The sequence below is a fragment of the Cydia strobilella genome, chromosome 19 (assembly GCF_947568885.1).
Source record: "Cydia strobilella chromosome 19, ilCydStro3.1, whole genome shotgun sequence".
Taxonomy (NCBI): domain Eukaryota; kingdom Metazoa; phylum Arthropoda; class Insecta; order Lepidoptera; family Tortricidae; genus Cydia; species Cydia strobilella.
In genome coordinates this window covers 731,353-875,531 of record NC_086059.1, presented here as the reverse complement: position 1 = coordinate 875,531, position 144,179 = coordinate 731,353, and the positions used below count along the sequence as shown (strand labels likewise).

Below are 144,179 nucleotides of genomic sequence, written 5' to 3'. Positions count from 1 at the left end.
AAACAGAAAAAAAAAGTATTGATTGGACCGGACCGGCAAGCTTCGTTGCTTAAACACGGTACTCGACTAAAAAGCTCTCTATTATATCACGATTGTATAAAATACTATTATAAGTATGTGTTTCACACGTAACATGTTATACTCCGACAATAGAATATCAATAACATTTATTGCTAAATTGCGTAATAAAACAACATTTATACTGTTGTTACCAATATTTAAAATACTTCCTTATCTATAGCGATCATATTTTTTTATGACAGCACCATAGATCGCAACAATGCATCGTTGATCAATGAGAGATCATTGAATAATAGCGGTAATAATGGCTGGATTTCACGGGTTAACCCTTTTGTCACGGTCGGTGCGCCGGCGCAAGTGGCGCAGTCTAAATATTACTCAGTGCAATGACTGATCAAAAATTCATGGATTTTACACTGAATGTTAAACGGTCTCTAACTTATTTATTTGTGAAACTAAAAGTAATTGTGGCACTAAATTACCGTACTACAAGTACCGACTTAAATAAAACAAAGTGAGGGAGTGTCATTGTGAACTTCATATTTTAATAGAAATTTGATATTAATATTAAGATGATATTGCCACACTTTGTCATTGCAACCTTGGTCCGACTCTAGTGTACCTTAGTCGCCAGACGCCCGTCTTGCCGTGTACACAGCAAGAGCAATGAACATGATGTTCAAAGACGATCTGGGGGCCTAGCCAAGATGACAATCGTTTGCAGAAAACTAAACGAAACGCTATTGTCTCTCTATCACTCTTCCATATTAGTGCGATAGAGTGTATATTTTTATTTTTTATTTTTCTTTATTGGGGAAACAACAGAAGTAAGTACTTACAATAATAGCAAATGATAATAAGATACAGTTCAAAACATATGCACCTACCTCCTAAAACGCTCTCACTAAGAACTAAAACGCTCTCACACAAACACAATAGAGACAGAAAGAGTTTCGTTTCTCTGCGAACGATTGTTATTTTGGCTAGGTCCCCTGTTTTGTGTTAAGTGTAGTTAAGCTACTGGCTGTAAAGTATTGACTGCCCCGCCGCGGTGCGTATTGTTTCGGTTGATGTTTCTGTTACTTGATTTTTGTCGATGGCGTAAACTGGGCTGGGTATCAAAACGTTATATTTTGTAAAATTACCATTCTTTATGCAATCAATTAATCGAGTTGAAACGGAAGTTTTTGTTTAATTATGAGACGAAACAAAAGCTTTTTTGTTGAAGTAAAACTTCTTTAGGCGCGACTAGAGGGTAATTCAGATTTTTTTTCTGACTGAAGTAACGCTCATAGTGACACACGCACAATAGGACACACGACAAAGTGCCAACATAGCGATAAACGTCAAAGAAGTTATACTTCAATCAGGCGTAAAGATTACACGCACATTTTTTTTTTTGGCTCTAAACTGTTCAATAAATGTAAATTAAACTAGACGTTTTAGATCCATTTTTGCTCTAACGACCCGTCTGGCCTAGTGAGTAGTGATAGTGACCTTGCCTACGAAACCGATGGTCCCGGGTTCGAATCCCGGTAAGGGCATTTATTTTTGTGATGAGCACAGATATTTCTTCCTGAGTCATGGGTGTTTCCTATGTATTATGAATTTGTATATTATATCGTTATCTGAGTACCCACAACCCATAACTCAAGTCTTCTTGAGCTTACTGTGGGACTTAGTCAATCTGTGTAAGAATGTCCTATAATATTTATTTATTTATTTATAAGTATGTATTTATCTATTTAAGTATGTATATCGTCGCCTAGTACCCATACTACTAGCTTTGCTTAGTTTGGGGCTAGGTCGATCTGTTGTAAGATTGACCCCAAATATTTATTTATAATTTTTACTATATTTCTACTCAGAAGATTTTAACTATAAATATGTTTTACAATAAAAAAATCTAAAGTATGCGTGCGTAAGTACCTTACAGTAAGGTCCTTACTCCTAGACCACGGCGATGATAATATGCAACATTATTTAAAGTAGGTACCTACAATCAACAAGCTTGTCTCTATTATTTGACATAATTATTGAAAGTCATAATATAATGATTGTCATATTATCATTAGTCATAATTTGGTTTATCTCAGAAACGCGTAACTTTTCAGGATTGCCATAAAACAAACCTAACGTAACCTATCTATAGGATAACCCGAGGAAAATCCTGAAAAGTTACCGGTTTCAGAATTATGACTAACGCTAATATGACAATCATTACATTATGACTTTCAATAATTATGTCAAACAAAGGGACCCCTCAACGAACACGTATTATTTTTGTAAAAACATTAATTACGATACGATTAACAACGATACGATCACAAGAAGTTCGTTAATACATTTTCGTGCAACTTTCCTGCGAGCATTGTTTTAGCATAAACTAGACTAGATCTTTTTCTTGTTCTTAATAACCTTAATTTACAAGTCACACGACCCTAGCCACCTAGACCCTAGTCATACAATCGAAGCGCATTTTAATACGACAATTTGAAATAGCATAAAATAAGACATGAACATTCTAGTAACATATATCTGTCTAGTACTAGTTTTCGTTGCTAGAAACTGTGTCGCTTAACTTAACACTCGGGTAAATCCATTCGATAAGGAAATATCTACCCTATACTGATTAAAACTAACACGATTTTCACTCATAATTCATTCTTTTTTCGCGCGGCAAGATGTTGATACAATTCCTCGCCAGTCTGCCTGTGATCGCGAACGTAACGTCACGTTCGAAACGTCAGGTCGTAAATAAACGTAAGTCCCACAGGGACGCCACACTCTTACGCAGCACTGCGTGGAAGCCGTCTGTGCTCCACTCGGCGAAAAATCCGACAGCTGGGTTTACCCAAGTTGCGCCATCTTGATAGATTAATTACTTTGTTTTTTGCTCATTAATATTGTTTAAAGTGTAATATCGATAGCTTATTATACAGTAAACTATTGTGGTAGTGTGCAGTGAATGGAGAATTAATCTTGAATCGCGTTTAACCACCATTTTGGAGTCAACGGCCGGTAGTCCACGTGCTTCTTTGTAAAGTCCAGCGGTGGCAGCATGGTTCCATTTTTATCTCCTGTCACTATGCCTGTCACTTTCGCACTTACATACTTGTTAGAACGTGACAGGCATGGTGACAGGTGATAAAAATGCGTGCTAAGACCGCAGCTATCGTTTTACAAGAGCTAATAAAATCACACACTGTCTTGTACTAACCGTATAATTTTAGTCATATTTAAAGCTCCCAAGACCTTGATACTGGCAAAGTCCCAACTGGACTGAAGCCATAATTTTAAAAGATTGAATGAAGTTGAGCGACTCAATTGTAATACAAAATAAGAAATAAGCGGTTTTGACTTATTTACAATATTAGTGGTGGTAATTGCTATAACTATTTCAAATTTTAGGTATCTACGTCAAACGGTCTCTGAGAAAAACGCATTTAACTGATTTGCAAGACCGAAGTGATCCCATAAGTGTTCCGTTTGTCAAAACAAAGTTTTGCACGGAACACTAAAAATTAGAGCGAGTGGAAATTTTATATATCTACAAAACTACTACATGCTATACCTATATATTGGAAAATACAAGAAGTTGTATTTAGAAGATACGATGGGTCGACTCGTTATTTCTTTGAATATACTGCTATATACATTACGACATATAGTAACTTATACTAGAGCGGTACTGTCATAGTAAATTTTGTAACCCCAGTAAATTCACTGCCATCTGTCGACACACTTTAAAACTAAAAATGAAGATTTATAAAAATACGATAAAATATATTTAAATATAGATAAATGATTTTTTTATTTGTATTAATTATTTTTATGATTTTGACCCATGTTCTTTCACTGGTATGCGTTAAAATTGTTAAATAACAAACGAAACCGTCAACGCCATCTATACGACAGTGGGCCAAAACTAGTAGCGCCCTCTGAACGAGAATCAAATTTTCTTAATTTTCGAGGCACGTTTTTTCCTTGGACTGTATCCATCTATTACGGAGTTATATCTATCTTTGCGACAAGCAAAAGTTTCGCAATCACATACCTATTATTTATGAATTCAATTGATACTTCTAATGGCACTTGCCATCATTTCGATTTTAGTCGCACTTTTGAAATATGAAAAAGAAAAGAAGAAAGAAAAAAAACCGGCCAAGTGCGAGTCGGGCCAAGATACAGCCTGGTGTATGGATGGTATAGTAAGGATGCCAATCTCTTATGGTAGAATTGTTGCAAAGGTGACCGCTTTCAGCTTTAAATAATAGTTCCTAATCTCTCCGGTGGCGCTAGTTAGGCTCTGGGACATGAGTATAACATGAACCATATAAGGCAACAAATAATCCGACCAAATTACGTAGGTTGTTTTTCGTAGTATTTCGGTGTATGGTGGCGCCGCCTAATTACTGTTTTTTGAAGGACACTTTTCATACATAGAGATTTGGCTCCTTTATATAGTCTCCATGGCCTGGTGACAGACAGACGGACAGCGGAGTCTTAGGAATAGGGTCCCGTTTTTACCCTTTGGATACGGAACCCTAAAAAGAAAGATTGCCTGTCAAATGTGACAGGCAATCATGTATATTCGCCATCAGATATATCGGAGCGCCCGAGGTGCTCAAAAATATCTGAACACGCACTCTAAGACCCCTGCCATGAGGTGTGTTCAGATGTTTGTGAGCACCTCGGCTGCTTGACATATCTGATGGCGACTGTACATTGTAGAACTGTGATCTGTGATCACATAGCCGCTATCATATGTGTCGTTCTCTAGTAAAAGGTACCACATTGTCGCTTACCATAAGGATGAAATTTTCTTGCTATACGAATAACCTGTCAGAGCATCCTTGTGGTAAGCGACAATGTGGTACCTTTTACTTGAGAACGACACATATCAATTTTTTAACATGCAGATACGTCTGCGAGCGATACTCCAAATTTTATATTAAAGGAAAAAATGGAAAAAGTTACACTTCCGGGAGGATTTGAACCCGCAACCTCCGCAATCCGTGCGTTGCTCTTAACCAAGTGTAACATTTTCCATTTTTTCCTTTAATATAAAATTTTAACGACATATGACAACAATGACGTTAAGCACTTGGCACCCGCGAGTGTTACAACACTTACAACAGTTACAACACAACAGCACGCATTGTGCGCGCACGCAGATGCGTGGAGACGGCAAATTTCTCGTTTATCTTATTTGTGGTAAGTTTAGACATAGAGTAACATATACTAGAGCGGTACTGTCATAGTAAATTTTGTAACCCCAGTAAATTCACTGCCATCTGTCGACACACTTTAAAACTAAAAATGGAGATTTATAAAAATACGATAGAATGTATTTAAATATAGATAAATGATTTTTTTTACTTGCATTAATTATTTTTATGATTTTGACCCATGTTCTTTCACTGATATGCGTTAAAATTGTTAAATAACAAACGAAACCGTCAACGCCATCTATACGACTGTAGGCCAAAACTAGTAGCGCCCTCTGAACGAGAATCAAATTTTCTTGATTTTCGAGGCACGTTTTTTCCTTAGACTGTATCCATCTATTACGGAGTTATATCTATCTTTGGTTTAGAGTAGATATGATAGTCAAAGATTTGAGACAATTCATTTATGAATAGAAAAAGAGTCATAGGTACATGAAACTGGGCATGGACATTTACATTATTAATATAGGTAGGTTAGTAGATATATTAATATATCTATAACTTTTGTACCGCTCTGTTGCAACAATTGCAACGCTCTAATTTTTAGGGTTCCGTACCCAAAGGGTAGAAACGGGACCTTATTACTAAGACTCCGCTGTCTGTCTGTCCGCCTGTCCGTCTGACTGTCTGTCCGTCTGTCTGTCACCATGCTGTATCTCATGAACCGATATAGCTCTGCTAGACAGCTGAAATTTTCACAGATGATGTATTACTGTTGCCGCTATAACAACAAATATTAAAAACATATTAAATCACATTTAGAAACGGGTCTATCGCGAATTTATTTTGTTACCTTTATGGTTCGTGGGGTAGTCACACAAATCTCTGTTTTGACATTTTGCTGGGACGTCAGTTAGCCGCGACCACGACCAGTGAAACCTGTGTCGAAACGTCGGTAAATAAAGGTAACAAAATAAATTCGCGATAGACCCGTTTCTAAATGTGATTTAATATGTGTTTAAACCGCGAAAGTTTTAAATGTTATATATTAAAAAGTACGGAACCCTCGGTGGGCGAGTACGACTCGCATTTGTCCGGTTTTTTTTGTATGTTTACAAACTATAGGTACTTAGTTTGGGGCTAGGTCGATCTTGTCCCAAGTATTTTTTTATTATATATTTATAATTTAACTTAATCATTTATGTAAGAAACAGCCTGATCTCTTTGACAAAAATGCATAATTATTATGTCATTAAACAAACACAAGCATAATATTTATAAATTTTATTACTTCATAAATTTCACACGACATGCTCTAAGCCTAAACCCGGTTAATTAGACCTAAATATAACAATCCTTCATTTTATCATCTTAATAACGTGAGAACGAATCTACAATATACTTAATCTATGTCTTGGGTAACAAAAAACATCGAAATGACAAGCGATTTGCAGCACTAGAGCAACAATAGACTTATTACTAGGGATGCCACGAATGTTCGCGAGTTATTCGGCCTATTCGGCCACTTTGCTGAATGTTCGGTATACGGCCGAATATTGCATAAAACAATTGCACAGTTTTAAAATTGTTTAAGTGTACCGCTAACAATGGTTAGCTAATATGATTTTTAGGGTTCCGTACCCAAAGGGTAATAACGGGACCCTGTTACTAAGACTTCGCTGTCCGTCTTTCCGTCTGTCCGTCCGTCTGTCCGTCTGTCTGTCACCAGGCTGTATCTCATGAACCGTGATACTAGCTAAAATCACAGTTGAAATTTTCACAAATGATGTATTTCTGTTGCCGCTATAACAACAAATACTAAAAACAGAATAATATAAATATTTAAATGGGGCTCCCATACAACAAACGTGATTTTTTTGCTGTTTTTTCCGTAATGGTACGGAACCCTTCGTGGGCGAGTCCGACTCGCATTTGGCCGGTTTTTTTAATATTTAAAATGTACTCTTGTAAAGTTGCTATTAATGAAGAATTTTTGGAGCATTTGTTGCTTACAAATCATTTATTTATCAATTTATTATCAATTTATCATAGGCTATATTTGGTTGACTCTCGGACGTATTCGAAGAATGCTTATAAGAAGTCATAGCGGTACGATATCGATCTGTCAGTGTTAAGTGACATTTTTTCAACCAATAACGTCACTTTTGACATTGACAGATCGGTATCGTACCGCTGCGACTTCTTAGAAGCATTGTTCTAATCGGGCCGTAGAACAATTATACCTATTCATAAATAAATATAGCATAATTATTTTTAAACCGTGCCGCAAACCATTACATTTACATTTAATATTCAAAATATATATTCTATAATATATACTAAGAATATTTTTGGGAAATAATTTTTAGAGCATTTATTGCTTACAAATGAGTTTATTGTTAGAGTTAGACCAAGAAAAGTCTGCAAAGATTTTTCTTGGTATAACGAGTAAAAAAAAAGTCATTTATTGTCGCAGTAAAAAAAAAAAACAATAATAGGTAATAGTGCAAGTGTTATAATTATAATTTCATAGAAGTTTGACGTTCAAAAATAACACTTGCACTGCGTGTTGCGTAAATATTTGCAGACTTTTCTTGGTCTAACTCTAAAGTAAATATCATAATCTATGTCTTACATTGACTCTAACTACGTACACCACTAATGAGCAAAAAAACTTAAATCTCAGCAAACATTATCCTTCGAAGGCGACCAATTTTCACAATAAATGTGACTCAAAATGTACACATATTTTACCCTATCAAAGGTCGCCGAATATTCGGTATTCGGCCAAAGCCACTATTCGTGGCATCTCTACTTATTACGAGATCTCTCAGTTGTCACAATAAATGTGACTCAAAATTATTAAAATGTACACATATTTTACCCTATTAAAGGTCGCCGAATATTCGGTACTTCGGCCGAGAGTATGGCCGAATATTCGGTGGCCAAAGCCACTATTCGTGGCATCTCTACTTATTACGAGTTGTAAAGTTAATGTAATAGTCTGGAGAAAATAAGGCTCATTTTCACGTGCATGGATTAGTGATGTATTGGGTAATGGTGATGCTATTTAGTTTGACATTATAGCATGTATACAAAAGGGGGTCCCTTTGTTTGACATAATTATTGAAAGATATAATTCTGAAACCGTTAACTTTACAGGATTTTCCTCGGGTTGTCCTATAGATAGAGGTTAGGTTAGGTTACTTATGGCAGTCCTGAAAAGTTACGCGTTTCTGAGAAAAACCAAATTATGACTAATGATAATATGACAATCATTACATTATGACTTTCAATAATTATGTCAAACAGTAGAGACCCCAAAAAAATAACTACATCAATTATGTCATTTTTATATTTTCCTATTCTATGTTATGACCAAAATTTTCTATGAATTTTTGACAAGTTGTCACAACACAACACGTGTTGTGTGTTTGACAATTTCGGTTATGTTTGTCTTATTTTTCATGTAAATGGCGTTAAAAAAATTGCACTAGAGTTAGACCAATAAAAGTGCAACGATTTTGATAGCATACGCACGCAGTGCACTTGTTATTTATGCGTCATAATTTCATTGAAGTTTGACGTTTAAAATAACACTTGCATTGCGTGTGCTATCAAATTCGTTGCAGACTTATCTTGGTCTAACTCTATTTTTTTTAATCTTTGGTAAAAAAAAGCCAGACAAGTGCGAGTCGGACTCGCCCACCGAGAGTTACGTTTTTTTTAGTATTTGTTGTTATAGCGGCAACAGAAATACATCATCTGTGAAAATTTCAACTGTCTAGCTGTATAGCTACGGACGGACAGACGGACAGCGGAGTCTTAGTAATAGGGTCCCGTTTTTACCCTTTGGGTACGGAACCCTAAATATAGAAACCTGCATATGGTCCGCGAGCCAGGCGAAAATTTCGTCAATCATCGCCTTCCTCGCGAAAACTCGTATAGTGGTTAACGGCTATTTAAGATGCACCCTAGTGGAAGTCAGCTGCCGCTCCGTTGGTGGGTTGAGGAATGGCAGCCACCGAAACACGTAAAAAAAAAAATGTTTTTAGTCATCGCCTTCCTCTTGATACTTTGTCAGATGGTAGTTTAGGTGCTATTGATAGTAAAACCAATCGTCAGCCGGTTGTATCGCGGTGGAAACATCGTCAGCTGGTCACATGAACTTGTAAAAAAAAAAATGTTTTTAGTCATCGCCTTCCTCTTGATACTTTGTCAGATGGTAGTTTAGGTGCTATTGATAGTAAAACCAATCGTCAGCCGGTTGTATCGCGGTGGAAACACCGTCAGCTGGTCACATGAACTTGTAAAAAAAAAAAATGTTTTCAGTCATCGCCTTCCTCTTGATACTTTGTCAGATGGTAGTTTAGGTGCTATTGATAGTAAAACCAATCGTCAGCCGGTTGTATCGCGGTGGAAACACCGTCAGCTGGTCACATGAACTTGTAAAAAAAAAAATGTTTTCAGTCATCGCCTTCCTCTTGATACTTTGTCAGATGGTAGTTTTGGTGCTATTGTTAGTAAAAACAATCGTCAGCCGGTTGTATCGCGGTGGAAACACCGTCAGCTGGTCACATGAAAATTTAAAAAAAAAGTTTCAGTCATCGCCTCCCGTTTGATACTTTGTCAGATGATAGTTTAGGATCTGTTGTGAATAAAAATAATCGTCAGCCGGCTGTATCGCGGTGGAAACACCGTCAGCTGGTCACATGAACTTGTAAAAAAAAAAAAATGTTTTTAGTCATCGCCTTCCTCTTGATACTTTGTCAGATGGTAGTTTAGGTGCTATTGATAGTAAAACCAATCGTCAGCCGGTTGTATCGCGGTGGAAACATCGTCAGCTGGTCACATGAACTTGTAAAAAAAAAAACTGTTTTCAGTCATCGCCTTCCTCTTGATACTTTGTCAGATGGTAGTTTTGGTGCTATTGTTAGTAAAAACAATCGTCAGCCGGTTGTATCGCGGTGGAAACATCGTCAGCTGGTCACATGAACTTGTAAAAAAAAAACTGTTTTCAGTCATCGCCTTCCTCTTGATACTTTGTCAGATGGTAGTTTTGGTGCTATTGTTAGTAAAAACAATCGTCAGCCGGTTGTATCGCGGTGGAAACACCGTCAGCTGGTCACATGAACATATAAAAAAAATTGTTTTCAGTCATGGCCTCCGTCCCGTTGTTTGATACTTTGTCAGATGCTGCTGTGTTGCTGCTGCACAAAAAACTGTTTTAGGTGCAGAGCAGGCATGAGTTTCAATAAAATTTTAGTTAATTTACTTTCATATATTTAGTGATAGCATATCAGTAGTGTGTTAGTGCCGGTTCTAGACCAAAACTTTTCCGCTAGGGGACGACACTAAATCTAATAAAAAATACTGCAAAAATGGAAAATATATCCACCTGGTGCATCAAAACATTCAAAGTATTTAAGATGCACCCTAGTGGAAGTCAGCTGCCGCTCCGTTGGTGGGTTGAGGACTCCCGGTTGATACTTTGTCAGGTGGTAGTTTAGGTGTTTAGGTGGTCAGTGAACTTGTAAACTTGTGAACTTGTTGGTTGATGTTAAAATAAATGTATTTTCTTTGTTTCTTTCTTTCTTTCTTTAAAAAAAAATTGTTTTCAGTCATTGCCTCCCGTTTGATACTTTGTCAGATGATAGTTTAGGTGCTGTTGTGAATAAAAATAATCGTTAGCTGGCTGTATCGCGGTGGAAACACCGTCAGCTGGTCACATGAATTTGTAAAATGCTAATTTACTCATTGTTATCCTTATACATAGTAATTTATTAATCTCATGAAAAAGATCGTTAACTATTTATAAGCATTTGGGTATACATATTTTCATTCCTTTTGCTTGATACCCTCTAGCCACAAAGACGATAAAGAAATTAAAAGTAAAAAACGTTGAAACTTCATTCCCCTCCAATTCATTTCTATACATTCCTTCCAATATTTTCGGAGAAAGAAATGAATCAAAGGACCACGGTGGGTACGTATTTTACCGGTCAACTAATTAATCTAATTCTGGTTGTTTAAATAAATTTAAATGAGTACTAAAATAAATAGATTAGCAACTAAAACGGAGCTAAGTTATACATATAAATATGAGTAGTGTTTTAATGCTGTTACAGCTTTTGTTTGTTTTCAGAAAGGTAACAAGTATTTATTTGGCAACTGAATTATTATAGGTACTCGTATTGGAGACCATTTATGAAGCACATTTTAAAAATAAATCGTCTATCTATTAATTCAAAAATGAAGTTGTTTTAAGTCATGGGTAAATGTTGTTGTTGTTGTTGTTTGTTGTTGTTGTCCTATGGTACCCCATCGGTACAAAGGGCCTTCGTGAGACGTCGCCATCCGCTCCTGTCCTGCGCCTCGCGCTTCGCGTCCCTCTAACTCAGTCCTGCTGCCCGCAGCTCAGCGTCGATTGTGCGCTGCCACGTGCAGGGGTCGGAAACCGGTATTTGCTCCATACAAAAATACCGGTATTATTACGTTCTTTTTCGTTCTTTTGTTTATAATTTCATTTTTAATGGGACATTTTAATAATGCAAAATTGTTTCCTAAATACATGATTCAGTCCTACGTAATGAGCATAAAACAATTCAAAATATTGGGCTATTTCGGGGTTTAAAAAAAATACCGGTTCCGAGCCCTGGCCACGTGTGCGCCGGCCGGCCCTGTCGCTTGCTCCCGTGCGGCTTCCACTTGTAAGCAATCCTGGCCGTGTTGTCATCTGGTCTTCGGAGCGTGTGCCCTATCCACTTCCGTTTCGCGATTTCTTGTTTGACCGGGACTTGGTGGCATCGATTCCATAGATCCTTGTTGCTGGAAATGGGAATCCTTGTCGAAGGAATGGATCTTAAGCACTTGGTAAATGAGAAAATTAAAAAATAAAGTTTTTCAAACTATATCGTGTTATATATCAAATGAAAGAACTCATTGTGAGAATCTCAAATATTTTTTGAAGTGAAACTTCTTATGGCACTTCCAACTGACAGCGTTAAACGTTTAACGCTACCATACATAATAATTTAATTTATACCATACATAATATACATACATATACCAGGCGAACATAACTATGAACATACAAATACAAGAGTGTGACCAGTAAGTTGAATAGGGTAATTTCCCGAAAGTAGGGTAATTGATGCTCTTCTTAATAAATCAAGAATAAATCGCTACCATAGATAATTTAATTTTATACTCTATTATTAACTCACTAAAGTTAACTTTCGCTCGACCAGCACGGTGTCTTATCTCCCTCTCTCTCTGTGTATACTTGTTTGATACATACATGTACCAGGCTAACATAACTATAAAGGAGGTTTAAGAATTATATAACTGGAGAGGTGACAGATAAAAATGCCAATAGATAATTTATACCAACGAGTAAAGTAAGTATAATAGGTAAAGAGAGCACTTGAAGCATTTTATGGAAACTGATTTGAAAGCGCCATCTTTGATTTTATTCTGAAACTAAGTATATATGTGTGCGTGCACAACTACATATGCATACATACGTGTACTTTCGTCCCACATAATATTAGGTCTACTTGGCCAGTTTACAAGTACCATTTTTGTTTGTAACAAAAAACTTTTATTGATTGCAAGATATCAAACAAAAAAAATTACTTGTAAACCGCCCAAGTAGTCCTAATATTATGTAAAAAAGATTTAAAAGAGTTGAATGAATATAACAAAACCATAATAGTAAAGGAAGTATTTTTATTGCTTTTCAATTTGGTATACAAAGATAGTACCTAATAAGAGCAGGTGTACCAGGTTGTCCCATAATGACCTGGACTGACCCATTTCTGCGCGACATGTCATGACATGTTATGCACTATTGGATAGCAATGTCCAAAATTGAGTACCGAAGTGTCATAAAATTCCTGTTTAAAGAAGGATTATCTCCCGCTCAAATCAAAGATCGTTTAGATGGCGTATTCGGCGAGTCTTCTCCTTCTTATAGCACCGTAAAAAACTGGGTAAACGAGTTTCGATTTGGTCGGGAAGCTGTCGAAGATCTGGGACATGATGGAAGACCAGTGGAGGTCCTCACTTCTGAAAATATCAACAGCGTCCAAGAGGAAGTTTTAAGTGATCGCCGCCTAAAGATCAGAGAAATAGCAGCAAGACTAGGGCTTTCTAAGAGCACCGTCCACCGCATAATTCACGATCATCTTCACATGAGTAAGGTCAGTGCAAGGTGGGTACCTAAACTTCTATCAGCTGTTCAGAAAGAAGAACGCGTGAAATGTGCCTCTAAATTTTTGGAGCTCTGTGGCGAAAACCCTAAAAGCATAATTAAACGGCTGGTAACTGGAGACGAAATAATGGTGCTTTATTATGATCCCGAGAGCAAACGCGAGTCGATTGAGTGGCGTTTTAAAAACGAAAAGCCCCCTATTAAAGCGAAGGTGCACCAGTCCACCAAAAAGCTGATGTGCACAATCTTTTGGGATGGCCATGGTATCCTGATTGTCGATTTTAAAGAACGTAATACCGTTATAAATGGCTCTTATAAATTTTTCAATATATTTGTACATTCTTATACGATGGCCCAGCGTAGGCCAGTCCAAGGGACGCAGCTATGCGGTGGAATGAGATATCAATATCACTTGCTCGCTCTCGCTCTAACGCATAAATGCGTCCCTTGGACTCCCTCGTGACCTTGTAGATACTACTACTTTCCGAATCAGAAAATAGATATTTTGTCAGCGCATAAGGTGGTAAAGATTGACAACTAACTGAACTAACGGATTAGCGTCTTTAACATTTCATACAAGTTATATGGGTCGAAATGGAAGTTTAATTTACGATTACTCCTGAGATATTAATTTAAATTGTATGGTGTAAGGGACCTTTGTAATCTGTATGAAATGCTTAATATAACTGACGTATTTAATTTGGTAATTATTATTAATACTGTATCCGTGTAAATAGCTTTGCAAATACCACATACTATGAAATCTTTTTGTAGTAAAGATAAGAATGGGTATAGTAAGTTATCCTTAAAAGATAGACATACACCATCGCGGACTTTTTTGTAGAGCAATGAAAGAGAGATCTTTCCACCATACATTGTTTTGTTATATCTCAAACGGGTTGGGCAGCGTTTTCGATTAAATGTGTTAGCCAGCGTGATTTTTTTCTGACTTGATTACCAAATATCGTCATATTACAACCAATTTACACAAAACCTTAACAAATTATACGACTTAACCTTCCTCAAGAATCACTCTATTCATAGGTGAAAACCGCATAAAAATCCGTTCAGTAGTTTTCACTGAAATTATTACGATATACTTACTGCTCGCTTAATACTTTGATAAAATACAAGCCTATAGTTGCAACCGCTGTGTGGCGCTGTCTTCGTGCACGGTCCCAATAACCATTATTCGATAAATTGTCCTTGAAATGAATAATGTGCTGATTTTATAACGTTTTCAAGGCAAAATCATATTTTTCTGCCTTAATTTTGATTTGAATTCTTTTTGCATACCTACCTACATCAAGCCTTTTAAGGCCATCCCGCCGATTCGTCGCCGCCGCCGACTAATTTTGACCGGCGGCGCTCATATCTAATCAGTAGGCCGAGCACATGATTGACGCGACAGTATCTCGCCGCGAAATAGACTACCCGTCTTTTACTAACTGTATGAATTAAAGAGGGACGAGTAGTCTATGTCGCGGCGAGATACTCTCGCGCCAATCATGTGCTAGCCCGGCTGATCACGTCTATTTTTGCATTAGCATATTATTACACTGTCATCGGACATAAAGAAGTAATTTAAATTTCAACTGAATCAGATCACGGTTGTTCCTAAAGGTAGGTATTTTAGTTTTTCGTAAATAACTCGTAACATCATATAGCAAATTTATATACAATTTTCCATAAAAAGTTTCTGAACACTCACTTGGATCAAATATCTGGACCCAAAGAGGGAACAGTGGCTTGGTAGAAAATAGGTGGCTGACCGAGCCAATTTTGATTCACAACAGCACCTAAGCTATAATCTGACAAAGTATCAAACGGGAGGCGATGACTGAAAAAAATTTTTTTTTGACAAGTTCATGTGACCAGCTGACGGTGTTTCCACCGCGATACAACCGGCTGACGATTGTTTTTATTCACAACAGCACCTAAACTATCATCTGACAAAGTATCGAACGGGAGGCGATGACTAAAAACAATTTTTTTTTTACAAGTTCATGTGACCAGCTGACGGTGTTTCCACCGCGATACAACCGGCTGACGATTATTTTTAATCACAACAGAAGCTAAACTATCATCAGTAGGGTGCATCTTAAATAGGCGTTAACCACTATACGAGTTTTCGCGAGGAAGGTGATTGATCACGGAAACTGTTCGTGGCTCGCGGTCTATAATGAATTAATGCCTCAACTTAATAGTTAATAACCACCAGGTGGGGTTCGTTCACCAGACTTAGTTAATTCGGTCGTTAATTATATTAAATAGTCAGTTTAAATTTAAGGAACGTAAGGACATTGTATCCATGTCTGTTGAACGGACTATAGAACTAAGTGCAGTAGAATGGGAGCAATTTTAAGATAAAGCGGATGATACCTGTATTATTGTACAAGCGGATAATTTCAACAATTTAAAGTACAAACTCTGTCACGTGACAAGTTTAATCGAAAAATGGTTCTCTGCAAATGGCATGTTAATTAATCTTGACAAGACAAATATTGTTCATTTTCGACTATAAAATACAAATACAAATAAACTGAATATTGTAGTAAATGACACCTAAATCCCACAAGTAGACACTGTGAAATACCTAGGATACCAAATCGACTCAGGACTAACGTGGGCCCCGCACATACAATCCACCTGCGACAGACTTGCCTCAGCCTGTTTTGCGCTGTCCCGAATAGCACCCAGTTTATCTATTGAGAACTTAAAGACCGCCTACTATGGATATTTCCGCGCAATACTTTCTCAAGGTGTCGATCTTTGGGGTACAGCTGCTGATCGAGATAGACTGCTTAGAATGCAGAAACGCGCCCTTCGTATTATTGATGGCAAACCCGTTGACTATCCTGCACAATCTCTGTTTAAAAAACACAAGATATTAACGCTACCGTGTATATATATACTGACCGCATGTACGTATGTCAGAACAAATATGCACTTGTATAAATCCAGTGGATCTACCCGCAGTGGCCCAGCCCGCAGGTTGCCTATTCTTCTCGCCCCTAAATGCAGGCTCGCGAAGTCACGAAAGTCACTAAATATTATGGGACCAAAGCTTTATAACTCAGTACCGACCTATATAAAAGAATCGAAAAGTGACACAATATTTAACAAAAAGCTAAAATCGTTACTTGTAGAAAAGGCTTACTACTCGATCGACGAATTCATGATGTCTATGCGAAATGATCATTGATTCCATATCGTAACTTCCTCTAAACATTTATATTAACCTATTATTGTGTATAATAATTTTATCTTTATTTTATTCTTAAGAATTTGTGACTTGTAAAATGTACTTTATTTTACCAATAAAGATCTGTATATCTGTAAAGATGTAACACTTTAAACTCTCACGTTTTGTACACATAATTAATGTCATTACCGGGTCTAACGCGATTAAATTTCATTATTTTCCCTTTTATTTCGACGTTTCAACTAGGTTTACAGTTAAAGATAAAGATGTGTTTATTTGTACAAATGTAGTGATGAACATAGGTGGACGGTAATTTTGGATGCGTACATTTCACTTAAAGAAGCATGCAAATTTTTCTTACTAGCTACGTACTATAACTAATAAGTTATACAATAATAACATCATCGGGATACAGATCATACATGAATTCATTTCTACCTACGGTTTTACAATATTACTATTACATAAAATTATTTATTCAATTACAGATGTGAAATATTCATTAATTTTATAATAGCATTTATATAAGTAATTTCTTACTAGAAGGTGATATTTTAAGTAGGACAGATTCCATTATGCTTTCAAATATTTCAAAATTGCTCCAATTCTACTGCATCGTTCAACAGGCATGGATACAATGTCCTTACGTTCCTTAAATTTTAAATGACTATTTAATATCAGTTTAATGTCAGCGATGCGCACAGGGCCGCAAGAGAGAAATTTCACGAGTGGACACTGTGGTAGACCGGAAGTGGGCAGGTTATTTAATGAGATGTGTGAAACGCGAAGAATATTCAAATCTCGCTTAAAATGGTGCCAGGACCATCAAACCCAAATAAAAATGAATATTCTAGCTTCACAGCACTCCAAAAAGGACTTCCGGTCATTTTGGAACGCCACAAACAACATGAAGTTTCGACCTTCGTGCCCTGTGAGTGTTAATGGCAAAACTGACACCAAAGACATAGCTAACACTTTTAAAGATCATTTCGTTGTCAAATCACCTCTTGTGCGGTCGCAGGATGAGATGAACGGTGCTGAGGTCAACGTGAAACCTGGACCGGGATACTCTGCTAAGGATGTAGCAGAGGCTATTAAATCTATCACCCGAGGCAAATCCCCAGGACACGATGGCCTCAGCATCGAACACCTTCAAAATGCGGGTCCCCATATCTCGAGAGTGTTAGCTTTGTTTTATACGCTGTGTGTAAGGCACTGTTATCTGCCCGAGGATATGATGAAAACTGTAGTTATTCCTGTACCCAAAAATAAAACTGGAGATTTGTCCGACACCAATAACTACAGGCCTATATCCCTTGCGACTATTATTGCTAAGGTATTTGATAGTGTGCTTAATGTACAATTAAATAAGTACGTGAGCCTTAACCCCAACCAGTTTGGTTTTCGACCAGGGTTATCAACGGAAAGTGCAATACTGTGCCTTAAGCACACTGTCAATTACTATTTAAACAGAAAGACGCCAGTTTATGCGTGCTTCTTAGACCTGTCTAAGGCTTTTGACCTGGTTTCCTACAATATCCTATGGAAAAAACTAGAAGCCATTAAATTATCTAATGAGACCATACAAATCCTGAGGTACTGGTATGGAAATCAGGTCAATAGCGTTAGATGGTCAAGTACCTTATCGGACCCGTATCGGTTGGAGTGTGGGGTGAGACAGGGGGGGTTTGACCTCGCCCACACTTTTTAACCTTTACGTAAATGAGCTTCTCGAGGCGCTCGGCAAAACTCATGTCGGCTGCCATATCGACACAGTTTGTCTGAATAATTTGAGTTATGCAGACGATATGGTTTTGTTGAGCGCGTCGGCTTGTGGTTTGCGAAAACTTTTATGTATTTGCGAGACCTACGCCATCCATCATGGGCTAAAATATAATGTGGGTAAAACGCAATACATGGTGTTTGAACCTACTGGGTATCGGATACCCAAGGTACCTCCCATCAACCTGAGTGGTACTCCACTGGAAAGGGTGAGGGCTTTTAAATATTTAGGCCATGTTGTCACCTCAGACCTAAAAGACAACATGGATATCGAGCGTGAACGGAGGGCCCTGTCGGTGAGGGCAAACATGATTGCGCGTAAGTTTGCGCGATGTACTAGGGAGGTGAAATTAACTCTCTTTAGAGCATATTGCACTTCCCTCTATACGTGCAGCTTATGGACATACTACACGCAGCGGGCCTATGGGGCTCTCCGGGTCCAATATAACAACGCGTTCCGGGTCCTGGTGGGGCTGCCTCGCTTCTGCAGCGCGTCAGGGATGTTTGCTGAAGCACGCATAGATTGCTTTTATACGACTATGCGCAAACGATGCACATCCCTGGTGCGCCGGGTGCGGGCCAGCCCCAACCCCATCCTGCGGTTGATAGCCGAGAGGTTTGACTGCCCATATATGAGGCACTGTGAGGACATGCATGTTTCTAGAAGTACTTATTATGTATAAGCTACTTGGGTATGTACTTCTAGAAACATAAGTCAGTTCATTTCAATATTGTTTATTTTTTATTATTTATTGTAATGTTAATTTTTGTGATAATAATTATTCTGTATATATAGTGATAGATGTAAGCATTAACATAGCTATAAGTACTTACTAACACAAGCTATATGAGTCTGTAAAGTTACTCGAAATAAAAATGATTTATTATTTATTATTTAATATAATTAACGACCGAATTAACTAGGTCTGGTGAACGAACTTCCCACCTGGTGGTTATTAAGTTGAGGCATTAATTCATTATTAGTTCAGTAATACATAAAATATCAATATCAAAATCATTCAATAAAGTTCTATCTGTAAATATTTTCCTCTAATACATTGAATGTTTTAATGCACCAGGTGGATATACTTTCCATTTTTGCAGTATTTTTCATTAGATTAGTGTTGTCCCCTAGCAGAAAAGTTTTGGTCTAGAACCGGCACAAACACACTACTGATATGCTATCACTTTTTACAAGTTCATGTGACCAGCTGACGGTGTTTCCACCGCGATACAACCGGCTGACGATTGTTTTTACTAACAATAGCACCAAAACTACCATCTGACAAAGTATCAAGAGGAAGGCGATGACTGAAAACAGTTTTTTTTTTACAAGTTCATGTGACCAGCTGACGATGTTTCCACCGCGATACAACCGGCTGACGATTGTTTTTACTAACAATAGCACCAAAACTACCATCTGACAAAGTATCAAGAGGAAGGCGATGACTGAAAACATTTTTTTTTTTTACAAGTTCATGTGACCAGCTGACGGTGTTTCCACCGCGATACAACCGGCTGACGATTGGTTTTACTATCAATAGCACCTAAACTACCATCTGACAAAGTATCAAGAGGAAGGCGATGACTGAAAACATTTTTTTTTTTTACAAGTTCATGTGACCAGCTGACGGTGTTTCCACCGCGATACAACCGGCTGACGATTGGTTTTACTATCAATAGCACCTAAACTACCATCTGACAAAGTATCAAGAGGAAGGCGATGACTAAAAACATTTTTTTTGTTACAAGTTCATGTGACCAGCTGACGATGTTTCCACCGCGATACAACCGGCTGACGATTGGTTTTACTATCAATAGCACCTAAACTACCATCTGACAAAGTATCAAGAGGAAGGCGATGACTAAAAACATTTTTTTTTTTTACGTGTTTCGGTGGCTGCCATTCCTCAACCCACCAACGGAGCGGCAGCTGACTTCCACTAGGGTGCATCTTAAATAGCCGTTAACCACTATACGAGTTTTCGCGAGGAAGGCGATGATTGACGAAATTTTCGCCTGGCTCGCGGTCTAATACATCCACAAATAAATTAGAATATGTATGTGTAGTCCCCAACCCGCATTGGGCCAGTCTGGGTATAGTCCAAGCCCTCTCGCGCATGGAGACCTATGCATAGCAGTGGGACGTGTATAGGCTGAATTAACCCCATGCATGAAGTTTATATTTGCAACGAAATATGTTTTATTCGGATGTTTGTTACCGTTATATTATGTTACAAATGCATTTCCGTTTTTAAATTACCATTTAATTACTTAAAATTATAAATAAAAAGTACAAAAATTTGCCCGCGAAAAGCTAGTGAGCGAAACGCTCGAAACGCCACGTGACGTCACGCGTTCGACAGATTAGTGTCATTAGTAGCAAACGTCAGTTGGGACGCGCAACGTGTGACGTCATCACGCTCTGTCGATTTCGCGCCAAAAATTATGAGCGTTTCAACCGCTCAAAAATTTTCAACATTTTAAATAATTTTTAATAAAATAATGTTAAGGTTTACAAAAGTATTTTTATCATATCCGGTGTTCCAACGATATAAATTATGAATCCAAAAATAAAAATAAATTCATGCATGGAGCTAATTATGTAATATAAAAATTAAGAAGGCATAGATTTAGACCAAAATAAGTCTGCAACGAATTTGATAGTACACGCAATGCAAGTGTTATTTTAAACGTCAAACTTCTATGAAATTATGACGTATAAATAACACTTGCACTGCGTATGCTATCAAAATCGTTGCAGACTTATTTTGGTCTAACTCTACTGACATTCATACGGAACTATTTAGATAAGGAAGTTTCAAAACGTACTAATGCATTGAAAGGTTATCTGGTAGGAATCTCCTGATGGGATAAGCCGTATTGTCTGAAGTTTATTGCTGTAGCCTGTATTGTTTTATATAATCTGCGTATTGTTAACTATGTTGCTGTTAAGGCTATATAGTAAAGCATCTTACGCTATTATGTATACCTAATAGAGATCTCAGATCAAAATAACAATTCAATGGAGTATACTTAATAGTACATAGATTTGTGGTAATTTGTATTGTTTATATGGGGCATTTTCTATGAAAAGGGATCTTATTGTCGCGCGGCATTGTATTTATATCGGAGCATCGTTAATAATGGCGTAAGCGCCATCGACAATAAGATCCCTTTTTATAGAAAATACCACATATAAGATCCGGATTTATATAAGACCATCTTATTAAAAAATACATTCTAAGCTTTTTAATGTATTTTTGAAGTTGACATTCACCTTTACTTTTTTGCGTTATATTTTTATTATTATGTCGATATGCAATCATTTAATTTAAGTACTTATTACATTATTCTTTGGCTATAAATACAGGTGAGTTGGGGTAAGATTGAAATGGTTTTTCATGAGGGGTAAGATGAAAAGCGCCCGTAATGATTCAGCATACGGACGATTTTTTTGTCTTACCCCTCATAAAAACTCTTTAAATCTTATCCCAATTCCCAACGCACCTAAGTTGTACTTTGGCGCATAAAACGTATAACATTGTCCTTTGGATTTGATACACAAACGCAAACATATGTTAAAATGAATAACAATATGCCCAGTATCAAATCTTTGTAAATGTTTTTGCCGATTTATTTTACAAAAAGAAAAAATTTACCCCCCATAGAAAATGGACCAGCCAAAATGTATGAAACAGCCAAATTTTTTTTTTGTGATTTTGGGGTTGGTCCCATAGTAAAAGTTGCTCAGTATAGTCCCAAAACCTCCCTAGCAACGGGAATGCACTTATTTTTTAGCCACCGTGTATATGAACTAATTTAACCACCTTAGGGCCACTTGCACCATTCCAATTACCATGGTTACCAGTACAATTTGACACGGGGTTTAACCGCTTAACCCCGGGTTAGTAGGATGGTGAAAGTGGCGCTTAGTCACTTTTATTGATTTGCCACGTGTACGAGTACCTTACGAACAAACTGTTACACTGTCGTGTATGTACGAGTAACTCAATGTCATCAAATCACAAGTCACATTAGATGATAATGATATATGATAAATATAATTGTAACAATAAGATCAAAAGCCTCTTAGAATATAAAATTCAAAGTAAAATGACCATTACCTATTAAGATATAGAGCACATTTAATAGTAATATTAAAGTATGAATAGAAATGAAAGGTTTTAATGGTAGTTCGAGGTCGTACGATCTTCCCTGTACACGATATTTATGTATTACTTGCCGGTGCTAGTTTGCATTTATCAAAGATAGATATAACTCCGTAATAGATGGATACAGTCTAAGGAAAAAATGTGCCTCGAAAATCAAGAAAATTTGATTCTCGTTCAGAGGGCGCTACTAGTTTTGGCCTACAGTCGTATAGATGGCGTTGACGGTTTCGTTTGTTATTTAACAATTTTAAGTATTTTAACGCATATCAGTGAAAGAACATGGGTCAAAATCATCAAAATAATTAATGCAAATAAAAAAAATCATTTATCTATATTTAAATACATTTTATCGTATTTTTACAAATCTTCAATTTTAGTTTTAAAGTGTGTCGACAGATGGCAGTGTATTTACTGGGGTTACAAAATTTACTATGACAGTACCGCTCTAGTATAAGTTACTCTATGCATTTATTTAGAGCTTTTTATCTACTTATTCAATTTTAATATTTTTTTTTGTGTTTCACTCGGTAGCAAAGTTTCTCTCGTAAGTACCTTGAAACCATCGCAACGCTAAAGATTCTACTTTTAGAACTACTCGCTTCGCTAGTAATTCTAATCTTTCTTTTGCTCGAGTATCAATAGCACGAGTAATTTTATGAAACAACTTTGCCCCTTTGCCAACTAGTAAAATTACTTTTTCAAAGTAGAGTCGAATATTTTCTTTTCTAGTATGTATAAAATAAATGATGTTTTTTAACCCAATTTTAATAAATAATCACTAGTCACCGATGTCTACATTTAAGTTTTGCGTAAACTTTTTTTATAATATATTTTTAATATTTTAATATGAATATGAATATTTTTTAAATAAAATGCAGACATACCTTTTTTTAACGAAATGCATAAAAATATTACCTATTAACTAGATACTATTAAATTTATTTATGTCTATTGAAAAGTGTAAAAAAAACATAAGTAACCTCTAGGTGTGATTTTATGTTATAACATTAAAAGGAATCCTGGCGAATTATTTTTAAGTCACAAAAAAATTCAATAACATACTTAAAACCCTCTACACATCTCCAATAAAAGTACAAAACACCATTTAACACTAAATCACTTTTCATAAAAAAAACTCACCGTTTAAATCTCGAAGTCACTATCACCGTAAAATCACGACCGTTGGTGCGCGTGCGTACACCGCACTCCGTACTCTGCGACTGCGATTGCGGGGTCACGCGAACTTTGTGCATCAAATCGAAGGCTTTTTAAAGGTCACACGTTTTGTGCAGGGATTGTTAGTTGGTTCCCTTTGGCTTTTTTTTTAAGACGATTAATATTAAATAAGGCACACCCACTTTGTCAATAGAAAAAGTCGTGAAATTCAAATTATGGTGTCCGCTTCTTTCACAGAAAATTGTTTCGTAGAATGTAATGTTTCGCAGAATTTTAATTTCATAGAAACTTTTTTTTTTTCAAACCGTTAACTTTTTAGGTAAGGAAGGTAGGTAGGTAGGTCTAACAGAAAAGTAGGCTAGGTTGGAACTGCGACCCTTTGTGAAAAAATATGTTTTCTGTGAAATGAAAATTCTGCTAAACATTACATTCTATGAAACAATTTTTAGCAAAACAAGGTACAACCTCAAATTTCTATGGGAGTTCAACCCTTCGCGCCTACATTATTTAAACTTGCCGCCTTTTTCTACAGACAAAGTAAGTGTGCCAGAGTATAGTAGGTATCGTCATCGAAATAGTTCGGCACTCGGTACTCTGCGGCTGCGGGCTGCGGGGTCACGAGAACTTTGTGCATCAAATCGAAGGCTTTTTCTAAAGGTCCTAGGGATTGTGAATTGGTTTTAACCCTATTTACAATATTTTGAGAATATCACTATCTTCCTGGACTTCTCCCGGCTTTTTGCCACTGCTCATGGGAGCCTGGGGTCCGCTTGGCAACTAAATTGACTTAAAATATTAAATCACATTTACAATCGGGTCTATCGCGAATCTATTGTTACCTTTATTACCTTTATTTACCGACGTTTCGACATAGGTTTCACTGGTCGTGGTTGTGGCTAACTGACGTCCCAGCAAAATGTCAAAACAGAGATTTGTGTGACTACCCGACGAAAAGTGTCCAGGCCAGAAGTTAAAGCCAGACTTCCGGTTCGAGCGCCATCTTGATAGTTAGCATCGTGATTAATTACTTTGTTTTTTGCTCATTAATATTGTTTAAAGTGTAATATCGATAGCTTATTATACAGTAAACTAATGTGGTAGTGTGCAGTAAATGGAGAATTAATTTTGAAGCGCGTTTAACCACCATCTTGGAGTCAACGGCCGGTAGTCCACGTGCTTCTTGTAAAGTCTAGCTATCGATTTACAAGAGCTAACAAATCACCGAACACTGTCTTGTACTACCGTACAATTTTTGTCGTTTTTAAACCTCTTAATACCTTGATACTGGCGAAATAGTCCCACTGGGCTGAAGCCATAATTTTAAAAGAAGAAGAAGTTAAAGCCAAGGGATCTATCTTCGGATGTGTGCGCGGATGTTGTGAGTGTTGCGTGTCGAACTATTGACAATAATTAACATTTATGTGTAGTGGGTGGTTTGAAAATGTGATGTCTACCCCAAACTTTGAATACACTTTTCGTCGGGTAGTCACACAAATCTCTGTTTTGACATTTTGCTGGGACGTCAGTTAGCCACAACCACGACCAGTGAAACCTGTGTCGAAACGTCGGTAAATAAAGGTAACAAAATAGATTCGCGATAGGATTGTAAATGTGATTTAATATGTGTTCAAAACGCGAAAGTTTTAAATGTTAAATTGACTTAAACTTGATACATTTTTGAGGACATTTAATTTTTAAGTAAGTATCGTCATCGAAATAATTTAGAGCACCAACAGAAATACATGTAGGTGGTAGTGGCATATGAAGGTTTTTTTAATGGTTACTCGTTTACAGCCTTTTGTAGGTGACAATTTTTCCCACAATCTTTTTATTGACCCGGGTATGTCCTTAAACTACGTCCAAATGTACCCGGGTATGTCCTTAAACTACGTCCAAATGTACCCGAGTATGTCCTTAAACTACGTCCAAATGTACCCGAGTATGTCCTTAAACTACGTCCAAATGTACCCGAGTATGTCCTTAAACTACGTCCAAATGTACCCGAGTATGTCCTTAAACTACGTCCAAATGTACCCGAGTATGTCCTTAAACTACGTCCAAATGTACCCGAGTATGTCCTTAAACTACGTCCAAATGTACCCGGGTATGTCCTTAAACTACGTCCAAATGTACCCGAGTATGTCCTTAAACTACGTCCAAATGTACCCGAGTATGTCCTTAAACTACGTCCAAATGGACCCGAGTATGTCTTTAAACTACGTCCAAAAGAGAGGTATGGGCACTGTGAGTGTCATCTCGCTTTGTGTGGTAGGGCACAGGACAGCGGATGTCATTCCAGATCTACAGCAGAGCCCAACTGGGGAGGTACCTCCACCTTACAGAAAACCGCAGCCAACAACACTAGACCCTACTCATAGTGTTGTGTTCCTGTCGGTGATTAAGATTGCCAGAGCTCGACGAGAATGTAACTCCTCTGGAGTTGCAGGCGTACATAGGCTACGGAGACTGCTTACCATCAGGCGGGCCGTGTGCTTGTTAGCCACCGACGTAGTAAAAAAAATCGTGATATGACAATTTATTGATTTGGAAATGTAAATTGTACTTAGGTATTACCCTAAGCTATTACTTATATAATCGTAAGCTTTTTTTAAAATAAGGTTCTTAAAGTTACTTAGTTATTTTTAGAGAGGCGTATTTTAAAGATTTGGCGCCCCGGGCCTGTTAGATTCGCCGCCCATTAATAAGGAAAAAAATTTGCCGCCCCTTGCATCCTACCGCCCCGGGCCATGGCCCCCTTGACCCTAGGGTAAATTAAATACGCCCATAATTTTTAGCATTCCGTAAGTAATATTCTATTAGTGTGGCAATAGATAAATAAATGAAAAGAAGACGTGACGTACCCACAAAAACTTAAGACAAAACAATGATTTATGATCCACCATAAAAGGCCATTAGGCAGAAAAGAAACAGATTTAGTGGGACCTTCGCCTTGGCTTCACGGCTCTAGGTTTAAGGTTCTGTTTTTTATTTGATGGAGAAAAATAAACGTATGCGTTAGACCTTAGACCATCATGCCATGACCTCCAATGCAACCTAAGATTTTAAAGCGCTTGAAATGCCAAGTATTTAAATAAATAAATAAAATAAAATAAATAAAATATATTTATTTCGGAAAACTAAAAATTCCATAAAACATTGTTAGTATCATCATAATACTAGCAGGTATGTACCTTCATATTGTTTCAAGGGTTGAAAAGATGTAAGGGTTAATCGGCACCAATCTATTAATTTTCGGATCTATTTAGGGGTCATCCATTAATTACGTCACACGAATTTCTAGGGTTTTTGACCCCTCCCCTCCTCCTTGTCACACTTGGTCACATTTGGCTAACCCCTCCCCCCCGGTGTGACGTCACATTTTTTCAACGAAATCGGCAAATTATTTATTAAGTATTATTAATATTGTATCAAAATATTTTTGACAAAAGAAATATATTAAACATTTTATAACCCAAAAGTGATTAGGAAAGAAAATAAAACGAATAATAAAAACAATTATCGTTCCAAAAAGTTGTTATTTAAATGTACAGCGAATTAAATAATTTAAATAAATTTTCGGTTACTGATGAAGTTAAAGTGACGTCACAAAGTTTGTGACTCCCCTCCCATTTGTCACAACATGTCACATTTTTAGACACCCCCCCTCCCCCTCAACTTGTGGTGAAATTAATGGATGACCCAAAGCGTTTGTGGTACGCATACTCTACTTACAGAAGGTGGGTAGAGCAGAAGGAGCAAAAATCTTCCTTTATGACTGTGTCTGAGACATATTCAAATACCTACAAAAGTTCTTGCCTTATGACGGTCTTCCCAGCCTAAAATTTTATATGGCCGTTCTTACGCTGCGTAACAGAATAAGTTATAGTATTATCATACAGAACGGCCACGCACCGCCCCGCCCCGACTCGAATTACCTCGCCCCGCGACAGCAGATTGACGGCCGTTTGCCGGCCGCTCAGTACTATTTTTAAGCAACTTACACTATGACGCATGACGCGTGTACAGACGTGCCGTTCACACATAGAAACGCAAGTGATTTTTGATGTATAGCGTGTCCGCCCTGTGGTAGTAATTACGCTGCATTACCCACATAAGTTAGTCACAATTATCCTAAGAACATGTGTAACAACTTTTGCTTTTCTATATTCCCCGTAGTTCTCGGTATCAATTAAGGTCCCATTGACCCGCATCCTTGGCTGATAGTGATAAGGTACGGTCGGCAGATAAGCGGCAACTTTCCACCGTTGCACAACATGTCGAGTATGTGCCAGAGCGTGTAGGTAATGGTAGCAAAACAAGCTCACACGACTGTACTTTTTAGTGTTCCGTGCAAAACTTTGTTCACGGAACACTTATGGGATCACTTCAGTCTTGCAAATCGGTTAAATGCGTTTTTCTCAGAGACCGTTTGACGTAGATATTTAGCTAAAATTTGGAACAGTTAGCAATTACCACTACAATTATTTTATAAAGGTAAAAGGTAAAACGAGCAGACATCTCAAATGTAGAGGAGCGTGTGGACGCTTGCAACTTAAGGAATGCCACATGCGCGTTGCCCACTCAAACTCCTCAGCGTGATGGATAGGTAAGTGTCTTAGCTATTTAATATCACTCGAATTACATATTTGTTAAGGTTATCTCAGGTGAAGAATGTCCACTAAGTAATATCATAATTCATTTTTTTATATACCACGTCGGTGGCAATCAAGCATACGGCCCGCCTTATGGTAAGCAGTTACCGTAGCCTATGGACGTCTGCAACACCGGAGATATTACACGCGCGTTGCCGACCCTAACACTCCTCTCCCTCGTTGAGCTCTGGCAACCGTACTTACCGGCAGGAACACAACACTATGAGTAGGGTCTAGTGTTATTTGGCTGCGGTTTTCTGTAAGGTGGAGGTACTTCCCCAGTTGGGCTCTGCTCTAGATCTGGAATGACATCCGCTGTCCTGTGCCCTACCACACAAAGCGAGATGTCATTCACAGTGCCCATACCTCTCTTTTGGACTTAGTTTAAGGACATATCCGGGTCATTATGCATTATGAAGGTATTCATAAACGCTTGTCAAGTCTAAAGGGGCCCACTGACTAATTGACAATCAGTCCGCCGGACGATATCGGCCTGTCAGTTGTTCGGAACTGTCAAATGTTTGTTCTAACTGACAGGCCGATATCGTCCGGCGTATTTTTTTTGATAATCGTTGGTCCCTATGTATATTAGAAAGGGACAAAACTTAACAGAAGTTTACTAAGTTTTATAAATAATGGGATAAAATTTATCTTTTTACACGTGCAGCCTGTGGGTAAGCTTTACACAGAGATCCTATAACACCTCAAGGGTGCAGTACAACAACATCCTCAGGATGCTGCTGAAGCTGCCGAAGCACTGCAGTGCATCAGCCATGTTTGCCGAGGCGCGGGCGGATGACTTTTTCGCTATTAGGCGGAAAAGAATAGCCTCGATGCTAAGGCGGGTGCGCGGCAGCAGTAACAGTATGCTGAGGGTGTCAGCGGAGCGCCTGGACTGCCCGCTAACCAAGTACTGGGTGGAGGTTGTCATTGGCAGGGCCAGGTAGTGAATAAAAATATCTACTACTTGCCCCTGTCAGTAGAACACTTATTTTTATTTTATTTTTTAAATTATTTGTTTTTTTTTTTGCTTTTATCTTTATTTATAATTAACATGTAACACTAACATAGCCTTTTAAGTTTGTACTACAACTAACATTTTTTATGGACACAATGTCTGAAATAAACAATTTTTAATTTTTTTTAATTTTTATGACATAATGTTGTGTTCCGTTTTCGTATATTTTCGACTCGCGTTGATGTCTTTTCCTCTTATGATCCTTTAAATACATTTAATTGAGAAATTCACTTTAGTTTTGTAAATTTTATCACGGTGTAAAATTTTCATTAGAATTGTATAAATTCATCTTATTTTGACATAACATTATAAAATATTGGAAACAATTATTCAATTGTGAATTGACTTTGCCGACCGTACCAAAATCCTAATCCAGACCGCACCATACCTGTTAATGTCGCATTCGCGAACCTTTCTCTAAAACGATCCGACTCCACCTTAATTTAAACAGTTTAAGGTTCAAATTCACTATTTACAGCTGTAAAAGTAAATTGGTAATATGACTTGATCAGTACATTTGCGGACCTTTCTCTAAAATAAGTCATTTCTACCTTAACTTATGAGGCTTAAGGTCTAGAATTGCTATATACAACTGTAAAAGTAACTTGGTAATATGACTTGATGAATACATTCACAACGTTTAATCAAGAACTGAGGACTGGTATATTTTGATCTTTGTTGACCGAGCGAGCGCGAAGCGTCTCCGTTTCAGCTTGGGCAAAATTGGTTTCGTATGTCTGTCCAGCTGTTCTCCCCTACCGGTTGCTTTTTCACCGATTCTCGTGAAATTTTGTCTGCAGGTTCGATTTTTATATTAGGATTTATTTTTTATTCAGTTACTTATTGGAAATATTTACAAAAGGAACACCACACACCCCCCCATCAATGGCCTTCTCGCGGCCGGGGGGACGGTGCGTAAAAGCATTCGCCTCCGTGAACAAAAAAAAGGGCTAATTAAAGAGTCAACGTCAAAAAGGTCATTATCGACACATTTTTAGGGTTCCGTACCCAAAGGGTAAAAACGGGACCCTATTACTAAGACTCCACTGTCTGTCTGTACGTCTGTCTGTCCGTCTGTCTGTCCGTCTGTCTGTCCGTCTGTCTGTCCGTCTGTCTGTCCGTCTGTCTGTCCGTCTGTCCGTCCGTCTGTCCGTCTGTCTGTCCGTCTGTCTGTCCGTCTGTCTGTCCGTCTGTCTGTCCGTCTGTCTGTCCGTCTGTCTGTCCGTCTGTCTGTCCGTCTGTCTGTCCGTCTGTCTGTCCGTCTGTCCGTCCGTCTGTCGGTCCGGATCGGTTATCGAATCGGACAATGTGGAAACGCTCTAAGGGTCAAGTTATACAGGATGGTTAGTTACCATAAAAGGTTGTATGGATATACAGTTCCTAGAAGAGTGTGCCAACTGGTATTTGTCGCTAGTTAAGCCTGCGGCGGTATTTATAGTTCAGATTACAATTATTGAGTAATTATTATAAGAAATATGCTTTTATATAAGTGTCTGGTATTATTAAGTTGGACTCATTAAGAAGGTTAAAAATATATAGGTAATACAAGAAGCCAATTCTGACTTACATTTTGATACCTAAATGATATCATTTTGTTCTTATTCGACCGTGCGTCTTGCTCCAATAGCTAGCCATACACGCACGGATTTGCCCGTCGGATCTGCCTGAAAGATGAGTCTGGCGGACACATCCGTCAATGTGTGGCGAGAAATAGACACAGATTTGTCCGCCGGATGCCCGTCCGCTGCCCATCTGTGTCTATTTCTCGCCACACATTGACGGATGTGTCCGCCAGACACATCTTTCAGGCAGATCCGACGGGCAAATCCGTGCGTGTATGGCTAGCTATACGTAGAGACGGGCGGAGAGGTATAAGAGCAAAATACACGCGCAAATTACATTATTCAGGTATAGTATGAATCTATATAATAATTTTTACGTCTCAGACGGTTATCTGTTAAACAAAAGCCATTGTTTCTTTTATGCGAGCGGTCGGCCATTGTGTCTGAGCGCGTGCCAAAGCTACAATGTTTAAAGAGCGGCAATATCGTGGCGATTTTAAGGTTCAAATCTAAGTTTATGTAGGTAACATGAATCTACTACTACTATCAATAGTCATCGAAGTAAATAATTATGTATGAAGCAACTTTAAGCTAGGTCCACCCAGCTCGGAGTGGGGGACCTATATACGGAAGCCCTAGAAAGGGCCGGTAGTGAGCTTGCTGCGTGCGAGTTCTCCTAATTGCGAGGACACGGGAAAACTACATAGTATAGTTTGTCAAACCAAATTGGCAGTAAATAAGAACCAAAGAAACTATACTCATACTTTTTTTTTGGGTGCTAGTACTAGTGTAAGATAATCCTCTGTCTGTTTGACATGAGACAGTCCTTTGACAAACTATAAGTGTTAAATTTACTAATTTGTGAAGAGCTCAACGAGGGTGCGGGGTGTTAGGGTCGGCATCAGGCGGGCCATATGCTTGTTTGCCACCGACGTAGTATAGAAAAAAAACCGGCCAAGTGCGAGTCGGACTCGCGCACCGAGGGTTCCGTACATTACATAATTTTAACAATGTATTTTTTATGCGAAACGTGAGTGAAAGGTAAATTGCGGTTTACGATTTATGACGTATTAAAAAAAGTAAAACCGGCCAAGTGCGAGTCGGACTCGCGCACGAAGGGTTTTTGTACCATTACGGAAAAAAACAGCAAAAAAATCACGTTTGTTCAATGGGAGCCCCATTTAAATATTTCAATTATTCTGTTTTTAGTATTTGTTCTTATAGCGGCAACAGAAATACATCATCTGTGAGAATTTCAACTGTCTAGCTATCACGGTTCATGAGAATGATGAGATACAGCCTGGTGGCAGACAGACGGACGGACAGACGGACAGTGGAGTCTTAGTAATAGGGTTCCGTTTTTACCCTTTGGGTACGGAACCCTAAAAAGAGCTCATTCAATTCAAAAAATTGTGACATGTTGTGACAAGGGATGGGGGAGTTAAGGGGCCCACTGACTGTCAGTCCGCCGGACGATATCGGCCGGTCAGTTGTTCGGAACTGACAATTTTTTCTTCTACTTCACTGACAGGCTAATATCGTCCGGCGGACTGATAGTCAGTGCGCCCCTTTACATTCTTTGTGACGTCACTTATACTCCATCTGTGAACGAAAATAGTTGTTAGTTCGTTTATTTACTGTACATTTAAGAATAAAGAAGCTAATTTGTGTAATAATAAATCGATTTATTCTATAATTCCTAATCGGTTATTGTATTTAACATTGTCTTCGGTTACCGCGATAGTTACTCATGAAATATATTGTATTTAATGTTAATTGTTTTGTGTAGGTAAAATATTTAAAAAAACGAAATGCTGTTTTCGTTGGAAATAAAATTGCCAAATATAATGACGTCACATTTGGCGAGTGGGTTGCCAAATTATCTGTAGGCCGAGCACATGATTGACGCGACATTATCTCGCCGCGAGATAGACTACCCGTCTTTTACTAACTGTATGAATTAAAGGGGGACGGGTGGTCTATGTCGCGGCGAGATACTCTCGTACCAATCATGTGCTAGCCCGGCAGATACGGGGTTATTAAAGGGTAGCTTACCCTTATCAAAAATTGCTACATTTTACAAGTGCACCCGGATATAAAAAGTTTATGTACAGTACCGGCCAATAATATATCACCATGTTTTTACGGTATAACTTTTTTTTTAAATATTTCTGAGTGACTTCCACCTCATTGCTTTAGGTAGTCATAGTAGCTAGTTGTATTCCTTTGTACGGGCGATGAGAAATAGTTATTTGTTATACAAGGGTGCAAAGTTGTATTTTACCCGCGAGTGTAGAATTGAAACACGAGCAAGCGAAAGGATTCTATAGGTGAACCACGAGCGAAGCGAGTGGTTCTAAAATATAATCCTGAGCGTAGCGAGTGTTTCAACACACGAGAAGTAAAATACATTTGCGCCCGTGTGTAACACAAAACTTTTCACCTCACTATAGCGAGGAAAGTGCAACATCCACAGGCGTTAGATCATCTTCATCACTGGAATCACTCATTTCTTTACGATATTATAACAGAAAACTCTGGAAGTTGTGTATTTTTACGCGAGTCGGTGAGAAAAGGTTTTAAGTAAAAAAATTGTTGACATTTCTGATGTATGAAATGTCAACGATGCGTTTTGAAATTGCATCGACTCAACTTGTGCGTTCAGAATTATATTTAACATCATTATAAAAAAACAAACGTTTCTTATGGAATTTTAAGGTTTATGACTTAAAATCATTAAATAAAGCTAAATTTGGTATTTTTTATTAGATTCTCAAACCATTTATTTAATGATAATTAATATCGAACGAACCATTATCATGAGCGTTTTACGTTTTGTTATCTGTCAAGCTACTTAAACACGCTCCATCCAAGGTCAAATTACTTTCCCCACTAGTGGATAAAACGCGTTTTTCCCCGCTTGTAATATTGAAGGATAAACGACAACTTTCCGAGCTAGTGAGGGGAAAAATTTGTTGCTTCATAGAGGCTGGTTGTTTCATAGAGGTTTTTTTGTAAATGTATTGTCCACTTTTTTACTAGAGGGTTTTTAGTAATGTGCTGAGTATCCTATTGTAATTCACAGTATTTCATTGCAATATTCATCATATATTTGTACTATAAAATGACTAGTAAAATATGCAATCTACAAACTAATCTATATTGTTTACTCTATACAAGCTCATACAAAAACATTATTGGCCGGTACTGTATATTATGTGTATGTAATGCTTATTTCTTTATCAAAGTAACTTAAGTAACGTAAGGTATCTGACCTTAATTAACTTAAAACAATATCGTTAATTGACAATTTTCTTCAAAATCATTGTGTAATTATATTATTACGGCCGAGTGTCAATACAACTTTAAATACTCCAAAATGTCGCAACTGAATCTGATACAGTTTTTAATTGATAGAAACAAAAAGTGCAATCAACGACGGCAATACAAAAATGTAACATCGTTTAGTCAAACCAAATTCAGCTCTATGCTTAGGTATTAAGGTGTTTATCAAGTACATTGTTATTGTGGTTTTATAGTACTACGAGAATACAAAATTATAAAAGTAGTTGCTCCAAACGATATTAGACTGTATTTCTATGTGTGTAGGTGTTTCGTAGACGCATCAATTATTTGTGTTCTAGTGTACCATCGATATGAATGATAAAAATAGTTGCGTCAATGAAATTAGACTGTAGGAAGGTGTATAGTAGATGCATGAGTGAGATGGGCCTACCGCGAACACCGAAGTTTTTTTTAAATACTACGTCGGTGGCAAACAAGCATACGGCCCGCCTAATGTTAAGCAGTTACATGCGCGTTGCCGACCCTAACACTCCTCTCCCTCGTTGAGCTCTGGCAACCTTACTCACCGGCAGGAACACAACACTATGAGTAGGGTCTAGTGTTAAGGGGCCCACTCACTATCAGTCTGCCGGACGATATCGGCCTGTCAGTTAAAACAAAAATTTGACAGTTCCGAACAACTGACAGGCCGATATCGTCCGGCGGACTGATAGTCAGTGGACGCCTTTATTTGGCTGCGGTTTTCTGTAAGGTGGAGGTACTTCCCCAGTTGGGCTCTGCTCTAGATCTGGAATGACATCCGCTGTCCTGTGCCCTACCACACAAAGTGAAAGGTCATTCACAGTGCCCATACCTCTCTTTTGGACTTAGTTTAAGGACATACCCCTGGGTCCGGACGTAGTTTAAGGACATACCCGGGACCGTAAAGTTCGTAAATTGCGGGCAGCTTTCTCTGTCACTATAATTAATTCAATGGAGTAAAAGAGAAAGACGCCCCGCATGTTGCGAACTTTGGTGTTCGCGGTACTAAAGGTTACATAAACGCACGATGTTCTAGTTCTCACGATACATCACTAGATCTAGTGATGGGATAAATTGTGAATGTATTGGTGATGACGGGTAAGGGCATAGCACATGCGTCCGATTCGCACGTGCGAGCGGGATGTCGCTATAATATGCGCATAGCGTTGTCTCGCTCAAACTTCGGAGCGACGTGCGAATCGAACGCAGTGTGCCATGCCCTTAAGGTGAAAATAGGTTTTAGTTTTGAGAAAGAATCTAGTCTTACTTGGTCTGGTGACTGGTCTATACGATATACATGGTTGGCAGTAAATAAGAACAAAAAAAACTATACTCATCCTTTTCTTTTGGGTGCTAGTACTAGTGTAAGACTAAGATAGTATGATTCTCTCTGTCTATTTTTGAAATGAGACAGTCCTTTGGCAAACTATTTTTATTTTTATTTAAATTGGATATGTTTACTTGCTCTTGCTATGGTATATGTATTAAAAAATTAATCATAAAAGTATAAAAAATATTACACATTTTAACACAAACCTACTTTAATTAAAACTTGTACAGAAGAAATCTAATAAAACATTTAGGTATATTATAAGGTAAAAAAAAATACAAAAAGTTTGACTGTTTCCGCCCGGGATCGAACTGGGGGCCTTGTGCGTGTGAAGCACACGTGATAACCGCTACACTACGGAAACTTGAGGACTGTGGCCGAAATTACAGTACACTTGTCTGTTAGGTTATTTATCGATAAGGGGATCGTTATCTGCAAACAAAGAGGATATAATAAGATCAAAGAGGATATAATAAGATAGAGCGGTACTGTCATAGTAAATTTTGTAACCGCTGTAAATTCACTGCCATCTATGGACATACTTTAAAACTAAAAATGAAGATTTATTAAAATGTATTTAAATATGGGTAAATGTTTTTTTTATTTGTATAATTATTTTTATATAATGTTGACCCATGTTCTTTCACTGATATGCGTTAAAATTATGGGTCTATCGCAAAACAAGAAAAACGAAATTTTGTTATCTAACATCTCTGTCACTCTTGTATATTCGAGCGATAGAGAGGCAGATAGCGAAATTTCGGATTCGCGTTTCCCGGTAGATCCTCTGTAAAGACTTTAAACAAACCGCCTAGGTGCATCAATGTCGTATTTTATTATCTCTGAAAACCTGTCAAAAAACTGTTAAAGGCACAGATGTATAAGTTACTCTATGGTTTACTAAACGGGCTAGTGCTGCACTCTGGTGGCAGAACATTGCAGTAATATCCCCTATTAAATAGTAGGCCGAAACCGCTAGCTGTTACATTTGATATTGTTTTCTATAAACTGAACTTTATGTACCTAATCTTGTAATAATTATGGATTTAGTGTAAAAATGTCAATAACTGTCAAAGTGGAAGATCTACCGGAAGACGCTAATGCTCAGCTACTGCAATTATTCAAAGGTAACACCACCACTCGCTGATTATTTTTTAATTTTGGATACTTTTGGAAAATTAATAATTCCAAAACGTAAAGTTGGACTTGCCGCACAAACTTAGATTTAAAGATTTTAGGCATACCTATCCTTTTTTAGTGGCGCCATCTAGTGATACATATTTTCACCTTCTCTAAACCTCCTTTATTACTGTCTCTGTGACTAACTTTGATAACTTTCGGCTTAAGCTGTAGCCCGCTCCACACTCGTGCGCGAAGCGGCGAACGCGAGTGTGGAGTCGATTTCGCTGATTAGCGAACTAGACTCCACACTCGCGTTCGCAACTTCGCGCCGCGATTCGCGCACGTAGTAACTATTTATTAATCTGTGGCACGAGTGTGGAGTGGGCTTGTGAGTTATAAGCATTGGGTAGGTAAGGTACAGTTGCCATCAGATATATTGGAGCGGCCGAGGCGCTCACAAACATCTGAACACGCCTCTATTTATTTTACTGTATTTAAAATAAATTATTTTACATCATGCATTAAATAAAGCACCAGAAGATTAATAGAGAAACGTAGACAGCAGTTATTTTTGGACACAATTTCTATTTTAAAACCCCTATAAAGAGTAGGTAATTTGATTATGACGTCACATGCTAGTGTTTCATATAAATTCCATAGTAGCAAAATCGTTTTGACAGTTCGAAAAAGAAACTGATTTGACTAGTAGTTAAATATCCTATTGCCAAGGCGCTAGAGTGCATGTTCAGATATTTCCGAGCACCTCGGCCGCTCCGATATATCTGATGGCGATTGTACAAGATAAAGTGGTCCCTGGAGATTGCATATATTAAACTAGCCTTTTAATTTTAGGCAAACCTAACGGGTTCCGTAGATTCGGAGAGGAAGGCGTGGTACTTCCAAAGAGTTATGAAGACCATGCTGATGCCGTCCGAGCCATGGAAGTCAGGCCTGATGATGTGTGGCTGGTCACGTACCCTAGATCTGGTAAATATATTACTTTTCAAACACTACCAGCATGTTTGGCCAGCAATATCTTGCATGAAACATAAATCATTACTTCAATAGGTACTTTTTGTACCAAAGTACCCATACTATAGGTATAATCTGTGTCCATACTAACATGGTAACATGTTTATTTTTACTTCTCGCTAATAGACCTGTACCGCTGGCTATATTTTGACCCCTAGGTTATAAAAATATTAAAGTCAATTCTGTTTTCGCTTATGAATACTTTGTTAAGATGTAAATCTTACATTTTGTTTTGTGTCATATATATAATTTGCTTTTCTAGTAATTTGTTATTTTGTGGTAATTATTTTTTATTTTGAATTATTTTGGAGAAAAAAATATTCGAGAGAAAACATGTAACTGTGTTGCATTTAGGATAGTGTTTTTAGTGTGAAAACATAGTTTGTGTCAATTACGTCCACTGCAATCTGATACTATGTCATAATATTCTAAATGACACAAAAAAAAATTAGAGTTAAAAAAAATTACTTAGGTCGAATTTAATCGTTTAAATAGGTCCATTAAATGATTTTGTGTCTTATTAAGGCATAGCTTCATGAGATATTTGATGATTTTGTTGTAACAGGCTGTCACCGTTACAAAAGAATATTAAAGATATTAGAGTTTACATCTTATTAATTTGAAATGCGGGATAAATAAGATGTATAAATTTGTGTCACTTGCAGCCACTGCATAAACAAATATTACAAAAATATTATTTGCGTTCAAACGAAGCTAGCGGGCTGTCTGAATGGGCAACGGAGGCCGTGCAGGGTGGGGCCGCGGCGTGACCTTGCCGTACGCAACACATGTTTACTTCGTCTGTGCGCCAAATTAACGCAACTTATTCAAAGAAGTTACGCAAACAACACAACAGTCAACAACAAGCAACAAGCAAGCAAAGAATGCGTCGAATTATCTTTTACCTATTTAAAACTCATAGATATTGTACAATGTCACCATTATGCAAAAGAACTGTAAGTACATGTTTGATTTGCGAGCGAGCTGGCAACATTGCGCAGGGAAATCTTAAAAATATCGCGTTTACGTGAACGCCACATACATTTGTGACAGTGATAGGGAAAAGGTAGCACTAAAGTAAAATTTGGTTATTAATACCGTGACTTTCTTTCATTCTTTGATAAAAAAAAATGCTATTTATGCAACAAGTGCGGAAATCATCTTTACGCACGTGTATCATACAATGTTTTACTATGCATTGTGCGAGTAAATAAAAAAACATATCATGGCAAATAAGTTTAATTATTAAAAGGAGTGTTTTAAATCGACACGAGTTGCGAATTACCTATTCGCACGTGTATCGTACGTTTTACAGTACATATGGCCCTTTAAACTTTCGACATATGCACGGTAAGTGCTCTTTTCCGCACTAGTGCGAGAAAGTAGCACCATATGTTCTGTAAAAAAAAATTGAAAACAAAAAGCACTAGTGCGGAAAAGCAGTACTTTCCGCACGATATGGCTCCGTAGGAAACGCACTTTTCGAGCACATGCATTGTAAAAAAATATATAGGACTGTATCTCCTAAACCATGCGTCGTAGCGCAAAAATAATAAAATTTTCGTTCCCCTTTATGTAACCCAAAAGTAATACATGAAAAATACAATGAAAAAAAAGAAACAAAATCTTTATAGGGCTGTATTAGCTGTATCTCCTATATCGTGTATCGTAGCGCAAAAATAATCAAATTTTCGCTCCCCTTTAAGAAGCCCCTAATTAAGATTTAAAAACGCAAAAAAGAAAAAAAGAGGAAAAAATCTTTATAGGGCTGTATCTCCTAAACCGTGCGTCGTAGCGCAAAAATAAACGTTTCGGTCCCGTTTATGTAACCATTAATTTATATTTAAAAAAAAACGCAATAAAAAAAACAAAAAAAAAACTTTATAGGGCTGTATCTCCTAAACCGTCGTAGCGCAAAAATAATCAAATTTTCGTTCCCCTTTATGGAACCCCAAACTAATATACAAAAAACACAATGAAAAAAAAAAGACAAAAAAAATCTTTATAGGGCTGCATCTTCTAAATCGTGCATTGTAGCGCAAAAATAATCAATTTTTCGTTCCCCTTTAAGAAACCCTTAATTAATACTTAAAAAAAAAAACAAAACAAAACAGGAAAAATCTTTATAGAGCTATATCTCCTAAACCGTGCGTGGTAGCGCACAAATAACAAAATTTTCGTTCCCCTATACGGAACCCCAAAGTAATATACAAAAAACACAATGAAAAAAAAAACAACAAAAAAATCTTTATAGGGCTGCATCTCCTAAACCGTGCATCGTAGCACAAAAATAATCAAATTTTCGTTCCCCTTAAGAAACCCTTAATTAAAACTTAAAAAAAAACCAGGAAAAAAACTTTATAGAGCTATTATAGCTATATATATAGATATAATATCTCCTAAGCGTGCGTGGTGGCGCAAAAATAATAAAAGTTTCCTTTCTCTTTATGCAACCCATAATTTATATTTAAAAAAAAACGCTATTTAAAAAAAAAACCATTATAGGGCTGTATCTCTTAAACCATGCGTCGTAGCGCAAAAATAATAAAAATTTCGTTCCCCTTTATGAAGCCCCAAAGTAATATACTAAAAACACAATGAAAAAAAAAGAAAAAAAATAACAAAAAAACTTTATAGGGCTGTATCTCCTACACCGTGCATCGATCGTAGCGCAAAAATAATTTAAAAAACCCCTTTAAGAAACCCCTAATTAAGATTGAAAAACGCAAAAAAGAAAAAGAGAAAAAAATCATTTTAGGGCTGTATCTCCTAAACCGTGCGTCGTAGCGCAAAAATAATAAAATTTTCGTTCCCTATTATGAAACCCCAAAGTAATAACAAAAAACGCAATGACAAAAAAAGAAAAAAAAACAACAAAAAAAACTTTAGGGATGTATCTCCTAAACCGTGCATGGTAGCGAAAAATAATCAAATTTTCGTTCCCCTTAAGAAGCCCTTAATTAAGATTTAAAAACGTAAAAAAGAAAAAGAAAAAAATCTATATAGGGCTGTATCTCCTAAACCGTGCGTCGTAGCGCAAAAATAATGAACTTTTCGGTCCCCTTTATGTAACCATTAATTTATACAAAAAAAACGCAAAAAAAAAAGAGTTTTTTTATAGGGCTTGATCTCCTTAACCATGCGTCGTAGCGCAAAAATAATTAAATTTTCGTTCCCCTTTATGAAACCCCAAAGTAATATACAAAAAACACAATGTAAAAAAGGAAAAAGGAAAAAAAAATAAAAAAACTTTATAGGGCTGTATCTCCTAAACCATGCGTCGTAGCGCAAAAATAATCAAATTTTCTTTCCTCTTTATTCAACCCTTAATTTATATTTAAAAGAAAAACGCTTTCACTAAACTGCTGTAACTCGGAAACTTAGAATCCACAAAGGGGACTTTACTAAATTATGACACATATTAAAGCCTGACCAGTAATATATGATCATTGTCAAGAGGGCGCTGTTCATTCTCATGTATAGGGTGACAGTTCAGTATAGTATGAAAAAATATTGTATTTAATGAACATCATCATCAATGTAATTAATGTTGCTTGCCACGCTTAAACATAACAAAAACCACAATAAATTGCGTCTTAAAATAAACTTAAAAAGTCTACTAAAAATTGAAACAAAAGTAATTTTTAAGTCGCTGATGTGACATTCTCAATCAAAAGGTACCACTTTGTCGTTTACCATAAAGACGAAATTTGATTATATCTTTATACAAATAACCTGTCAGAGAAAGTGGTACCTTTTGATTAGGAACGTCACAAATGTTGGTCAGTATGAGGAGTGCAGCCTACAGTTTATTTTTAATTATATTTATATACCTACTACGGTAAGATTGATAAGACAATGTAATTATGCCTCCGAATGAAATAAATACACTGTATCGCAAAACTAAGTGGCGAGACAGCTCATAATGCCATCTCTTGGTTGGTCTTAACAAGGGTAAAGGAGATAGATAGTATTAAGAACTCAGTCGCCAGCTGATATTGCGGCAAGTATAATAAGCACCCCACCCGCGTAGGTACCCTTCCCCGCGCACGCCCTTCTTGCTCAATTGAGTTTTATTTTGCCAGATAGTAAAAAAACCGTGGATCAAAATGACCCAAATTATGAATGATGTCTCAATGTGGTATTATAATATTGTAGACGTAAACTTAATAATATGAATTTTTTTTTGTGGCAGATACAGGGTGTTAATTAGAAAAAAAATTTTTTTTAATAAAAGCGGTGGATGAATTTGACACAGATTTGTTTGAATAACATATAATAATGTTCTGTAAAGTACAACACTTCACTTACCGACTCTAATATTTTTTTAGGCGTTTTAGGATCAATATTAGGTATTTATTAAATGCCATTATAGCCGTGGATGAAAATGACACAAAATGCGTGTGTACGTCGGAAGCCACTTTGCCTTTACAGGGAAACAAAGAATTTCGTCTCTAATATTTTTTTTACAGAATGCTGATTGAAAAAAGAAATACCTAAATTTCTACCTAAGCAAATACCTAGGATGACACAAAATATTATTTTTAGGTTTAGTATATGGTCTGGAAACTATATATAAAAAATAAGCAACATTAATATTCTTATAAGCTCAGAAGTTATTGGTACAGGTCTATAATTTTAGCAAGACAACATATATAAATAATGATTTAAAGTTTTATTCGTTACTTTTTGTACCCATACTTATATATATGGACGGTATAGAAAGGACGACAATTAATCTCTTATGGCAGAACTATAAAGGCTGGCGTCCACTAGACTCGCCGAGGCGAATCGAATCGAATCGCAATAATTCGCAATATTTTCTAATGCAACTGCGTCCATTGATGGGCGCGCCGCGGCTCTTCGTCAATGGACGCAATTGCATTAGAAAATATAGGAGGCGAATTATTGTGATTCGATTCGATTCGCCTCGGCGATTCTAGTGGACGCCAGCCTTAAAAATGACCAGCTTTCAGCTGTAAATAATAGTTCCTAATCTCTCCAGTGGCGCTAGTTAGGCTCTGGGACATGAGTATAACATGAACCATATAAGGCAACAAATAACCCTACCAAATTACGTAATCGTCCACAACGTGTCCCGTCCCGAACTATGCTGTCCCGCACACTCCGCTGGCTCCACAGAAAACCAGCGCCGTTGACCCTGCTAGTCGTGCCAGCTGCATTGCTGAGTGGAGACCATTTCGGCTTCACATCTCTATTTCTACTGTTTCGTTTATCTTTGTCTTGTCTTGCTATATATGTGTTGTATTGATGTGTTGTCTGAATAAATGATTTCTATTCTATTCTATTCTATTCTAATAGGTTGTTTCTGGTAGTATTTCGGTGTATGGTGGCGCCGCCTAATTACTGTTTTTTGATGGACACTTTTCATACATAGAGATTTGGCTCCTTTATATAGTCTCCATGATTATATGTTTATTTTTACTTCTCGCAAATTTTAGCAAGATGGATTCTGCCAATGTCGAGAAATAGAATTTTTACTTGTGAAAAGGGAATTCATTAGCTTTAAGACAAAAAAGTGGCAAACCAAATTGTCAGCTTTTTTTGTGAATAAAAAAAAATTAACAACCGTTTTGTGCCGTTTGGTTACTGTTTTGTAGACACTGACAAAATTGGCTTGCAATATTCCCATTCCCATAAAGTAATGCATGCCAATGATTCCTACCAATGTATGAATGCATAATCGATGCAATTTTACATTCCGATTTCACTATAGCCATGGGAACGCTGCCTTCGGCGAATGCTACAGCGTACCGCGGGAAATAACATATTTAATCCAGATTTAGGCGGGTTTTAGTGTCACGCGGACCGTCCGTGCGGATTGCTTGCGAAAAGATATTGACTCACACACTGATTTAATCAAAACTCACCTAGTAAATCTTATTATATTAATACATAGTACATACCTTCCTTGCAGGCACAACGATGACCTGCGAGATATTGTGGCTGATGATGAATAATCTAGATTACGAAAAGGCAGCAAAAACACATATGTTTCACCGACGTCATTTTCTGGAGTAAGTCCAATATATGTCCTATCCAATGAAGGGTCGCTTATTATAGAATAATGGATGCAAGGCTGCCTTTCCATTGTGGCGGAGACGGGAGATGTGGATTTTTGACTACTAGTCAAATCAGTTTCCTTTTTTGAACTGTCAAAACGATTTTGCTATGGAATTTATATGAAACACTAGCATGTGACGTCACAATCAAATTACCTACTCTTTATAGTTTTATGCGTATTTTAAAAAAGAAATTGTGTCTAAAAATAACTGCTGTCCACGTTTCTCTATTAATCTTCTGGTGCTTTATTTCATGCATGGTGTAAAATAATTTATTTTAAATATGTACAGTCAAATACCGTTCCAGATTTTTCACATTTCTCCACGAGCAAACTCAAGACTTGGACACATATCCATCTCTCCACGACTTCCCCGTAGGCTACCGTCTCGCTGCCTCTTCACCCTCCCCCCGATTAGTCGTCACCCACCTCCCCTTATCTCTCCTTCCACCCAAGGTCCTGGATGTGGCGAGGGTGGTGTTCGTGGCCAGGGACCCGAGGGATGTGGCTGTGTCCTGGTATCATTTGCTCAGGATGTACAGGTGTTTTGATTTCGTGGGGGATTTTAAGGAATTCTGGAAGCTTTTTATGGAAGATTCGAGTGAGTTGATGCTTGGATTGTTTTATCAATTAAATTAAGCGAAAAAGTGCCTAAATAAAAAGGGTTATATAATCGAAATTAAACTATCGTGAGACATATTTCAAAACTAAAAAATAATAAACTACAAATACACTAAAAATAATAGACAAAAAACTAAAAACAATAGACTAAAAATAATAGTGAGTGAAACCGTACTGATCTAAATATTTTGAAGAATTATATATGTATAGGAAAAAGCGATTTTCTCCTAACCGTTACACACATATATATATTTATATATATATATGTGTGGCAAGTGGCAAGGAAAAAGGCGGCTGAAATTTATAGGCGTGAATAAAAACGGGACCCTATTACTAAGACTCCTCTGTCCGTCTGTCTGTCACCACTCATCAGACTGTATCTCATCAACCGTGATAGCTAGACGTTGAAATTTTTACAGATGAGATTTCAACAGAAATACATCATCTGTGAAAATTTCAACTGTCTAGCTATCACGGTTGATGAGATACAGCCTGGTAACAGACAGACGGACAGAGGAGTCTTAGTAATAGGGTCCCGTTTTTACCCTTTGGGTACGGAACCCTCGATGGACGAGTCCGAGTCGCACTTGGCCGGTTTTAGAGACGTAACACAACTAGCACATGTCTGTCTATTTCGTTACGATTTCGTAACAGATAAATAACTAAATAATTATCTATTATTCTATTTCTAGTTTTGTTCACACCATTCTTCCCGAGATTAAAGGAGACTTGGGCGCTTCGCAACCATTCGAAAATGCTGTTTTTGTTTTATGAAGATATGATAAAGGTAATGATAGAAAACGACGTACGGCCTAGACAAGGTGACAATCGATATCGCATCGACAACGAAACGCTTTGTGTCTCTCTATCACTCTTCCATATTAGTGCGACAGTGACAGTTGCGTTTCGATCGCTACGGAGCGTTAGCGAGTGCCCCCGGCGCCATCCAAGGGGGGGCGCCAAAATGGGCAAAAGGCAGCAGCAGGGAAACTTTTGTCAGTCGTCAGAGGGCGCAAATTTGGTGACTGCCCGGGGCGCCATATCATCTAGCTACGCCCCTGGTGGGGTCGGCACAATCACAAATCACTAATCACACCCACTACTCTAGCAAACCCACTTTATGAGCAGAAAAGGCGCGAAATTCAAATTTTGTATGGAAGACCAACCTACATTATTTCAATGATTTTTATAGGTGTAAACTGGCAACATTGACGCGATTGACATTTGTTTGACCAATGAAGTGGTTTTATAACCGATATTACCCGTTAAGAGCTCTAAAACTGCAATTTTATAAAATGAGACAGTTAACAGTTAAGTATTGAATAACATCAAAGAAAAAGAATTTTTTTTACCTCTCTTTCTTAGGACATACCCAGGACCTTAAAGAAGATTTCATCCTTCTGCGGCAAGCAGTACTCTCAAGAGCAGCTCCTGACACTCGCTGATCATCTGTCCATAGACAACTTCAGGCAGAACCAGTCGGTGCAGTCTGTGCTGGAAACCATTCCAGGGATGAAGAATGAGGGTGGAGAGGGATTCATTAGAAAAGGTAGAGTTAGAACAAGCCAAGTTGTCACTGTTGGCAGCGATTTTGATAGCCCAAGACCGTGCAAGTGTTATTAAACGTCAAACTTTTATGAAATTATGACGTTTAAATACCACTTGCACTGTGTGGGCTATCAAAATCGCTGCCAACTTAGCTTAGTATGACTTTTTTCTAATTTCAATTATATACTCAGGTGTATGCTAGGCTTGTTAATAAATTGTAATAAACAAAATAAAATCGTATATTCGTTTTAAAACCTTGTTAAAAGTTCCCCATTTCTTTTTAAAGGTAAATCGGGCGGTTGGCGAGACTATTTCGACGAAGAAATGCGGCTGCAAGCTGAAATTTGGTTCCAGCGCAGTCTAGCGGGCACAGACATAACTTTCGCGTCCTAATATATTTTATTTTATAACCACTTATCGATCTTATATTATTGCAATAAGACTATATTGTGAACAAAAAAATATCCTGATAATATTATTTTAATGTATTTTTATTTGTATTCATTTGATTTGGTTGTTTAATGTTTTGCGTGGAATGGAACGCAAACAGACAAGAAGTGTATTTTTCTTCTCAAAAGGTTATAAAAATTAAAAAAATGCATTAGCATTTTAAGTATACTCATGAAATAAAACCGAACCAATATTATTTATTTGAACCGAAGTCAATTTTATTTTAAGTATAGTTTGTCAAAGGACTGTCTCATTTCAAACATAGAAAGAGAGAATCATACTATCTTTGTCTTTCACTAGTACTAGCACCCAAAAGAAAAGGATAAGTATAGTTTTTTTGTTCTTATTTACTGACAATTTGTTTTGACCAATTATAGTAAAATATATGACGGCGCTTAGCAGTAGCGCCATCTACCCAAATAAGATCGAAGTTACTCCGATTACGTAGTGAATTCGCTAGCTGATTGTTCTATCGATTGTAGTGAGGTAACGGCGCCCAACGTGGCGCCATCTATTTGATCAAGAGCGAACTTGCTCGCCTGCTGTAGTAGGTTCGCTCTAGCGAAGCGTCGTATCGATGGTAGCCGCGCGACCGTTATGACGTAACGCTGATCAAGTTGAATAATAAGAAAAACAACGGTCGCACGGGCACCACGTCCTCGACGAATCGCTAATAGTTGCATTATACGTCCTAATTTAGTTAAGTTCTTGCCTGGATTGATAACGAGTGTGAATTTAGTGGATATATGTTGATTTATTGTTAAGTTATTGCCTAAATTGATAACGAGTGTGAATTTAGTAAATATTTGTGGCGTCCCACATGAAAAGGGTACCTTTAGCCATGGGGCGTCACATTTGGTGATTTATTGGTTGTTACCCTGTAAATTAAAGTGCTAGTTGATCACATAGTGTTTTAATCAAGCTCATCGCCCAAACACCCACGATGTCTAACCAAGATAAGGCCATTCCTGCACCTACATCAGAAGTGGGATACACTGGGCAGGAAAATGAGCAAAAAGAGGCGCAAACTGAGGAATCATCTGCCTCAAAGCTATTGAGGAATATGGAAGCATTATTATCGCGCGTGCTTGCGACGCCGCAAATTGTGAGTAATACAAATACATCGATTAAACTCTTGGAATTTAATCCTGATGATTCGGATGCGGACATAGATGGTTGGTGTAACGTATCGGAATTAATTATTAAAAGCAAGCGGCTTGAAGGTGTTGATTTGCTTGTCGCTCTTACAAGGGCGTTAAAGGGGCGTGCATCCACATGTCTTACTAAGCTAAACCTCAATGAATTGACATGGGATATTGTGAAGCAAACGTTGATCGCCAGATTCTCTAAACCAAAATTATATCAAGATCATTTTGATGATATATTGCGTTTTGAAATTGGTGCCAAAGAAACGGCATCTGAAGCAGCTATGCGTTTGTGGAATTTGATTGACCGCATCCCCAAATTAGAAATGCTTGAAGAAATAATAACTGGCTTCGTGATTTCGTTGTTATGCCAAAAAGATAGCCTCATACGTCGTGAATTAAATGCTCATACGATCACAACCAGAGCCCAACTTTTTAGAATACTCGGTGGAATATCTCTAAAGCGACGACATGAAGGAACCGATAAGCTGGAACCAGAAATAAAACGCCCTCGCACTGCCAATGATAAATTTACTGGTAAATGTCATTATTGTGGCCTAGCAGGGCATCGACAAGCTGATTGTAGGAAACGACGACAAGAAGACTCCGCGCCTGGAACATCTAAGTCACAGGATTCTGTGAAATCGACGCGTCAAGTTGACAAAGCACCTGCTGTATCCTGTTACTCATGCGGCAAACCTGGGCACTTGGCTCCTGCGTGTCCAGACAGAAGCAGCAGTAAAGCGGCCGTGGTCAAAACTGTCAACCTGTGTGAGCATCGATCCTCGAGGGGAACCTTGGATACATCTTCCGGTGAGCGTGTCTCCTTTTTATTTGATAGCGGGTCAGCTTGTTGTCTTGTAAGAGAAAGCTATTGTAAGTTTTTCCCGGGTACTGCGTGCGATGATTTAGTATATCTTAGCGGTATAGGAGAAGATGAAGTAAGATGTATGTCTCAGATCCTCAGTAAGGTTGTAATTGGTAAAGTTGCTGCGACGCTGTTATTTCATGTTGTGCCTGATAACGTTTTATCAATGCCGGTTATAATTGGTAGGGATATTTTAAAGCAAGGAATTAGCGTTTATGTAGACGATGATATATTAATATTTAACTACAAAAAAAGGGCAAATTTATGCGATCTATCTACCAAAAAGGCAATTACAGATGTCGATACTGATTTACAAGGGGAAGATAAAGATGCTCTTCTAAAAGTGCTCAATAAATATGCTGAACATTTTACTGATGGTGTACCTAATAATCGTGTCACAACGGGAGAACTCAAAATAGACTTAATTGACGAGAGCAAAATTGTAAAACGGCGTCCTTATAGATTAGCACCAATTGAAAAGCAAATAGTTCGGGAAAAGGTTGAGCAGCTTTTAGAATCTGGGGTGATTAGGGAAAGCACTTCACCTTTTGCCAGCCCAATACTACTAGTAAAGAAAAAGGACGATTCAGATAGGCTTTGTGTAGATTATCGCGGGCTCAATGCCAACACACGTCCAGAACATTACCCGCTGCCTCGTATTGAGGAACAAATTGACCATCTGTCAGGTTCCAAGTATTTCTCATCCTTGGACATGGCATCAGGATTCCACCAAATTCCAATTCATCCTGAATCTATAGAAAAAACGGCCTTCGTAACATCTGAGGGCCAATATGAATACCTTGCCATGCCGTTTGGTTTGCGCAATGCACCTTCTGTGTTTCAGAGGTGTATTACGAAGGCATTACAACACCTTAAGGACAGACCTCTGATATACATGGACGACGTTCTGTGTCACTCAACTTCTGTAACCGAGGGATTACAGCGCCTTGACGATGTTTTAGCAGCACTCTCTCAGGCTGGGTTTTCGTTCAACTTGCGAAAATGTCACTTTATGAAACAAAACGTTAATTACCTAGGTTATTCTATTCAATCTGGCAAGGTCAGACCGAACGCACGAAAAATCCAAGCTCTGATAGACTCCCCCCAACCCAAAACGGCAACACAGGTGAGACAGTTCCTGGGGCTTGCCTCTTACTTCCGCAAATTCATTCCAAACTTCTCTCATTTGGCCGGTCCACTGTACCCTTTGACAAAATTGAAAGGACCTATTCAATGGACCTCACAACACGAAAAGATTCGTGATTCGATTGTTAGTATTTTAACATCTGAGCCAGTTTTGACAATTTTCAATCCTGATTTGCCTGTGGAACTCCACACTGATGCGAGTTCTGAGGGTTATGGCGCGATCCTTATTCAAAGGAAAGATAATTTACCTCACGTCGTAGAGTATTTCAGCAGACGTACGTCAGAAGTTGAATCGCGGTATCATTCGTACGAGTTAGAAACTCTTGCAGTAGTACGCGCAGTAGAACACTTCCGCCATTACCTTTATGGTCGCCGGTTTCAGGTATATACTGACTGCAATTCCCTTAAAGCGTCAAAATCCAAGGTCGACCTTACGCCACGTGTTCATCGTTGGTGGGCTTATTTACAGGCGTACGACTTTGATATCATTTACCGTGAAGGCCGTGGAATGGAGCACGCCGACTACTTCTCTCGAAATTTGACACCCTTAGTAGATGCTTCAAGTTGTGCTAAAGCAGAAACTAAATCGGTTCAATTTGTTGAACTTCATCAGGGTTGGTTATCGGTTGAGCAGAAACGGGACAGTGAAGTTCAGGATTTGATCACAAAATTCAATAACGACCAGCTACCTGAAACTGTAGCACATACATATGACGTCCGGGATGGAATACTTTACAGAAAAGTAGTGCGAAATAAAATCGTCTCGTGGTTGCCAGTAGTTCCACGTTCCCTGATTTGGACACTGATAAATCATATTCACAATGAAATACAACATTTAGGCAAAGATAAGACCCTAGACAAATTATACGAATGGTTTCCCCAAATGTCAAAATGCGTACGCAAATTTATTGACTCTTGTATAGTTTGCAAGTCATCAAAAGGTATTTCCGGTGCTCAACCTATTCAACTACATCCGATACCAAAAATCCCGGTGCCTTGGCACACTGTTCATGTGGACTTTACTGGAAAGTTGAGTGGGAAGAGTGACCGGAAGGAATACTGTTCGGTTATAATTGACGCGTTTACTAAGTACGTGCTTCTTGAGCACACTACATCTCTCGATGCAAATAGTGCTGTCAAAGCGCTTGACAGGGCTGTTTCCCTTTTTGGGGCCCCGAAACGCCTGATAGCAGATCAAGGCAGTTGTTATGTTAGCTCGGAATTTAAAACCTATTGTTCTAAGAACAATATTGAGCTTCACTTTATTGCGACGGGATCCAGTAGGGCTAATGGTCAGGTCGAGCGCGTGATGCGAACCTTAAAAAGCCTGCTCACAATTATAGAAAACGATGCAAATAAAACCTGGCGTGACGAATTAGGGAATGTACAGCTCGCGATAAATAGCACTAGGTCTGCTGTAACTAAATATACCCCCACGGAACTGATGTTCGGGATTCAGGCTCAATCATTAGGAATATCGAGTATAGACCCTGTTCCAACAAATTCTCACACACGGTTGGACCTTAATGTTATCAGAGAGGATGCTTTAAATAACATTAACAGAGCTGCGACATCAGAAATCGAACGTTTTAATCGCGGTCGTGCGATCATCAAACCGTTTTCTAAAGGAGAGTTCGTATTTATAAAAAGTAGTGAACGCAGTCAAACAAAATTAGCTAGAAAATTTAAAGGTCCGTATCTTATAACCGCAGTTCTTGATAATGATAGGTATGAGCTAAAGAGCTTAAATAATCCCAATCGTATATTTAAATATGCTCATGAAAATTTGCGCGCAGTACCCCCAGGGCACGAAGGTTTACTTGAGATTTCAACTAGTTTATTAAATGAAGAGGAGACCGTGACGGCGTCAATAAATGTCGAAGATAGTTTAGAATTAGACAGTAATGATGATAGAATATCTAGAAATAGTTGTGACACTTTAATTGCATGTTCAGACACCATATCTGTAAGTCGATCTGAAACAGTTACTGCAGGTTCCGATACCGATAGTGTATGTTCCGATCCTGAGACGATGGAAGTACAGTGTGAAGTTGAAGTCCATGCTGAACAAGATACTCTGTAGTTTTAGCTACTATACATATAATTATTTCCATGTAATTTGTTTTATATATGGTTATAATGATGCTGCAAAGTTGGTCGAAAGGACAGTGCTTTCGACGCCAGAGTCTGGTTAGCGATGCACTCGTCCGGTCCAGACTTTTAGATGTGATGGTTGCTAGAGAGTGTCGTCCGGGCCAAAGGGTCTTTGGTTGAAGGGATGCACTTCTCTATTCTGAATATGTTGCTTGTGGGTTGATTGGTCGAAGGGACAGTGTCGTCCGGGTCAGGCCCTGCTTTTCACAAAGTTATCGCTGATCGAAGGGACACACTCGTCCGGTCCAAGACAACAAGAGCATAACGATAAAAAAAAGGAGAGAGGATATTGAATAAAGGTTTTTACCGTGTTTGCTTATATAAGCTTGTCAGGTTGGACGAGCGGATAGATAGGTCAGTTGTTGGTTTGTTGCAGGACCACTCGCAGAATATCGCCCGAGGACGGTCGACAGTCAGTTTGGCCGTGACGGCGCTTAGCAGTAGCGCCATCTACCCAAATAAGATCGAAGTTACTCCGATTACGTAGTGAATTCGCTAGCTGATTGTTCTATCGATTGTAGTGAGGTAACGGCGCCCAACGTGGCGCCATCTATTTGATCAAGAGCGAACTAGCTCGCCTGTTGTAGTAGGTTCGCTCTAGCGAAGCGTCGTATCGATGGTAGCCGCGCGACCGTTATGACGTAACGCTGATCAAGTTGAATAATAAGAAAAACAACGGTCGCACGGGCACCACGTCCTCGACGAATCGCTAATAGTTGCATTATACGTCCTAATTTAGTTAAGTTCTTGCCTGGATTGATAACGAGTGTGAATTTAGTGGATATATGTTGATTTATTGTTAAGTTATTGCCTAAATTGATAACGAGTGTGAATTTAGTAAATATTTGTGGCGTCCCACATGAAAAGGGTACCTTTAGCCATGGGGCGTCACATTTGGTGATTTATTGGTTGTTACCCTGTAAATTAAAGTGCTAGTTGATCACATAGTGTTTTAATCAAGCTCATCGCCCAAACACCCACGATGTCTAACCAAGATAAGGCCATTCCTGCACCTACATATAACCATAAAGAATGTCAACAAATTGAATAATAAGAATAAGTACTTTAAAGAAATTGGGGTAGTCGATTAATTTTAAATAATTTTTGTTTATTGTTATTTATAACAAAATAAGGGATTTAAGGCATTGATTGACTTTTATTTTATTTATCCCTTGACCCTTCCATACCTCGTAGAGCTTGAAGATTATTAAAATTAGAGCACTATATTTTATTATTACAGCAATAAAGTATTTTATTTATGGCACACAAATAAAATACAATCGCAAGTTCAAAATTCGTGGCCAAAACTTGAAACTTGCCCAAAACCATGCCAAAACCAAAACACCTCTGTGTTTTAGTCGGAAAAATACACCTTCTGTCAAACCGGCAAAACAAAACGCAGCTCGTCATCCGTCATCTTTCTTTCCTCTTGACATTTTGTTCAAGGAGAACGTATACCATTTCGGCTTAACACGTTTCGTGTCTTTACGACTTAAAAGTAAGTGTTTTTATCAAAATAATTGTGAATATAATAATTTTAGTGAGTGTTCTAATGGTGGAAATCGTAATTTGTTGAAATATATTAAAAATGCGTTTGATGAATTAGGATTGTTCATGTGTGCGGCAAGTGTATCATGTACTTGGTGAACCAAATCCACGTTTTATTTGTTTAATATCAGTTCATATACATTTATTTAATTTAAATATGTATTTTTAAACGCAACATTCACGGAATTATACACATAATGTAGAAAATTTAATATTGACATAACCTCCAAACATATTTATTCAGTACCTACATGGTTCGTTAAAGAAAATGTGGAAGATTTCTTACAATTTCAAACTAAAAACCTAGCGACGAATTACCTCTTCGTTAGGCAGATAGTCAAAGTCAATATAATCTTTATTCAAATAGGCCTAGCAACAAGCGCTTTTAAATTGTCAAGTTTTAAATATTACCTTAATCTAAATATCAGAGAATTTATTGATGCAGTTATTATTATTCTTAAAAACATTGAATTATTATAGATATTCGTCTGTCTACTAGTGCAGCAATTGTTTAGGTTTCTAATTTAGTTTTATACATCTTTGTAGACAGTTTATGGGTTGGATCTTAAAATAAGTCGCCTTGTTTAAGGATAACTGACGCTGTGGGGGGCTTTTTTGGGTTGTTTTTAAATAAGCATTTATTAATAACTTCCAGAATGCGTTACGTGGCCGCGTATTTACTTGCCGAGCTGGGCGGCAAGGCCAACCCGGCTGCATCGGACCTGGAGAAGATCCTCAGCTCCGTCGGCATTGAGGCTGATGCGGAGAAGCTGAAGAGAGTGATTGCCGAGCTGGCTGGCAAGAGCATCGAGGAGCTGATCGCTGCTGGTGAGTTGTTTTTACTACCAACATGTCTAAGGGTGGTATTCTCACCCTCTCACTAAGTAAACTGCGAGACGCAAAAACACATTGGACCAAGAAATTGGGCAGGTTGGAAATACCAACCTAAGTCACTTTCAGTTTGTTGTTTATTGTATCTTTGTTGTTGCAGTTGTACACCTTACAAGCATAACTTAAAAATGAATAAATGTATGGCTCTGCCAGTAAAAAAATTTCTAAAGCTGAATTGACAAAAAATCGGGTTCCGTACCATTACGCAAAAAAATCACGTTTGTTGTATGAGAGCCCCACTTAAATATTTATTTTATTCTGTTTTTAGTATTAGTTGTTATAAATATATATAATAGTAGCGGCAACAGAAATACATTATTTTCATGCATTATTCTTTATTTTAAAGCAAAAGGAAGCCATATTCGTAGGTCGTTCGACACCATGTCATTCTTCATCTACTATATTACTGTTTCAACATGATGATTGAATCCTATACCATCTTTCGACTGAAGAATCTTGATGTTCACACCATTACTGAAGTTCCTCCTCCACCCCTCACCTCAACCTGTTGCTTGTCCGACACTGACTGGTCCCCCGCCCCGCAGGCCGCGAGAAGCTGTCGTCGATGCCGTCGGGCGCGGCCGCGCCGGCCGCCGCCGCCGCCGCGCCCGCCGCCGCCGCCGCAGCGGAGAAGAAGGGTGAGTGTTTGCTTTTTGTTAGCAGTAGTGTCATGGGTGCAAAACTCCTAGCTTCGGGCAAACTGGGCTCCATTTGGCTCAGCATTGCTCCGAGCAATCATTAGGGTTAGCAGAACTTGACGTCCCTATGCCTGCACAACCACAGATAAGATAATGACCTGAATTTTGACAACCCTAAATAGCCGAAAGGGATAGTGCCATATATTAGAAGGACATCATGATTCGACCCTGTACCGCTGTCAAACTTCGTTTTTGTAGGAAGTTTCCTAAAATGACACTTGCACAGTCGGGGCTATCAAAATCACTGCCAACTTAGCTTGGTTTAACTGTACACATGGCCTGCTCAAGTTCGAGAATGCATGAGCCCCATGTTTGGATTGGACTGTACTTGACTTGTATAAATTTAAGTACAAGTATGTACTCATTTGTTTGGTCTGAGCATTTGCATAGAAATTTTACTTTTTAAGATTCACAATCTGGGCTATCAAAATCACTGCCAACTTAGCTTGGTCTAACTGTGACAATATTTTCATTTTGCTATTTTAATTCAGATAACCCTCTAAAGAAATAAGTGTCATCTCTATAGACAGGAGTTGTACGGAACTATTAATTTTTTTATCGTAATAACCAGATAATGCTCTAATAATAACTTATTACTAAAAAGCAAAATATATGGAGCCAATCAAATTGATCTGATGAAAAATAAAGATTAATCTAGGATATATGATATGACTAGTTAAATCGTGCGATTTATTATTAAGATTAATTATTAAGATTTAAAAAAATGCCAGAACATGACTGTAAATTAGGTAACTAGGACACCTAAATGATGATTTCAACCTAACACCATCTTTCGACTGAAGAACATTGCTGTTACTCTCAAAACTGACGCCATTATACTACTACAACCTGTCTACAAGTCTTGTATCTCTCTCTAACCTATATGTTTCACCTTGCAGAAGAGAAGGAGACCAAGAAGGAGGAATCCGAATCAGAAGATGAGGACATGGGCTTCGGTCTCTTTGACTAAATGCATTTTGCAGGTGAGTTGAAGTTTTTCTATTTTATTTTGCCATATAGCCTAGAATACCTAGTCACGTTACATCTAAAATTTGGAACTGAAATTAGTAGAAATAGAAATACTTTATTTGAAAATATAAAACTTGACCTATTACATCTTATTCTAATATATTCTAACACCAAAATGGATGCCACTCAGCATATGCCGATGACTAAGATATTTAGCCATGGCGCTGGTTTTCAGGGCAACCAGTCACGTTACATCTAAAATTTGGAACTGAAATATCCAATAACCCTAAAAATTGGCACCAGCACTCGTTTTTACATCTGACCTTGCCACTCAATGGTAAATCCTGACCAGAAATATATGATCACGCGCCATGTTGCGGAATTTCACTGGAACAATTTTTTTCATACTATACTGAACTGTCACCCTGAGATGAGAATAACAGCGCCCACTTGACAATGATCATATATTACTAGTCAGGCTTTTAGAATGGATTGTATTGTGGTTAGTTCAGGTTCTTCATGATGTTTGCATGCAGATAGCACCCATATAAACATAGCCCTGTCTTAAAAACTTTATCTTTTAAAAATATTCTTTAATGCTCTATATTTATGGACAAAAATTGTCAGAGTTTTGAATGATTCACGGTTAGTTTCACTAGACTTATATTGACCGGGATATAGACCGTGATTACCTTTTGTATTATTTGTGAGCTCCCGATATTTCGACGCAGTTACATGCATCATGTTCACGGGTGACTGAAGATAGCGGGTGGGTGTCAAAGTTGTGTAGACAGCGCTCTGTCTACCCTCATTCTTGCGAGTCGGCTGCGTTCACTTTCAACGTTACCAACGGTCGCATTCACACTTGTTGGTCCGGTCGCGTTCACACTCGTTGGTCTGTCCAAACACACTACACTCACGGTGTCACTACGCGTGTTTGATTCGGATATCACTGGTTTTTTACACAAACAAATCACAGGATTCCACACATTTGACAGTTTAAACCCATCTTCACGATTAAATTTTTTGTATTTGTGAATTTCAACGGCTTCTCTTACCAATCTTGGTATATAGTGGCGTTCTGTCGAAATGACCTTGGGACTATGCAACTCGATCCAGTGATCGGGAGCTCACAAATAATACAAAAGGGAATCACGGTCTATATCCCGGTCAATATAAGTCTAGCAAAAATTGTCAAACTACAATTATCCATTTAAATTTAAAAGTGGAAAAATGTGTGCCTTGTGTGAGACTTGAACTTACGGCCTCTGGATACTCTCCACTCTCTGGGGCTCTGGATGAGTTCAAGTCTCGCCCAAGGCAGTAATTTGTGGTATTTTCTATAAAAAGGGACCTTATTGTCGATGGCGTTTAAGACATTAACGATGCTCCGATATAAATACAATGCCGCGCGACGCTGTGCGGCGTAAGCGCCATTGACAATAAGGTCCCTTTTCATAGAAAATGCCCCATTTTTCCACTTTTAAATTTATTCTAAGCTTGATAGCATCGTTCGCAGAAGTTTCTGCTTGTTAAAAATCAATTCACAATTATCCAGACTTGTCTATTATAAAAAAACCGGCCAAGTGCGAGTCGGACTCGCGCACCGAGGGTTCCGTTCTTTTTTTTTATATTCGAGTTGATTGAATGAAAGGTAAATTGCGGTTTACGATTTATGACGTATTAAAAAAAACTACTTACTAGATCTCGTTCAAACCAATTTTCGGTGGAAGTTTGCATGGAAATGTACATCATATATTTTTTTTAGTTATATTATTCTCTTATTTTAGAAGTTACAGGGGGGGACGGGACACACATTTTACCACTTTGGAAGTGTCTCTCGCGCAAACTATTCAGTTTAGAAACAAATGATATTAGAAACCTCAATATAATTTTTGAAGACCTATCCATACCCATAGATATCTATACAAAATCTCTACTGGCGCACTGAGAAACTGGTCGCGAGATTTTGTTTGAGTGTGCGTGCGGCGACGCATAGATACTCTGGCGCACACATACAAGTCACTCGCGGTGCGTTGTATGCAGATAACATGCTTTGCCCTGTTTATACTATGTTGGAGTCTTAGTAATAGGGTCCCGTTTTTACCATTTGGGTACGAAACCCTAATAAAAAAGGCTCTATTGACAGGAGTTTAAGGTTGTTTTTTATTTGTTTGCAGATGCGGCACACGCGGTCGTTATTCCAAGTATGGTGTAAGCGTAACTTGACTGCGAGTATGTTTCTATGAAATATATCTTGCAAAACACCTTTTTGTTTTATTTTCATAAAGTGTTACCTGTATGCGAATGGAGTTGGCCCATCGAAATATTTTACAGCATAGGTTTTCCTCTCAATCCCTAATTGCAAAGAGGATATAATAAGATAGAGCGGTACTGTCATAGTAGATTTTGTAACCACAGTAAATTCACTGCCATCTATCGACACACCTTAAAACTAAAAATGAAGATTTATAAAAATACGATAAAATGTATTTATATATGGATAAATGATTTTTTTTATTTGCATTAATTATGTTTATGATTTTGACCCATGTTCTTTCACTGATACGCGTTTAAATTGTTAAATAACAAACGAAACCGTCAACGCCATCTATACGACAGTAGGCCAAAGCTAGTAACGCCCTCTGATCGAGAATCAAATTTTCTTGATTTTCGAGGCACGTTTTTTCCTTAGACTGTATTTATCTATTACGGAGTTATATCTATCTTTGCTAATTGTGTCAAATTCTTTTTTTTTTTGGGAATTTAATTTTATTTAATATTTAACCGACGTACTGCCAGGCTAGCACATGATTGACGCGGCAGTATCTCGCCCCTCTTTAATTAATGAGTATGGCGATATTTTTGCCAAAATCGTTTTTTCCAGATCGCGATTTTTGCCAGTCGCAATGTTTACCATTTAATTATTTCTCAATAGCTTCCTTTCCCCAAAGCATTTCTAACCATTCACATATTTTCCAGTTGCTTATTTTCTTGTTACGTTTTATAACCATTCGCATAATTTACATATATATTTATATATACAAGACACTATTATTATTATTGGGGCGTTGTGGGCCTTTGAGTGTCACGTCGACCAAACGGTGATCTATTGTGACGGCCCTTTAAAGCTCATTACTAATGCCCGTTGAATCCAGAAAATTCCAGATTCTTTGGGCCGTAATGTTCTGTACCTCATAGGGTTGCAGTATGTGCCGCCCTAAGTGGATACTTCTTTTTGACATTAGTGGTCCACGGGAACAGAGAATGTGCATTGCAGTCTCCTCTGACTCCTGGCAGAACCTGCATGTCGGATCTTGTATCTTTCCTATTTGAAACATGTGTTTGTTCAACTTGCAGTGCAACAAGACATTAACTAAAACAACGTATTTTTGTAAATCAGTATCGTACAATAAAATAAGTCTTGCGGACTGAGTTTTGCTCGCAGTTCACCTAACACACTCCTCGCTTCGCTCGTCGTCGCACCTATATATTTCTGTCTTCCGTGATTGTAAACAAATGGAATATATAGTGAGAAATTATGCGAATGGCATGGTATAATAATAACAAGGTACTCTCTTCCGAGCATAGCACTATACGGAAGCGAAACGTGGACAATGAGGCAACGTGATAGGGAAAGGCTGGAGGCTTTTGAGATGTGGTGCTGGCGCCGAATGGCAAAGGTCAGTTGGACGGAGAAGAAAACAAATGAAGAGGTTTTACGCATGGTAGGAGAGAAGAGGAGTTTGTTGAGAACCATAGAAAATAGAAGAACAAAGATGCTTGGACACCTGCTACGACACGACGAATTTATCAAGAACATAATTGAAGGGAGAGTTGAGGCAAGGAGGCGGAGGGGCAGACCAAGGAGAACATACATAGATCAAGTAAAGGAAAAACTCAACGTCGTGTCGTATCAGGCTGTCAAGGAGAAGGCAGAGGACCGACACTTATGGAAATCGCTCCACCGACAAGAGTATAACTCTTAAATATGTGATGATGACTCTCTTCCGAGACTCGCGAACCACGTGACTGACACAAGCCTACGTCATCGTGCTGTTAAGTCAGTCACGTGGTTCGCGAGTCTCGGAAGAGAGTACCAGGCGGAGTATATTATTATAACATGTGCGAATGGTTAGAAAACGTAAACAATAAGCTACTGGAAAATAAATAAAAATGGGAAAATATGCGAATGGTTAGAAATGCTTTTGGGAAAGGAAGCTATTGAGAAAAATAAAATGGTAAAAATTGCGACTGGCAGAAATCGCGATCTGGAAAAAACGATTTTAGCAAAAATATCGCGGTAGTCTATCTCGCGGCCGAGATACTGTTGTTCCTGTGCTAGGCCTACTGGTCAGTCTTCTCATTTTGTTCGCACTCAGATTACACCGAGAACGCAGCTCATGCTACGACTACAAACTAGTCGATGTAGAGTTTCTTGAAGGACCCCTCGATGCCCCCGAAGATGTCGGTGATGGTTTTAGGTCGGCCGGGGCGGAGCGCCTCTACAACTCTCCTTTTGTTCCTCTGTTCGAAGAACTCTTGGTTTAGTTTTAGGCGCTCTTTTAAGTTTGCTGAAAGATATTTAAAATATGCATCAATTGTGATTGCTAGTAACTAAAAAAATACACGGAATTAAATATTATCTTAAGGTCCCTCCACACTCGTGCGCGAAGCCGCGAACGCGAGTGTGGAGTCTAGTTCGCTAATCAGCGAAATCGACTGCACATTCGCGTTCGCGTAGTCTGGAGCGGGCTTTACTATTGTTGAATGATATGGTTAACTTCCAAAACAAAAAAAAGATGGTTGTCTGTAAACTCTGTTTACGGACGATAATTGTGTGTGTCACGTCATAAAAGGCCCTCCACACTCATGCGCGAAGATGCGAACGCTAGTGTGGAGTCGATTTCGCAGATCACCGACGCCCGCTCCCGCTCCACACTCGCGCCCGCGGCTTCGCGCCGCGATTCGCTTGATTCGCGAAAGATTGATGAAAGGCCGTAACGTTACCATGGAGATCTGTCCACAACGTTACCATGGAGATGCATGTTACCGGTGTTCATCGATTTATAAGACGTTATCACGTCAAAACCATTTTTAGAAGAGATGGGCCGAATATGAACTTTGCCGAATACGAATACTTAATTCCGCCGAACATTTCGCCGCGGTTGGGCAAAAACTGGCAAAATTATTCCCTAACCATTCCAAAATATCAATGAATATTGTTGAAGTGATTGATATTTTGGAATGGTTAGGGAATAATTTTGTGTACGATAGCGCATATATCGTACACAAACATAACAATTTATATTACATTAAACATTCATCATCATCATCATATCAGCCCTTTATCGCCCACTGCTGAGCATAGGCCTCTCTTCGTACGCCACTTGTCCCGGTCCTGAGCTAATCTCATCCAGAAGTGACCCGCAATCTTCCGGATGTCGTCCAACCAACGAGCCGATGGACGCCAGGGGCTTCTTTCATTCGAAAGCGGCCACCATTCCGTTAACATTTTAGTCCACCTGCCATCACTCTGCCTAGCAACATGTCCCGCCCAACTCCATTTTAGTTTCGTAATGGCGAAACCAACGTCTTGCACCTTGGTGCGTCGACGGATCTCGACATTCCTTACTCGATCTTGAAGCTTGATACCGAGCATGGCGCGCTCCATGGCTCTCTGTGCTACGCGGATTTAAACATTACATTTATTTAACATTAATAAAAAGTTTATCTCTCGGAAAAATCAACTTCCATCCATAATTTCGATCAGGTCACGTGTCCGTCTTACGAATTTTCAATTTGTCGATCACGTGACCTGTCGCGAAATCTGTCGCGAGTTCATTTTTCCCCATCACAAAAAGTGCACCAAACTTACCACTAGCCTTCATAACAGATATAAACTCTCCCCCCGCTTCCTCAGGCAGCCCCTCTACCGGAACATGCTTCTCCAGGGTCCCAGAACCAGTCTGATGTATGAACAGTACGTCCATGAGGCTTTTCTTCATGAAGGGCTTGATGAGCATCAGGATCCGGTCCATGAAGGCTGGCGCGTTCATGTAGTGGATCCCGGTGACGCGGACTAACATGGCTTCCTGGGGACACAATAATACATGTTTGGTGAACCAGGGATGTTGCGGATGCCGATTTTTTGACATCCGCGGGTGCGAATGCGGATGTCGAGAGGCACATAAGTCCTCAAGTCCAAATAAAACAAACTTTTTACTTCTTGTCGCTGTCCGTCAGAGCTAAAAATGTTGACATCTTCAACAATTAAAGTTGACTTCAGTGTGAATTTTCTGGATAACTGTCAGTTTCTGCAGCAACGCGGCGCTTACCAGGAAATTTTACCTTATGGCTCCTCTACACGATGGACCATCATACTGGCCTACTAAAATAGGCAGCGTGTAGAGAGGGTAGTGGTGTCGGATGGCTTATGGCGTGGCGGGATGGCCGCGCTGTCGGTTTTTCGTCCGCACATTTAAGGTGGCGCGATCGCATCTACACGTCACCCATTCTATAAATAGTGCGTGCTCTCAACCATCGCATGGCCATCTCTCTGGTCCAGCGCTGGGCGATGGGATGAGTGTATCAGAACTTTAATAGCCATTAAAGTTTGATACACTGACGTTTTAATAAAAAAACAATTGGATGTATTATAAATTCAATATACGCGATATAATCCGTTTTCATAGTTTTATTTCAAAAAAACAATTGTTCAAATGATAATCAGCAAATATTTCGAACCTGGAGATAATACATGAACTGCTGCACAGTATGCAGGTCCATCTTCGCCAGATGCTGCAGACTGAATGTCCTCATGTCGAAGATGACCTGCAGCCCGGGCCACGTGCCCTCCTCCTCTTGCCACAGCTCTAACAACATTAGCGCCACTCTGGAACCATGGAATACCTTCTTCATAAGATAATTATTTAGGGTTCCGTACCCAAAGGGTAAAAACGGGAAAACGGGTAAGTGAATCTCTAATTCATTTCCATGGCAAGGAATTGCCAAGGAGTCAAGCCGAATATGTAGATTGAAACAAAAGGCTATCGAGATAATGAGATTTTAATGGAATTCAAGTGGGAATCATACCTAAGTGCATCAATGAAGACGTACTTCCTGGCGTCTGGATTGATGACGCTACAGTAGAGGATTGCTGAGCCGTCGTGAGCACGTGCTTTCAAAGGCAACACCACGCTGGAATACAGACAGACCCATGAGAGGAAACAATTTCCGTCGATTCACAGATAACCCTCCCCAGGTAGCAGTGACGTCAGCGACGTCACAATTACGTCATAATAACGTAACGGACGTCATAATGACGTATAAATGCTACCTGGGTCATAAGAGTCCCACCCACGCAAGCTCGGCCGGATTTCACCTTCCCATACAAAGGGAGTTTCGTTCTCATTTTAAAACTAACAGCACAGACTGTGCAAGTGTTATTTATACGTCATAATTTCATAGAACTTTGACGTTTAAAATAACGCTTGCACAGTCTGGGATCTCGTAATCGCTGCAGACTTATCTTGGTCTAACTCTACTCTATTAATGCTATTTTAATAACAAAACTTCCGTGAGACACAGACATATTAAACATATTAACGACGACATGTAAACGAGGGTAGTTTCTCGCCCCCCCTGCCGCCACCGGCGCCCGCGCCGAGTCATCGGGCGCGGAGGGCTGCGGCCCGCAGTCTGCGCCGGTCCGTCACCGTCGACGCAAGCTCCTGATGATCTACTCGGTACGGAGTGAAACATGTCGAGCGTTTTCGACTTAAAATACGTGAGTGACCCGTTATTAATATGTTTAATACTATTAATGCTGACTGTACACATATAGTTGGTCAAACCAAATTGTCAGTAAATAAGAACAAAAAAAATATAGGTACTCATCCTTTTATTTTGGGTGCCAGTACTATAGTGTAAGACACTACTTACTACTCCCTCTACTACAAAGATAGGGACCGTGCGCGTTGGAGGGTCTGCCATCTTGTAGCCTGAATCGGAACCATAAACATGTACATCACATGTACATTGACACTTCACGCCAAAGCAAGTGCTGCCATCTTGTTGGCTACTTTGGAAGCATAAACTACACATTTACGCCTCGCGCCAAAAATCTGACGTCTCCTGTGCTGCCCCCTACAGTTTATGCACGCTCCCTATAGTATGATGACTATGTACTAGCATGATTCTCTCTGTCTATGTTTGAAATGAGACAGTCCTTTGACAAACTATAAGTATATGAATTATTATTTTTTACAATTTGACGATCTTTTTGTGAGTTCATGTTATTTAGATACATTGTGACATTGTTAAATATCACGTAATTCCCAATAAGAAATAAATTAATCTAATCTACTCTATAACTTACGAGACAGAAAGAGAGGCGAAGATCTTCTCGTTTACTAACAGGTCCTTGAACAAGTTCTCGAAGAGGGTCCTGAGAGTGAAGTGCAGGTCTAAGACCTGTTTGGAGACCTCGGCGCTGCGTTGGCAGTAGTGGTACACGAGCACCAGTTCTAGGTCTGCGAAATATAGGTAAATGACTTCAGTAACTGTTCTGTACCTAAAGAATAGTTTTAGTAATAGAAATTAATAGTTTTATTTCATGAGTAATTATTAGCTTGTGGTTGTTAACTGAGGTTGCTAAAAAACCCTGACACTGGCCAAGTTCCCCCGCAATCCTGACAAAGAACCAATAATCCTGACATATCAGGGAAAATATTCCCATATGGCAACCCTACCTGAGGTCTGGCAGGTGAGGCTGGGTGGCCAGCTACGGAGCTTGGCCACATCCTCAGGAGTGACTGCGGTCTTCTTGGCGTACTCCTCCTAAGGGAGCTTCACTACCACTGATGAAGACATGTTGCTGCCTATTGAAAATGGTTTGTACCTGTAATGAGGTCGCCTGGCAGGTGGGGTTGGGTGGCCAGCCAGGCCCGCAGCTTGGCTACATCCTCAGGAGTGACTCCGGCCTTCTTGGTGTACTCCTCCACTAAAGGAAGCTGCTTGACTACTACCGGCGAAGACATGTTGCTATCTGTTGAAAAAGTAAGGTCTGAACAGTTATTTTAGGAACAATCGGGGACATTCCCGGTGAACCACTTCAGAAAATTTTTACCTCGATTTTTACGAGCGAACTAAACTCCGCCTCCCATAGATATAACCAATAACGATGCATTTAGGATTCTTTGTTACTAATGAAAAGGGTAAAAACGGGTAATAAGACAAACAATAGGTAGTAAGGACAGTTTATTAGATGTAGTTGTTTAGGCTAAGCTTCGCCTCCCCATAAAGATAACCAATTAGGATGCATTTTGGATTCCGTATCTTAGTTTGCAAATGCCGGCCGTCACAAAGACCATGTACGACAATTAACTTTACCCGAGTTAACCTTTTTATTTCAACACCCACATTTTTGAGTGCCATGCTATTGTCATCACTTATGATATCGTCTGACCGTCTGCAAGACGTAAACGATTTTTGCCCTTAAGGTGGTTCACCAGGAATGACCCCAATGAGGGCTATCGTTTTTTTGCTCACCAGTTGGCGCCTCTGTTTTTTTTATTTTTATTATCCTATCTGGCTTTTACTTCCCGCAATTTTGCACGGGGTGAATTTGCCAATGTCGGTTTTTTAATTGGCGACTCTGTTGATGGTGGTCCAAAAGACTAAAGAACAGCTGTCAGTCATTGAAGTGACAAGTGACATTTGACATTTCGAACTATGGAAAAGACCACCATCTACACTAGCGCCCCTAGCGGCGAATTCATACGCGTTAGCCCTCATTGTACTTATCCTCCGTTCTTTGTTAATTTTTTTTAAACGTTCAGATATCTACACCTGGATGCTAATTCAAATTTACATTTTGACATCAAAATGATATCTAAATAAAGTCTTTACTTTACTAATAGGTACTTTTATGTATTATTATATTTATTAATCAGATAATCTCATTCTGAGATATAGTTTGTCAAGGGACTGTCTCATTTCAAACATAGACAGAGAGAATCATACTATCTTTGTCTTACACTAGTACTCAAGTACTAGCACCCAAAAGAAAAGAATGAGTATAGTTTACTTTGTTCCTATTTACTGACAAGATTTGCTTGACCAACTATAATAAGTTTGGGTAATGGGGCGATCGGTCGCCTGTGTGCGGCCTGTTAGGTAACAAAATGTGTTGTTACATAAATTTGAACCTTAATACTATCACGATAGTTGCTTTTTAACGATATCGACTAGTAGTAATATTAGTAGTAGTAGTTAGTAGTAGTAGTATTTAGGTAGTAAGTAGGATTGTAGGTAAGTAATAAATTACACATTTGATGTTATGTGCCAGATACCAGCCGGACACACAATACCTAAATATTATCTACAAGTATCGTGATTTTATCATAATTTATGCCGAAACTCATTTATTTTTCCGCTGTGATTTGACCTTCTGACTGCCATTTTTATCTTTTATTTTATTCTTTCAAAATACATAGTTGTCTAGACATCTGTTTTTGACCTTGATTGTACCTAAAATAACAGTTAGGTACCTGAGTTGTTTGAATGCCCTAACCACAGATTAATAAATAGTTACTTAACATTATACCGATATGTATTTATTATCAATACTGAAAAAGCATTTTAATCAAGAAAGAAAAAAAAAAACATACAACCGAATTGAGGACCTCCGAACCTCCTTAGTCTTCCTAGTTTTGAAATCTTAGTCGATTAAAAAATATATAAAATTAGATATATTTTACCTAAAACTATATGAGATTTTATCATAGACATAGTATATACAAGTAGTTATAGACGCGCCACCGAGCGACCGGGGGTAAGAGAAAAAATATTCATATAAAATTTGGGCAGCATAGGATTTTTTCTCTTTCACTCTTATAAATTCCGGTATTTCGTCATCGCCTCCTACCACCCGGTCGGTGATAAGGACAAAGCATAGCACTATTTTCTCTTTCCTCTTGTAGGAATCGCAATAAGACTATCTTTCTCTATCAAAGAGTGTCAGGCCCTTGGATTTTATGTATAGCTCTTCTTAGTTTTCTAGTGTCGATTGAGAATATTGATCCGTTAAAGACAAAATGCGAGGATATGTTCAAAATTTTAGGTACATTTAATTTGCCAAATAATAAAATTTTAGTTTATTTCTATTGAGTAATGACTATTTCGAAGCTGTCAAGGTGACCTTATGACCTTGACATTTACCTTTTTGTAGTACCTATAAACTTATAAATAATACCTATTGCATGAAAAAAATGATGTATTAGCACTGCGTTTTTAGGGTTCCGTACCCAAAGGGTAAAAACGGAACCCTATTACTAAGTTAAACGAACATTAAACGTGATAGCTAGACAGTTGAAATTTTCACAGTTGATGTTGTTCTGTTGCCGCTATAACAACAAATATTAAAAACAGAATAAAATAAGTAATTAAGTGGGGCTCCTATACAACAAACGTGATTATTTTGCCGTTTCTTGCGTAATGGTACGGAACCCTTCGTGCGCAAATTCGACTCGCACTTGACCGGTTTTTTATAATTAATTGATAGGTATTCTAGATAATTGTCTATCGAATAATATCAACATTATTCTGTTTGATATTAAAACTCTTTATTTCAAAAAAAATAAAATATATATATATAAACGAAATTAATAACTAGCTTAAATCTAAAATAGGCCCTTGAGGCATTGTACCAAGGATGCTGGCGGCATTTCCTCGCTGTATCGCAATGCTGATACGTTGTGCGAGGAAGCCGCCAACTCTTCGGTCACCAGTTACGTCAACCAGACGCTTCGCGATTTCTGCAAACAACTTGTGCGCGCTGGGACCCCATGGACCTAGAGTTTCAACTCCAAATGGAACGAACTGATACTCTCGCCATTGTTTGATTCATTTTCTTTGTTAAAGCTGTCAAGCAACTTTATGTCTCGAGACTGCTGGCGTTATTTTTAAACGCTTGTCAAGTGTAATAAGCCCTTGACAGTAGGGAATATTACGCGAAACTCTGCGTAGGGGGCGCCAGGGCGCCACTACCACAATCTCTGTCACTCTTGCAAATTCGAGCGATAAAGAGGCAGATAGCGAATTTTCGCATTCGCGTTTCCCGGTAGGTCCTCTGTAAACAAACCGCCTTGATGCATCAATGTCATATTTTATATCTTTGAAAAAACTTGTCAATAAGTTACTCTATGGTTTACTAAAAGGGCTAGTCCTGCACTCTGGTGGCAGAACATTGCAGTAATAGCCCCTATTGTTTGTCTTTATCAGTCATTTGTCGTTTTGAAAAAGTCACATTTGGCAAATGTCAAAATGACGGATTGTTTGTTAAGAAAGGAACAAAATTTAACAGTTTTGCCAAAGTGTTGCTAATATTGTCTTCGGTTGTTACTCATGAAATAAAACTACGAAACCACACCTCCCAGACTACCGAACATTCTCCTCACGTGTGAAAGTCAAAAACCGACATTGGCAAATTCACCCCGTGCAAAATTGCGGGGAGTAAAAGCCAGATAGGATAAAAAAAAAAACAGTTTTGCCAAAGTGTTGCTAATATTGTCTTCGGTTGTTACTCATGAAATAAAACTACGAAAAATTGAAAACGGATTATAAGTTCAATATACGCGATATAATCCGTTTTCATAGTTTTATTTCAAGAGTTTTGCTAAGTTTCATGAATACTACGGGGGTTCGCGACTAAAATCGATACCGGGTCTTTATTGCACAAATACAATATGAAGATACAAATGGCGGACTTAATGCCTTAAGGCATTGTCTACCAGTCAACCAATGGGTTAAACCAGAAAGATTAAGTAGGTGCAGTGTCTTAATTGAATATTAAATATTAACTATATTGATAAACTTACACATGGCGAAACTAAAAACCGGCCAAGTGCGAGTCGGATTCGCCCACCGAGGGTTCCGTACTTTTTAGTACTTATTTGTTGTTATAGCGGCAACAAAAATACATCATCTGTGAAAATTTCAACTGTCTAGTTATCACGGTTCATGAGATACAGCCTGGGGACAGACAGACAGACAGCGGAGTCTTAGTAACTGGGTAGTGGGTCCCGTTTTTACCCTTTGGGTACGGAACCCTAAAAAACATGACAGACATGGCAAAACTAAAAAATAGTTATTTGTGCAACAAGTTGGTTTTTCTCGTCTACTACTGAGGTGAAAAATTATGTGTGCAACACGAGAGCAAAGTTATTTTACATCTCGTGTTTTTGAGTCCCTAGCTACGTTCAAGATTCTACCTTAGAATCACTCGCTTCGCTCGTGATTCAATTATAGAATCTTTCGCTTTCTCGGGACTCAAAATAAACACTCGCAAGAAAAATCAACTGCTCTCGTGTTGCACACATCAGTTTTCACCTCAGTAGTGAGAACATATTGAAGGTTAAAATGTATTTCGAATTACACAGAATAAATACAGAGAAAAAAAAAGTGTGAAGTGGCAGTTCATGGCCTTCACTAAATTAAAAAGCTACTTTGTTTCACTCCCTGGAGTGAGGAAAGTTAGTGAGGCATGTCGCACTTTCCTCGCTCCAGGGAGTGACGAAAGTAGGCTTGTTCGAGCTGCTGAGGTGAAAAAGTTATAGTACCTTTAATGCTTCTCAAGTTCTCAGGTCCTCACGCATACACTTTAATATTAATTTTATTAAACGACGACTCTCGGGGAAGGCTTAGTTTGTACTGATTACTGAATAACAATTGTAAGTACCTATATAAGGTATACATTTGCATTGAGCACGTGCGCCATTTAGATTTAAAGAAGTCGTTATTGATTTGATATTATATTATTGTCATTGCATCTCGCTCACGAGTATTCTTTGAAGTCGTCAATAGAACTTGCAAATAGTGTAAACAAGCCATTTTGCCTCCATTACTTCGTAATCTCGCTCTTTAAATAATAATAATAAACCATTTAACAGTCACTGGGTAGAAAGCGGCGCACACCTCTCGACACCCCTGAGCCGCTCACACCGGTGTTGCTCCTGGTCGTCTTCACGACGGCAGTTTCAGAGGCCCATCTAGTCAGCGGCGAGTCACCGCCTGCCTCGATAACGTGTACAGACATTAAAAGTGTTAGTAATTAGGTACATGTACAAAACTTACAAGACTATTGTCAATAATTATAAAGTAATACAGAACAGAACTAAGTTATAAACACAGACACAACCGGATGAGCACAAAAATACTTAAATGTAAGGTTTTTTTTTGGTTTGTTTTGATTTGATTAACACTGTCAATAAAATAATAAAACTACAATGGTACAATAAAATTATACAATTCAAAATTATAATTATCATTGCAGTCAGCCATAGGTAAAAATAAAATTAATTAATTGGATCATGGAAAAACCATTAAAAGGACAACCATGACATGACAGTCTATATACCTACTTAAATATTTTATTTATGTAATTTTTTAGTTTAATTAAATGATTTTACAACGAAAACTAGTACCACATACCGGCACAGGCTGCACTTTGTTATGTAAATCAATCATGCCGACAAAGTGGTAAAATATTTAAAACATAAAAAACATTATTTAGAATAAATATTTACCTACATGTGAAATGAGGATGATTTTTTTTTGCTTCCTCGGCGTGGGATGTCATTAGATGTCTTTCAAAACGAACCGGGTTCTTCAACACCATTTTTTGATAAAGTGAATAAGTATTTTTGGAAAAAAACGCCACTTTCAAGATAGCCTATTGTGACGGACGGGTAACTACGGAACCCTACAGTGAGCATGGCCCGACATGCTCTTGGCCGTTTTTAGGGTTCCGTACCCAAAGGGTAAAAACGGGACCCTATTACTAAGACTCCGCTGTCCGTCTGTCCGTCTGTCCGTCTGTCACCAGGCTGTATCTCATGAACCGTGCTAGCTAGACAGTTGAAATTTTCACAGATGACGTATTTCTGTTGCCGCTATAACAACAAATACTAAAAACAGGATAATATAAATATTTAAATGGGGCTCCCATACAACAAACGTGATTTTTTTGCTGTTTTTTCCGTAATGGTACGGAACCCTTCGTGCGCGAGTCCGACTCGCACTTAGCCGGTTTTTTTTGTTATTTACCGAGCGAAGCAAAAGTCTTCCAGTTTGGACAAAAATGCTTTCGTATATCGGGATTTTCTCTATAGGTTCACAATACTAGTATTAATTAGGAGGAAATAAAACAAGTAATCTTGATACTTTCACATATTTTTAATTTTTTCTAAATTATCACAAAGTGTAAACAGCCTTTACGATAACAACACACAATTGACACTATTTCCACACACTTGACATTTTTCGTGACAGCTACTCCATGGCGAAAATGTCATTTTTGGTACATACAAGCTATAGATTTTTCCTGTTCTTTTTCTTTCCACAGACAACTACGAGTCATTCTCATCGAGACAATTCTAAAAACCCCAAACAAAAATAGTTTGCTTTAAATTGTTTTATCACATAGTTCCTATGGCCACCTGTCTCCATCAACAGATCAGTTCGATGGTACTATAATATATGGTCACCCGACTTATGCATGCCAATCTCCAGCTTCATCGGAAACCGGGAAGTGGGTCAAATTTTACTTGCAAGATTTGAATACGGACGGACACACAGACAACGGGACAGGTGAAACTAAATAAAAGCTTGTAAATATGAACGGTCATAGGGATCATCGCGAGATTCGCGAGAGGTGTCGTCGAACTACTAGTCGATGTCGAGCTTCTTGAAACTTGAAAGTACCCTCAATCCCTTTGAAGATGTCGGAGATGGTCTTCGGTCGGCCAGGCCTCCGGGGGCTCCGGGACTCCACTACGCGTCTCTTGTTCTCTTGATATTTTAAAGGGACTGGCCATTATTCTTATTGTCATTAAACTATAAACTTTAACGATTTTTACACATTATCCCATTTAAGCAAATAATAATTAGAAATACTAGTCAATGTCAAGCTTCTTGAAAGTGCCCTCGATCCCTGAAGATGTCGGAGATGGTCTTCGGCCGGCCAGGGGGCCATTTCTCGAACGGTATAAGACTAATATTATTAGTCCACAAACTGTCAAATCTTATGGGTTACCATTACCATGGCAACACACCAATAATATTAGACTAATACCGTTCCAGAAATGGGCCCCAGGCCTCAGGGACTCCACAACGCGTCTTTTGTTATCTTGATATTTTATAGGAACTGGCCATTATTCTTATTAAAATCTGATTAAAATACAAACTTTAACGATTTTTATACATTATCCCGTTTAAGCAAATAATAATTAGAGCTACTACCGTAGCTTCTTGAAAGTGCCCTCGATCCCTCTGAAGATATCGGAGATGGTCTTCGGTCAGCCAGGGGCCCATTTTTCGAACGGTATTAGACTAATATTATTAGTCCACAAACTGTCAAATTGTATGGGTTACCATAGGTATCGTATGGCCCCCAGGCCTCAGGGACTCTACAAAGCGTCTCTTTTTCTCTTGATATTATAGGGACTGGCCATTATTCTTATTAAAATGTCATTAAAATATAAACTTAAGATTTTTACACATTATCCCGTTAAAGCGAATATTAATAGGTAATAACTACTAGTCAATGTCAAGCTTCTTAAAAGAGCCCTCGATGCCTCCGAAGATGTCGGAGATGGTCTTCGGCCGGCCAGGCCTCCGGGACTCCACTACGCGTCTTTTGTTTTCTCGCTCGAAGAAGTCTTTGTTGAGTTGAAAACGTTCTTTTAGGTCCTCTGGAAAGAACAATATTGGCATCAGTGTTTGCTTGACAAATGGGCTTTTTAGGGGTACATAAACTCTGGCCGCCATACAGAAAACTATGGTGTGACAAGGAGGAGGCCTACGTCCAAAAATGAAAGAACCCAAATAAAAATACTAGTAAAACTTAGTTTTAATTTCCTTTCTTTATATTGTAACTTTTTATCCAAAATCTGTATTTGGAAATAAATAGTATTTATTATTATTTTTCTACTCCAGTACTCTTATTTGTAGATGTAGATGTGAGTGAGATCTAAATCAAAGAATCATAAGAAGTGCGGCGCGCGGGGCCCCGGCGGCGCAGCGTTCTTAGTATCCTAACAGCAGTGTACTTAGGAATATTCATATAATATTATGCAACTGTTGTTTTCTTTTATTCTGACTTATTGTTAATCAAGGGATGAAATGGTGCCTTTCCCCGAGTTAAACACTACTTTTCATTCCGAATACAAAGAAAGTAAAATGCATGCGTATTTAAAAAACAAGATTAATATGAACTTTTATAGTATATGAAAAATTTAGGTAGAATTATCGCGATTTATGGAATGGAGAGGTTAATATGAGTATAGAAATTGTACAACAAATCAATTAAATATAATTAAAATATTGCATATCGTAACATAAAAGAAAAAAACGTACTGGGAAAGTAAAATGCTCTAGTGCAGAAACGTATCATTTTCTGCACACTTCTTAGAACAGTTAGAACAACAATGACCCTCTTTCAGCCGTGTCAGCATGGTTGCATTTTTATCACCTGTCACTATGCCTGTCACTTTCGCACTTACTTACTTGTTAGAACGAGACGGTGACAGGCATGGTGACAGGCGATAAAAATGCTACCGTGCTAAGCCCGCAGAGCATGAGAAATGAAAAATATATACATAAATACAAAGCTCTCAGTATATTGTTGACTTCGCGAAACGGCCCATAAGACTGACTCCCACCTGACACATATCACTGTCAGTTATCCAGAAATATAATATACTCTTTCGCGGCATTACAATATACTCGTATGACCTTGGGCCCATGTCTCGAACGATATAAGACTAATATTATTAGTCCACGAACTGTCAAATCGTATGGGTTGCCATAACAATCCATACTAATATTATAAATGCGAAAGTCTGTGTCTGTCTGTCTGTGTGTTACCTCTTCACGCTTAAACCGCTAAACCGATTTAGTTGAAATTTGGTATACAGATAGTTTGAGTCCCGGGGAAGGACATAGGATACTTTTTATCCCAGAACTAACCCCTCAAGGGGGTGAAAAGGGGGGTGGAAATTTGTATGGGGAATCAATAACCGCTGAACCGATTTAGATGAATCGGTTCAATGAATGATATGGGGATAGTTTGAGCTGTGGGAAAGGATATAGAATAATTTTATCCCCGAAATCATCCCTTGAGGGTGTAAAAAATGGGGTGGAAATGTATAGTGTGGACCAATTTGGGGGTGAAAACAGGATGTATTAAAAAGCAGATTTGTTTAAGAATTAAGGTACCCAAATTACTAATTCCACGCAGACGAAGTCGCGGGCAAAAGCTAGTACACCAATAATATTAGCCTAATATATTTCGAGAAATGGGCCCCTTGTTAAGATGCGCGCTGTTTAGTTGAGTCGCTCGCGGCACAATACTCTATAGAGAAAGTCAAAGTGTGACTATAGTATACTATATAGGTATACCTATATATAGTCACACTTTGACTACGTTGAGCAAAAGCCTGGATCAGAATCCTCAAACTTACCGGTGGCCTTGCTTAGAGAAATACCCTTTCCACCAGCTTCTTCTGGTAAGCCGTCCATGGGTAGATGCTTCTCCAACGTAGTGGCGCCGATCTGGTCACAAATATAATACAAGATACACTTATTTGTCAATGTTTGATAATGTACATATTTTCGAGAGGAATTTTCTGTCTGAGGATTAGTTTATGCTCAGCAAAAGGCGACATAAGGCTAAAACTATGATCATAATGATTGAGTCTGACTGACCTGATGAATGAAAAGGCACTCCAATAGCTCCTTTTTAAGGAAAGGCTTGATCAGCATCATCAATTTGTCGATGAAGGAGGGCGCGTTGATGAAATGAAGACCTGTCACTCTCATCAACATGGCTTCCTGTAAGAATAGGATGGAGGAATTGTAAACTGAAATAGATATCATACACTAAAGAACGTGACTAAGTCCACCGGTGGCCGAGGCGGGAATCGAACCCGCGTCTTCAGCTTACGAGGCTAACGTCCTGACCACTATTAGACCACCCGTAGTATCCGTCCCAAATTCTCTGGTGTATGCTATCTTTTTTCAAAGGCTAGGCGCCTTTGACCTACTCTAAGGGCGAGCTGTGCGAATCCTTTACTGGATTACGATATAGAGCTAGAGAGAGAAAAGTAACCATAAAATATAATAAGATCTTGTAAGCAAAAATTGTAACTGGCTCAAACATATTTTACATCAATGCCTACCTGAAGATAATACAAGAACTGCTGCAAGGTGTGCAGGTCCACCTTGGGGAGGTGCTGCAGGCTGAACAACCTCATGTCGAAGATGATTTCCAGCCCGGGCCAAGTGCCCTCCTCCTCCTGCCAGAGATCTAGTGTCATCAGAGCCACTCTGGAATTATAATCATAATCAGTAAAAGTGGTCAATGAGTTAGACATTTAATATGGCTGCGTTCACATTTGTCTGATGCACGCTGCGTCAGACAAATGTGAACGCAGCCATATTAAATGTATGAAACCGATATGCGTCACGACACAACACGACACGGCAGACACATGTGAACCGGGCTTTAGAGTTGGTCAAAGGGCGCTAGCCTTTCAAAGATAGCGTACACCAGAGAATTTGGGAAGGGTACCGCCGTGGCCACCCGTCTAGTGCTCAGGAGTTCAGGACGTTAGCTGCGTAAGAATTGTAAGATGAAGACGCCGCGGCACAGATTATATTTATAATAGTTCTTACGAACAGATACTTATCTCTCAAAGAAAACGCAAATACCTACCGTTTTGATACCTACACAAAAATACAATGGAGTGACCTTCAACACGCCGCTCCCCGCATCGCGCGCGCCGACACAACGCTAGGGTTGCCGACGCTTCTTTCAGACACTTAGGTGTCTTAGGTAGATATCTATTTAATTATATTTGTATTTAGTCCGAGATAATTACCTATACTAATAGTGAAATAACTGTAAGTAACCTTGATCACAATTCCGATTTCTTGGTTTTTAAAGTAATAACATGGTTCCCGTGGGGTAACCTGCTAAAGGCCTGTCAAATTAAAATCTCATTCTTCCCGTGGGGAAGTTTGAGGGCAAAATATTATAATTATCACATTTATACACCTAACCTCAACTTGAGGATATTCGTGCGGCGAAAAGTGTTTTTTACTAAATGATTTTATCTGTGTTATACTTATACCTTCCCGTGGGGTGGGTATTTGTTGCAAAGCGTTCGCTCCATCGTGTGACGATTGTATTATTACTTTAAAAACCAAGAAATCAGAATTGTGAACAAGGTTACTTACAGTTATTTCACTATTAGTCATTATCTCGGACTAAATACTTCATATAATCAAGATTGAACTTCACTTCAGGTAAGTTCGTTTAATCTTATCACTATAAATGTGTCGTAAAAAACATTACCTACATCTTTAAAACAATTTAATAGTACCTACGCAGCTTGTAACTATCGTAAAAGTAATAACAGTAGGTGTAAGTACCTATATTGAGAATGTCTACTTACTTTTCCTCATCTGTCGAAAGAGGAAAAAACGATATTTTTCATTTGTTTTGTTGTGTCTGCATCCATCCACACTACAAGCTGTGTTATTTGTTCTTTACGAAGACATTACTTTGGCATAGCGCGAGCGCGCGGTGACGTGCGTGCGTGAGCGCGTGTGGCAACCAACTGGCTAGCTTTAGTACCGCCGGCGGGAAGCGAGTCGTAGGTATAAATCCGAGCTCGCGCGGAGAGTTCCATAGGCCTGGCCGCGGTTCGATTCCGGCCTCTGCCACCGTTGGACTTGGTTACTTTTCCTTTAGTATATGATATCAATTCAGTTTATAATGTTTAGTCAGTAAAAGTGGTCAAAGAGTTAACCTTAGAGTTGGTCAAAGGCGCCTAAGATAGCGTACACCAGAGAAATTAGGAAGGGTACCGCCGTGGCCATCCGTCTAGTGGTCAGGACGTTAGCCGCGTAAGATGAAGACGCAGGTTCGATTCCGGCCTCTGCCACCGCTGGACTTGGTCACTTTTTCTTTAGTGTATGAAATCTATTTCAGTTTATAAAAGTGGTAAAGGCAGATGTGTCTCACTCCGCGATTTCGTCGCGTCGCTACAAGTACCTGCGGCCGCCCCAATTTTGGGGTTTTGCCATAGTAATTGCCGCGCACCTATTACCAAATAATAAGTATATGATGAAGAGATGGAGCGACGACCTGGTAAAGGTCGCGGGAATTCGGTGGTTGCGAGCGGCACAGGATCGGTCGGAGTGGCGAGCCTTGAGCGAGGCCTATGTCCAGCAGTGGACGTCTATCGGCTGACATGATGAAGTATATGATAATCATGATGAAGAGAATGTACCTGACGCACTCGTGGAAGACGAACTTCTTGGCGTCAGCGTCGGTGAGACGGCAGTAGAAGACGGCCGAGTCGTTGTGCGCGCTCACTTTCAACGGCACCGTGCACCTGCGCAAGAAATAGCATTATCATTACCATTAGTCCTAATACTCGTAAGTAACCGATGCGATATCGGATGGACTATTACACTATTGTGTTGCAGGAAGTTTTTTGACATATTTTTGTACTGCATTCAGTACAAAAATATTAACATTAGATAAGATAGATATATTCGGTGGTTGCGAGCGGCACAGGATCGGTCGGAGTGGCGAGCCTTGGGGGAGGCCTATGCCCAGCAGTGGACGTCTATCGGCTGACATGATGATGATGATGATGAAGATAGACATAAGTATATTTTTTGAAATATATAATAAATAAAATAAAAAACCGGTTAAGTGCGAGTCGGACTCGCGCACGAAGGGTTCCGTACCATTACGGAAAAAAACAGCAAAAAAATCACGCTTGTTGTATGGGAGCCCCATTTAAATATTTATATTATTTTGTTTTTAGTATTTGTTGTTATAGCGGCAACAGAAATACATCATCTGTGAAAATTTCAACTGTCTAGCTATCACGGTTAATGAGATACAGCCTGGTGACAGACAGACAGACAGACGGACAGACGGACAGCGGAGTCTTAGTAATAGGGTCCCGTTTTTACCCTTTGGATACGGAACCCTAAAAATTAACTATCATAAATAAAAGAAATGTATACTTAACAGTATGTAAAAAAAAAAAAATTGTTAAGTATACATTTTCTGCATTTTCTGAAAAGGGTATTTATGCTCCATGTGCATGGATTAGGCACATTTTAAGACAGGTAGGTTATCAGCAAGGTAACTTACACCATGGATAAAGTAGCAAAGGTCTTCTCCGTGACCAGGCGGTCTTTGAAGAAGTTAGTGAAGAGGGTCTTTAGGGTGAAGTGGAGGTCTAACACCTGTTTAGAGACCTCGGCGCTTTGCTGGCAGCAGTGGTACGCCAGCACCAGGTCCAGATCTGGAACAGGTAGTGTTGGGAACAATGTACATATCATTAAAAAGGATAGGAGCGCACATAGGAATAGGTTTTTAAAGGGTTGGCAATGCGCACGTATGGTCCCTTGATTTGTAAATTGAAATAGATGTCATTATACACTAATAGTAATAGAAATACACTAATAGTAATAATAATTTATGTTTAGTTGCTTAAGATAGTATCAAGAGGCCGGTGTCGATTTTGGAGCAAAAATGTAAAATTGATAGATTTAGTCGTTGAAATTATACACGTTTTGTTACGTAATATCTAAATAACAAGTATTGGTTTCTATTAGCACGGCTTCTCATCTTGCCTTTTAATAATGAGGTCGCGAGCGTGCGTCACCGGTAATGTATGATGAGAAGGGGCAGTTTTTAAAAATTCATATTAAATTAACTAAAAATATCTACATATATTTACAAGTAAGTGGTTCAAATTTATGTTACACACACCTTTATACAATGATAGTTTGGACTTTGCATATACGGGGTCAAACTAAATAAAAGTGTGTAATAATAATAAAAGTGTGTAAAACGAAGACGCGGATAATAGAAGTCTACAACAAAGTAACCAAACCTTATAGTATAGGTATTGTGTCATATGTAATCATAATATGAGACTGTGTGTTTCAGAATAAATAAAAAACCGGCCAAGTGCGAGTCGGACTCGCGCACGAAGGGTTCCATACCATTACGGAAAAAACAGCCAAAAAATTACGTTTATTGTATGGGAGCCCCATTTAAATATTTATATTATTCTGTTTTTAGTATTTGTTGTTATAGCGGCAACAGAAATACATCATCTGTGAAAATTTCAACTGTCTAGCTATCACGGTTCATGAAATACAGCCTGGTCACAGACAGACAGACAGACAGACGGACAGACAGACAGACGGACAGCGGAGTCTTAGTAATAGGGTCCCGTTTTTACCCTTTGGTTACGGAACCCTAAAAAGGGATCGAGGTAGAGATGCGCAAAACGCTTCACTGAGTTAAAAAGATTGATTCATATCTTTCGCTCGCGGTGATATATATCACTCATTTCGCTCAGTAGATCTGTAGACTAATGTTCACGAGTGAGTAGAACGAGATGTCTATCAATCAGATACACACAGCCATAAGTGCGACCAAGATGGCGAATCACGCTATAAGATCCCGCCATGTTTTCCCGACACCTTCCAAATTATTCCGAACTGCTCCGAAACCTATTCGCATCCTCTCACTCGCTCGTCACACACAGCCGGCATCATCGCATCATGAGTGGGAAAGAGCGAGCAAGGAACCAGTGAGATAGATGAGCGACTTAGCGAGTTAAATCATCAGTGAGTTTAATTAAAAGATATAGTTCATTTAAATCACTCGTGAATGACACACGTCTCGACCGAGACCTCTTAAAACCTGCTAAACATTCTATTGGCTTTCAATATCATGCATTGTTATGTCCTCAAAGATATATTTAGCGATGACAGGAACGCCCCTGAAATGAACAATAATGAGTGTCCATTGTCCGTCATAAATGTAACTAAACAGTGACATTGATTTTGAGATTAAAAACCGGCTATATCAACAACCAAGTCATTACACTGACAATAGAATCCTTCATGACATTGCACTGTTGCAGTAGGTACTGCCAGTACTTAGCAATTGATAGTACACACACATACATACATATCACGCCTATTTTTCAGAGGGGTAGGCAGAGATCACGGATTTCCACTTGCTACGATCCTGGCATACCTCTTTCGCTTCCTTCACTTTCATAACATTCCTCATACATGCTCGCCGGTTTAGGGTGCTCTTGACCTGGCCTTTCTTCAGGATTTCCCCGATCTGATCAGAGAAAGTCAGCCGAGGTCTGCCCCTTTCCAACTCCCGTTTCTACCTCTCCCTTATACACTCTCTTTGTTAGCCTTTTTTCACTCATTATTTCCACGTGTCCAAACCATCTCAACATACCTTTCTCAATTTTCGTCACTACAGTCATATAATTATATAATTGATAGTAAGTACAGTCATATAATTGATAGTAAGTAGCCTAAGGCCAGCTAGTATTACACTAGTAAGTTTTACTTACGTAAGTAGAGACAAAGCTGTTTGCTAGAAAATTTAATTTTATTTCAAAAACAATTAACAAAAACAAACATAATAAAACTTAACCTATAAGTAAAAAATTTGGCCTAAATCGCCGTCAATGGGCAAGGTGCCCAGAAGGCTGGCCGTATTTCCACGCTGTATAGCGATACTAACACGCTGTGCGAAATAGTGGCCAGCCCTCTGGTCGCCCGAGTCCTCTATTAGGCGCGTCGCCAAATCTTTATACAGCCGACGCGCACTTGGTCCCCATGGCCCCAAGGTTTCAACGCCAATGAATGAATGAATGAATTGCTAGAATGAGATAACGATATTCATATCTCATTCTGTAGTATAGCTGTGTCCCTACTAACGTAAGTAAAACTTACAAGTGTAATCCTGGCCTTATTTTTATGGTATAGTAAGTTATGTCGGTTGGGATAAACATTAATTAGTAGTAGATTGTTAACCAAGGGATGAAAGGCACTCATTTCTACCGAGGTAGTTTGTCGCTCGAAGGCAGTGAGATGCCTTCCACCCGAGTTAAACACTTTACTTTTCATTTCGAATACGAGGAAAGTAAAATGCATGATATACATATATGAATTTTACAGTATTTCTCGACTACCTCGCTACGCTCAAGATTCTAACTTAGAATCTTTCGCTTTCTCGGGACTCAAAATAAACAGTCGCAAGAAAAACCAACTTTCCTCTCTTGTTGCATAAATAACTATTTTTCACCTTACGCCCATGCGGTAGCAAAACCGCCAAGCCACATATTTTGACAGGTTAGTGTTTGTGAACTTAGGGCTGGTAGAGTTAGAAGCTTGGCTCTACAAGAGATCAGATAACTTTTTGACAGTGCGAGCATTATGCTTTCGTCTTGGCAAAATTTTACATGAAAATGTTTTTGGTGGGATTTAATTTTGCAAGGGCAATAGTAGATTGTGTTACAAGGGAGCAAAATGACATATTTACGGCGAGGGCGTACATTGAATCCTAAACGAAGCGAAGGATTCTATAATAGAATCGCGAAAGTAACAAGGGATTCTAAAGTAGAATCCTGAGCGTAGTGAGGGATTTAAGTGTGTTACGCCCAAGATGGAAATAATTTTGCTACCATGTGACACATACAACTTTTCACATCACCTACGGGGTAATTATGATGTTTGAAAATATTATTTAAGCTAAAAAAATAATGTGCAAAAAATGTAAAAATAATGTCCTAGAAAAGAAAAGTGTCACTTAGACCCCTCCTAGCAGGGAAGAAAAGTGCCACTTTGATCCCTCCTAGCAGGGAACAAAAACCCCTTTTTCGAATTGGTGGTGTGAAAAAACTTTTTAGCATTTTTTTCTAAATGTAGTTACGAGGTCTACAGATCACATAAACACTATTATTATTATTTGTATCTCGTATAAACTCACGTGTATATACATCCCGGTCATTTGATAGGCGTGCGTGGGGATACAGATCCAACACGTAGAGACCCTTTGGAGAAGTTTGCTGTTATGTAATACACCTGCTAGAACCCATTCACGGGTACAAATAGATACCCGTAAATCGGTCCCAACAGGCGTAGGGGCTATTATAAACACAGTGGAAAAGAGTGCCGATTATGGTGTTGAAGTTTGGCTAGTCAAAAGATTGGGCTATTGCTGAGAGGTCCGGACACCTGCCATAACAATGTCTCTACACGTTATCGAGGCAGGTATAAGTTATCTATTATTATTATTGTTGGGGTGTTGTGGGCCTGTGAGTGTCACGTCGACCAAGCGGCAATCTATTGTAAGGGCCCTATAAAGTTCGTTACTAATGCCCGTTGAGTCCAGAAAATTCCAGATTCTTTGGGCCGTAATGATCTGTACCTCATAGGGTTGCAGTACGTGCCGCCCTAACTGGACATAAACACTAGTCTGCTGTGTAATTAAGAAAAGTATATGATGCCAGTATAACTAGCGTGTCATCTAACGACTTCTTGAGAATATCTAATGGACGCTTGTTAAACCACGATTATCTACTTAGATAAGATCATTAAATCGATATGTTGTTTCTAGGGTTCCGTACCCAAAGGGTAAAAACGGGACCCTATTACTAAGACCATAGAGTAACTTATACTAGAGCGGTACTGTCATAGTAAATTTTGTAAACCCAGTAAATTCACTGCCATCTGTCGACACACTTTGAAACTAAAATTGAAGATTTGTAAAAATACGATAAAATGTATTTAAATATAGATAAATGATTTTTTTTTATTTGCATTAATTATTTTGATGACTTTGACCCATGTTCTTTCACTGATATGCGTTAAAATTGTTAAATAACAAACGAAACCGTCAACGCCATCTATACGACTGTAGGCCAAAACTAGTAGCGCCCTCTGAACGAGAATAAAATTTTCTTGATTTTCGAGGCACGTTTTTTCCTTAGACTGTATCTATCTATTACGTAGTTATATCTATCTTTGCTAAGACTCCGCTGTCTGTCACCAGGCTGTATCTCATCATAATTAATGTCATTACCGGGTCTAACGCGAATAAATTTTATTATTTGACGTTAGACCCGGTAATGAAATTAATTAGGTACGCGAGAGTTTAGTGTTGTATCTCATCAACCGTGACAGCTAGACAGTTGAAATTTTCACAGATGATGTATTTCTTGCCGCTAAACAAACACTAAAAAACCCACCCGTCACCCGTGAACATGATGCATGTATCTGCGTCGAAATATCGGGAGCTCACAAATAATACAAAAGGCAAAGATAGATATAACTCCGTAATAGATGGATACAGTCTAAGGAAAAAACGTGCCTCGAAAATCAAGAAAATTTGATTCTCGTTCAGAGGGCGCTACTAGTTTTGGCCTACATTCGTATAGATGGCGTTGACGGTTTCGTTTGTTATTTAACAATTTTAACGCATATCAGTGAAAGAACATGGGTCAAAATCAACAAAATAATTAATGCAAATAAAAAAAATAATTTATCTATATTTAAATACATTTTATCGTATTTTTACAAATCTTCAATTTTAGTTTTAAAGTGTGTCGACAGATGGCAGTGAATTTACTGGGGTTACAAAATTTACTATGACAGTACCGCTCTAGTATAAGTTACTCTATGACAAAAGGTAATCACGGTCTATATCCCGGTCAATATAAGTCTAGTGAAACACTAAAAAGTACGGAACCCTCGGTGGGCGAGTCCGACTCGCACTTGTCCGGTTTCATACATTGTAGAGCAGGCTTATTAAGCTATAAACTATCGCGTTTTGTACACATAATTAATGTCATTAACGGATCTAACGCGATCCAATTTCATTATTTTACCCATGGAGACTATATAAAGGAGCCAAATCTCTATGTATGAAAAGTGTCCGTCAAAAAACAGTAATTAGGCGGCGCCACCATACACCGAAATACTACCAAAAACAACCTACGTAATTTGGTCGGGTTATTTGTTGCCTTACATTATGGATGGTATAGAAAGGATGCCAATCTCTTATGGCAGAATTGTTGCAAAAGTGACCGCTTTCAGCTTTAAATAATAGTTTCTAATCTCCGGTGGTGCTAGTTAGGCTCTGGGACATGAGTATAACATGAACCATATAAGGTAACAAATAATCCGACCAAATTACGTAGGTTGTTTTTGGTAGTATTTCGGTGTATGGTGGCGCCGCCTAATTACTGTTTTTTGATGGACACTTTTCATACATAGAGATTTGGCTCCTTTATATAGTCTCCATGCCTTACATGTTATACTCACGTCCCAGAGCCTATCTAGCGCCACCGGAGAGATTAGGAACTATTATTTAAAGCTGAAAGCGGTCACTTTTGCAACAATTCTGCCATAAGAGATTGGCATTATTTTCTATACCATCCATAATTTTACCTTTTGTCTGACGTTTCAGCTGGGTTGCACTAGCTGTGGTGCTTTTTTTGCAAATAACAATTCTTGTATTGTACGGAAGACTGGTAAAATAATAAAGTTTAATCGCGTTATACCCGTTAATGACATTAATTAGGCTTATTACGATCACGTTTAAGATGAAAGATGAAATTTATCATTTTCTTCTTTGGATATTAACACCATAGAATAGTTATTTGTTATACAAGGGTGCAAAGTTGTATTTTACCCGCGAGTGTGGAATTGAAACATGAGCAAGCGAAAGGATTCTATAGTTGAACCATGAGCGAAGCGAGTGATTCTAAAATAAAATCCTGAGCGTAGCGAGTGTTTCAACACACGAGAAGTAAAATACATTTGCACCCGTGTGTAACACAAAACTTTTCCCCTTACTATAGCGAGGAAATTGCAACATCCACAGGCGTTAGATCATCTTCATCACTGGAATCACTAATTTTTTTACGATATTATAACAGAAAACACTAGAAATTCTGATTTTTACGTGAGTCGGTGAGAAGAACAGTAAAAAATTTGTTGACAATGTTGACATTTCTGTTCTGACGTATGAAATGTCAACGATGCGTTTTGAAATTGCATCGACTCAACTTGTGCGTTCAGAATTATATTTAACATCAATATAAAAAATCTAACGTTTCTTATGGAATTTTAAGGTTTATGACTTAAAATTATTAAATAAAGCTAAATTTGATATTTTTTATTAGATTCTCAAACCATTTATTTAATGATAAATAATATCGAACGAACCATTATTATGAGCGTTTTACGTTTTGTTATCTGTCAAGCTACTTAAAAACGCGCCATCCAAGGTCAAATTACTGTCCCCACTAGTGGATAAAATGCGTTTTTCCCCGCTTGTTTTAAAGGATAATAGACGGCTTTCCGAGCTAGTGAGGGGAAAAGTATTTTAACGTAATTTGATGTATCTTTACAATTGCCCTCCCGCCCGTTTATTTGATTATTATAAGTGTAAGATTTTAAAAAAATTGTATGGAATTGTTTGCCGCTCCTAACTCTTATAATAAAATAACCGGAAAGTCAAACGAAGGGATATATCTATGGTTATTTAATAGTAACTTATACAGTAAATTGTATAAACGTATTTCAGGGAGGAAAATGGGGACTACGTTTTTATTTTAATTTTTATTAGACAATGATTTTACAATAATTTTATTTTTAACGAATTATTATTTTTAAACAAAATTTAATAGTTCATTTTTTTATGTTTTATAAATGTCAGTATAATGTCTAAAAGATTTTTAAATTTGTAAATTGCGGTTCTAATTTTAATTATATTTATTTTTTAATTAGGTCATCATCATATACTATTTAAGAGTAATTTTCTTGTCGGTGTAGCAATTTCCATGTTTCGCGGTCCGCTGCCTTCTCTTTGAGAGCCTGATACGACACGACGTTGAGATTTTCCTTTATTTGATGCATGTACGCTCTCCTTGGCCTTCCCTTCTTCCTCTTTGCTTCAACTTTTCCTTCTATGATGTTTTTGATAAATTCGTCGTGTCGTATCAGGTGCCCAAGCATCTTTCCTCTTCTATTATCTATAGTTCTTGACAAACTCCTCTTTTCTCTTTTAATTAGGTATGTTTTTTAAATTGTAATTTGTTGGACTTATGTTGTCTATAAATAAACGGTTTTTTTTATGGCGAAGTGGTCGTCCAATATGTATTATCCTCTTAATGCGCCATAAATGACAAACATAAGTACCAGGAAAATTACTGTTGTGTTGTAGTGATGTTGCAAAAGTAATGCTGCGGCTGTCATCACCCGGATGTCACTTATAATATAAGTGATGTTCGGATGTCAACCTGCAGCTGTATTACTATTGCGGTATTACTACTGCCACAGAATAAATAATAATACGGAAAGGAAGCTTCCTACAAAACCGAAGTTTGATAGCGGTTCAGGGTTGAATCATGCTGTCCCTCTCTAATGTAAGACATTATCTTATCTGTGGTCGTCGTCGGACGTCAAGTTGTGTCAACCCTAATAATTGCTCGGAGCAATGCTGAGCCGAACGGAGCCGAGAATGTTTGAAAGGAGGAGTTTCGTACTCCTGCTAGTGAGGCTTTGGCGGGGGCGCTGTCACTGTCAATTTCTTTGATTAAATTAATGAAGTTGGTTGCTGGCATTACTGCCGCGATTCGAACGTTCAATTGACCTTCGAATATCACCTTTAAGGGACTTTCGGATAACAACTGCAGCAGCATTACTTTATTACCTACTATGGGCAGTGAATGGCAGTGATGTCAACTTCCTTGATAAAGTAGTAGACTATTACTTATTCTGTGGTAGAAGTAAGTAGCACTGGTATGTAACTCAAGTTATTTCCATATCTTTGTTCATTACATGTGCAATCTTTTTAACGGAATGTGCCCGGACCGAAAAACGAACCGAACTGCGTTCCGAAACCGGCATTGTGGATGTGGGCATGAAGGCCGCCAAAGGACTGGGCAGAGCACGTCTGCCGATTGCACCCGGATCGCTGGACTAAATTAGTTAAGAGTGGGTCCCACAGGATGGATCTCGGGGCAGAGGCAGACAAACGGAGATGGCGGGACAACCTTGACCAACCTTGACACATTTGAGGAAATGATGCTGTTGAAGAGGGATTGTACCTGTAAGGAGCTCCCCAGGAAGGTGAGGCTGCGTGGCCAGCCAGGCCCGCAGCTTGGCTACATCCTCAGGAGTGACTCCGGTCTTCTTGGCGTACTCCTTCTCTAATGGGAACTGTTTCACCACCACTGGTGCTGACATGGTTCTGGAATCAAAAGGCGGATAAGGTCATTGTCATTATAATCAATAATAAATCAATATAATTTTCATTGTTTTTTTTTGTCCATAAAATGTCCATTTTTCTCTCATTAGACGGAGTGGTGTTTTTTAGGGTTCCTTACCCAAAGGGTAAAAACGGGACCCTATTACTAAGACTCCGCTGTCCGTCTGTCCGTCCGTCTGTCTGTCACCAGGCTGTATCTCATGAACCGTGATAGCTAGACAGTTGAAAATTTTCACAGATGATGTATTTCTGTTGCCGCTATAACAACAAATACTAAAAACAGAATAATATAAATATTTAAATGGGGCTTCCATACAACAATCGTGATTTTTTTGCTGTTTTTTTCCGTAATGGTAAGGAATCCTTCGCGCGCGAGTCCGACTCGCACTTGGCCGGTTTTTTATGTTAAATATTATTTATAGAAAGAAAGATATACAATCACACGGAACATTTTGATTTGGTTGATAAGGAAGCATGAATCAAACCGTGACAATGGTCAAAAATAAAACAACGAAAAGAATTTGACGTTTTGTGAAGTACCTAGGTAGGCTTATACCACATCGGTAGAAAACAAGCTTATAGGCCGTTTTAAGGTAAGCGCTTTCCGAAGCCCATCGACGATCGAGCGTCAATCTCTATCAATCACATTCGCGTTACCGATCCGTTCATCATCATCATCATGTCAGCCGATAGACGTCCACTGCTGGACATAGGCCTCCAGGGTTGCCATATGGAAGAAGTAAATTTCCTGAAAAAAATCCTGACATCACCCTAAAAATCCTGACATTTCTTGTAACAGAGATTTGGCGTAGCTTGAACGACGCCCCGGCGGCGCGCTGTGCTCTTCTTATGAGGTTATTACTAAAAAGCCTGACACTTGCCAAGTCCGGCCGCAATCCGGACAAAGAGTCAAAAATCCTGACATGTCCGGACAAATCCTGACGCATGGCAACCCTACCCCCAAGGCTCGCCACTCCGACCGATCCTGTGCCGCTCGCATCCACCGAATTCCCACGACCTTCACCAGGCCGTCGCTGTATTTCCGCACAGTTTTCGTATCTCTACAATCGGCTTTGTGGTACGTAAGAACCAGTTTCTGCTAGGTATCTTGTAGGTACTAATTATAGTTACAGAATGTTTCCTCATCGTTCAAATTTAAATTAACTACACGTATATTTAAAACATTATTAAGAGTTCCCAGCAAGCGCGGTTCTCCATACAAACGTAGTTACGCTTGCATTTAAGGCGGTTCCCTGAGCCAAAAGCGAAAAATCTCCTTATATGATCATTATTTTCTAAGAGGCGTTGATATTCGTAGACGTGGAAAAAATATATGTAGTTCTTGACTATATTATCTTTAATATCATAGCTTCCGATACACGAATTATAACACTTCGCTCGATACAATTAATTCCCAAAGTAACCTCTAACTCGGACTTTCAATCCAACTTTACTCGGTTATTTATTATGTGATATATAAACAAAAAAAAAAACAAAAAACAATCTTAACTTAAATAGTAATTTCATAGCTTTCGAATTTCGATATTGTAGGGTAACGTTTTTAAAATAAATAAAAATTGACTAAATTCGATTAAAATTGACACTTGGCGCGCATGATTTTCCCGTTCTTTCTTGCGGAATGTGACAGAGACAGCGGCAAACCGATGGAACGGCCTTAAAATCGACTTTCTAAATTGCTCTGTAACTTTGCATTTATAATAAGATAAGGTATATCTAGTCCTGTAATTAGTTTGTGTAGCTTCAGATACCATAGTTAAAAAATACAACGAATTAAAGTTTTTCATACAAAACTTATTTTTGCGCTATTTCGTTTGTTTTATAAACTAGGTCTGGAACTATTATAAACTAATTACAAGACTAGATACACCTCATGTCAAGTTATAACACACATGTCATACAAAATAAAACATTACAAAGATCTTAACCTAAACTAAAACCTAACAAACACAAAAACTATTCACAAAATGCGCCCCGCGCCCCTCCAGATGCAAAGGAGCCCATCACGCTCGCCGCGTTGCCACGTTGAACAGCGATGGACAACCTTTGCAAAAGGAACGACCCGGAGCGAGGGTCATGACCACTCTCCCGCATCCGTCTGCCCACTTCCCCAATAAAAGTCTTGGCCTCAGCACACCAACAGCCAGTGGTTTCCGCGGCAAGAGGGACAAATAGGTAGTGCGTCAACACCGCATACTTCATGCTTTCTCTCATGTCATAGTATGCGCAAAGTATCATTATTTACAATCCTACACGTACGTTTTGCTGGAATACTCCTAAAGAGTTTTCGCTCCAGCGCAGATCGGTTGAGCGGTCTCAACCTGATCTATGGGTGTAAAGGGAATCGAGCTAGTGGGAGTTTTGTCGCTGGTTCGCTACAACCTCCTATTATATAGTTTTGTGTTATTTTTTTTTTCCATTTTATTCTAACAGTATTCTGACCCTGCACCAACTAGATCTTTCGGTTTAGCCCATGGTTGACTGGTAGAGAATGCCTTCTGGCATTAAGTCCGCCATTTGTACTCTTCATGTATTGTGCAAAGAAGTTTAAATGAATAAATAAAACCTAGCCTAGCCGAGAAACTCCGTTTGTATGGGATGATGTCAGTTTCTTTTTGGAACTGAAATAATTCGAGGCTGAAAGACTGATACAACATTTTACCAATAACATATGACGTGCTGGGAACTCAATCATCAATGATTTTTAACCTGGCACATGAATATTTTATTCGGGTAAAACATTCAACAAAATTGTATGGCGCAATTAAGAGGCTGAATTATCATGCTCATCATGCGACTGCACGGCTGGCTCGCATTGGTAGCGCACATTAGTAGATTGTGTCACAAGGGAGCAAAATGGCATATTTACGGCGAGGGCGTACATTGAATCCTGAACGAAGCGAAGGATTCTAAAATAGAATCCTGAGCGTAGTAAGGGATTCAAGTGGTAACGCCCAAGGTGGAAATAATTTTGCTACCATGTGACACATACTGCTTTTCACATCACCTATGAGGAAACTATTATGTTAGAAAATATTATTTAACCTAAAAAATAGTACGTAAAAAAGAAATAAAATCGTGTTCTTGAACAGAAAAGTGCCACTTTAAATTAAATTAAAATGAAAATTCATTTATTTCGAGTATCTGTGACTCATAAGTACATAATACATATTACAAACATTAAACAAAACACAAACATTAACACGATAAACTACAAAAATTACAAAAATTGATCCCTCCTAGCAGGGAAGAAAAGTGCTACTTTGATCCCTTCTAGCGGGGAAGAAAAAGCCCTTTTTCGAATAGGTGATGTGAAAACGATTTAACACCGATGTACTGGCCCACTTCGTATTCGTATCGCCCGGGCTGGTCTTTACGAAGTAATATGTAAGTATATAAGTTACATTGTACTAAAATTTTGCAATTAACAGACAATCTTGTAACTTGCAGTGGATACTTTACACTTTTTCCTTGTGTCTAATGATTGAAATGACCGTGAAGAAAATAACATATTTACAATAAAGATCATAACTAGAATTAATTAACAACAATTATAAGACTTAGACAATAGAGATTAAGTCATTTTGCTATTCAGACAGTTTAGATGTTAGACGTTTTAGATTTAAATCTTAGGCAATATGATTTTAATGCCTTTTGCTTATTATATATTAGATTTAGGCATTTTGCTACAAAGGCGTTTTGCTTTTTAGAAACCTCTGCTTATTATTTTATTTTCGTAACCTGCTTATTATTTTTGCGAGTTATTTTCGTAGTCGACATCTACCGTCAAGTAGCAAATTTATCACTACTGCTAGTTGACAACAGATGTCGCGACGAACGAAAAGTCTAATGCTCAACAATTTTCAGCTAATATTATAACCGGATTAACCGGAACTCTATTTTCAATTTTTCCTCCTTGTAATATTAGTAAAAAAACCGGCCAAGTGCGAGTAGGACTCGCGCACCGAGGGTTCCGTACTTTTTAGTATTTGTTGTTATAGCGGCAGCAGAAATACATCATCTGTGAAAATTTCAATTATATCATCATAGCTATCACGGTTCTAGTGGACGGATCTTTCCTAGGGGGTAATTGCACAAAAGATACCTATGGGTCCAAGGGCCCCTGAAACCATAAGATAAGATAAGATATCTGGTTCATGAGATACAGCCTGGTGACAGACAGATGGACAGCGGAGTCTTAGTGTGATTTAATTTACGCCTCATGTTGCACAATGTACTATTGTTTCACTAGGGAGCAAAGTTGTTGTTTAACCCCTCGTGCTAATATTGATATCCGAGCAAGCGAGAGATTCCAAAATTCGAAAAGTAGAATCTTGAGCGTTGCGAGGGTTTCAAGGCATAAGGGTTAAACAAACGTTGCCTCCGAGTGAAACACAAAATTATCACAACACCAACGTGAGGAAAATACTAAATTTAAAACATTAAAAATCAAATTCAAATGAAATTTATTAAATAATTCAAAATCATCAATTAACCTACGAATATCGGAACGCGGATTCACGTTAGTAGGTATTGAATCCTAATGAATAATTAATTAGAATTCAAAACCTGCGCGGATTAACCTTTCGGCATACGAAATGTTAAAAGTCAATTCTGTCAAAATTTTTATCTCATTACTTTGCCTCACATGTGAATAAAATTCAACTTTCTTATCAGTTTTTGAAGTACAAAGGCTACAAAGATAGCCTTTCCCACGAATTAATAGCCTACTCCGTGGCCTTTCCGAGCTGGTGTTGTGAAAATAAGAAACCTTTAAAGAAATGTTTTAGATCACATGATCTAAAACATTTCTTTTTTACTTCCCTAGGTGTGTAATGTAATAAATATAAGTACTATTTCAGTCCGTCACGCTCTTAATGATGGTCCATACTAAAACAAGATAGTTTTTAGGTTTCCGTACCCAAAGGGTAAAAACAGGAGTAACGGGACCCTATTACTAAGACTCCGCTGTCTATCTGTCTGTCCGTCTGTCACCAAGCTATCTCATGAACCGTGATAGCTAGACAGTTGAAATTTTCACAGATGATGTATTTCTGTTGCCGCTATAACAATAAAAACTAAAAACAGAATAAAATTAATATTTAAGTGGGGCTCCCATACAACTAACGTGATTTTTTGCTGTGTTTTGCTTAGGGGTACGGAACCATTCGTGCGCGAGTCCGACTCGCACTTGGCCGGTTTTTTTTAATCGTGTAGATCGATAGGTAAAAATAACCAAAGAGTTATGAGAAAAAGTTTTTTGTGTTATTGAAATCGCTTAACTTAAACATTATTAAACTCACCGTAATTTACGATAATTCCATACAAGTCACAAAATTTATATAAAAAAAATATTTTTCACGACCACTCTTTACGGAGGTTTAAGCAGTACTAGAAACAGTTTCGCTTAAAACAAATCGCAGTATTCGCAATACAGAGGTAAACTACATACATTTATGAACTGCCCTCAAGGTGAGCTTCATGAACCATATGTCAATAGCTCTAACGTCCAAACTCCTTTGACACGCTGGAAGGTCACAGCAGAATTTCCTGTTTCGGAAAATCATTTAGGAGATTATTATAAACTAGCGACCCGCCCCGACTTCGCACGGGTTACCCTTAACAAATTGTACACCTAAACCTTCCTTAAGAATCGCTCTATTGATAGGTGAAAGCCGCATGAAAATCCGTTCGGTAGTTTTTGAGTTTATCGCGAACATACAAAAACTAGAAATTATGGGTATTCGTGGGCAATTCTTGAATCTAATTTTTTTAAGCTACTTGAATGACAGGACGCAACGAGTTAAACGGCATCCCCCAAGGAGGTGTCTTAGGACCAACCCTCTTTCTGACTTACATCAATCATCTCATCAATATTCAACTTAATAAGTGGTTTCTTACATGAGTTTTTTTGTAGAAAAAGATTAGATGCTAACTAGTTTTTACTGAGTAGCCTGTTAGTTATCAAGGAGCACGGTAGTGCCCCCGCCAAGACGAGCAAAGCGAAGCGCAATAAGGGCACTACCTATCTTTTCTCGAAGCGCTTCGTCGTTTTTTTGGAACCGTCATAACTTGGGTTTGGATTATACCAGATAAACAAAGTTCTCGGGATATGAAGTCATTAGTATAAGTCCACTAATGAAGCATAAACATTTTCAATTACATAGCTCTTATACTTATTTCGTCACTCACCCACTGATGATCATCAAAGACATCAAAACCTTTAGGGTACTTCCTGAAATCCTAGGAAGCTGAAATTTGGTATATATAAGATATTCTTAGTACACAAACAAAAGAAATATACAAAAACTTCAAATTTTTAGCCCCTAAGGGGGTGAAAAGGGGTGTGGAATTTTGTATCGGGAATAATAACCGCTGAACCGATTTAGTTGAAATTTGGTATGTAGATAGTTTTTGTTATGGGGAAGGATATATAATAGTTTTCAACCCCAAAATCACCCCGTAAGGGGGTGGAAAAAGCGTTAGGGGAAAAGGGTACAAGTTTGTATGGGGAATCAGTAATTCATAATTTCATAATTCATAATTTATTGCTTATTATCATGTGGTACAAAGTATATTGTGTCACAAGGGAGCAAAATGACATATTTACGGCGAGGGCGTACATTGAATCCTGAACGAAGCAAAAGATTCTATAATTGAATCCTGAGCGTAGCGAGGGATTCTAAAATAGAATCTTGAGCGTAGTGAGGGATTCAAGCGATATCGCCCAAGGTGGAAATAATTTTGCTACCATGTGACACATACTGTTTTTCACATCACTTATGAGGAAATTATTATATTCCAAAATATGATTTACCTAAAAAAAATAGTATGCGAAAAAGAAAAAAAATCGTGTCCTAGAACAGAAAAGTGCCACTTTGTTCCCTCCTAGCAGGGAAGAAAAGTGCCACTTTGATCCCTCCTAGCGGGGAAGAATAAGTCTTTTTTCGAATAGGTGATGTGAAAACAGATGTTACATTAGGGTACGTTCACACATGAACCCTGTTAGGGCACAGCAAGTATTTCTTAAAACTAAACAATAACTAGGTACATAAATTAAAATTAACGCATTTTCATCAAGGCATAAGATTAAAAGCTAATACTTATTATTTTATACTTATTTTATTATATTAATTACTTATTATTTCATTTTATTTTTTATTTTATTTAGTTAGTAAAAAGCAGATTGTGTAAAAGATGCCTCCAGATACGTATTTCAGGATATTTAATAGTAAATTACCCCCAACCCTTTAAATTTGGGGATGGAAGAATGTTATAAGCAATTAACTTACAAAAAGAAATTATTTATTTATTTATCGTATGGCAATTATATTTTACACTGTTCATTTATTAGCTAGCTTATAATCTAAATCTACAATTGTCCAAGTAGGTGATGGCTGCACTCGTTACGGTTTTAAAATCTTCCACTGGGCCATCGTACTTTGTCAGTGGGCACTCCAAGACGATATGCCGAACAGTTTGCTTTGGGCATCCGCATTCGCAGCACTCCTGATCACTCCATCCCCATTTTTTTCGGAGGTACGCACAGTGGCCGATTCCTGTTCTCAGACGGTTAAGCATGCACCAGGCACGGCGTGATTCATTGAACCCAGGCGCGTGGCTCCGTGGGTTTAGCTCAAAGAGATCAGATGGGACGTCTGCCTGTGACCATTCTTCGGACCAGGCTTCGTTCAGGTTCCACTGAGAGCATGGTTGGTGGGTAAGGAGAGCCGGTGGGTTTCTGGACTTCAACCTTGTACATCTGAACGTAGCCAAGTCTCTGTTGAGAGGCAGTTCCGGTCGTTCATGAGCTTTGTTAACTTCTCTGAGCAGATGGAGCATACAAAAAGAAATGAAATCCCACCAAAAACATATTCATGTAAAATGATGCCAAGACGAAATCTTAAGGCTCGCACTGTCAAAAAGTTATCAGATCTCTTGTAGAGCCAAGATTCTAACTCTACAAGCCCTTACTTTACAAACTCTACACCTTTGTCAAATTATGTGGCTTGGCCGTTTGGCTACAAGAACTATAATATTGTATAATAAAAAAATAATGAATAGTGAATCAATTTTTCACCTTTTCCATGTGACGGTAGCGAAACGGCCAAGCCACATAATTTGATTAAGGTGTGGAGTTTGTAAAGATAGGGCTTGTAGAGTTATAATCCTGGCTCTACAACTTTTAACATTTAATAACTTTTTGACAGTGCGAGCCTTATGGTTTCGTCTTGGCAACATTTTACATGAAAATGTTTTTGGTGGGATTACATGTATTTATAGATATAATAGGTAAGGGTTTTCTTAAAATAATGCACTAACCACAGTCCTGTCATTTTTATGCTATATCTCCAAGGGCCTGACACTCTTTGATAGAGAAAGATAGTCTTATTGCGATTCCTATAAGAGAAAAGAGAAAATAGTGCCATGCTTTGTCCTTATCACCGACCGGGTTTTTTTCATGGTCGGGTTATGGCAGCATAGGTAGGAGGCGATGGCGAAATACCGACATTTATAAATGTGAAAGAGAAAAAGGATTATGCTGCCATACTTTAACCTGTCAATACATGAATATGTCTTTCTCTTACCCCTGGTCGCTCGGTTTCATGTCTATAACTACTATACTATGTCTATGTATATCTCTAATATTATAACCGATTTCCGTGACCATAGACATTTACGTACGCGCGCGCCGCGTAATCTATAATCCATACTAAGATACATTACGGCATCTGTGGTGGAAAGTGAATGAGATCGAGAGTGAACGTCGGTTCGTTCACTCCTTCACTCCGCAGTTCACTCAGTCAGTGAGTTGTGCGCGCCTGTGACCCTCGTGTGTGGATATAAATACAAAAGTGAGTGTTTTCGTAACTTTATGACCTTTAGCGTTGAGGTTCTGTTCTAATATGTATGTAATGAATGTAAATTTGTAAACATTTGGTTGCCATTTTTATAAAAGGCTTACCTAAGTCTAAAAATTGGAAAGTTGTGGGTGCTTTTGTACAAAATTGGACAACTATTTAAACTTGTTTAGGATAATAAATATTTGATTTCTTGAAGAATTTTTGTTTCGTATCTTCTCATATCTTTTACAGATAGGTACTCATTTGTTTATTAAAATCAAACATCAGGGTCGGCAACGCGCATGTAATATCTCTGGTGTTGCAGGCGTCCAAAGGCTACGGTGACTGCTTACCATCAGGCGGGCCGTATGCCTGTTTGCCACCGTCGTGAAATAAAAAAAAATGTAGGATAATTGGTAGATAGTAGAGTATATAGTAGTAGGCAGTTTATTTGTATTAAAGTTAGTCAAAATTTGTGATGTACCTATTTAATTTCCTATTTAGTGAAATATACATATTTTTTTATTTATATAAATACTAATTCAAAATTCTAGTTGGTAGGTATATCGATTCGATCTACATACAGGCAGTTTCAAAATAACCCCTGGGGGCCTAGCCAAAATGACAATCGTTCGCAGAGTAACGAAACGCTATCTGCCACTATCGCACTCATATGGAAGTCATAGAACTGATAGAGAGGCAATAGCGTTTCGTTTCATTATCTGCAAATCTTGGCTAGGCCCCCTGGGCAATAGATGCCGTCAAAGAGTGCTTTTCAACCTGTCCTATTTATTTGTCCAATGTCTATTTTGCATCGCACATTTTGCTTAGTGAGAGAGTGAACGTAATGCACATTGGACCAAGATATTGGCCTGGTGGAATACTACCACTGGGGGGCTTCGTCACTTTTTAGGGTTCCGTACCCAATAGGTAAAAACGGGACCCTATTACTAAGACTCCGCTGTCCGTCTGTCACCAGGCTGTATCTCATGAACCGTGATAGCTAGACAGTTGAAATTTTCACAGATGATGTATTTCTGTTGCTGCTATAACAACAAATACTAAAAACAGAATAATATAAATATTTAAATGGGGCTCCCATACAACAAACGTGATTTTTTTGATGTTTTTTTTCGTTATGGTACGGAACCCTTCGTGCGCGAGTTCGACTCGCACTGGGCCGGTTTTTCTTTAATATATGACATCTATATAAGTCATCTTGGCTAAGTCCACAGAACGCATCGTATGAGACCTACTTGTCACTGTGATAAGTGTTGAAATTTTTGCTTCATACCATCAAAGTCTAATTTGATTATTATTAAGATGAAATACAAAACAAACAATGTCTTTTATTTTTCTATTTTGAAATAAAGATTCTTTATTTGCAAGAATACTTAATTCTAAAATACAGGTGTACATATTACTTTATTTTAAATATTTCACTCGTCAATAAATTATCATAATTTATTTTATTAAACACTAAGTATAAAAAAAATCAAAACTACAAACTAAATTAAAAACTAAAATTAAAAACTAAACTTAAAAATAAACTATAAATAAAAAATTTGCCCCAAATCAGTACCGTCTATTGGCAGCGTGCCCAGAAGGCTGGCAGCATTGCCACGTTGTATGGCAATGCTGATCCGCTGTGCTAGATATGAACCAGCCCTCTGGTCACGCGTCAACTCTACTAACCTGCGGCTACATTCCTTAAAAACTCTATGGGCACTTTCCCCCCAAGGCCCCATAGTTTCAACCCCAAACGGCTCAAATATGCAACCACTTTTTATCGATTCAAGTACCGGTTCCTATTTGTTTAAAATGCATTTATTTGTGTGATGAGCACAAATATTTATTCTTGAGTCACGAATGTTTTCAAAATATATGTGTATTTATAAGTATGTACATATGTGCCATTTTCAATTAAAAGGGTACTTATTGTCGCTTGCCAGTAAGGCGCTATTTCCATATAGCTTCAATTAGAAATCAACCATATCGACAGCCGACAATGTGGTACCTTTTGGTTGAAAACGTCACGTATATCGTCGTTTAAGAACTTGATGAGCTTTTGAGGATTAAGTTATCTGTGTCCGTATTTAAGGATGACTCACGTTAGACCGGGCCGTGTCCGGGCCGGAGCTTCCGGCGCTTACTTTACATGACATGACAGGTGATCACGTGGTACTTTCCATAGAAAACGAAGCGCCGGAAGCTCCGGCCCGGACACGGCCCGGTCTAACGTGAGTCATCCTTTAATAATACAGGAATTAAAATTGTATTCTCAAGTGCTAATCGTAGGCAGGTTATGAGATTTGGACATGACCTTTACGTACTTTAATGGTCACGACCTAGCGGGTGTCGAGATGTACGATAGTTAGGTGGTTGCCAAATATTCTATTTACCACCACTTTAGCTTCATCTTCCTCGCGTTATCCCGGCATTTAGCCACGGCCCATGGAGCCTGGGGTCCGCTTGACAACTAATCCTAAGAATTGACGTAGGTACTAGTTTTTACGAAAGCGACTGCCATCTGACCTTCCAACCCAGAGGGGGAACTAGGCCTTGTTAGGATTAGTCCGGTTTCCTCACGATGTTATCCTTCACCGAAAAACGACTGGTAAATATCAAATGATATTTCGAACATAAGTTCCGTAAAACTCATTGGTACGAGCCGGGGTTTGAACTTGTGACCTCCAGATTGAAAGTCGCACGCTCTTACCGCTAGGCCACCGGCGCTTTTTAACGACCACTTTAGCTTAGCTTACGAATTTAGAATCTAAGAGATTTCTCAAAGCTACCTCTTAATCTAATGAGATGAGACGAGCCCTGGATGATTGGGAGGGTGGAATATATGTTGCTGGCAGGAAAATCAGTAATCTAAGATACGCAGATGACACTACTTTATTTGCATCAACCGAGCGTGAACTGGCTAAGCTACTTTCTAGAGTAGAGGAGAAAAGTGAGTTAGTTGGTTTCAGTATTAACAAGTCGAAGACGAAGCCCTAACACCATTTATACGTCATTATGACGTCAGGGACGTCATTATATTGCCATAATTACGTCATTATGACGTCGCTGACGTCACTGCTACCTGGGAGGTGATGGTAGTAGACAGAACAAGTACGCTAACTCGCTCCAATGAACTCAGACCTTTTCTTTTTTTTTTTAAATAGAGGGGAAAATGCTTTTCGCATACCACCCAGGCGCAGGGACGGGCCTGGGATGGTTATGTGGGACTCCCGTATAGGCTCATGGGACCCACGGTTTACCCACTAAAAACCCCTCTTGACCGCCTCAGGGCTATAAGGCGAGGCCACAGGAACACTGGAGCACTCTTCCGCAGCCTCGCCAAATGAACTCAGACCTAGAATTTGTCGATCAGTTTGTTTACCTAGGCTCTCTCCTTAGCAACGAGGAAGAAAAGGAGATTTATCACAATAATCCAAATGTCTAAATCAGCTATGGCTAAACTTTTATAACAAAATTTCCGTGAGGCACTACGTCGTTGGTCAGTGTGGACGATCCTATAGCGAATGACGTAGTGAGTGCTGTGTGCAACCCATCATTTGACAATAATGCCGAAAATGTGGGTAGTTTTTCATCTCCCCTGCCGCCGCCGTCGCCCGCATCGAGTAATCGGTCGCGGAGGGCTGCAGCCCGTAGTCTGCGTCGGGCCACCAACGCGAGCGCTCATTGAAAATGCTCTCGTTATGGAGCGAAACATGTCGAGCAATCATCGACTTTATAAACGTGAGTGATGCGGTTTAATATATTTAATATGACTAAACTTACTAGGGTATGGAAAGACCGCATCATATCCTGTAAAACTAAAATCAGACTGATGCGTACGTTAGTTTTCTCAATCTTTTTCTATGGCGCCGAATCTTGGACAATAAGGCAGAAAAGAGTGAAAATTGACGCATTTGAGATGTGGTGTTGGAGGCGTATGCTGCGAATTCCCACCAACCCACGTCCAAGGACCAACGTGACTATTCTCAAGGAGCTCGGAATAACCACAAGGCTGTCCACTATCTGCTTCCAGAGAATCCTTATGTGTTTCCTTGACAGTAGTTGGTCAGGTCGACGGGGAAAGAGTACGCGGACGATCAGTGGTCAGACTTGATAAAAACAATCAATGGCTTACCAATACCTACTAGTTTTCGTTGCTAGAAATTACGAAATTAGAGCGAGTATAAAGGGGCTCACTGATTACCAGTCCGCCGGACGATAACGGCCTGTCAGTTAGAACAAAAATTTGACAGTTCCGAAGAACTAACCTATAATGATCTGACTATAACCCCCCCCACCCCCTTTAAATAAAATTTATAACTAAATGTATGCTCCTCAGCCATCCCCTCGGCCATCGGACCGGCGCCAAAACTGTTCTCTGATTGCCGAACTATACACATGGAAAACTATTTCCAGATTAAATCATTTTCATTTCATTCAATTCATTTCAATTCAATTTGTATCAGACATAATTAGTCCATAGAAATGTTAGTAACAAACAAAACTTATTTTCTACGTTAGCAACTTACAGACTACTTAATATATATGTACAGTGCCTCATTCCACTCATTAAGTAAATGACGTTGGCTGCCGCATTACTACCGCGATTATGGCTAAACGCCATAATCCGCCACTCATTTTATCAAGCAAATTGACAGATACAGCGCCCGCGGCAGTCATATCGCAACAGTAATGCAGCTGCCATCCGAACGTCTTTAGTCGGAGGCCACAGGCTATTTCCACTTCAAAATGGGTAGCAATCTAACAGCCAATGGTGTAAATTTGGCATTTGCGGTGTCTCGGCCTTCGGGCGCCCTCTGCGACCCCGACCTTTTGCGAAGCACGACTACCCAATCACACTGGGCCTATTCACGCTAAAACGAGGATATTATCTACTATCCGATCAAACATAAGTATCGAAGGCCTATTTTTAAGTTTTATTCTACAGCTTAAAAAATATACATTCCTATTTACCTAAGTACTTACTTACTTCTCTGGCGCAGCGACCCAAAGTGTGTCTTGGCCTCCAACACGACAGTTCGCCACTGATACCGGTCCTTTGCCGTTTCTCGCCAGACTTGGACCTGGAGCTAAGTACGTTAAATATTAATAATTTCGAAAGTAACGCCATGAAATAAGACAATGCCTGTCTCGTGTTATTTGACGACCTCGCGTCATATATTCATTATCATTGTATTGTCATTTCATTAATCACAATTCTCTAACAGGTACTTTATTTAGTCTTTTTTAATAACAAAGAATTTGCAATAAATTATGTACATACTCGTAGGTGCAACAACACTTATTTCATTACAGTCGTTATATGCGCAATCGAAATATTTTCACACACGAATAGGCGCTAAATGTTAGTTACATAGAAAGGAAAACTGTAGCAAACTGTAACACATGAACACGAAAAAATGCTCTTGCAATCGTAACAGATATCGGGCTCCTTATAAATGCATATTTCTTTATATTTCTTTAAAAAATTCTGTCTTAAAGTGACTTGCGTATTGCGTATTGCGTATGACGACTACAGTAGTATTTACGGTTGCGACATAACTGCTGCGGCGTTGTCGCGGGAACTGTTACTGTCAACAGTTCCAGCGTCATGCGCAATGTCAACATTTCCTTTATAACATGAATGACAAATTGAACGTTCTAATCGCGTTAGTAATGTGGTATGTAATGTGGTAATGAAAGTCACTCATTTTATCAAAGAAATTGACAGTGATTCTGTCTGCGTCAACGCTGCAGCAGTAACGTTGCAACAGTAATATTGCTGCGGTTTGCAATCCGAATTCCGACTGCTCTGCATCAGCAACTCTGTTGCAGTCTCCATCCAAGTGTAACATATAAGCGATAAGTATATCACTTGACTGACGGAAAAGCCATAGCCGTAAAAGCGTAGACGTAAAGCCAATAAATTAGAAGGGGACACAAGACTGAACTTGCGACGGAAAAAATAGCCATCGCGCGGGTTTTAACCTTTAAAGGATGACTCACGTTAGACCGGGCCGTGACCGGGTCGGAGCTTCCGGCGCTTCGTTTTCTATGGAAAGCATCACGTGATCACCTGTCATGTCATAGAAAAGTAAGCGCCGGAAGCTCCGGCCCGGTCACGGCCCGGTCTAACGCGAGTCATCCTTAATGCTGCTAGGTAGGTATACAGGGTAACGATATACGATTGAAAATAAATGAAAATTAGGCATGCATTTTTTTCTATCTAGCCAACTTGAACTTCTTAAGGTTTTGTTTTGGAGTCTACGCTTGCAAGTTATTACCTAGTTTCCGGGTGATTTTTTCACGGCATTTGCCCGTGATTAAAACGTGTCAAAATTCATTATAAAACTACAATTTTGCGTCAGCCCCCTCTCAACATCTAATTGGAAACGTTCAAAAACTAATAAGGTAGCATTTCTTTTGCTTCATTGTTTTCTAAAGCAAACTAAATTCACCCTAATCTACTATACAACAAGGTTCAAATAATAAATAGGGAAACGTTATATGATGGGCCTTACGAGGTTAAGCGATATATCACTTAATTTGACTGACGCCTTAAAAAACGAAATTATAGATTAATGCGATAAAAATCACAAAGATGCGGATACGTTCGAACGATTGCAACATATACTATGTAGATATTATCGCAGTTAGGCAACGTCACGCTCCGACTGCCCGGCGTCTAGAACATTCCTGGATACATTTGCTAATATATATGTGGGCAAGCGTACGGCCTACACTGGTGGTGTTACGAATAAAATATGCCAAATGCAAATGCATGGGGCATTTGTCTTGGCATGTTTTGTTTTGATGTCTGGGCGGCTAGAGGTTATAGGATGATTCACTGTGTTGACAGATTAAGAGGTATGTTTTCTTAGTCGGCATCTTCATCGCTGAAGGTCGCGTCTACCTTGAAAAGTTTCCTGCGTGATGTGCTATATATGCTCTTCCAAGTGTTTCTGCTTCTGTCCTCGACGGTCTTAATAGCTTTAGGTATATATCACGTGAATGTTCATGTCAGATTTCATGCTATTTCAGAACATCGTTTTAAAACGCGATATGTTTGGCGGCGGCTAGGTTCTTAAGAATCATCTTTCCGTGTAGGCATAGTTCGATTGTGAGGCTCTTACGCAAGATTTAGCATAAATTACTGATCTAATCTAATCAATAGGTGCTGGTTCTAACATTATATAAAGTTTGCCTGAGGCTCTTAGTTAGTATAATACATTAAATATTCATTGCTCATAAAGGATGTACTTCTGCACAGTTTAGTTGTGCACAGGATATAATGGAAGATATTTTACCTACTGTGAAAACATTCGCCGGAAACGACTCTAACGATTTCAATGAAATTTGGTATACGGGGGTTTTCGGGGGCGATTAGTTGATCTAGCTAGGTTTTATCTCTGGGAAAACGCGCAATTTTGTGTTTTTATTTGTTTTCCGAGCAAAGCTCGTCTCCCAGATATTAAAGTTTACGTTTTAATATAAACCCTATGAATATAAAAACAATGTTTGTTGTATCTATTTTCCCGAGGATGACATCCCACATGCTTAATTGTTACTGTTTGGAGGGCATGTTGTGTGTCATGTTTTGGTGATAGTGGGCTCGCCCACTTTGCTGTGATTAATAGATTATGCTAGTTCACGCCCGCCCCCTTGCCATGTTAAATACTGTTGTGTTACAAGCTTATCACTTGTGTAACTATCGCGGTAACCGAAGACAATATTAGGTATGTTACAACTTGCTACATTTCATGTTTTTACATGAATTAACAGTACTTAATACTTATTGCTGTAATATGTGCAAGCTATTCGAAACTAGAAAATACGTCTGTTAATTCGGCAACCTTCGGGCCGCATTATCGACGCATTGTCGCGAAAAGTGAGTGCTACACTTCGCGGGTCAAGGATGCGTGTGCGCAGGTGGACGAACGGTTTCGTGTATAACATGAGAGGGAACTAACGTTGAGGTTCCGTTCTTAGGGCCTAGCCATGATGACAAATGGGGCATTTTCTATGAAAAGGGACCTTATTGTCGATGGCGCTTACGTTGCACAGCGTAGCGCGGCATTGTATTTATATCGGAGCATCGTTTATAATGGCGTAAGCGCTATCGACAGTAAGGTCCCTTTATATATAGGAAATACCACAAATGTTTTTTTTTTTTATGAAATAGGAGGCAAACGAGCAGACGGATCACCTGATGGTAAGCGATTACCGCCGCTCATGGACACCCGCAACACCAGAGGGGTTGTAAGTGCGTTGCCGGCCTTTAAGATGGGAATACGCTCTTTTCTTGAAGGTTTGAAGGTCATATCGGTCCGGAAATACCGCAGGCGACAGTTCATTTTATATTCGCTTGTCTGGCCCGGTAATCGAATTGACTAAAAATTCCCAAAAATAAACACGCCGTGTTTGTATATGGGCCATATAACGTGTCGGTTTTTATAACGATACAAGTATCATTTGGACATAAAACAGCCTTGAAAATTCAAGCCCATGTCACTGTCTTGTGTAGAAATGAACTGGATCTACAAAATAACCGAAATGACATTGTACAAGGTCGATCAGCCTGGCGCCATCGCCACTGCGAGAGGTTTTGTGCGGGTTTAATTAATTAAATAAATATTAATACCTAATATAGTAACCCGTGTACAATATATTCCGATTAATGGGTTCTTTAGTTAAGGAGACATTTTGAGAACTAAGCTACAAAGGCACGGAATGCCACAGTCATAATAAATAATGGCTATTGATTTCGACTCTAACTCACTCAAAAGATAGGTCTTAAGGAAATATAAGCATCATTATCTAGCATGGCATGAATGGCATGATCGAGATATTTATTTCTCATAAACACATTACATTCATCAAACTACAATAAAATTTAAGTATTTACTCATGCTAAAACATAACAAAACTTAAACCTAAATAAAATCACCCCTCTCCGGCATGGTGGACATGGTGTTGGAGATTAAATTATCCGGGGTATGAAAACCAAATGAGATTTACGTTGTTCTCAGAATCCGTAGGATAAAATTACTTGTTCGTCTTAAAATAGTCCAAAGCTGATGAGATCAGTGATGAGATTGAATTCTACTTAGGCATGCGGGGCACGCTCTGCCACTAATACCTACTTGCTTAGACTGTATCCATCTATTAAGGATGACACACGTGACCGGGCCGTGTCCGGGCCGGAGCTTCCGGCGCTTCGTTTTCTATGGAAAGCATCACGTGATCACCTGAAGCTCCGGCCCGGACACGGCCAGGTCTAACGTGAGTCATCCTTTACGGAGTTATATCTGTCTTTGTACCTACCTACCGAATTTTTAGGGTAAAATTATTTTGGCATCTCCTCATCAAATGTGAATTCCCCGTAATTTTTCATATTTTATTTCAAATTTTAAACTGGAATTCAATGTGACAAAAGCCGTAGTTTACAAGGTAAATAACAAGACTGATTGTTGACCACTAAACCGGTGGAGATCGAGGCATAATTTAAACGCGCAGAAGATGAGGTCATTTTGCATCTCAAATAACATCGATATCCTCAGTACTGGTTAATAACGTGCTAAGCAATAAAAGTTAATTAGCCCAGTGTTTTATATTCATAATCATTATATCTGCCTTTTATCTATATCTGTCTTTTATATAAACCTTATTGGTGTTTTTCGATCCGTGATGGTTAAAGACAACATAATGGTCCAATGCATGGAGACTATATAAAGGAGCCAAATCTCTATGTATCGAAAAGTGTCCATCAAAAAACAGTAATTAGGCGGCGCCACCATACACCGAAATATTACCAAAAACAACCTACGTAATTTGGTCGGGTTATTTGTTGCCTTATATGGTTCATGTTATACTCATGTCCCGGAGCCTAACTAGCGCCACCGGAGAGATTAGGAACTATTATTTAAAGCTGAAAGCGGTCACTTTTGCAACAATTCTGCCATAAGAGATTGGCATCCTTTCTATACCATCCATAGTCCAATGGGGTTGGCAACTGTCAAAGGTTTGCAGAGATGGCGCGATCATAGCTTGCCCCGTTTTCTATGAGATTTGGCTTAAAGGGCTGGCATCCAGGGCATTAAAAAAACAAAAAATTGACACAATTCTAGGGTTTGACAGGGCAAACTATGCTGGCGCCACCTGCTTATTATTTCGACCGGCCAACCCCTGTATTATTATTTTTCACTAAGTTCCTACTAAAATAAATACAAAAGTGTAATTTTGAGTGAGGTAATTATTGAAAAAAATTACGGTAGAGGTCAATAGAGGCAAAGCGAAGTGCACGCATATCAATAACAGATTAAGATAAGATTGTTGAAGTTAAAATAGGTTTTAAGTGAGTACAAAATGCAATTAACACATTTAAAATAATTTTTGTTTATGGTATCACATAATAAATAACCGAGTAAAGTAGGATTAAAAGTCCGAGTTAGAGGATACTTTGGGAATTAATTGTATCGAGCGAAGTGTCATAATTCGTGTATCGGAAGCTATGTTGTTAAAGATAATATAGTCAAGAACTACATATATTTTTTCCACGTCCACGAATATCAACGCCTCTTAGAAAAACATGATCATATAAGGAGATTCTTTGCGTTCTGGCTCAGGGAACCGCCTTAACGCTCCGTAGTGTATCATAGCCAGATCTCTCTATCACTCTTCCATATTAGTGCGACAGTCACAGTTGTGTTGCGTTCGCTGCGTAGCGTAAACGATTGCACGTTGGCTACGCACTTTGGTTGGTGTTTAGATGACGCAACACGCAACCATACCATAGGTCGTGAGAAGCCTTGTAGGTTGTAGGTTCAACTTCACTTGATAAACAACGACGCATCCTTCTCAAAAATTTCATTTAATATGATATAGTTAACGCTATCTCTACTGAGCTCGTTCACTTACCTGTACTAACAATGGCATTCTGTTACACAAAAGCCATTATTTCTTTTATGAGAGCGCGTGGTCTTTAACGAGCTCAGTAGAGATAGCGTTAACTATACCTCCCGAGGTAACTCTGTCTGTCTGTCTGCAACCACAGAATCAATTTAAATGAAATTTGGTATGGAGATAGTTGACCGAGCGTTAGCAAAGGTCTCAAAAGGGCTCAGCTTGGGCAAAAATGTTTCCGTATGTCCGGATGTTCTGATGTCCGGTCTCTACAGCCGGGCTAGCACATGATTGGCGCGAGCACGGCGCGAGAGTATCTCGCCGCGACATAGGCTACCCATCCCCCTTTAATTCATACAGTTAGTAAAAGACGTGTAGTCTATCTCGCGGCGAGATACTGTCGCGTCAATCAATGATTGAACAGTTTTTTTTTTCGTTTTTAGAAAAATAACAAAAAAGCGGAGTTTTTTTTTTAGTTTTAAGTTAAGCTCACAGAGCCACTAATTTCAGTTCCGGATAAATGACATAAGTACTTCCCTACTTCGTACCTAGGATACTTTTTATTACGCTATTCATATAGAAGGAGTCTCGAGTAGAAGCCAGACTTTTCATAAATGGCTGAATGAGGGTATTCCAGCATGTAGGTTTGTATATATTTTTTTCTTTATACCGGATGACCTTTAAAATTCTCGAAATATTCTAGCGCAGGAATTTGGAAGCAAATGACACCGAGCCAGTTCTCAACTGATCCAATTGGCATTTCTATTTAATGATCTTCGAAACGACCTAAACGTTACGTTACATACCTAAGGTTATTTAGGCACAAGAGACTTAGACATGTTTTACTTAATCGAAACGAGTTTCCGCTTTTTATATAGTCTGATTAACTCTTAATACAGTCAAATTTGATAACGGTATTCATAATTAGATTAAGTTTCAATATTCCCTATCTTTAGATTATATTCTCTAAGAAATCTCATCTCATATTTCTTATCTTAGATTGCAAATGCCGGCCGTCATAAAGACAATGGACGACAATAAACTTTAACTGAGTAAACCTTTTTTTCAACACACATTTTTAAGTGCCATGCTATTGGTCATCACTTTTATGATATCGCCTGACAGTCTGCAAGACGTTTAAACGATTTTTGCCCTTAAAGAATGGCTCACGTTAGACCGGGCCGTGTCCGGGCCGGAGCTTCCGGCGCTTGTTTTCTATGGAAAGCATCACGTGATAACCTGTCATGTCATAGAAAAGTAAGCGCCAGAAGCTCCGGCCCGGACACGGCCCGGTCTAACGTGAGTAATCCCTAATGTGGTTTACCGGGAATGTCCCCGATTCTACAATATACACTTCGAAGAAGAAGGACTATATTCGGTGGTCTTATTACATGCATGTGGGTTATAGGTCCCTCGCATGGTACCTAGGTATTCCGTGATAAGTAGTAAACAATCTTTATGTGCTAGAGGTTTTCCCTTACGATTTTACATTTATTCAAGCAGTATAATCAACTGATCAAACCACGTAATAGATGTCGCGATAATTCATTATGAGCAGCCATGGTTTGTTAGCTCGTATGTAATAACCGACTCTCTTAATTGACCATTGGTGGACCTTATTATCTTTACAATAAGATTTATTATTGTAAATACAATTTACAATAATTGTGAGTTAATAGCGTGTAGATAGGATCAGGTAACTGAGGTAACGTTTGACCTACTTGGCAATTGGCTTTTGTGAGGCTATAGATAAGCAAATTGTGTTCCTACTTGAGGCTTGAGGATAATATCTTATTGATGCTCATGGTTCTGAAGCATAAGTAGCGTACGTAATACTAGTACTTAGGTAAATGTTTGCTGATTATATTTACGAGCTCTTACTTGAGTAGTTGGGTCAAAATTATTTTAATTTTCTTGTTTCTGACCACTCTGTCACACTTGTATTTGTATTTCCGTCTTCTATCAAACAAAAAAAAAGTCGAGTGCTATCTCATGTCTGTAGATTATATTTTAAATGAGAACAATTAAAAACTAAAATTCACTAAATTTGAATTTGACAGACGGACGGACAGCGGAGTCTTAGTAATAGGGTCCCGTTTTTACCCTTTGGGTGCGGAACCCTAAAAAAACTGACTATCTGTCATGTCAATTCCAGATGCTGTACCCTCTGATCTTGCTGGCGACCATGGCGCTTTGCAGCGGCGATGTGTCACACTTGCAGTATGAGCATGAATATGGTCCGAGCACCGAACCCCCACCATCCAGGCCGTATGCCTTCGCGTACACTGCTGGCAGGTACCCAGGACACACGGACAGGCACCACGCTGAAGTTAGCGATGGTAGTGGAGTTGTCAGAGGTGAGAATTTTGGTATCTCCGGAACCGCCAAATAAATAGCGCGGAATAAAGTTGAAACTTCTTAAGAATATCTACTCTTTGTGTTTTCTACCTCTAAATATTTACTAATAGTAATAGTAATCATATTTTCTCCACATTCCAGGAACCTACTCCTACGTGGATCCCCGCAACAAGGTCCGCAAAGTAGACTACGTGGCCGACAAGGGGGGCTTCCACCCCATCCTAAACGACGCTCCACCAGATCACCCCGCGGACACAGCCTCCGTGGCCCAAGCAAAGAACCGCCACTATCAGCTGTATGCGAAGATCGCTCAGGAGCATGCCTCATACCCTCATCCTGCCCCAGCCTCCGGACTCAGCCTCCGTGGCCAAAGCCAAGCGACATACTCTCACCCTGCCTGTGAGTGAGAATATTTCGTTGTTTCAATCAAAGTTGATGTTATACTTTCTGTAACCACACCGAATGCCGAATTAATTATACCACCATTTCACACTTAATTTTTAACTCTTTAGAAATTGACTCTAAGGCTGATTTTAGTGTCACGCGGACCACTCTAAAACGCTCCCTGAACTTATTACATATTGGTCCGGTGCGGAGCAATCCGCGCGGACGGTCCGACACTAAAATCAGCCTAAAGGTACGGCAGAAAATCGTCATTTAAGCGTCCGGAAATACATCTTCAACCTTTTTTCTTATGCTTAACGCAATCCAGAGTATCCAGACCTGACAAATTCATTGCTTCACTTTTCTAAATGGCGAAACGAAGAATAATACTGATGCAAGGCGCGCGTTCTGGTCTTTTTAAGTTTCGAAGCGCGTATTAGATCGTGGTTCAATTCGACCACAGTTATCCCTTATTACATTTTCCTTAAATGGTTGGCAGCCCTTAATTGTGCGTTTCTCTAGAAACTTCCTGTATTGCATAGCTACACTTTGGAATGAACGTTCGGTATTTCCGGACCGTTATGACTTTACAACCTTCAAGTAAAGAGCGTCCTCCTATCTTGAATGCCGGCAACCCACGGAGATAATAACTCCTATCTGGTGTTATGGGCCTTATGGGTGTCCATGGGCGATGGTAACTATTTACTATCAGGCAATTCGTCTTTTCGTTTGCCTCCTATATCATAAGAAAAAAACCGGCCAAGTGCGAGTCGGACTCGCGCACGAAGGGCTCCGTACCATTACGCAAAAAAAACGGCAAAAAAAACACGTTTGTTGTATGGGAAACCCACTTAAATTTTTATATTACTCTATTTTTAGTATTTGTTGTTATAGCGGCAACAGAAATACATCATCTGCGAAAATTTCAACCGTCTAGCTATCACGGTTCATGAGATACAGCCTGGTGACAGACAAACGGACCCACAGTTAGACAGACGAACAGACGGACGGCGTAGTCTTAGTAATAGGGTCCCGTTTTTACCCTTTGGGTACGGAACCCTAAAAAGTAGTTTGAATCTTTCAACAAATTTTATACCAATTCCCAACGACTTAAACTTTCATGTCTTACTTCCAGTGTCCGCAGCGTCCCCCCGCCAATCAGCAGCCGTGGCCTCCGAAACGTTAAAGCACGCTGAACTGTTCCGAGTGATCGCCGAGCAGCACGCAAGGATTGCCGCTGAACGGGAAGAGCTTCAGAATGAGGAGGATATTAGATATTAGACGACATTAGAGAAGGATAGTTATATTAAACATTTTAGCAACTATCATCTCATCAGCCGATCGATCAGACATAGGCCTCTTACAAGAGACAACAAACTACACTTATCCAACGGTTCCTCAATATTGTTCCCAAACAGCCTGACTTTTCTGGCTACGACCTACAGTTTGCGGTCGATCATAAAGAACCTTTGACCCGAACAGCTATAATTTCATTAGCCGATTGATCATGTGGGCTTCTTCTAAGACAAACGCCACCCTCATTCAAACGGTTCCTCAATTTTGCTCCCCAACAGCCTGACCTTCAATTTGTGCAATAGAAAAAGCTATCTTTAAATCGCCCACTATTGTCATAATACTTTGAGGAGTAACTTTTGACATAAATACAGATGATCCTGTCTTGCTCGGAAAGTTTTCTTTGACTGCATTTCCATTGACCATTTTTAAGTAGACAATGCGACTTCCAGCCAAACTGAAGCCGATCTCTCACTGTTAGACTCTTCCAAGATTGGGGGATTTTTACAACAAGTTTGACATAGGCCTCAATGTACTGTCAAATAATTTAATTTCAGCACCACTTCGTACTTTGTCACAGTGACAAATATGAAAGTTGCTATAGGGACCTCATACTATTGTCACTGTGACAAGATACGAAATGGTAGGTACTGAATTTAAATTTCTTGATCGTATTTGTTTAGATTTACACAACAAGGAACCAGTTTTATTCACGATATTGCTTTCTATAAAAGCGGGAATAGTCAGATGGCAACTGTATTCTGCGGCGCCCTGGTGCCTTTCGAATAGCCTTAGCTAGGTTAGGGCGTGTGAAACGGTTCTCTGCCTTTTCGCCGAAAATTGTATTGCAGAATTTCACTTGGCAACCAACTTTTCGCCAAAGTTTCATTTGGGCGAATTTCATTTCCCAACCCAACCTAGTACGTCATTTTCATTTCGCAACTATGGGGTTGGGAAATGAAATGGTTGGGAAATAATTATTTGGTAACGATTGGTTTGTCAAATGAAACTTTGGCGAAAAGTTGGTTGACTAGTGAAATTCGGCAATACAATTGTCGCCAAAAAGGGAGTACAGCGGGTGGAACAATTTGGGAACCCCTGCCCTGTTACAATCTTGGTTCTTTTTCAAAGTGATATGGAATATGGAGCCTGTCGTGTCCAACTGCTAGGGAAAGGCCTCCCCCAATTATACTTTTACATTATTAAATACTTTTACATTGAACCCAGTGAAATACTCTTAATATTGCCTTATTGCCAAATCAATATAATATATGTAGATTATGTTACGTCTAGTTTATTTTTGTATCTTTTGCAAGTTCTTATCTCATGATTTTGGTACTACTTGCCAAAATCATAACGAGCGGCTGGTATGAAAAATCTGTCTTATATCAAAGTAAAGTAGTCAAAACTTCTCTTTGATTTAACACATATTTTTTCATTCATTACTCAAGGAGATAGGAGTTTGGCAGAAAATTATTAATAAGAGATTATTGGATATTTTTCTATTTTTATACGACATTGCCATATGAAATGTGTAAATGTTAAGGTATGTAAATAAAAACGATAATGATGATGCTACTTATTTTATTTGAAGCTTGGAGCATGCTGTATCAGAAGATTAACCGGAACTGTCTGTAAATGAGAAACAAATGCGAAAAAATAACGAAACATCAGAGACCAGTAAACATTAAAACCATTATTCAAGACGAACAACCTTAATACAACTTTTTTAGTTTATTTAACTTTATACGTATTACTTTGTTATAAACTTTCGAATGAAATTTATTTTATTTATTTACAATAGAAGACAAAAAGCATTAATAACACACACATTAATAAGACATGAAAACGACGCTAGTACTTAGAGGTAGTCGGGTTGGGTAGGGCTGCACCGTCAATGAAACCGAAGAAATGTTGGATGGATTTGAATCTGTGCCCCACGGATACACATGCTGGTGGGTCGGATTATCGTAATCATAATTTTGGATCTTAGCCAGCCCATTACTTTGTTATTGCTTATAAAAAGCAGTGACAAATTCAGTCACAGTGTACTTCGGATTATGCATTTAGAAGTCTTATAACTTCTAAATGCAAAATCCGAAGTACAGTTAAAGCATAACACTTGCGATCTTTAGGGGCCCACTGACTATCAGTCCGCCGGACGATATCGGCCTGTCAGTTATTTGACAGTTCCGAACACAGACACACACACACACAGTTTGAGTTTGACAGTTTGATAGTCAGTGGGCCCCTTTACAGGCGGAACACAATCTTTCCAAGAACACGTGATATATATTTACCAGTCGTTAACTTCTGTTATGTCTACAGAAGTGACATTTTTCTAAAATGTGTTGAAATTATACTTCGTTTTTTTAGCACTGGAAAAAAGGTATACACAATCTTGAAGTGCCTTTTTATTGAAATACACTTCCGAAAAATAAGCCACAGCAAATTGTAACAATTATAAAATTAAACATATTAATAACGGGTCACTCACGTATTTTAAGTCGAAAAACGCTCCTCGGTACGGAGTGAAACATGTCGAGCGTTTTTCGACTTAAAATACGTGAGTGACCCGTTATTAATATGTTTAATATGTCTGTGTCTCACGGAAGTTTTGTTATTAAAATTATAAAATTTATAAAGCATATACTCGTATCTTCATTTACATTATTTTGCTCGACTTATATTGACCGGGGTATAGACCGTGATTATTATACCTTTTGTATTGTTTTTGAGCTCCCGATATTTCGACGCACTTACATGCATCTTGTTCACGGGTAACTGAAGATAGTGGGTGGGCGTCAAAAACAATACAAAAGGTAATCACGGTCTATATCCCGGTCAATATAAGTATAGTGAAACTAACCGTGTTTTGGTTTCATAAGTAATAATTATTTTGTAAAAGCGTTTTTCAATAAAAAGACCCGTCAAGATTGTTTACCATTTTTCTAATGCTAAAAATCGTGCTATAGTTACGAGCTTGCTCTCCATAAACAAGAAATTGGTCCGATTTAGTTAACAATTGCAGTGTCACCTGAGCCAGGCCCGGATTTAGAGACATAGGGTAGGCACTTATTATGGCACTTGAAATTTAGGGGGGGCCCCTTCTTCATCTCAAAACCATTGTTAGGTTGCCTGGGCCCCTAGGCAAATCCGGCCCTGACCTGAGCATAGTTGCGCGTTCATCCTCCTTTACTAATGGAAGATGGGGGTTAGGGTACTCACTAGTGGGAGGTGGTGGTGGGGGGCCGCCGGATCCGCCGCCGCAACCAGCCTTCTCCTTGTGCGACAACGCTGTTTGGCCGCCGATGCCCATGCCGCTCTGTGAAACAAAACTTAATTACACTTTCAGCATCAAAAGTAATAGAAGAAACAACCCATCAAATGCTTACCTTTTTGTAATAAAAAAAACCGGCCAAGTGCGAGTCGGACTCGCATTCCAAGGGTTCCGTACATTACACAATTTAAACAATGTATTTTTTATGTGAAACGTGAACAACCCGTAGGGGTCGGATCAAAAACTAAGTAATTAACTTCGACTCACGCTTGACTGCAATTTCTAATAGGTTTTCCTGTAATCTATAGGTAAAGATCTATTTTATGTATTTTTTTTCAAAATTTTAGACCCAGTAGTTTCGGAGATAAAGGGGGGGAATGGTCATTTTTTGCCTATTTTCTTGAATAGCTTCTAAATTGTTTATTCTAAAATTATAAAAAAAATATATTTGATTCTCACAATGAGCTGTTTCATTTGATATATAACACGATATAGTTTGAAAAACTTTATTTTTTAATTTTCTCATTTACTCCCCAAAAGTGGCCCCTATGTTTAAAATTCATTTGTTTACGTTACATGTCCGTCTTTGAGTCACAAACTTACATATGTATACCAAATTTCAACTTAATTGGTCCAGTAGTTTCGTAGAAGATAGGCTGTGACAGACGGACAGACAGACAGACGCACGAGTGATCCTATAAGGGTTCCGTTTTTTCCTTCTGAGGTACGAAGACCTAAAAAACGTTACGAAAATTGTAATTTGCTACCAAATTGTATTTTAATGTTGAGTATGTTTTTTATGTTCTATGTATTTTAATTGACGACGCATATAAACTTTACATTCAAAATCTGCAATGTAGTATTGTTAATTGTCCGGAAAAGTTCTGGGATTATGTTAAAGACAAAAAAAGGGAACGACAGCACAGTGATCAATCGTTCTATATCGATGGAAATGTAGTAACTGGTCAGGGCGCTGCAGATGCCTTCGCTAATTATTTCAGCTCAGTGTTTCAGCAGGATAGGCCGATCCTGGACGCGGCGGCCGCGGCGCGAGAGGCATACATTTCTGGTGACTCAAGGTCAGTTTCCATTCCCTTTGTCTCTGAGTCTGATTTTAGAGCGGCTATTCGCAAACTAAAACCTCGCTCATCTGGTGGGCCGGATGGTATCCCAGTGTTCCTGGCCAAAGATTGTGCTGATACCTTGATTGCTCCTCTGTTGCACATATATAACCTCTCACTCAAATACTCCGCCTATCCAAATCGCTGGAAAACTTCTAGGGTGACACCGGTTCCTAAGGATGGTAACAATACAGATATTACCTCCTTTAGGCCTATAGCTGTTCTTCCTGTGTTTGGGAAAGTATTTGAAATCATACTTAACCGCCATCTAAGTCTGCAGGTGGCTGATCGCTTGCAACCCAGTCAGCACGGCTTCCGTAAGTCGCGATCTACAGTCACGAATCTCGTTGCCCTCGCTGACTATGTCTGCAAAGAGATGGATGAGGGGTACCAGGTCGATGCTGCGTATTTCGACTTCAAAAAGGCATTCGACCTGGTCGACAACGACATATTGCTGAGGAAGCTAGCGCTAGCGGGCTTCACACCAAAGCTATTAGATTTCTTTGCTAATTACATGTGTGGCAGGCAGCAGTACGTCAGGGTGGGCGGCTTCGAGTCTAGTGACTACTGTACGCTGTCTGGTGTGAGTCAGGGCAGTACCTTGGGGCCCACTCTTTTTCTCCTCATGATAAACGACTTGCCCGACACAATCAGTGCTGCTAAGTGTCTTCTTTTCGCCGATGACCTGAAGCTGTTCCTAGGTATTCGTAGTATTAGCGACAGTGCATCGATGCAAGCTGATATTGATGCTGCTGCCAGGTGGAGTGAGAGAAATCGACTTCCCTTTAACGTGAAAAAGTGTAAGGCGATAACTTTCTCGCGTAAGCGTTCTGATCTCCAAACTGGGTACAGCTTGGCGGGTTCCTCGTTGGAGAAAGTTAGTGAAATCCGAGACCTAGGTTTAATATTAGACAAAAAATTCGACTTCCATTCGCATATCACTCGTATTAGCAAGCAGGCCAGTAAAACCTTAGGATTTGTAATGAGAATATCCAAGCAGTTTCACGTTGGAGTGGCTAAGATTCTCTTTAACGCGTACGTGCGCAGCAAGTTGGAGTATGGTGCGGTTGTCTGGGATCCGTATGAGGCGAAGTATTCCCTAATGCTTGAAAAAATACAACGAAAATTTGCACGCTGGTTGTATAAAAAAGCCTACGGATATTACCCGTACCTCTACCCTTCCATCTTTGTCTCGGGGATGGTTGGGCTAGACACGCTCGAATTAAGGCGGAAGTTGTTGCTCCTGGTGCACTATCTCTCAATCGTTCATCACCAAGTTGATAGCCCAGAGGTGTTAGGGAGGATAGGGTTGTTAGTGCCTAGGAGGGTACCGCGGGATGTAGACGGGGCGGTCGCACCGCGTCGCCGGCCGTGTGTGTTGCTGCGGCCGGCCGCTCGCACGTGTTACGCGAGGCACGCACCTACCACGCGTGCTTTATCATTGCTCCATTTAATGCTCACTCAGTATGTAGACGCTGACATGTTCGCCGATCGTTTAGCACATTTGTGCAGAACTGCTAGGCAATTTTTGAATTTTTATAATTTTAATTGACTGTCATGACATTTTATTTTATATGTTGTATATTTTATTGACATTGTTTAATATTATACCCGATTTTTTTTTGTTTCCTAGCGTGTAAGTAAATTTGAAATTAGAATTTGTTTTGACATTTTTATGCGCATGTTTTTATAAGTATTAATGTTGAGGTTAGTTTTAATTAGTTTCCATGTTCCTACTCATATCTGTACTCCTAGCATGTAAGTGAATTGGTTTTAAACTGTAAACTTACATTGTTTCCAATAAATAATAAATAATAAAATGTATTTTATGTTAATCAAAATCAAACTTACCACAACGGCAAACACTATCGCCAGTACAGCAACAAACAACGCTACGAACTTCATCTCGAAATGTCAGCTAGCCACCTGAATAATCCACATTAACACCTGCCTTATATACTGGAAATACAGGAAAAAAACGAATAATCCTCTTCCGGTCCCATTTAGCGTTTATATAAATAATTATAAATTATAATAATTATTTGAGAAATTGCGTGAGCATTTGTGAGCGGCGGAGCGTGGTAATGTGTCGATTTGCGCGATACATTTTGCTAGTTCTGTTTGGATTTTGAAAATGTGATGTTGATTTGATTGGTACCTGTCTTGCCCCCTGTCATATTTACTAGAGAATCTTGTCAAATTATTGGGATTGCAATTGCAAGAGTAAAAGCAGATTAGTGATATTTTAATATTCGAGACGAACATTCTCTATACAAAACCGCGATCCTCCGCTTTTCTTACTAATTTTCTATTTTAGCTTTATTTATAGGTAGTACATGCATAATACACATATAATATCCGACTTTCCCGCAGTCATGCAGTTGGCAGTAATTTTGCGCTGCATTACTGCAGGAAACGTAATCCAATACAAATTTCTCGATAAAATTAACTTTTTTGCTGCAAATATCGAAATGAGGGCTATCGTTTTTTTGCTCACCAGTTGGCGCCTCTGTTGATGGTAGTCCAAAAGACTAAAGAACAGCTGTCAGTCATTGAAGTGACAAGTGACATTTGACATTTCAAACTTTGCGAAGACCACCATCTACACTAGCGCCGACTTCCGGTTCGAACGCCATCTTGATAGTAGCCTCGTGATTAATTACTTTGTTTTTTGCTCATTAATATTGTTTAAAGTGTAATATCGATAGCTTTATTATACAGTAATCTAATGTAGTAATGTGCAGTGAATGGAGAATTAATCTCAAAGCGTGTTTAACCACCATTTTGGAGTCAACGGCCGGTAGTCCACGTGCTTCTCGTAAAATCCAGCTATCAGTTTTACGAGTCAACTACAAATAATAACTACCGAACAACGTCGTGCTCTAAGAGCATTTGGTATTTCTACCTCTAACCGTGTCTGGCTAGAGCCCTAGAGGCCCATTATTTTATTATTTACCGTACACTGGCTGAAATATTAATTCGATCCCACGTGGATCCCACTTTGACGTTGGCGAAATCATCGACAGTATCGATGGAGCCATACTACCTAAAGATTGATTGATTACACTAGCGCCCCTAGCGGCGAATTCATACGCGTTAGCCCTCATTAAATGTTTCCACCCGTTTTTATTTTATTTTTGGCAGTAATGCATTCGATAGTAATGCCGCGCTGCAATGCTGCTGCAGTGATGCTGGTATAGTCTGAATCAGAACAGAATGGTAAATCAACTTCTTCTGCTGGTTGTAATTATGTATTTAAAAAAATAGTTTATTAGAAAAGAGCAGCAATCGATTTAAAAAAAATCTGATCTCTTATTTCGCATAAATAAAATGCGAATGAGATGAAAATATCAAATCAAAAGCAGGTTTAAATTTCGAATGTTCCTTATGCGTCGTACATCTGACTGTTAGCATTTTTGACATTGACCTTAGTTTTACAAAAAATCTATTGAATTGTCGCTATTACATAACTATTACATAACGACAATGTTATTAAATTCCTAACTCTTTGATAATTTGGTACCGTAAAATGGGGTGAGTAGGAGCAAAACTGACATTCAAACCTCGATAACATTTTATTTTTACATATGCAAACTGAATGGTAAGAGTTATAAGTGTTCCGGACGTTTGTATTTTAGTTTTTATTTTATTTTGGGTAGTTCCATTTCATAACTTTGACGATAAACAGGAAAAACCACCTCACCCCGTGGTCCCTCGTGATTGGGGTGAGATGGGTTTTCATACAAAGGTGATTTTGGAAAATTGTTGGATCTTTTTTCTTATTATGAGTATTACTATAGCTCCATTTTAAATTGGAATACATTATTTTTGTAGCAGTAGCCCTGAAAATCCATCTCACCCCCCTTTCATACCTTCTCTCCCCATTCATAACCCAACTCTCCCCGCGAACCCTACTTACCCTATTTTACGGTACCAGTTCTTGCAGGTACCAATTAGCATATATGGGTTAAGTTAAGTATATTGCTGTGCCCTTGCAGGGTGTCACATGTAAACCCACCTACTTACAAGCTCCACCTAATAATATGTAATGTGATATGCAATAAACATTATGAATTCTGAATTTTACTAAATCCTCATATGATAAAAAATCCAAACAACAATGGGTTGCCAGAGAGCATGACGTAAAAATGTAAATAGGTCTCATTGTAGCATATTATGGTATTGTAATCTCGAGTCGTAGAATATATTATTCATCACCATAATGAATATTTACATCATGTTTCGTCTCTTTACATTTATATGACTCGTTCAACTTTATCTGATCTTCGTGTTATTCGTGGTCTTATTTGTCATCTTGAGGAAATCTCTTTGTTATGTTCTTGACGTTATTTACAAAACAACAAGTTATTATATAGGTGCTAAAAATTATATGAGTACCTAATATCATATAATTAGCAAACATGAGTTAGAAAAATAATAACATCCAAGTAGGTGTAAATTGTTATTGGTTACCTATTCACTTTTGAACTGTATGTTAATATTTTAAAAATAGAAATACTTATATTCGTAAACACAAACAAGAAAATTTACATATACAATGTGGAAAGAACGAATGGGCCCTGGAGGGAAAGTACCTCAAAGCCTTAAGTTAGCTCATTTTGTTTAAGGGAAACATTCTTTTATTTTTGAAAATAAACAAAACTGCAATCAAAGATTTGTATTTTTTTTTCAATTTTGCGTGTCTAAAAATATTCTTGAATACGTACTAAATATTCGATTTCATGGATATTTTGTACGACAGACGAGTGTATTAAGGCCTAATGTTTCTTGGAGAAATGTTATTAATAACATTAACTGTATCGAATAGTAGAATCAAATAGCGAGTGTTTGTTTTTTAAAATTTTTAGTAACCGACTAATTCCCGATTCCCGGGTGAAACAAGCGAATTTCAAAAATAATAAAGTGCCGGGACATAACCTTAGTCTTATGTTGCTGGCTACTTCCATCACTGATCTTCCGATGAGACCATCAAGTGAGAATATTCACGACAGATAACAAGCAATACGATTTGAAAGTTCAATGATAGGTATCTCACTTAGGTATACTACCTACTAATTAATGACAGACAGACAGACAAACGCACGAGTGATCCTATAAGGGTTCTCTTTTTCCTTTCGAGGTACGGAACCCTAAAAAGGAGGAGTAATAAAACACCATGTAACCTAAAAAAAGCCTATATTCCCAAACTTAATCTATATCTAGCTTCTTGAAGCTTCCCTGGATACCAAACAGGTCCTCGACGGTGGTCTTCTTGCCCTTCCGGAGTGCCTCGTTCACTCGTCGCCTGTTCTCATCGCGGAAAAAGTCTCGGTTGCTTTGAAGTCGCTTATAGGTCTCCTCTGTAATCAGATATGTTTAAGTTCAAATTTTTTGAGTGTAGATCTCGAGAGGCCTTTGACACGTAATATTTATGGTATAAATATAATGGTTAAATTTTTATAATCATTCTTGCACTTAAGGTACAAATCAATCGGATTCAAACTACACCAGCAGCTGCTGCAGTAATGCGGTGCGACGTTACTGGCTGCATTGCCGTCGCAAATGTCAAAATCATTTTGGCAGTAATGCATTAGTTTGAATCCCAACACTAACTTTATAGTGGCTATATTCATAAAAGTGTAAAATCTAACAAACCATTGATAATAGTTTGTCACTATATGTCATATCGATATTTGTGTGTTAGAAAGAGCCAAAGTTGAGGTTTGCTAAGTAGCCTTACCACGAGCTTGTCACTGACATGACACTGATATATTCGTCGCGTGAGCATAACTTACATTCTAAGATGCATCTCGCTCGTACTGGCATATTAGTCAAGTGCGAGCGAGTTGTATTGAAAGAAAGTTACGTGTCAGGTCAGTGACAAGCTCGTGGTAGTCGTAAAGTTTTATGAAGGGACTTGTCTTTATCTTGTTGCCCCGTTATGAATCTTTTGAATTCCCCGCCTATCGTATGCGGCGCGGCATTGTGAACCTTGTTATAATGCACGAAGGTTGATATTGGGCTGTAGCTGCGCGCGTCAGTAACCGTCTTTGGCGGTAAAACCTCACCTTTAATAGTTTCAAAGTCCGTATAATCCCCCCCTGCTTCCTTCGGCAGCGCCGCCTTCGGAATGTACTTGTAGACGCTGTCGGAGCCTCGCTGGTGGATGCTAATCAGCTCCAGCAGGTCCTTTCTGAGAAAGGGCTTCAGCATCATCATCAGCTTGTCCATCCAGCCGGGCGCGTTCAGGAAGTGCACCGCTTTTAGCTTTATTAACATGCATTCCTGAAAATTATGAATTATAAGTTAAAACACGAGCACGCAAGCGTCGAAAATGGAAAATTAGGAGACCAAGTAGAATGAACTTTATGTCAGAGTTCTCGAGGGATCGCATTATGGGGTTCTTCCAAAAAAAATTGAACACTTTTATAATATAATATCGCAGTTAACGAATATATACATAAAGCGATAATGGAATAGATGAAAGAATTAATATTTAGGTCATGCTATGCCTATCTAACTCAATCTATTTTCTACATTAAATATTGAACACTAACCTGTAGAAAGTATAATACTTGACGAATTGCCATAATTTCCACTCTGGCGAGATGACCGGCTACTGCCGTGTCCAAATCTATAATAAGCTCGAATCTGAAAACAGTAAAATAATTATTGAGAGAAATAAAAAAAAAATATAGACGAAAGACGAACAAAGAACAAGGATACAAAAAAAACATTTTGAAGCCTCAGAAGAGTCAGAAGATTCTATTTGGCCCTGAGATACTATAGCTAAAAGGAGCTCACAGCACAGCTCTTAAAATACATAATGACCTACCCTGGCCATGTTCCCTCCTCGTACTGCCACAGATCGAACACCATCATGAACGTCCGCACGACATCCACGAAATTAAAGTGACGGGGGTCTGGGTCGATCAGGCGCGCGTAGAAGCCGCGGTAGCCGCGCACCAGCGGCATGGGGAGGGGCGCGAATACACTGAAAAAAAAAAACTCGATTAAGGTAAATGTGAAAACCATAAGGAAAGACCTACGAGGTCTCGTCGCTTTTGACTTTTCCCTTTGTACACATCTCCACTTACAGAAGGTCGGTAGAGCAGAAAGATCGAAGATCTTCCTTACTGACTGTTTCTGAGCGACGTACACTCGCATTATTTGGTGACACGCCTAATTCGGTGATACAAGTTTTTAAGCATGTCACTGAGGAAAGCTAGTGAATTAGGGCCTTTTAAATGGGCCTCACGGCAAAGCCGCCGAAGCCGTTAAGCCGTGAGGTCCCATTTAAAAGGCCCTAATTCACTAGCTTTCCTGGGTGTGATGCTTCAAAACTTGTATCACCGAATTAGGCGTGTCACCAAATAATAAATGCGAGTTTACCCTATACAAATACGACAGTTCTTGCCCCATGACGGTCTTCCCAGCAATAAATTTTATATGCAAGTCTTCCCCGCATTGACTGAGAGCATATCCTTACTACATTTTTCTTACTACATTAATTTATTTTTTCCTTTCCTCGCGGCTAACCAATGTTTGTCTGAAAGAAATTGCCCCTTAGCGATGTTGTCTTTGTTAATGTTTCTGTGCTTGTATTTAAATCGCGTGGCGTGAGGTGTGCATTGACGAGTGTTGTACCTACTTGTATTGTATTACTTGTAATATTAATTACCATATTGGTAAGGCGTGCGACTTTTAAACCGAAGGTCGCTGGAAACCCCGGTTTCAATGACTGTTTGACTTTGACTTCACTGAGTTTCTTTGAAATTTTAGGTAACGAAAACTAGTATCAACATAAAAATATGTTATTTACTTAAATGTTCATGTCAAATTTCATGATATTTCAGTATGTAGTTTCGAGTATGGCGTCTTCGGGCTAGGTTCGTGTCTCCGGTCTCTGTCTTTTGTCTCACGGCGAACTGTCGCTTATATGTTGCCTACCGTCGCGTTCTTCTGTCTCGGTCGCTTGTCTCTGTCGCGTCACCTCCACTCTTAGAGTTGGTCAAAGACTAGTCTTAGTAAGATTGGGATTGGGATAGATAAATCGGGACCGGTTCCGCCGTGGCGAGGTAGCCTAGGGGCTCAAGGCGTTAGCCCGGATTGCTAAAGACGCCGGTTCGAATCCGGCTTTCACCACTGGAGGGCTTCGTCACTTTTGTCTTTAATATATGATATCTACTTCAGTTTATAATTGTATAGTTTAAATGTCCTCTTAAAGCGACCAAGTATATACTTGTATATAAAGATTAAACATTTACCCTAAGATGTTATCTTTGACTCAAGTTTACCTGTTATCGTGACATTTTGTTCTTCTTTAATTTCCAACCAAAATGCAACGCAACGCCTATAACTTGAAGGCCTATTTTAGTTTGTTCTTCCACACCTCATTCGCTCTTTTGACAAGAAGAGTTTGCTAAAGCAACCGACTTTATTGTCACAATAAAAAGGGATATATTTGCATGTTTCTAAAGTCGAAGGCTTAGTATTATAGGTAAGGGCACGGTCTTGAACCATTTAAGCGTTAAATTTATTTGGTTTTCAATACTATCGCTATACAAGACCAATGTAAAATGAACCCGGTCAACAATTAATATCCGTCCACAAAGTGAACCTTGTCATTGTAAGCAATTATGTCACTGTGAACACTGTATAATCATCATTGTTGAAATGGTTGCAGTTTTCCTCATCTCTTGCTGGGAATTCATTGCCATTTAAATGATTAAGTACCGTAAATTGGGGTGAGTAGGGTTCGCGGGGAGAGTTGGGTTATGAATGGGGAGAGAAGTTTTGAAAGGGGGGTGAGATGGGTTTTTAGGGCTACAGCTACAAAAATAATGTAGGTCCAATTTAAAATGGAGCTATAGTAATACTCATATAAAAAAAATTGATCCAACAATCTTCCAAAATCACCTTTGTATGAAAACACATCTCACCCCAATTAGGAGGGACTACGGGGTGAGGTGGTTTTTCCTGTTTATCGTCAAAGTTATGAAATGGAACTACCCAAAATAAAATAAAAACTAAAATACAAACGTCCGGAACACTTATTCAGTTTGAATATGTAAAAATAAAATGTTATCGAGGTTTGAATGTCAGTTTTGCTCCTACTCACCCCATTTTACGGTACGCCATTTTAAGCCGTAAAACGGCAAATGTGGGCTGCTGTGGTATAATAAAGTATAAAACCCGCTATGTTGTCTGCAGATGCAGAACAGGGGTGTATGACCTCTCGGAATGTCATGAGATGTCACATGACATTCTGAGACGAACAGAGAATTTCAACAGTGTTTTCAGCATAATTAGAGACTTATGGCATTATTAACTTAATCTGTCAAATCAAATCTAATCTCTATCCGTCATCTTGACATTTTGTGTTTATAAGAATGAGACAAAATTGAATCTCTTGCTCAGTTTTATGAAAAAGAAGAATTAGCCCAGGTCTAAGGAAACTTACACAGTCTCCAAGGTATATTCAGCCTTCTTGTCGAAGCAGCGGTCCTTGAAGTAGGACGTGAACAGCGTGCGCAGCGTGAAGTGGCCCAGCGCCTGCTTTGTTACTTCTCGCAGCAGTACGTCATTAGCCCAGGTCTAAGGAAACTTACACAGTCTCCAAGGTATATTCAGCCTTCTTGTCGAAGCAGCGGTCCTTGAAGTAGGGCGTGAACAGCGTGCGCAGCGTGAAGTGCAGGCCCAGCGCCTGCTTTTCTACTTCTCGCAGCAGTACGTCTTTAGCCCAGGTCTAAGGAAACTTACACAGTTTCCAAGGTATATTTAGCCTTCTTGTCGAAGCAGCGGTCCTTGAAGTAGGGCGTGAACAGCGTGCGCAGCGGGAAGTGCAGGCCCAGCGCCTGCTTTGCTACTTTTCGCAGCAGTACGTCATTACATTAAGGTCTAAGGAAACTTACACAGTCTCTAAGGTATATTCAGCCTTCTTGTCGAAGCAGCGGTCCTTGAAGTAGGGCGTGAACAGCGTGCGCAGCGTGAAGTGCAGGTCCAGCACCTGCTTGGCTACTTCTGCGCTGTTCTCGCAGCAGTGGTACGTTACCAGGAGATCCAGGTCTGCGAGAAAATATGACAATTCATTTAATAAATATTTTAGTTAGGATATAAAAAGGCTTTCGTCCATAGTCCAGTTTAATTTTTCGGGCTCGTAAAAATACTTATCAGTCGAGATGACGATTTAATTGAGTGATTAAATGCCGCAATGGCAGTCGTAAAGCGAGGTTTAGACTAGCAAGAACCTGCATGCAATTTAAGTTACATTGCCGAGTACTAAAGTAAACTGTATTCAAAAGTTTGATCAGATACCGCAATGTAACGAACAGCGGTTCCTCATATATTCATCATATAGATTATAGAGAGCTTATAATATGTGTGTATATGTAGATAAAGCAGTGTATGTAACTACATAATTAGGCTACGCGCGCACTGCGGATTTCTACCGTGCGTTTTTTTCCCGCAAAATCTGTGAAGTATGCAACCTCCTTGAAGTGCGCGCATTGCGGAAAATAATCTGTATGCGGATTAAAATCTGTGGTTTGCTGCAGATTAGTTGCGGTGCGGCGCCGCACGAATTTTTTGCATCCTATGGACTATTGAATACATCGTCTCCGAACGCGGCGCAAGCGGCGATCGCAATTTTAAATATTGAACAAGTAATTAATGAGGTTCAGAATAAACCGCCGATTTGGGACAAAAGTTCCCGTGAATATGCAGATAGAATAATAAGTACAAGAATGTGGGAGGAAATATAATTATAATAATCCTTTAATTGGCCGCAATGCCACGAGGGGATGTACCCAATACCGTTAAGGTACTTATTTTTTGTGCGACAGTAAATATAGACAGATCTGCATTTTGGTATGATAGTCCATTTTCAACGTCCGTTCTTGACTTGAGTTAGGACTAGAATGGCAAAACGTGCGGATATTTCACCGCTGTGCGCGTACTGGACACACACGGTTTTTTTTTCCTTTGCGTATTTAAAAACGCACCGCAACTCGCCGCACCGTAGTGCGCGCGTAGCCTTGGCATTTAAACACTTGTGTACTCGCTTTCATCTCATTTCATATAGTAGTTTCATGTAGATAAATCCGCTACTTAAAGCTAGATGTCGACCACGAAAATAATCGTCTTTTTGGTAACAAAACCGATGTATGGAGTGAGCACTCTATGTCTACTTAAATCTCTAACGGACATTATCTAGCAAGCAGGTTAATTTATGAAATCGCAGCGACTATCTATTTAACGTATAAATTGAAAACGTGGTTTCCTATTGCGTTTTGCACGTTTTCTGCGATAATTGACGTTTGGTCGCACTGCCAGGAGCTGTTCTCACAGCTTGCCAAGGTGTCACATTTATTAAAAACTATATTTATAAACTACAATCTGGAGCCGGATCTTGATTTAACATTTTTTTGGGTTGGAACTGGTTTTGATATGATCTTGGAGACCGCTAATGCTGATTGGTCCATGCACCAATCATGCGAAATGAAGTGAAAGTCGTGCGTAATGTGCGCCAATCAACAAGACGATCGTCTAGGTCGTATCCAAACCAGTTCAAAAATATAACAAATTATTAAATTAGAATCTAGTTTTTATGGATCAAAGGCATAAATAATAGTACTTGGTACAGAAGGTCTATTACGACAGATATGACCGCTAGGTGGCGCACGCGCGAGCAGGCGTCCGCTCCGTAGCGGTGCGCGGCAACTACTATGGGTAGACACCAAAATTGGTGTGGGCCGCATGTACTTGTAGCGACTCGACGAAATCGCAGTGAGCCACTCCTGTCAATGGGTCAAAATAAACCAGTTCTTCTGAGAGTTCTGAGGCAATTGCTCAGGTTACAATGAGAATGACGTCTATCCTTCGTAATTATAAGTTATTAGTTATTAAGAGTGTTCTCACTGCGGTCGCATGTGACGGATGTCGCAGAGTAAATTATCTGTCATTAAATTAATTGCTGTCAAGCGTCCTAAACTTCTCATAGAATAGACAGATTGCACGAGGTATAAGTTTTTTACAATAACCACTTATAATGCTAATAACGCTAAAAAACCGGCCAAGTGCGAGTCGGACTCGCGCACCGAGGGTTCCGTACTTTTTAGTATTTGTTGTTATAGCGGAAACAGAAATACATCATCTGTGAAAATGTCAACTGTCTAGCTGTCACGGTTCATGAGATTCAGCCTGCTGACAGACAGACAGACGGACAGCGGAGTCTTAGTAATAGGGTCCCGTTTTTACCTTTTAGGTACAGAACCTTAAAAACCGGCCAAGTGCGAGTCAGACTCGCGCACCGTGGGTTCCGTACTTTTTTAGTATTTGTTGTTATAGCGGCAACAGAAATACATCATCTGTTAAAATTTCAACTCTCTAGCTATCACGGTTCATGAGATACAGCCTGGTGACAGACAGACAGACGGACAGACGGACAGCGGAGTCTTAGTAATAGGGTCCCGTTTTTACCTTTTAGCTACAGAACCCTAAAAACCGGCCAAGTGCGAGTCGGACTCGCGCACCGTGAGTTCCGTACTTTTTTAGTATTTGTTGTTATAGCGGCAACAGAAATACATCATCTGTGAAAATTTCAACTCTCTAGCTATCACGGTTCATGAGATACAGCCTGGTGACAGACAGACAGACGGACAGCGGAGTGCTTTTTAGGTAAAAATTGTTATTTATACCTATAACCAGTGATTTGGCCGAAACGTTAATTGCAATTAACGTTCGGCCAACACTGCCTATAACTATATTTTTAACTTACCTACTAAACATTATTCAAATAGGAATGGTGTTATCAAGGTTACAATGTTTACTATACTATATCAGTTGTCCTTGACCAAATGATTTTATAAACAACAATAATTCGGTCTAATGTAAGGGAAATAATTTTAATGAACATTACGTACAATTTTGTGTACATATTTAATAAGTATTTTCCTACAGCAATTTCGAGACCACATTTCATGCAATTTGCTGAATTGTTCAACTGACATAATATTCAATTCCTGTTATTTAAAATCGATTTCAGTAGCAGGATGAGTGTAATTTTCACTTTCCATGCATAACAGAAGTCATTGTAACAGCAATAGGCTATTAACAATAAATTATTTCACACCATGCATGAAATAAAGCACCAGATTAGAAAAAGCAGTTATTTTTAAACACAATTTCTATTTAATCAATCGGATTGAAGTATAAAAAGTAGGTGAGTTGACCGTGACGTCATTGTGTAAAGTTTCAAATTCCATATTAGCAAATCGTTTTAACAGTTCTAAAAAAGAAACTGATTTGACTAATAGAGGAATACCATATTGAAAAATAATTTTGAATTTGGAATCTGTTGCTCGAGGATACCTACGGCAAACAATTGAATGAGTTTTTCAATGGTTCTTACCGCTGTTATCGTGGTGGGGAATTCCTTTTCATTATCTTGCCTCGGAATAAATATAGACGAAAATCACGATACTTTTTGACTTCGAAAAACGGTCCATAAAACTGATACTTATCTGACTCATAATATCACTTTTTTAAAGATCTCTCCTCAGCTCGCAGGTTTGAATATTACCCAATACACACTTTATTTACTGTATAACTTACCGTCAAGGTACTTTTATGTCAGATGTGGTTGCGTCTTAAGCCATTCCTGTCGCTTCTGAATGTCTTTCGGCGATATGCCGGGGTTCTTGACCTACTAAATATAACACTTTATTTACTGTATAACTTACCGTCAAGGTACTTTTATGTCAGATGTGGTTGCGTCTTAAGCCATTCCTGTCGCTTCTGAATGTCTTTCGGCGATATGCCGGGGTTCTTGACCTACTAAATATAACACTTTATTTACTGTATAACTTACCGTCAAGGTACTTTTATGGCAGATGTGGTTGCGTCTTAAGCCATTCCCGTAGCTTCTGAATGTCTTTCGGCGATGTCGGGGTTCTTGACCTACTAAAACACTTTATCTACAGTATAACGTACCGTCAATAATATAATAATAATAATAATATTCTTTATTGTGCACAATGAAACATGATTAAATACAGCAAATTAACATAAAAAACTATGCAGCAACAGGCGGTCTTATCGCTTAAAAGCGATCTCTTCCAGACAACCTTCAGGTAGTAGAAATTAGCGCAAGGAAGAAATATGTATAAGGGTAGCAAAAATAAATGGAGAACGAGTACAGGAAATAAAAACAGCACAACTAAATATATAACAATATCAATACATGCATAAATATATATATATATATTCATACATACATAAACATATCACACAATACAGATAGACAGACAGAATCTAATAATTAACGAGTTTGAGGAAGGGACAGATAGTGGATTTTGAGCTGAGCCTTAAAAATGGGGAGTGATTTAGCTCGTCTTAGCTCCGACGGCAGAGCATTCCACAACCGAATCGCTTGGAAGGTAAAAGAATCGTTATAGAATTTAGAAGAAGAAGAAACTTGGGCAAGCAGATAATTCTAGGAGCATCTTAAAGAAGAGAGGTATTTGAAGCGCTCCTTCAGGTAAAGCGAGGTAGAGGGGTTGAAGAGTCAAGGTACTTTTATGGCAGATGTGGTTGCGTCTTCAGCCATTCCCGTAGCTTCTGAATGTCTTTCGGCGATGTCGGGGTTCTTGACCTACTATAACACTTTATTTACAGTATAACTTACCGTCAACGTACTTCTCTGTCAGATGTGGTTGCGTCTTCAGCAATTCCCGTAACTTCGTCTGTGTCTTCCGGAGATATGTCGGGGTTCTGTAGGTATACTTAACCTACAGTCAAACTTACCATCGAGGTACTTTTCTGGCAGATGTGGTTGCGTCTTCACCCATTCACGTAACTTCTGAATGTCTTCCGGCGATATGTCGAGGTTCTTGGCGTACTCCTGCTCGATCGGGAACTGTTTCACCGCGTTGGACATTTTTAACTGTAACCAAATAAAGAGGAATTTAAGTACCGCTTAGCTTAGCTTAGCTTAGCTTGAGTGATGACGATTAACGTTTAAAAAAAAAGTAGGCATTTGTGAAACTATTAGAATGTGTCAAATACTTAATGTATGCTCTCTTGTTCTATACGCTACTATTGACGGCGACCGTATGTCGAAATATTTTCTTGTGCCGTGTCACGTTCACGGCGTGTAATTCCTGTTTGTCAACTTTTTGTTTTGATGTTATGTATTGATTGCGTATCATAAATACATCAAAATGTTTACTGATTTTTAGGGATGCTTAAACGGCTGTTAATTCGCATGTTGACCTTATCCGGCTACCGAAGGAGGGTTATGTTCTTCGAGCGTATGTATTGCATTGCATGGTGAATGAAATTGATTTCTGTGCCTATTGTGACCGTGATAATAACCTAACGGCTTTCATACTTTGACAAATTGAGCTTCTCACTGTGAGTACTGTGACAAAGTATACGAAGTGGCACAAAAATAAAATCCCTTGACTGTACCTATTTTAGGGTTCCGTACCCAAAGGGTAAAAATGGGACCCTATTACTAAGACTCCGCTGTCAGTCCGTCTGTCACCAGGCTGTATCTCATGAACCGTGACAGACAGCTGAAGTTTTCACAGATGATGTATTTCTGTAGCCGCTATAACAACAAACATTAAAAATAGAATAAAATAAATATTTAAGTGGGGCTCTCATACAACAAACGTGATTTTTTTGCCGTTTTTTTGCGTAATAATACAGAACCCTTGGTGCGCGAGTCCGAATCGCACTTGGTCGGTTTTTTTAGTATGTTTAGGAAATAACATAAATTTAACCATCCCATACCGACATAAATATACCTACGTGTTTCGTGACCGTGACCATATAAAATAAACAATACGAGTACCTACTAAGTTTAAATATTAAAACATGAAGGGTACACGGAAAGAACATGTCTATTCACTTTAGTAACATTTTGAGTAATCGCGGTTTTAAAATTTGGAACCATGTCAAAATGTATGGTAATTCCGTGACCAGGTCTTTTTTAACTAAAAAAAAAGTTGTGTTACATATATTATACAATGATAGCAAAAGATATAACTAATAGTTAATTAAGAGCTCTACATTTTGAAATGAATATCTCATTTTGCGAAAAAAGTGACTAGACATGTTCTTTCCGCCTTCACAATTCTAACAATTCTTAAACATGTAGGTATCATCCCAGGTAGCATTTAGACGTCATTTTGACGTCCGTTACGTCATTATGACGTATAAATGACGTCATTATGAGGTCACTTGTACGTCGCTGACGTCACTTTGCTACCTGGGATATACCTAAAGTAAGTAATTATGTAGGTGCCTAAACAATAGGAACCAGATTCAGATTTAATAACTTGTTACGGTTTCGATCTTATTTTGATACGGCCTTGAAGATCACTCACGCTGATCGGTGCATGCTAAATAAAGTGGTAAAAAAACGAAAAAAAAAAACTAATTGTTAAATTCGTGTTGATTTATTTACAGTCTAAGAAGCAATATTTGTAGTTTGTTTATTCGTTATTGCATTGTATGTAGTTGGTTAAACCAATTCGTCAGTAAATAAGAACAAGAAAAACCATACTCATCCTTTTCTTTTGGGTGCTAGTACTAGTGTAAGACAAAGATAGTATGATTCTCTGTCTATGTTTGAAATGATACCGTCCTTTGACAAACTATATTTCTATTGTTGTCGCGTCTAAAATTTATCAAAGGTTCATTTTGAAAGAATTAATTAAAAGTAACATTCTAGGGTCCTTAAGACATGCAATTTTAAATAATGAAATTGCTGTAGTCATAGGTAATGGACAGAGTCCTCACATTGTAGTCATTTTCGTGGGTCTGTCTGTCCAATTGTGACAGGCATTTTACTTAGAAACTTAAAGACATACTATTAGAACCGAAATGGTCGGTTAAGAAGGATTTCCTGCCGAGGTTTTCTCGAGGGAATACAGTATGACCGTACAAGAAAAACCATACTCATCCTTTTCTTTTGGGTGCTAGTACTAGTGTAAGAGTTCATTTTTAGAGTTCCGTAGTCAACTAGGAATCCCTATAAGTTTCGTCATGTCCGTCTGTCTGTCTGTCCATCCGCGGCTTTGCTCCATGAACAAATAAGTGGTAAAATAAAAAGTATGGAGTTATGGAGTTTTGAAGTCGGTTAAAAAGAGACTTGAAGGAATTGTAATAGGGCATAGCTAATTTGCCGTTCGTACATGGTAAATGACTCAAAAATATGTGAACATGACTTTATTTTCTAAGCCTAGACTCTAAGGTGTAAGGGCGTACACATCTTTTTGAAACTTTGGGAATGTATATATATTTATGCCCTTGACTGTACTTACGAGTATAGCTAAAATGACTCGATAACAAAATAGCCTAATAGCCTTTCGCTTAAAAGCTAATCTTGAGACGATATTGACACAAAATGCAATGACAATTTTCAAAATTAACTTTTCTTCACATCACCAATTCAAAAAAGGGCTTTTGCTTCCCTGCTAGGAGGGATCAAAGTAACACTTTTCTGTTCTAGGACACTATTTTTACATTTTTGTACATTATTATTTAGCTTAAATAATATTTTTAAACATTGTAATTACTCATTGGTGATGTGAAAAGCAGTATGTGTCACATGGTAGCAAAATTATTTCCATCTTGGGCGTAGCACACTTGAATCCCTCACTACGCTCAGGATTCTACTTTAGAATCCCTCGCTACTCTCGGGATTCTATTATAGAATCCTTCGCTTCGTTTAGGATTCAATGTACTCCCTCGCCGTAAATATGTCATTTTGCTTCCTTGTGACACAATCTACTATTTCGATCGGCAATTTAGTCCTTGACATCTTTGAGAGCTGCTGTAACTCTCGGGTAGCGACAACATTAATATGTGCAAAGTCTTGTTGTATCACCTTGGAAACCTGTATTCTCTCATTTTTTAAGGTTCCGTACCTCAAAAGGAAAAAACGGAACCCTTATCACTTTGTTGTCCATCCGTCCGTCCGTCTGTCGGTCAAGACGATTTGTCTCCGTAACGCGGGGATGTATCTAGTTGAAATTAAAAACGTTTACTCAGGTCTACAGTCCCTTCAAGCTGTGAAAAAATCAAACTTCTAAGTTGACGTAAGAAAAAGATACGGCCGCTTCCGATTTCCGCACTCAAGGAAATCAAAATTTATTGGGTACTTCCCGTTGACCTAGAACTATGAAATTTGGCAAATAATATCGTCTGTACACTACTACGTTTAATTTGTGCGGAACCCGAGTCCGACTCGCACTCCGGTTTTTTAGGGTTCCGTACCCAAAGGGTCTAAACGGGACCCGATTACTGAGACTCCGCTGTCCGTACGTCCGTCCGTCTGTCACCAAGCTGTATATTCTCATGAACCGTGATAGCTAGACAGTTGAAATTTTCACACATGATGTATTACTGTTGCCGCTATAACAACAAATACTAAAAACAGAATAATATAAATATTTAAATGGGGCTCCCATACAACAAACGTGATTTTTTTTTGCTGTTTTTTTCCGTAATGGTACGGAACCCTTCGTGCGCGAGTACGACTCGCACTTGGCCGGTTTTTTAAGGTTTGCTGAACTATGGACTAGTCAAAAAACCTGTTGCATATTTTTGCAAATCACTACAACTTTTAAAACAGAGTCACCCGCCGCCGCCGCGCCTATCTGAGTGTATGTATGTTCGCGAATAACTCGCGACAGACTCTTCTGCACAGATTTTAGTAGGCAAACCAAAGCGCCAATCTTTCACTCGCAATTCCATCCAATATGACGCGCACATACGAAAAATCTTTTACTGTCCAGAGATACCGGTGTCGGTGAGGAAATTCCAATCTGTAGCATCACTCAAGGAGCGGGTTAAAAATTGTGGCTTTCCGATAGTTAGGTAATTTTGGTTTTCTCGATTAGTACTTCTTTAATCTCCTTTAGTTTTTTAGTTCGAATTCATATCTATTATGATTCATATCTTATATTCATATCCACTTTGTGGCATTTGGTGTCGAGACACTGGGGCCGTGGGGTCCAAGCGCAAAAGTTCTTTTTAAAGAACTTAGCAAAAAGCTCGTCGACGCAACCGGTGACCAGAGAGCTGGCCGGCTTTCTCTCGCAGCGCATAAGTATTGCCATTCAGCGAGGGAATGCTGCCACCATCTTTGGCACAATGCCGCGGGGGCCTTATTTAGATGTTTTTTAATTAAGAGTAAGTAGTTTTGTTTTTAATTTTTATTATTTGTAAGTTGTTATTCTTAGTTAGTTATATGTATTAGTTTATCTTTTATATATCATATAAGTATTAGTATTTAATCATAATTTTGTAAGTTTACTTTATTATGTTTATGTATGTATATATATATATATATATATATATATATATAATATTTGACTTTTTTGGTTCAATTTCTCGTTGTAATTTATGAATCTCTCTTGCACCAACATTTGTCTCTGTTTGACCTAATGGTTGACTGGTAGAGAATGCCTTTTGGCATTAAGTCCGCCATTTGTACATTTCTCTTTGTTTGTGCAATAAAGTTTAAATATATATTTTTTTATACTACGTCGGTGGCAAACAAGCATACGGCCCGCCTGATGTGAAGCAGTCTCCATAGCCTATGTACGCCTGCAACTCCAGAGGAGTTACATGCGCGTTGCGACCCTAACACTCCTCTGCCTCGAGCTCTGGCAACCTTACTCACCGGCAGGAACACAACACTATTAGTAGGGTCTAGTGTTATTTGGCTGCGGTTTTCTGTAAGGTGGAGGTACCTCCCCAGTTGGGCTCTGCTCTAGATCTGGAATGACATCCGCTGTCCTGTGCCCTACCACACAAAGCGAGATGTCATTCACAGTGCCCATACCTCTCTTTTGGACGTAGTTTAAGGACATACCCGGGTCCAAGAATAATAATAATAATCTATTTATTTATATTATATATTGAGTATTTATTTATTTTTATTTAGGGTATATAATTATTTATTTATGTATATATGCATTTTTTATTTTTTATTATTATATTTCTATTTATGTTTATTTGTACCAATGTGTATTCAAAACTTGATTGTACACTGTTGTTTTTGTTTGTTATTCGTCGTTACTTTCTGTTAAACTCATTTCCTCAAAGGTTAACTGGAAGAGATCCCATACAGGGATAAGTTCGCCTTGTTGTATTTCATTTACTCTGTGACTGTGTTTTTCGTGTTGTTATTTTTTATGTACAATAAAGTATACACATACATACATTTTTTTTATACCACGTCGGTGGCAATCAAGCATACGGCCCATGATGATAAGCAGTTACCTATGGACGCCTGCAACACCGGAGATATTACACGCGCGTTGCCGACCCTTTAAAAACCTGTACACTCTTTTTTTGAATAACCCCATACTGTAGCCCCTCGGGAAAACCTCGGCAGGGAGCTCATTCCACAGCCGAAGCGTACGCGGGAGGAAATTCCTCTTAAACCGCACAGTACCCGACCATTTAGGTGCTAGGGTGTGAGGATGAACACCCTGCCGATGGCGAGCGGTGCGGTGATAGAAAGCGGCCGTTGGCATCATGTCAAACAGTTCTTCGGAGCATAGCCCATTGTACAAGCGGTAGAACACGCATAAGGAGGCGAAGTCTCTCCTTAATACCGTTTGTGAGATACATAAACCGGACCTAATTTGGCTTTACATAACCAGTGGATATAGAGTTTTTTTTAATGCATCACTATAAGTTAGGTATAAGGTTATACCTATATTAGTTTTATTTGTATATCTTACTAGTTTTTGTCCGCAAATTTGTCTGCGTGAAATAATGATGATAAGTTGATAACTGATATAAATAAGTATTGCGGCCCTATTCATATAAATGTGAAATTCTCAACCAAAAGGGTACTTATTGTCGCTTGTCAGTAAGGCGCTATTTCCATATAGCTTCAAATTGAAATCAACCTTATCAACAAGCGACAATGTGGTACCTTTTGGTTGAAAACGTCACAAATAAGTCCTGCGGCTTAAGAGCGTTTTCGAATGTAAAATCCTACCTCTACTCTAAATTAGAAAATATATTTTTCATTTCTCATGCTCTGATGGTCATTGTTGTTCTAAACGGTGTGCAGAAAATGATACGTTTCTGCACTAGAGCATTTTACGTAACAAGTACAATTTTTTTTGCGATAAGCAATCGAAATTTGGGTTTAAATGGATTTGTTATACAATTTGCATTTTGATATTTAACTCCCCATTTCATAAATAACGATACTTTTTCCTAAATTGTTAAATGAAAGTACCCATAAGAAATAGTATATAAAATGTATACTTAGTCATGTTAAAAAAAAACACATGCATCCTCGTATTTGAAATAGTAGAGTGTTTAACTGGGGTGAAAGGCATCAATTCAGGCTCGGTCTATTGACGCTCTCACTGCGTTCGAGCGCTAAACTACCTCGGCAGATATGACCGCCTATCATCCCTTGTTTAACACTACTATTTTTATCTGGCCTACAAAATAAATAAAAAACTTACCAAATTATTTCGTCAATAAATATCACAACACCTTAAAAAAAAAATTATTTATATATTTTTTTTAATAGTATTTAATTCACAAACTGTGCACTATATTTTGAAGCCTGGCGCTTAAGCCGAAGCGCGCAGGTCAACTGCGCGGGAGTTCGCCGTGAAGAAGGATTTCGACTAAGCACTTTAAGGCTGAATCACGATGACTTCAGTAGTAAGCGTGGAAGTAACGTTACACCAGTTTTGGTCCTAGGTCCGGTTAAGAGTTTCACCAAAGATAGATATAACTCCGTAATAGATGGATACAGTCTAAGGAAAAAACGTGCCTCGAAAATCAAGAAAATTTGATTCTCGTTCAGAGGGCGCTACTAGCTTTGGCCCACTGTCGTATAGATGGCGTTGACGGTTTCGTTTGTTATTTAACAATTTTAACGCATATCAGTGAAAGAACATGGGTTAAAATCATAAAAATAATTAATGCAAATAAAAAAAAAATATTTATCCATATTTAAATACATTTTATCGTATTTTTAATTCATAATTCATAATTCATTTATTGCATTTATAATCATGTGTTTACATAAGGTCTTACAAAGAGCATTTTACAGCTAAAGTGTTCACATGAACCCTGTTAGGGTATATAGCAATGTACTTATTAACTAAAACTTAATATAACATTTAAAACTTTCGCGGTTTAAACACATATTAAATCACATTTAGAAACGGGTCTATCGCGAATTTACACAAATCTCTGTTTTGACATTTTGCTGGGACGTCAGTTAGCCACGACCACGACCAGTGAAACCTGTGTCGAAACGTCGGTAAATAAAGGTAACAAAATAAATTCGCGATAGACCCGTTTCTAAATGTGATTTAAAACTTAATACTAAATACTAAAGCAATAATATTTCAACATTTATTTTTATATATATTGCATGCAACATGGCACGTCAAAAATACATATTTTTCATTTTAACTAGATTAGGAACCATTTATAAATCTTCATTTTTAGTTTTAAAGTGTGTGTAGTGAATTTACTGGGGTTACAAAATTCACTATGACAGTACCGCTCTAGTATAAGTTACTCTATGGTTTCACGAACCCGTCGCCGCCAAAAAGCTGGTCCTACCCTATCCTAAATCCGACAATCATGATTTTAATTTTAAAAGTAACACGTGACTTAATCGCGTACAAACTTACGTTTATTTATGGCCTGACGTTTCGAACGTGACGTTACGTTCGTGGTCACAGGCAGACTCCCTGCCTGTCTCTGCCTGCTGGCGTGCCTGTGACCACGAACGTAACGTCACGTTCGAAACGTCAGGCCATAAATAAACGTAAGTTTGTACGCGATTAAGTCCTGTGTTAGTTTTAAAATTATGAGTGAAAATCGTGTTAATTTAAATCAGTAAATCACGATTTTATCAACAGTTTATATACTTAAACCTTTTATTTATATCAATTAATAGTTAAAATATATGTTAATTATAAACAGGGAGGTAACAGTTCGGGACTTAAAAGGAAATTTTTGACGGGACTAGTTTGTTATTAATAAGTTTTTATATACTAAGTGTATACAGTTTAGGTTTACTAGGTTAGTTTCAATTTTATAATATTGTAATTTTATTTAATATAATATACTAACAAAATATGGATTGTTTTTATTTCTATTTTTTATGACTTTGAAAATTATTTCAAAAAATCTAACTCGAAAATTTATAAAAAACAGAAATAATAATGTTTGTCTACGTCAAAACTCATTAATCACATGTACCAATAGTATGTTAATTATTATTTCAATGAAAACAACCATAATCGAATTTAAACTGTTGTGAGACATGCTATAATAACATTAAATAATTTTACGGTTTAGACTCACTTGTTTTTAGTCACTCGCGCGACATGCACAGACATCAAGCACCATCTGAATGACATTTTAGACAGCGACGACCAACTTGACATCTTCAAACCAAACGAGACCAAATTCCTAGCTGCATCATGTCGTTATATCGAGAAAATCGTTACCCCTAGCTCCATTATTTACTAATGAGTGCATATAAAAAAATATATCATTAATTATTATTTTTGTACAATTTGACTAATTTTCTTAATTTTGTTATGTAGAAATGAATTCATTATTAATTTTATTAGAGTAGAATGTGACATTTACTTAGGCCTGTGAAGATGAGTTTAATTTAATTTTTTTTTAATTGAGAAAATTGTGACATTATTAACTCATTATTCCTAATTCTGTATTCGGTTATGTATAATTTATTGATTCAATCTAATTTAAAAACTGTAATAGATGTCATATATTAAAGAAAAAGTGACGAAGCCCTCCAGTGGTGAAGGCCGGATTCGAACCGGCGTCTTTAGCTATCGCGGCTAACGCCATGAACCCCTAGGCCACCCCGCCACGGCGGTGCCCGTCCGAATTTCTCGACTATATGCCATCTTAGTAAGACTAGGCGTCTTTGACCAGCTCTAAGGGCAAGCAGTGCGCGCTTGCACCTCCTAAACGAACTCCTTACGGATTTACGTTGTAGCGAGAGAGACTGGTGCTGCCATCTATGAACAAGTTTGGGAACAAATCAAATTATTTTATTAAATATTTTGATTTGTGTTTTTTAAAGTAGTCACAGTAGTAGTAGTAGTTGTGTTTTTTAAAGTGTAGCCGTGGCGGGGTGGCCTAGGGGTTCATGGCGTTAGCCGCGATAGCTAAAGACGCCGGTTCGAATCCGGCCTTCACCACTGGAGGGCTTCGTCACTTTTTCTTTAATATATGACATCTATTACAGTTTTTAATTTATATATAGTAGTGTGACTACTTTAAAAAACACAAATCAAAATATTTAATAAAATAATTTGATTTGTTCCCAAACTTGTTCAATCTAATTTAATTTAAATTTATTTTATTTACGGTAATTAACGGCCCTATTTGTCTTGCCAAATATTGTATTTTTTTTCCTTCTATTTTAAAGTAATTAATGCATGTTAGATAATAAGTAGTATAATGCCAAATAGCACGTAAGGCTTATCTGTTAGTTTTATTCATGTATCTACGAGTACGTACACTCACTTTTCATAATAATACTTCAATCAAATGAGACGTTATTTATAAAATAAATAATAAAACTAAAACTAACTACAATTGTAATAACTAAAGCTAAAAATTAAATAAATCTAATCTGTTAGTGCTGTCTGATTGATATAAATAAATAAACAAACAATAAACATGTTTTGGACTTTTTGGAGATCCTAGGTCTACTTTCTCAAGCACTAACACACACGCACATGTCGCGCGAGTGTCTAAAAACAAGTGAGTCTAAACCGTAAAATTATTAAAATATTTAGATCAGTACGGTTTTTACTCACTATTACTTTTAGTCGCTTTTGGCGACATGTTTCGGATTCTTTGCGGACACTCGTGGCTGAGGAAGGATTCCCAAAGAATCCGAAACATGTCGCCAAAAGCGACTAAAAATAATAGTGAGTAAAAACCGTACTGATCTAATTATTTTGAAATATCTCACGATAGTTTAAGTGCGTAAAATTATTTAATGAAAACAACCATCGTAAAACTTTAAGGTTATACAATATTGTCTTCGGTTACCGCGATAGTTACTCATGAAATAAAACTATGAAAACGGATTATATCGCGTATATTGAATTTATAATACATCCCGACGTTTCGAACTCTTTACAGCGTTCGTGGTCAACGGGTGACTGAGGAAAAATTACAAAGTGCAAAAATACCCACATACTAAAATAATGAACAATCATAGACTATAAACTTTAAGGCTGGTTGTACATGTAAAATCGGTTCATAAGGCTAGTTATACACTACAATTATTTTAAGTAAAGATATATATATATATACGCGATAAAAAACTACGCCGGCTCCAACCCTACACCACGGACCCGAGAAGATTTAATTCCCTCCTAAATTGTAGGAGGGTATCCCATTATGGGACCGGCAACAAACTCGGCGAGACACATCTTTTCAAAACATCAGAATGTCCAGCAGAACGCTGTAAAGAGTTCGAAACGTCGGGATGTATTATAAATTCAATATACGCGATATAATCCGTTTTCATAGTTTTATTTTAAGGTTATACGTCAAAATGCTAACAAAATCTGTTATAACTTATAAGTATTTTGTTTACATTATATGTCTTTTCTATTGAACTCCACTAAACTTTAAATTTAAATTCAATTTGACATTTGTCACAATACAGCAAAGAGTATTTTACATGTAATTGTAGGGTGACCGTGCGTGTGATAAATACCTAATTTAAACTAACATAATCACATTTTAAGTTTTGTCCCTATTCACCCCAGCCATCCCTATTCACCCCGGTTGACGGTACCTCTTATACTAAAGAGATATTCTAAGATGAGAAAATGGGAGCTATTAAGTTCATTAGGCACTTGTACCTAATTAAAGTTTCGCAAAATCGTAAAATTCTCTACTTAAATATTTTTCTTACTGAGGAGCCCGGTGCGTGTGCTCAGACGTTTAATAAGATTGACGGCTTATTTTCTTTTACATACAAGGAAAAACCAATAAATCTGACCTGACTTTTATAAGAAGGTTAATAAAGGTGACTCTTTACTTATGAACGGTTTTTATGTCTCCTTTAAAAGGGTCGCTTTAATGAGTGCTGTTATTAATATGACTACATTATGTATTTTATTAAGTACTGTATGATATTCGATTGCCTTATATGTAAGTATGCAAAGAGTTAATAATAGTCGAAAAGTAAGAGCATTGCACGGAGCGTGAATCTCGCGACCTAAACGCGTAACCGCCATGCGCTTACGACGTTTGGGCAGCGTGGTAGGTTGTGATTGCGACAATTTCATTGTTTGGTATGTCGTCTCTATAGTAGTGGACCCGGGTATGTCCTTAAACTACGTCCAAAAGGACCCGGGTATGTCCTTAAACTACGTCCAAAAGGACCCGGGTATTTCCTTAAACTACGCCCAAAAGAGAGGTATGGGCACTGTGAATGACATCTCGCTTTGTGTGGTAGGGCACAGGACAGCGGATGTCATTCCAGATCTAGAGCAGAGCCCAACTGGGGAGGTACCTCCACCTTACAGAAAACCGCAGCCAAATAACACTAGACCCTACTAATAGTGTTGTGTTCCTGCCGGTGAGTAAGGTTGCCAGAGCTCGAGGGAGAGGAGTGTCAGGGTCGGCAACGCGCATGTAATTCCTCTGGAGTTGCAGGCGTACATAGGCTACGGAGACTGCTTAACATCAGGCGGGCCGTATGCTTGTTTGCCACCGACGTAGTATAAAAAAAAAAGAAAGTCAGTAAATATTATTTATTGCACGATAAAGAAAACTGAGACGAAGTGCAAATTTTTGCGCAAACTCGGTGCCGTGGATTGGACAGAAATGGCTTTGGACAGAGAAGCAAGGCAGTCTTTGTCGGAGGCCAAGATCCACTTCGGGTCGTCGCGACTCAGCAGTAAAGTAAAGTATCACCAAATTCACGAAAAAAGACTTGAAAATCTCGTCTCGTGCGACCTGTGACCCATAACAGGTATGTGACGTAAACCTACGTAACCAGTCTGGCAAGTTGTCCAAGTTCACGCGTGTAATGTCGTAAATACGTTTATTGGCCTTGGGCACTTATTGCGCTTTTGCGTTGGAGAGGTCTTAGCCTAGTCAAAAGCCATGGACAATAAGTCGCGTGAGTTTGCCCTTAAAGTTTCGTTGCAGACGCGACTAGCCCGGGTCTATTCAACATTGACTATACGTACCTACAAAGAAAGAAAGAAAGAAAATACATTTATGAACCACCCACACCACACACCACACACACACACACACACCACAACACCACACACCACACACACACACACACACACCACAACACCACATGACACCCACACACACACCACAACACCACACATTACATACAACAACAGATTACATATATGGAAAAGGAAACATACAGACAAAAAACATTGGACGCTAAAATAGGACCCCAGTCAGCACAACAATTCACAACAACAACAACAACACAACAGTCGCAATTTTTATTTCCAAATCTCAAATATGGCTTAAATAGTTAGTGACAGAGCAATTATTGTAAAACCAGCCTGATTTTTAGGGTTCCGTACCCAAAGGGTAAAAACGGGACCCTATTACTAAGACTCCGCTGTCCGTTTGTCCGTCTGTCCGTCTGTCTGTCACCAGGCTGTATCTCATCAACCCTGATAGCTAGACAGTTGAAATTTTCACAGATGATGTATTTCTGTTGCCGCTATAACAACAAATACTAAAAAGTACGGAACCCTCGGTGGGCGAGTCCGACTCGCACTTGGCCAGTTTTTATGAACTATTGGGGTCATGAACATGGATACAAAATAAATTGTAATAAAAACAAGGAGCTCAATTTCACATAGGGGAGATTAGTCCAAAACCGTGACACGGGTAAAACAAGGACACGGCAATATGGCTACTTAGATAGTCTCAGATTGACGAACGCTTACGCTTACGCTGGTCACTGCTGTCTACCATCATGGTAAGTTTGTCAACAAAAGTTGAATGACGCGTGTGCCGGCGTACATGAGTATGTAAATTAAATAAGAAAAACAAAACTCCCGTGAGACACAGACATATTAAACATATTAAAAACGGGTACCTCACGTATTTTAAGTCGAAAACGCTCGACATTTTTCACTCCGTACTGTCCCGTTATTAATATTTTTAATATGTTAAATAAGAAAAACGTATTTAGCGGTGCCTGATATAAAAATTCCATAGAATTCATCACTATAACAATTTGTCATACGTACAATTTGTATATTCTGTACGATTATGTATGTATTAAGGATCAACAAACATTACTTTGATTGTTATTGCATTAAGATTTTAGGTCAACAGACTTTTTAGTTTCTCTTAGGTACGTTCGGGTCAAAACCGGACGGGTTAAAACAGGGTCGTCCCCACTAAACAAACACCTACATAATATGGGTAAAACTGACAGCCCCATGTGCAGAGCGTGCATGGAAGAAGAAGAAACAACAAAACATATTCTCCTAGACTGTAAACAGGTAGAAGTGTATAGGAGCAAATACCTAGGTAATCCATGCACACTAAGAGAGGCAACTAGCAACCTGAAGACTTTGCTAGGCTTCGTGGAGGAGCTGGGGTGGTTAGAGTAGCGCTACCTCGTTTCACGCAAAATAGGCACATTGGATGTCGATTTGCGGAAAATGCCCAGCATAACTAACTAACTAACCGGGTCGTCCCGGTTTTGTACAAGTGTGTGTTTTTTGTACAATACACGGAAAGACGATGGCTGGATACAATGTCTCAAGTGTAAAAAATGAACCCATGAAGGC

General features: G+C 38.6%; 6 protein-coding genes, 1 long non-coding RNA gene and 1 other non-coding gene across 9 annotated transcripts; 3 read left to right on the top strand and 5 right to left on the bottom strand.

The window, feature by feature from the left end:
- Positions 1-35,925: 35,925 nt before the first annotated feature.
- Trnav-cac (transfer RNA valine (anticodon CAC)) lies at positions 35,926-35,998 on the bottom strand. The gene has a single exon. It is a non-coding gene; the product is annotated as a tRNA-Val (tRNA).
- Positions 35,999-37,600: 1,602 nt separating this feature from the next.
- Positions 37,601-46,432, top strand: LOC134750321 (sulfotransferase 1C3-like). Its single transcript, XM_063685485.1, has 6 exons — positions 37,601-37,743; positions 43,727-43,826; positions 44,179-44,471; positions 45,184-45,278; positions 45,857-46,040; positions 46,326-46,432. Exons 1-6 carry the CDS (start codon positions 37,695-37,697, stop codon positions 46,430-46,432), a joined length of 828 nt encoding a protein of 275 aa, XP_063541555.1. The 5' UTR covers positions 37,601-37,694.
- A 6,731-nt stretch (positions 46,433-53,163) lies between these two features.
- Positions 53,164-58,175, top strand: LOC134750060 (large ribosomal subunit protein P2). Its single transcript, XM_063685149.1, has 5 exons — positions 53,164-53,300; positions 54,006-54,178; positions 54,787-54,879; positions 55,839-55,922; positions 58,089-58,175. Exons 2-4 carry the CDS (start codon positions 54,007-54,009, stop codon positions 55,907-55,909), a joined length of 336 nt encoding a protein of 111 aa, XP_063541219.1. The 5' UTR covers positions 53,164-53,300; position 54,006; the 3' UTR covers positions 55,910-55,922; positions 58,089-58,175.
- A 2,152-nt stretch (positions 58,176-60,327) lies between these two features.
- On the bottom strand, positions 60,328-64,954 carry LOC134750050 (clavesin-1-like). Its single transcript, XM_063685138.1, has 6 exons — positions 64,811-64,954; positions 64,289-64,442; positions 63,004-63,108; positions 62,656-62,803; positions 61,787-62,003; positions 60,328-60,482 (listed from the first exon to the last, which is right to left on the bottom strand). Exons 1-6 carry the CDS (start codon positions 64,947-64,949, stop codon positions 60,328-60,330), a joined length of 918 nt encoding a protein of 305 aa, XP_063541208.1. The 5' UTR covers positions 64,950-64,954.
- A 6,633-nt stretch (positions 64,955-71,587) lies between these two features.
- LOC134750049 (alpha-tocopherol transfer protein-like) lies at positions 71,588-92,500 on the bottom strand. Of its 2 annotated transcripts, XM_063685136.1 has the most exons (9): positions 92,425-92,500; positions 86,943-87,085; positions 78,149-78,302; positions 77,268-77,372; positions 75,150-75,297; positions 74,677-74,802; positions 74,433-74,523; positions 72,593-72,662; positions 71,588-71,729 (listed from the first exon to the last, which is right to left on the bottom strand). In XM_063685136.1, the coding sequence occupies exons 2-9, from the start codon at positions 87,079-87,081 to the stop codon at positions 71,603-71,605; spliced, it is 960 nt and encodes a 319-aa protein (XP_063541206.1). In that variant the 5' UTR covers positions 87,082-87,085; positions 92,425-92,500; the 3' UTR covers positions 71,588-71,602. The 2 variants fall into 2 exon arrangements, with proteins under 2 accessions (XP_063541206.1, XP_063541207.1); XM_063685137.1 differs by lacking the exon at positions 71,588-71,729 and having other exon boundaries at positions 72,481-72,662.
- Positions 92,501-95,881: 3,381 nt separating this feature from the next.
- On the top strand, positions 95,882-112,483 carry LOC134750058 (cuticle protein 21-like). The gene is made up of 4 exons (XM_063685147.1): positions 95,882-95,976; positions 109,031-109,232; positions 109,375-109,632; positions 110,753-112,483. The coding sequence occupies exons 2-4, from the start codon at positions 109,031-109,033 to the stop codon at positions 110,896-110,898; spliced, it is 606 nt and encodes a 201-aa protein (XP_063541217.1). The 5' UTR covers positions 95,882-95,976; the 3' UTR covers positions 110,899-112,483.
- A 43-nt stretch (positions 112,484-112,526) lies between these two features.
- Positions 112,527-117,314, bottom strand: LOC134750069 (uncharacterized). Its single transcript, XR_010128541.1, has 3 exons — positions 117,163-117,314; positions 114,139-114,235; positions 112,527-112,542 (listed from the first exon to the last, which is right to left on the bottom strand). It is a non-coding gene; the product is annotated as an uncharacterized LOC134750069 (long non-coding RNA).
- A 3,176-nt stretch (positions 117,315-120,490) lies between these two features.
- On the bottom strand, positions 120,491-136,963 carry LOC134749852 (clavesin-1-like). Its single transcript, XM_063684851.1, has 7 exons — positions 136,824-136,963; positions 130,117-130,255; positions 125,226-125,379; positions 122,147-122,305; positions 121,869-121,962; positions 121,380-121,596; positions 120,491-120,671 (listed from the first exon to the last, which is right to left on the bottom strand). The coding sequence occupies exons 2-7, from the start codon at positions 130,247-130,249 to the stop codon at positions 120,520-120,522; spliced, it is 909 nt and encodes a 302-aa protein (XP_063540921.1). The 5' UTR covers positions 130,250-130,255; positions 136,824-136,963; the 3' UTR covers positions 120,491-120,519.
- Positions 136,964-144,179: the final 7,216 nt, after the last annotated feature.

Coding starts and splice junctions, on each gene's coding strand:
- LOC134750321 (XM_063685485.1), top strand. CDS start 37,695: ATGGAAGTCAGGCCTGATGATGTGTGGCTGGTCACGTACCCTAGATCT. Junction 37,744..43,726: donor GGTCACGTACCCTAGATCTG/GTAAATATATTA, acceptor CCTTCCTTGCAG/GCACAACGATGACCTGCGAG. Junction 46,041..46,325: donor AGAGGGATTCATTAGAAAAG/GTAGAGTTAGAA, acceptor TTCTTTTTAAAG/GTAAATCGGGCGGTTGGCGA.
- LOC134750060 (XM_063685149.1), top strand. CDS start 54,007: ATGCGTTACGTGGCCGCGTATTTACTTGCCGAGCTGGGCGGCAAGGCC. Junction 54,179..54,786: donor CGAGGAGCTGATCGCTGCTG/GTGAGTTGTTTT, acceptor CCCGCCCCGCAG/GCCGCGAGAAGCTGTCGTCG. Junction 54,880..55,838: donor CGCCGCAGCGGAGAAGAAGG/GTGAGTGTTTGC, acceptor TTCACCTTGCAG/AAGAGAAGGAGACCAAGAAG.
- LOC134750050 (XM_063685138.1), bottom strand. CDS start 64,949: ATGTCTTCGCCGGTAGTAGTCAAGCAGCTTCCTTTAGTGGAGGAGTAC. Junction 62,804..63,003: donor GTCTTCATTGATGCACTTAG/GTATGATTCCCA, acceptor CCATGGTTCCAG/AGTGGCGCTAATGTTGTTAG. Junction 62,004..62,655: donor AGTTCATGTATTATCTCCAG/GTTCGAAATATT, acceptor TTGTGTCCCCAG/GAAGCCATGTTAGTCCGCGT.
- LOC134750049 (XM_063685136.1), bottom strand. CDS start 87,081: ATGTCAGCACCAGTGGTGGTGAAACAGTTCCCATTAGAGAAGGAGTAC. Junction 77,373..78,148: donor TTTGCTACTTTATCCATGGT/GTAAGTTACCTT, acceptor TTTCTTGCGCAG/GTGCACGGTGCCGTTGAAAG. Junction 74,803..75,149: donor AGTTCTTGTATTATCTTCAG/GTAGGCATTGAT, acceptor CTATTCTTACAG/GAAGCCATGTTGATGAGAGT.
- LOC134750058 (XM_063685147.1), top strand. CDS start 109,031: ATGCTGTACCCTCTGATCTTGCTGGCGACCATGGCGCTTTGCAGCGGC. Junction 109,233..109,374: donor TGGTAGTGGAGTTGTCAGAG/GTGAGAATTTTG, acceptor TCCACATTCCAG/GAACCTACTCCTACGTGGAT. Junction 109,633..110,752: donor GACATACTCTCACCCTGCCT/GTGAGTGAGAAT, acceptor TCTTACTTCCAG/TGTCCGCAGCGTCCCCCCGC.
- LOC134749852 (XM_063684851.1), bottom strand. CDS start 130,249: ATGTCCAACGCGGTGAAACAGTTCCCGATCGAGCAGGAGTACGCCAAG. Junction 125,380..130,116: donor GCCAGAAAAGTACCTCGATG/GTAAGTTTGACT, acceptor ATTTTCTCGCAG/ACCTGGATCTCCTGGTAACG. Junction 121,597..121,868: donor AAGTATTATACTTTCTACAG/GTTAGTGTTCAA, acceptor CATAATTTTCAG/GAATGCATGTTAATAAAGCT.